Source organism: Anomalospiza imberbis, chromosome 9 (genome assembly GCF_031753505.1).
Source record: "Anomalospiza imberbis isolate Cuckoo-Finch-1a 21T00152 chromosome 9, ASM3175350v1, whole genome shotgun sequence".
In the NCBI taxonomy this organism is placed as follows: domain Eukaryota; kingdom Metazoa; phylum Chordata; class Aves; order Passeriformes; family Viduidae; genus Anomalospiza; species Anomalospiza imberbis.
In genome coordinates this window covers 3,671,696-3,799,783 of record NC_089689.1, presented here as the reverse complement: position 1 = coordinate 3,799,783, position 128,088 = coordinate 3,671,696, and the positions used below count along the sequence as shown (strand labels likewise).

At 48.4% G+C, this 128,088-nt stretch overlaps 5 protein-coding genes and 2 long non-coding RNA genes across 12 annotated transcripts; 4 read left to right on the top strand and 3 right to left on the bottom strand.

Moving 5' to 3' along the window:
* Positions 1 to 466: 466 nt before the first annotated feature.
* LOC137479126 (uncharacterized) lies at positions 467 to 7,959 on the bottom strand. Of its 2 annotated transcripts, none has more exons than XR_011001977.1 (3): positions 7,926 to 7,959; positions 6,894 to 7,038; positions 467 to 3,326 (listed from the first exon to the last, which is right to left on the bottom strand). It is a non-coding gene; the product is annotated as an uncharacterized lncRNA (long non-coding RNA). The 2 variants fall into 2 exon arrangements; XR_011001976.1 differs by lacking the exon at positions 467 to 3,326 and adding an exon at positions 3,338 to 3,589.
* Positions 7,960 to 8,191: 232 nt separating this feature from the next.
* Positions 8,192 to 32,219, top strand: SOAT1 (sterol O-acyltransferase 1). The gene is made up of 16 exons (XM_068199411.1): positions 8,192 to 8,281; positions 10,592 to 10,728; positions 18,070 to 18,128; positions 21,737 to 21,885; positions 21,979 to 22,038; positions 22,352 to 22,459; positions 24,150 to 24,432; positions 25,542 to 25,620; positions 26,252 to 26,333; positions 26,979 to 27,024; positions 28,116 to 28,245; positions 28,669 to 28,766; positions 29,256 to 29,354; positions 29,855 to 29,990; positions 30,889 to 31,034; positions 31,823 to 32,219. The coding sequence occupies exons 2-16, from the start codon at positions 10,602 to 10,604 to the stop codon at positions 31,877 to 31,879; spliced, it is 1,659 nt and encodes a 552-aa protein (XP_068055512.1). The 5' UTR covers positions 8,192 to 8,281; positions 10,592 to 10,601; the 3' UTR covers positions 31,880 to 32,219.
* A 6,720-nt stretch (positions 32,220 to 38,939) lies between these two features.
* On the bottom strand, positions 38,940 to 61,030 carry NPHS2 (NPHS2 stomatin family member, podocin). Of its 3 annotated transcripts, XR_011001975.1 has the most exons (9): positions 60,513 to 61,030; positions 58,873 to 58,976; positions 57,920 to 57,992; positions 57,533 to 57,615; positions 57,062 to 57,265; positions 56,667 to 56,722; positions 55,728 to 55,806; positions 44,618 to 44,738; positions 38,940 to 39,252 (listed from the first exon to the last, which is right to left on the bottom strand). XR_011001975.1 is itself a non-coding variant. In XM_068199408.1 (8 exons), exons 1-8 carry the CDS (start codon positions 60,787 to 60,789, stop codon positions 55,061 to 55,063), a joined length of 1,155 nt encoding a protein of 384 aa, XP_068055509.1. In that variant the 5' UTR covers positions 60,790 to 61,030; the 3' UTR covers positions 54,653 to 55,060. The 3 variants fall into 3 exon arrangements, 2 of the variants coding, with proteins under 2 accessions (XP_068055510.1, XP_068055509.1); XM_068199408.1 differs by lacking the exons at positions 38,940 to 39,252; positions 44,618 to 44,738 and adding an exon at positions 54,653 to 55,339; XM_068199409.1 differs by lacking the exons at positions 38,940 to 39,252; positions 44,618 to 44,738; positions 57,920 to 57,992; positions 58,873 to 58,976 and adding an exon at positions 54,648 to 55,339.
* On the top strand, positions 57,133 to 77,756 carry TDRD5 (tudor domain containing 5). Of its 3 annotated transcripts, none has more exons than XM_068199407.1 (10): positions 57,133 to 57,137; positions 64,493 to 64,726; positions 65,685 to 66,449; positions 67,238 to 67,368; positions 70,270 to 70,475; positions 71,157 to 71,363; positions 72,390 to 72,456; positions 73,417 to 73,617; positions 74,434 to 74,591; positions 77,615 to 77,756. In XM_068199407.1, the coding sequence occupies exons 2-9, from the start codon at positions 64,516 to 64,518 to the stop codon at positions 74,587 to 74,589; spliced, it is 1,944 nt and encodes a 647-aa protein (XP_068055508.1). In that variant the 5' UTR covers positions 57,133 to 57,137; positions 64,493 to 64,515; the 3' UTR covers positions 74,590 to 74,591; positions 77,615 to 77,756. The 3 variants fall into 3 exon arrangements, with proteins under 3 accessions (XP_068055508.1, XP_068055507.1, XP_068055506.1); XM_068199406.1 differs by lacking the exon at positions 57,133 to 57,137 and adding an exon at positions 64,347 to 64,399 and having other exon boundaries at positions 64,488 to 64,726; positions 67,241 to 67,368; XM_068199405.1 differs by lacking the exon at positions 57,133 to 57,137 and adding an exon at positions 64,347 to 64,399 and having other exon boundaries at positions 64,488 to 64,726.
* Positions 77,757 to 98,811: 21,055 nt separating this feature from the next.
* On the top strand, positions 98,812 to 103,759 carry LOC137479122 (protein FAM163A-like). Its single transcript, XM_068199404.1, has 4 exons — positions 98,812 to 100,091; positions 100,450 to 100,472; positions 100,958 to 101,072; positions 101,898 to 103,759. The coding sequence occupies exons 3-4, from the start codon at positions 100,980 to 100,982 to the stop codon at positions 102,303 to 102,305; spliced, it is 501 nt and encodes a 166-aa protein (XP_068055505.1). The 5' UTR covers positions 98,812 to 100,091; positions 100,450 to 100,472; positions 100,958 to 100,979; the 3' UTR covers positions 102,306 to 103,759.
* A 668-nt stretch (positions 103,760 to 104,427) lies between these two features.
* On the top strand, positions 104,428 to 111,070 carry LOC137479121 (uncharacterized). Its single transcript, XR_011001974.1, has 3 exons — positions 104,428 to 104,622; positions 109,653 to 109,849; positions 110,411 to 111,070. It is a non-coding gene; the product is annotated as an uncharacterized lncRNA (long non-coding RNA).
* Positions 105,003 to 125,436, bottom strand: LOC137479120 (ADAMTS-like protein 2). The gene is given in 19 exon segments (XM_068199402.1): positions 105,003 to 105,521; positions 105,638 to 105,782; positions 106,516 to 106,692; positions 108,326 to 108,496; positions 108,877 to 109,032; positions 109,601 to 109,814; positions 110,143 to 110,269; positions 110,455 to 110,561; positions 111,298 to 111,706; positions 112,344 to 112,767; positions 113,030 to 113,205; positions 113,526 to 113,606; positions 114,866 to 114,989; positions 115,216 to 115,361; positions 116,035 to 116,137; positions 116,655 to 116,730; positions 118,819 to 118,956; positions 125,268 to 125,410; positions 125,413 to 125,436. Coding segments are annotated over 19 exon segments (3,060 nt in total). The 3' UTR covers positions 105,003 to 105,402.
* Between the last annotated feature and the right edge of the window lie 2,652 nt (positions 125,437 to 128,088).

Genomic DNA, 128,088 nt, shown 5'->3' with positions numbered 1-128,088 from the left:
CCAGGCATCATCTTTCTGATAGCAGAGATTGCACGGTTGTGCTCACAGGAGTGTGCGTTTCAGTCTGCCTGGGGCCTCGCCCATCTCTGCCAGCAGACACAGGAGTGTTTCTGGTACCCCTCTGTCATCCTCAACTTTCCCATAGCTGAGTGTGACAGAAAGGGGAATTTGACCTCAGTGTGCTAGAGACTGCCTGGCTGTCTGCCTTTCCCTTTTTGTCTGCTCTTTCTGAGGATGCAGTCACACTACCAAATTACCTTGAGTCATCTATCCTGGAAGTTTTTCCCATAGGTTGCTTGTGATGAAGCCTGAATGTGTTGTAAGTACACAGTTTGTGGGGCTGTGGCTGAGCCTCATCCCTAATGGGCTACAGCTGTGCTGGACAGGTGAACAGCATTGAAAGCAATGAGACATGGAGTGCCCAGGTGCACTGACCACTCACCAAAGGGTACAGAGGGCACACAGGTGTAATGAATGTAAGATGAAGAGTATAAAAGGTTGTACTGTAGAACAATAAAGACCTGCAGATGCTTGAAGCTTTCTTTGGTGTTGTTTGTGCCTCCATCATGTCCTGATGTGAATGTACTAGAAGCATTTTAATCTGTGCTGTGAGGGGAGGTGCTGGTGTGGTGTGAATCCACTGTGGATCCTCTGTGCTTCTGAGGTATCCATCTACCTGAGCCAACATTATGTGCCTCCCCAAAATCTTTTCTGCAAGGGACAGGTTCCATAGCTTCAGTCCACACAGCTTGCTCATCAGCCAAGAGCCTCCTTTAGCAGCCACAGAAGCAGATTATTCTGTTTCCTTTTCTCCCACATTGCAGAGAACACACCTAGCTTCCTCTGCTTTTGATGGCTTTGGAAAACGTTACTTCTGTGTTCCTGGGAAAGAGCTTCAGAGCACTTCTATTTTCTGCCTCACAGGGAAGCAGAAACTGTGAAATTATCAGCATCCTCTGGTTGTACATTCCCTGGAGCTGTTATACTGTGCAGTCTGAAATAGACATCCAGCCCCAGGGAATTGCTAATGGTGCATTCAGTCTCAGCATGGCACATGCTCATTCTTGGGGAGTTACTGAGTTAGCATTTATAACTCTAATCTTTTCTTCTGAGTAGATGAAACCCTCTGATTTTCCCTAAGCACTGAGGTCTTGGGTGTTGGATTCTCTTCTCATGACAGCTTACTTGGAATGTCACCAGAAAGCTTTCAGCCTGGATCCTTGCTCTGAAAATCATAGACTACAGTAGCATCATGCCAGAGATTCTTCCATAACTTGGTGTCTGATCAGCAGGCAACAGGAAACTGAGGTCTTGCTAGACACAGTTGCAGAATAATAAACCCAAGATTTCTGTGCTGAAGACGGGTGATTTGTACTGGGGACACTGGAAGCCTTTTGCACCTGGGGGAATAAACTCACAAACAGAAAGAGTCAGCAGCCACTAAGGAAAGCACAAGTGGAAAAACTGTGGGGAGTGAGCACTGCTGGATGTTTTGATGGTGGTCCTTAGTGTGGGTCCCTACTGTAAGAGAAACAGCAGTGGTAAAGGATGAAGTGAATTCACTCAAGGTTTACCTTGTTCTCTGGTTGCTTTGTCAATTTATGTTTCTCCAGCCACTTTTTGCAATGAGGGATTTTTTTGTGTGGGCAAGGGTTGAACTAACAGGAGCACTTTTACTATATTTCACATTAACTTGCTGGTGAAGACAAGACCTCTCTTGCATGACCTACATGCCTGAACTCAGAATCCCTCTCCTGGGCCTGCCATCTTCAGATTTAAATGCTTTAAACAAGCTCAAGTTTTCATCTCCTCACCCATATTTCCAAAGCTTGTAAGCCTCAAGGCACTAGGCCAACAACAGAATAGTGCTGAGCACAAAGATGTTTTTGTAACCACATCAACTCAGCCCAAGGCAGATCAACTGCAGCAAACCCTGCAGATTGCTTCACCTCCTGGTGTAGTTCCATTAGAACCTCCCATTTCTGCCAGTCCTCAGCTGATAGCAAAAATGCCTCTTTCAGCTTTGTAACTCCCATTTTCTCCACTTTCAGCAAAATGCTCTTGAGAGTTGCCAGAGACTCAGCTGTGACACAGATCTATCTGAATTCAGAGGTTTGGAAGTGTTCCTTCACGCTTGTCATCTCCTTCAATAAGCACTGCCTTGTACCAAGTCTGTACATTCTTTACTGTTCTATTTGTTGCTATGGCCTGTGGTGCCAAGTTTCAGTCAGATTCTTTTGGGAGACTATTCTGGATTTTCCTTCCTTCTGCTTTGTTTATGCTCCTGGCCCCTGCAGTGTTCTCCCTTACCATCATCCAAAACGTCTTCCCAAACAGGAAAGCACTGCCCTCTCCAGTCCCTCCACTTGTACACCCAGCAGCAGTCCCTCCTTGGCTTGAATCATTGCAGCAGAGAAGCAATGGATGGATTCCCCCTCTAGCTAGGTGTTTCTAAAACTGGGGAGAAGCAGGAAGAAGCAGATGGGACAGGCCTTGAGCAGAGAAAAGGGAGCTTTTTGGCAGGGGAGCTACAAAGGCACAGTGTTGTCAGTCCGTGTCAAACTTGGGAAAGGCACTCACAGAAGGGAGAGCAGCAGGATGTGCTGCCTCATTGCCATGGAGACAACCAAAGAGCTGGCTGGGCAGATTTAGAAATGTGTCCTGCTTGGGACAACTTTTGGTACATGTCATCTATTTTTGCAGAGATTAAAACAAGGTGGAAAAGAGGAAATGTCTGACACTGAGAGTAAAAACCTCTTTTCTTTCCTAGGTTACAGCAGATAGTCAATCTTTTGTGGCTTAATGGAGATAATTGTTCTCCTCTGAGAAACATATCCTGGTTTTGATGGGGATTATTTATCCCCCTGTCCTTATACTTTTTTCATCAATCACTTTTGGCATTATGATTCTAGCTGCCATTTTAATGCTTTTGGACTTCTCCGTGGTGTTCTCCATGTGACATTTCCTACTTGACATTTCTCTGCAAGGTCTCTCCTTGATGACCCCGAGGATCTCATACCTAAAAAGGCTGATCCAGTCTCACCATAGCACCTCAATGGTTTTTGTCCCACATCTTTCCCACTTGATTACTGCAAACAAAAAGCTATTCATCCCCAGAACCTGCACTTTGCAAAGTACAGAACAGGTAGAACTGCATGATTATTTGCAAACAGCTGTCTTGGGAATCATTCTGGATCTGTCATTCTATAAGCACTGATTCTCTTCCATGTCCATCAGCAGCCAGCACATTTGTACTGTGGCAAATAAATTGGTGACAAGGAATTGATACAAAATACTGGCATACACTGTTTTCTCCACCTCAGCAGCTGTGGGGAGAACAATGGCAAACTGGTTTGTATTTATTTAGGAAAAAGAGAAAGGATGCGCATGCTTATGAAGAACTGAGAGGCAGAGATTACCACAAGAGTAGTAAACGATCATTAAATTAGTTATAAAATGTCTGACCTTCACAGGGTCAGGAAGGAAGGGTCCCAAGTGTGTAACACGGCTGGCAGTCTGTGGAGTCACAGGGAACATGTACAGTTGCAGCTGTAGGAGTGGGAAGAAGATGCTGGCCAAGTTCAGTGCTCTGTTTCCACAAAAATATTTAGAAAGTCATTATATGCAAGAGAGGCAATACTGGTAACTAGATCTGTTTGTTCTGGAATGTATCTCTCTGAAGTTACCCTTCCAGGGTTCACTAGACATTTAATTCCATGTATTCCTGCTGAAACAACTTCAGAGACCCTCTCATTGAGGCAGTTCAATGTTTTCATGCATTTTTAATAAGCAGCAGAGTATGCTGCAGAATAAATCTGAGGTTGGTTTGAGCTGGTGTCACAAGGAGAACAGCGATATTATATAATGTGGTTGGAACCCAGGTGAAGTTGTTTCCGAGCCCAACAGAAAGAGAAAGCTGGCGTGTCAGAGAGGGTAAAGAGCAGCTTCAGAGAACACAGTTCAGCTTAGTGGGGTGAGACAGTACTTATACAGGTTCAATACCTCTCATAGTTTGACATTTAGCCAGACTAGAAGGATCACCTCCTTTTTAAACATACTGAAGAAATAACCTCCTCAACTTAAATAAATATAACCTCAGCTATTACACCATCCCAGCTGGCAAGATTCATTCTATTACCTAAAATGGTAGGGAAAGGCAAAATTAATTACTCCTCAAAAAAAACAATGCTGGTTTCCCTTTCAGCAATGGAATCACAGCAATTAAATTGGCTGTTGCACCTCCTTCTGCTTGGTCATGGCAAGGGAGCTGGGAGAGGAAGACAGGAACTTGCTCATTTGCAGTAGGGCTTCACTTTTTTTTTTTTTTTTTCCTTCCCAAGGATGATTTCAGTTCAGTAGCAAAAAGCAAGGTGATTCTGAGTAAGGTTACCACTGCCCTCTGCCGAGAGGGATGGGAGGATTTCTTTCTAACTCATCTGCCAGCAAAACCAGCGGCTTTGTGGCTTGGAAAGTGAGTGAAACTGCTGCTGCTTCTGCCTTTTCTCCAAAGTTTGCTGATCTGAATCTCTCGCACCAAATATTTTGAAAACTCTATGCCTCACACTGAGTAAAAAGGAGCAAGGGTATTTATGCACAAAATCTTGACATGATGATAGCAGAAACTGTGAAAGCTTGAGCTGGAGTTTTTAAAAAGCAAACTTTATGATTTATAAACACTTCAGGCATCCTCAAAAATGTGATATCTGCTGGAGCTAGTTTTTGGCTTTCCTGCCAAAATTCAGTCATCAATTATCAGATCAGGCTGAAGTCCTCCACAGGTTCTTACATTATTTCCTTTTTAACTGTAGCACTTGCCTGACTGAGTTCTGGCCTCGGTCTTACATGCACACCATTATTTCTGGTTATGTAAAAATGGAAGCTCATTCAATGCTACATTTATAACTAGCTTTGCATTCTAAATCTGACATTGCTGTCCTTCCCTCAAAGTTTTTAAAAGGAAAACATTTAAGTGGAACAGGTAACAATGTTTTCCACCACTTGAGGGAGCTCCTTCATTTATCTATTAGGATGTTCCCATTGCCTCTGCACACTAGGAAATTCTAAACCACACTTTTAAACAGTTAATTGTAGGATCTGCTGAGATATGTGAAAGCCATTGAGGATCTCAAGTGACTGACTTTAAAGATAAGATAGAAGTTTTAAAGGAATTAATCATCCTGGTCAATAAATGTGGGTATCAGAAAGAGCCACAGCTGCTCACTCCCTAGGCAGACTGATACCAAAATTCTTAAAATAGAAAATAAATTAGAGTGGCTCAGAATTAAAAGTAGGCAGTATTAATCACATCTATTTTACAGTAGTGCCAAAAGTGACAGGAGGACCCAACACAGAAAAAAAGAGAAGGACAGAAGGAAAGAGAATGTCCTGAGTTGGAGAGGACCCTCAAACATCATTGAGTCCAACTCCTGGCCCTGCACAGGAGATCCCCAAAAATCACACCTTGTGCCTGACAGCATTGTCCAAAGAAAGAAAGAAAAAGGAGGGAAACAAGCAGTGCTGATAAAGTCAACTTGCTGCCTGGAGCTGGGAAGGTGAAAGCCAGTGGAGCTGAGGCAAGAAATTGGGATATCCGGGCCAAGTTTCCCACGTCAACAGTGGGAACGACCACGCGGTGATTCAGGCAGGAGTGCTCAGGAGCAGCTGTGGTTGGGCAATCATTGAGCAATGCAGCTTGAGGATTAATGTACAACACTCCAGAAATTCAGGATTACAAGCACCATGGTGACAAGCGGGGGTAAATGATGCTGCTGATGAAACAGTGCAGCAATCTAGAGTGGGAAAGACAATGGCAGATGATGGGCGTGAGTGGCAGGAAGCAGAGGAGGCACTGCCTTCTCCCAGTTGCTTGTAAATAGTGAGAAGGAAGGTAACAAGAACAGCCACTTTATTTTTCCATGAGCTGCAGGTAAACAGCCTCTAAAGAGAAGGGAAGGAAGGCTGTGAAAAAGCTCTGCCAGGGAAAAATCCAGACACCAGGGAGAGAGCTCAGTGCTTGTCACACTGTGCTGCTTTGGCTGGGAGATGTGTCAAGAGCTGCCACTAAAATCTGGTGGCACCTCTGTACAACCTCTTTAGGGCAAAGTAAATTTATTCTGAAGGTTAGCTGCACTTTTCTTTCTATTAAAGGAATCTCATTTTTCTACCACCCAGAGTCAGGCTTTTTCTAGTTCACTGAAACAGTTTCAAGATGAAGTTCTTGAACCTTAGGATATTTTTGTATGTTCTGCATTGACTATTTCGTTGTGTTTTGATTTTTATTTTGTTTACACTTGCTTGCCCAGCCAATGCTGCCCCCACAACTTCATTGTAAATAGCTGGCTCACCATTTTTGGCGTGAGGGCAGCACACATCACAATACAGCCTGACCTGAAAATATCTCTAAGCAGCACTGTGTTGAAGTCAACTTCTTAAGAACAGGGACGAGTTTATGTGAAAATTCCTGCTGCTCTCACCCATTGCATTTCAGCAATGATAAGGCTTTTAGGTTTTTTCTTTTCATTTTTTCAAGTTTCTTATTAAGCAGCATGAAAGATGAGTGATGGGATAATAGTGTGAACACAAACTGCAAAATAAATCAGTTTAGGACTTTTTCACTCAGTGGCTCTGCTCAAGATATTTAAAACACAGATATTTAAAACAACTTCTGAAAGTTTCAGCAGCAACAATTTAAATGTGTGTCCGAGGTGTGTGTTAGTCAAAATAAATTTTAGTAGCAGGTCTGACACACCTGTCAAAAGTGACAGAAATGTTTTATTACCCCATTGTAACTTTGTACCTTGTTTTGAGGTGACCTTTCAAGGTGCACCTGGGGGCATATTGTGCATAGCACAGCCCTGATGTCGTGAGGAGGAGGAGGAGAGACTTGTACTTACCAGTAAGAGATGAGTGGATAAGTTCTCCTGGCTTTGGGAAAACTTTCCTATTTGCAGTGTGAAATGCAGCACACAGGAGGTTACTAGAGTTTGTTTGCTGGTGACGTGTTCTGTGACTCACCCTCCATCACGAGCCTGTATCTGTCTGGGGAAAGAGAGAAAGCAAGGTACAAACCCCAGCCTTTGTCCCATTTTCAGCCCTCTGGAGCAGCCTTTGTCCCAGTTTTTGTTCCTGTGGAGCACAGCTGGGACTAAAAGGAGAGGTCTCCACACAAGCCCATTCTCAGCTCCCCCAAACTGGAGAGCTGAGCTCCCACTCCCCAGGGCAACATTTGTGAGGGAGAACACCCCCTTGACACAAAACACCACTTCTTGGGGGATGACTCAAACTGGGGGGCACTCCATTTTTACTTCCCTGTAAAAATACCTACCCTGGCTACCGTTTGGAGAACCCAAGGGGGTAGGACACACATTTGTGCTGAGCCTGAGTGCTGGGGGAAGCACTCGTTGAGCACCCCGTGTGTTCCCACTGAAGGACAAGGGCAGCACAGGGCCCTCCCAGCCCTGACTTCGGCGTCCTGCTTCCTTTAAACAAGTTTTCCTTGTGCCTGGGCTGTGGGCAGTGGAGGGGGGGCCCTCAGGCCGAGGAAAGGCCTTGTCCTTGGGGGTGACTGAGCCCACCTGGACCTTGGACTGGGTGGTCACAGCTGGGATCGACACCCGGGAACCAGGACTGACATTCCCTCAGCTGGATTGAGGCCAGAACCAGAGATCTCTTTTTCTTTCTTTTTTCCTCTATTTCTTTCTGTTTCTCTCTCTCTCTCTTCCTCTTTAATTAATCTCTCTCTCTCTTCTCTTTTCCCCTACCCCTTTATTCAAAACCCACTGCTTTATCCAGAACCCACTGTTCCTATAGTAGGTCAGGTAACAGCATACCAATTTCCATGCCAAGTGTGTAGCTTACTGATAAAACTCTGATTGCTGGCGGCCCCTCTGACTTCCGAGCTTTTACCAGCCTGGGTGTTCCCTCACCCTTAACGCAGGGTCACCACATTTTTGGCGCCTCTCTTCCCTCCCTTGGTTTCCCGGGAGCAGGCGGCGATGCCTGAGGGGAAAGGGGGGGGGGTGGGGGCGCGCCCCACGTGCGCCTCACGTGCCGCCCCCCCAGTCCCCCCCTCGGGCGCGCGCCCCGCCCCGCCCCGCCCCGCGGAGCCGCCTCCTCGGCCAATGGGCGGCGCCGCCGCTGGCCCCGCCCCCTGCGCCGTGACGTGTGCGGGCCCCGGGAAGAGGAGGCGGCGGCGCGCGGCGGGAGGAGCGGGCGGGAGCGGGGAAGAGCGGAGCGGCGGAGCAGCAGCGGCAGCAGCGGCTCCGGCTCGGCCGCCCCTGAGGTGACGCTCCGCGGGCTGGCGGCCGCCCCGGCCGCGGCACCGGCCGCGGGAACGTGTCCGCGCCGTCCCGCCCCGCCCCCGGGGAAAGCGGCTCCCGCTGCCGCTCGGGGCTGCGGCTCGGCGGACGGCGGAGGCGCGGGGGTGTGCGGGGAGGTAGCGGGGCAGGGGCTGGCTCGGAGCCTCGGCAGCGCTTTGGGCAGCTCCCAGCGATGTCCTCAGGCTTCGCATAAAAGCCTTTTGCAGCCGGGTGTTGTGCGCGTTGCGGATGAGCTGTGGAATGACCTTAACTTCGGTTTGTGGAGTGACCTTAACTTTGTTTTGGTCCCTGTCTGGTTCGCTCTGCCGGTACCGAGGCTCCGGGTCTGAGGGTTGGGGCCATGCCCGTGGGCCAGGAGAACTTTAGCGAGCTGAAAGTCTCTGGGATAAGGTTATTTAGTGTGATGAGTATTGGAAGCAGGAATTTGGAGTTAGGTGATCTTTAAGGTCCCTTCCAGCCGAAGCCATTCCGTGATTCTTAGCTGCTCCTCACCGAGCCTTTTGAACTGCAAAGATGGACTTCTGTAAAGTGCTGCTTTTCTTCCGAGCTATCTTCTGACTAATCACCAGTTTGTTGAAAGGGAAGAGGGAGAAGCTCAAGGTCTCTGAGCCCTTTGCGAGTACCATAAATCGGGTACCAGTGAAATCAAGGAGTTTCTGCTAGGAAATCTGTTAGTGGGGTTGTAGCTCTAGAAACTTCAATTGCAGTTGTGGATGTCCTCAGAGTGGGGTGAGAGGAGCGACTGTTTACTAATTGTGAGGAGCGATTTCCTCTTGTGAGGGGGGTGGTGAACATTTTGGAGTTATCCTGGCATGGTGTCATGAATGTTTCGGTTCTAGTAAAGATGGGAGGGAAGGGCTGATGCTCTCTTTAGGCTCTGATGTGCTGATAATTGTTTAGGCACTGTAATGCTGCACTTCTGTTCATATGGGAACTAGACTAGGAAAATGTTTGTTATCGTAGATTTCCCCTAGCAGACTTTGTGTTTCGGTGTGGAAAAAGCTGTGCTGAGATAACTTAGCCTATCTGAGCTATTAACTCTTTAAGTTAATTACGTTAAATTTTATTTCATGCCACACATGACTTTTATCCCCCCACCCCAAGCTTGGTTATTTTTAACTCCTTCTGTTAAGTTTTCACTTAGATACTGTAACTGCTCTGCACCGGTGAGGAAGGAGTGCCTTCCTAACTCTTGAAGAAGGTGAAAAGTATCCCGAGACAAGAATTAAACTTTTGGTCTTATTTGGTCTTAGTTTTATTTCCCTTTTGCAGATGTGCCAGTCTCCTTATTCTGAGGTAATCCATCCTTAATTTGTTTTTTCGCCAGTTCCTGGGCTTTCCTGGCCTGTCTGTAACAGCTCATCTGTGCTAGTGCACGTATGCTGTTCACTAGCAGCTAAACACATCTGCTGCAGAGTTTGTGCCAAGATGAAAGAATATAGCAAGCTTGAAAATGTGGTTACATACACGCCTGTGAGGTTTTCTGGAAAAAATCTGCACATTTTCCCTGGTTGTAGCTACATCGCCAAGAGATTCTTGAGATGAATTTTATGGAGAGTGTTCTGGGATAGCACTTTGTGACCAAATTAGAGTCTCCTTATCCACTTCTCATTAGCTGAGAATTTTGTTTTCATCCTGCATGTGGTGCTTCAGGTGTTCCCTGCTGGCAGCTCTGTCCCCAGCAGTGACCTTTGTCACTGGGACTGGTGTAGCTCAAACCTGATTCTCTTCCTGTTTTTCCTTGGTTTGCAACGCAACCATTGTCTGGCCAAACAGAACGCAAGGATCCATTGAGGAAGCTGCTCCTGCAGCAACAGCTGAGAACTTGACAAGGAAAGGGGCTTGGCTCAGCTCAAATATTGGTGGACATTCCACAAAGTAAGCCTGCCACAGCTCCGGGAAGACAAGTCTTGATGTCCACCTGGCTGTCAGAAAGAATTGCAAGGGCTGTTTGTTATTTGAAAGATTTTGCAAAAGCTTAAGTTATTTTAAGTAATTATAAAGTTCGTAGGGAGAAGAGCAGGTTGTGGGGAGATGGTTGTAGGAACAACTCTGGTAGGGGAACTTACTTGGTTACTTTGTTCCTGTAGTGCTTGTAGTAAGGAAAAGGAAGTGTGATCAACAGTAAATGACTAATTCAAGTGTGTGCTGAATTTCCTCTAGCCTCACTCTGAATTCATAATGAAGGGAAGAAAGTCTAACTTTATGTAAATATATTATTGAACAATAATGAGATTTTTGTTACTAATTATTTCTCTCCTTTTCTTATCTAGCTAAGTAACCATGGCAGGTGATGATTGTGTAAGGAAACGCCAGTCTGGCTGCACTGCAACCTCCAAGACCCCTGAGAATGAAGAAACACAGAGGAGGAGACCTGAGAGCGAGAGGTCATGTCAAAACTCAAGCAATGGTGAGACTCAGTGGCTCAGCACTGGTTGCATCTCTGGCATGTGATTTCCTTTAAGGTGCCCTTTCTACTCATGGCTGTGCCTCTTTGCTCCTTCATTTTTGTTTTTCTGTCTCTGGGAGGGCTGAAGGTGGAGCTCCCTGTGTCCCAGCTGCACCCCTTCAGCAGGTGTGGGTCGTTTGGGGTGCTGTCCTGCAGAGCTTTCCCTCGGGAGCTGTGCGCTGCCATGCTTGCAGGGATCTAAAACAGTGTTTAACTGTCACAGGAGGAAGAGATTCATTAGTGCTGTAAATGGTGCAAATGCCTCCTGGCAACACTTCTGAGTAATCCTGGTAAATGCTTTTTCTGGGACTTCATCGCACTTCCTCTACAACCTTTGAGAATGTGACTTCTCAAGATGGAAGAAAATGGTCTTTTACACAGCAGGCGAAGGTGCTGTGTCCACCTGACAGACAGGTGGAGGTAGCATGCACAGAGAATGATGCTCTGGGATTCTGTTCATGTCAGGACAGCTCCCTTTTATTCAGACTAAATCTTGGCTACCAGAAAACTGGACAGTAAACAGTTGTGTGTGTTCATTTGTTTTGTGGTCACCTTAGAAGTTATGTGGCTTAAAGATGGCTTTGTGGAAGGATCAATGCTGCCATGCCCTGTCCCTTGGGTTGCAGGGACAGCTGTGTGGCACTATGAGTGGTTTTGCTTGTGGACTTTGTGACCCTCTAATTCCTGGCTTATGCTGTACCACATTCAAGCCCGTGATAAGGAGGTTAGAGATGAAACTGCAGCTTCTCTTTGTGAGATAGATTAAGCAAAAAGCTGAAGTAGGTTATCACAATGTGCTGTGTGAGTACAAGATCCAAAATCCTGGTGCCAGTGACTCAAGGAGATAATTCTCACTGATACGTTTCTGGATATCATCACTATTTCAATAGTACTTCTTTCAACTGAAATGGAAGTTGGAGCATGTTTAAGTTTAGGACAAGTCAGATTTCTTATCAAAAATAAAATGCATTGGAGAGTGAGACATTGCACAAACTGCTTGGAGAAATGGGATTTTAAGATTTTGGTGGCACATAATTTTAATTGGATCAAATGGGACTGTATTAGAAAATTGCAGGGAGTTGGTGTCTACTGGAATCCAGTGATGCTGGGCTTGGGAGTAGAGTTCTATCACTTTAACCTTTTCATGTGTGGAAACTCCTTAATTGTAATGAATGAAGGGTAAGTAATAAATAGAGCAGTGATAATTAGGACCTGATGGGTGGGTGTGTCGGTCTTTACAGGCCGTTCATTTTAACACCTCTGAGATGCTGGCAAAACCTCACTGCAGGTGAGATACTGTGTGTAGCAAACAAACATCCTGGGGTGGATGAAAATGTCCATGTGTCTGGTGGGTTGGCTTAGAACAGTGCAGTGTGGTTTAAGTCCTACACAAACTGCAGTGAAGGACAGCAGGGAGGAATCCTGGTTAGTCAAGACTTGAGTGTGTCTTACCTGCCAAGGTTGCTGCCAGTTGAGCAAAAGTGTCACAAAGTGTTTCTGAGCTCAGTGTTGTTGACAACAGGAATAACACAGGGAGGTAGGAGGCTTGAATCTGATGCCTTGAGGCATGGGAGAAAGATGCATCCCTCTGGTCAGGAATTCCTCTGTACAGGGGAGTTAAATCAGCAGCTCTGTTACCCAAATGTTGAAGTTTTATGAAGCTGAAGAGTTCCTGAGTTGCAGGCAGTAGCCTCTTCATGTAGTCCAGGCTGCCTGTGGAACTAGGTAGGACTTTCATGACTGAAGTGGGAGAACTTCTCAGAAGAAGCAGGCATAGATGTTTTTTCTCTTTCTTTGTCCTGGCCATTCTCTCCTGAATAGCTGTTTCTAAGGCATTAGTGCTGATTGCACAAAGGCAAAGTGAGGCTAATGATCTGCTGTCTGGCAACAGCTTTTTTGTATTGTAACAACTTAATGCTGGGTGTTGTGAAGAATTTCAGACAAAATGCATGTTTGTTGCAGTCGCGGGATTCTAGCCAGGCCAAGAATATACTGAAGCAGATATTGTGGCATATTTGTGGCAGTTATTGCCATAGAAAAACTAAACCTTTAATGTGATTACCCACCCTTGATCCTCTCTGATTATAGCAAACAGAATCTGCTTTCTACAGGAAGAGTTGAGGTGTCGAGGGCCAGCTGACTTGTTTCCAGAAGTGTGTGAACTTTCTACAGAAACTTTTGGGCCCTTAATCCTTTCTTTATTAAAACTCAAATCCATTGGCTGATCTGAAATTGCTTAGAGGAATAATTTTAATATATGTACTGGCTTTAGAGCTGCAGTAGGTGTGATTCTTCCTTTTGTACAGCTGAGGTTGTTTTTTTTTTCTGGGTTCTGCAGTGCTTCTGAAGACTGTCTCATTGTTTGGGTTCTAAGATTCAAACAGTTCTTACTCAGGTACACCCAGTTTTACAGAAGCGTGGAAATACTCATAACTTGGAGATTGCCAGAAGATTTCTTCTGTGCCTTGATTTGTTTCTATCTTGTAATTATTCAGCCTGCAATTTCACTTTGACAGAGTAGCTGAACTTCAGTCTTATACATCATTTCTCTTCATTGAATTAGCTCCAAATTTGTAATTAAACAACTAATTTGGTCGTGGCTTAGAGTCAGCAGATGATCTAGGTGGCAATAATTCCCTGTCAAAGCCAGGCTTCCTTAATAAGATTAGTCTTATATGTTTTCAGCAGGAGATACATAGAGAAATAGAAAACTGCTCTGCCTAATGGGATATTGGTGTCAGACTGTACCAGTCACCTGGAATGAGCTTAACAGAAACTGCATGGACAGATGTTAAAAGGCTAAAGAGGATCATAAGTTTGCACATGAGACCTCTAAAATGCTCAGATAGTGTGTTCAGAGCAGTAAAAAGGTGGGTTTGGAGTCTGTTCTTGTTTGCCCAGATATCAGGCTAGGACTGGAAGTGTCTCTGGAGGCTGATCTGCAAACAAGCTATGTGGCATATCTGTTTGGTGTGAGTAAGCCTGACTGGTAATGCTGATCTTAGAAAGGGGCTGTTATCTTCCAGTGAGAGGTTACTATCGATCGCCCCTGGTGCAGAAGTTCATGGTGATGAACAAATTGTGTGCCTACAGGGGGATGGAAGAAGAGAGAACTCTCCAAGTGGGAGCAATTTGGAAAGATTTAGCCTTTGCTGTATGACTCACAGCAATGAGTGTTCAGTGTTTCAACAGGCTTCTTCTTGAGGATTAAGCTGCTTGAATTGAGTATCTGGGATGTGTTTCTGAGAGATAGATCAAAAAGCTGTTTTGTCTAGGTGGATTGTGGTAATTCTAGGGGCTGTCATGTTTTGGAACCTGTGGTTTGGGTGAAGGCTCAGCAGTTTCTTGTGAAGAGCCTGTGGATGTGGTAGCATAATGTAGAGAATGCTGGTGTTCCTTCCTGCTAGTGAAGAGGCTGTTTGGGTTCCATGTCCCTGCAGAACTGACTTTTTAAGCTAACTGCTTGCCCAGCAGTGCAGTGACCTATGGCCTGTGAATTCTTTAAACAGATCATCTGAGTCTAGTCATAACTTGCCTCTAATTGCTGAGTGGCCAAATAAATTACCATAAGTAAGAATAAGGGCTCATTAGCACCAAATTATTGTGTGTTGTACTGTAGCAATATGGAACTCCTCCCCTCTTTACAGTAGCCCTGCGCTAGATTGGCTTTAATATTGCTTTGCTTCTGATAACATCTTCAGTGTTTTTGGAGAGGGAGCCTTTAAATCCAGGTGACTGACAGTAATGAAATCCTTCTGCCTGTGTTGCTTTAACCTCTTGAATGGGAAGTTGTCTTATCAATAAATGACAAAGCTGGTTTTTCTTGGATCCCAAGCTCTAGCTCCAACATCATGTGAGTGGTTCTCTGCTCTACCAATTTCAAATGTCACTTATCTGTAAAATGTACAAGAGTGGGTTGAAAAAGGGACAACAAGATCCTTTAGAAGAGGTACTTTGTCGATCTTGTGAAATTTTAGTTGCTCAACTTCTCAACAATTAAGCTTTCTCAATCTTCAGGTGATTTTTTTTTAATTGGCTTGGTTTTCAAAGAGAAACAAAGCTTACAATTGTTCAATATTTTTTTCTTCTTGGCTTTTGAACGTGCATGGAATTTGGTCTGTACAGAGGAGTCACATTCTAGAAAGATCAAGCTCAAGACCAGTGGGCCTCTAAAGATCTTGTTAATGTCCTTGCTGATGGGAAGGGAACCTAAGGCCATTAAATAAAAAACTTCTCCCTGTGAACAAAGCTCTTCCAAAGCAAGCCATGCTTAAGCCTCCTCTGAAATTTGCCACTATTTCATACTAGTCTTCAAGACAACTTTCTCATGACTTTAAATATATTTTGTCTTCTTAAGGCATGTCTCAACTTCTTTTAAATGCAAAGATGTGCAAGCCTTGTATAGTGCAGCCTTGAGTCCATTTTTCTATAATGCTGCTGCAATCCCAAAGTGCTACAGAGGAATCCAGGTTTCATTTGCAGGGTTGAAGGAAAGTGAAGATTTGGACTTCTCACCAGTGCACATTTCCTTTTAGACCCAAAATCATGTGATGAATCTCTTCTCCAGTGACCTGACAGAACATAAGTGGTGTCTTGTGCAAGGGAAGTTGAGTGATTAAAGATGATGTGCTTTTTCTCTGGTATCTGTCTTGTGACACAGCTGGGTTTATGGGGTGATGCAATACAGCAGAATGGGTTGGTTTGGGTTGAGTTTTCTTCTACAGATTTTGTGTTGAGAAAGACAAGCTCACAGGTGAGTTTACTTTGTCATATGAGTTGCTTAGACTGAAGCCATGGAGATCTTGATTTTAAAACCTATTAAAAGATGCTGTGTTTCTAATCTTTTCTGTGCATGCACCCTAGTATGAAGGCAACTAAAGTGATAGGAGGACACTTTAAATTCCACTTTAGCAATTACAGCATCAGCAGGTCGGAGACTGTCCTCATTTCTTGTACAACCATTAAAGCTGAACATTTGGTATATGTAAAGCTATACACTGTTTTAAGGCCTTGCAGTCTAAAAGGGTGTTTTATTTCCAAAGTGAGCTATGCCTGGGTAGTTTTTAATGTGAGTTTTTAATGACTGAGGCTTTGAAGGCAAGATCTGACAGGAAATATATGGTCAAAGAACTGGCTATTTTATTTTTAGCTTATCTTTAAAAGGACATAATGCAATTCCTTAAGTCCCATGTGTCCTGTTCTCTTTGGCTGTTGTTGGGTGGCTTCAAGCAAATGTGATATCATCTTGAAGATTGGCATCTGGGTAAGGGGCACAAATTCCTAGATTTTTTTAAGGGTAAGGTTAGTTGTTCTTTGAGCTCAGCAGCTCTGTTTTGCTTTCCATCAAGTCAGCTGAAGGTGGTTCTTCCCATAGTAGTAATAGAGGGAGTGAGCCAGGAATACAATTTGGAATGGCACAGTGAGGGAGTAGAGACCCTGAGAACATCTGAAGGGGATGCAGTTCTGCTGCTTGTGAAACAATTTATTTTTTTTAATATGTTGGGGGAGAACCTATTTGAGACCAGCAAAGTACATGAACCGAGTGGGTCAAGGGTATCTTAGATTCTTAAATTGTTTTCCCAACTGGTGTTCTGCAAATTAGAACCGCACAATGAGCTTAAATGCTGAGGTGTTTGGGTTTGTTTTTTTTTTGTCTTGGAGGTGAGATGCTTAGCAACCAGGAGTTCTATTTTTGTAAAAATGGATCTTGGATGCTGGCAAAATCAATGCTGTTAAGCGGTTTCCTTGTTTGTTCTTACATTAGAAGTCTGCTAAGTTATAGGCAGTTGTTGCTGCTCTGTCAAGGACAAATCTATAGCTTGTGTAGCAGATAGGAAAAAACCAAAATTCTTGCACACTGACAAGAATAAAAATTCCTGGTTGGTCAGTGGGAAGGGGAATTAATGCTAACAACTGATCATAGCTGCACTGAAGATAAAGTTTTTTGTTTTATTTGTTCTTGTACTCTTTTCCAGTACTGGAATTGGAGTCACCTCTGAAGCAGGCCTACCTGAAATACTTAAAACCAGTTGTTCAAACAGGCTGAGTGAGGCTCCTGAGCAGCACAGAAGCACTTCCTGCTCTGAAAATGAAACTGCTTTGTGTGTAGAGGCTGTGCTCATACAAGGAGGCCACTTTACGCACCGTGATAATGCTCTCAGTCTGTTTTCTTGTGTCACAGCAGCACAACTTTGGCACCTCTACAGCAAACCTGTTAGCTCATGCTTCTCTGGAATCATATTAGGGAGTCACTTCATTACCTTCTTTTTCTAAACGTGGCAATGTTGTCTTAGAAACCAAACATGTAAGTTGTAATGCTGGCTGTGTGTTGGTGTGTAAGGTGGTGCTGTAGCTATAAATGCCAAAGGATGTGAACAAGGCAAGGTTTGCTGCCATCTTTTTATTCTGACTGGTATTTTAGGGGGATGGATGCTGCTTCAGTCTTGATTTTCCTTCATGTGCAAGACTCTCTGTTTTAAGTAACTTTATCTTCTGTGTTGTTGTTATTGGAGAAGTGAAACACCAGCTGGTGCTTGTCCTAAAACACAACTGTTCTGAAATGTCTGACCTGTGGCTGTTGTTCCTCTTGATGTCACAGGGGCATCTCAGATGTGTAGTTTTTAATGTGGAAGAAAGGTGGCATTTGAGGCTTTATCTATTGGCCAATGGTGTTAGTAATGACAAAAGTCATATCATATTGATGGCATGGTAGACCTGACTCTTTACTTTAAACAGTCAAATATATTAAGGAATACAGTCACATTGATATCTAGCACTTCTCCTGGGGGATAAAAGGAGTGGGAATAGCCAGGTTTGAACACAGGATAACTGTCCAACTTGCCCTTCAGCCTGTCCTAGAGCTGATAGTGATATTTTACTAATAGCTGTGGCTGACTGCCTTGTCTGTTGACAGTGTGGAGGCCTCCAGACAAACTAAGCTTATGTCTGATTAAGATAAAATCCTGATAAAAAATCAGCACGCTTGGAAATGACCTTCTAAGGGTCGTTCTGATTGCTGCTTCAAGGCTGCATATGTTTAGGGACCTTGGATAAATTTGCAGAGTTGCTGATGAAAAATAAAATCCAGCATGTTCTCAGCTCTTGGCTGCCTTACAGTGCTGTGATCCTAAAATATGTGGTCATAGTTTATGAACTTCCTGCAGCTTTGATTTGAGTTTAGTGGGACCCTATTAGAACTCAGAAATGCTATTGAAGAATTGGTGTCTGAACTACGGTATGCTGTGCTTTTTCTGTTTTCAGACATGCAACAAAAAATATTCAATACTTGCTTTCCTTCCTTAGGCTGGGTTGATGTGGACCACGTGATAACGAGGAAAATGCAGCTCATAGCAGAAGCTGAGGTAAGCATAATGCTTGTGGTGGGGAGCAGGACAGTTGACCCTGGAAGTCTTTTGGAGAGTCACTAGCCCTGGAACACAAATAGCCCTATTCAGTCCTAGATTGAGTGCAGTGACTTTTCCACAGCCCTCTTTCTCTCTCCCACTTAGCACAAGAGGGGTAGTCTTATGTAATGAGGTTCTGTCTTACTTGACCCCAATAGCTTGAAGTCCAAAGATAAGAATGAACTTTGAAACCTGTAAATAAAATGCCTTACCACTAACTTTTGGCAGTGTGATGATTAGCCAGCCTGCTCGCATATTGAGCCTTCAAAATGCTCCCTGTCCTGCTATCCATTGAATAAAGGGCAGCATGGAGCTTGCACCCCACAGCTTTTGCTGCCCTGGCTGTGGAGATGACCTTCCTAAGCTTTGGTCTCGTTCTTTTTGTCAGTGAACAATATCCTCATAGAAAATAGCACTGGGTGTTTCTGGCACCATCTGCATCTGTGTGGGCTGCCTTTGTCTTAGATTATATTAAGGTGATTTATGCCCAAATTAAATGAAATTGGCTAATGATGAACTGCACCCTCCTTGTTAACCATTGTTTTGTGGCACCTGTGTTCTTCGGGGCAAATTGCCCTGCACTTTTGCATAATTTTATTGCAGAAAATTCTGTGGAAAATCTGAAGTAATCTAATTGTGCCAGCTTGACATGGATAGTAGGGAGTGGATACGTAGAAGACAGATAAAAATACCTTGCACCTTTGAGATATTTTCCTGTTTCACTCTTTTTTTTTTTTCCTTTTTCTCCCTACCTCTATAGGTGGTGTGTCATTTAAAACAGGTATAACTAAGGTGTATTTAAATAGTCTTTTGCAAAAGGTGTGCTGCTTTTTTTGCTGAAACGCCTTAAATCCAGCCCTTTAGGGGGGTAGTCAGCTCAGATTTTTATTTTGGCTGTTGTCTTATCCTGTTTATCCTTACTGAGAACAGGAGATCAAGCTTGGTAACTTCTCTGCAGACAGAACAGTCGTTGTTAATCACTGTGTTGGCAGTGGGTGTTTGCAGGAGAAGGCTTTCGCTGTAAAGGACGAGTAGCTTTGGAAGTTCCAGGGAGCACTAGCTGGTTGCAAGGGGACAACTTGACCTTGGATTTCTTTCTTCAGGAGTGTCTCTTATTCCTTTTTTTTTTTCTGGTCACCAGCTTTGAGACACAATTAATGGAAAAAGTTTTCTTACCCACAAAGAAAACCGTAGAAAACCAGTGGTGTTTTAATTGCTGAAGGTTCTCCCAAAACACAGGGAGATCAGATTTTAAGCTTTGAGTTATGCAGCTCTCAGATGCCTCAAGGCTGAGGGGGAAAAAAACACCCTACTGCAAAATACCTGAGAATTCCTGGAGTGCTGGGCCCTTTTGTTGAGGGAACCAGTGAACAGAGGCTTGGATTGCAGTTTACCTTTTCTGTGATAGGTATCTAAATTCTAGGCTGATGTTTGACTTGTGAAAAGCCTGGCCAAGGTGTAAATGGGATTGGTAGGAGTTGGGTGTTGCTCATGCATAGGAGGTCTTCAAGCATCTGCAGTCTAAAAGTCCAGGCCTTTATTAATTCTAAAGGGAGGTGTTCTGTCACTAGGTCAGGGCTGGGTTTTGTCAGGTGTCCGTGACAAAAAATACTCAATTTGTTAGAATGAGTAAAGTTCTGGGGAACTGTTGCAATTTTATAAGTAAGGGTTCCTTCCCTAACTTTCTCTGACTTGCCATCAGTTTTTTATTATTGGCCAGTTTTTGCTTTTGATGGCATAGCATTCTTTCAAGGGGTTTTGGTTTGTAATTAGAGTTAGTTACAATTACTGCAGGGTCTGTACTCTGGTTTGTATTTGATTTAATCTATTGAGAACTCATGCCCTGCTCTCCCAATCCAAACATGCACATGTTGGTATCAGCCCTGGAGGGCTGTGTTAGGAGGAGGCAATCTCAGCAGGGTGCCAGCCAAAGGGAAGATATACTTTAAGGAAGTATCATCTGCTAAAGCCGCACTTGAGGAGAGATTAGGCTAAAAATGGGGAGACACTATTAAAAAAAATATATATTTTGATGGGGATTAATAGTAATAATTCCAACAGAAGTAGGAATTTCTATTTGACTTTTTTATAGGGATATGTGTATGTATGCTGTAAAATTAGGCTGTACCAGAGAGCACCAGTGTCTTCTGTTACAGGTTATATTCACAAGTACTCAATATTTGTAGTTTATATTTTTTTCTCCTGTTTTTAAAGGAACAAGTTTGTGTCTCTTGCAGAGACAATTCTCTGCCTCCCAGGGAAGCAATATCTAAAAGTAGCCAGATCCTAAGAATTTTAAGCACTAGGAAAGCTTATTTAGTGTATTCTGGAAGCTGCCAAATAGGAGAAAAATGTTTTTTAAAGTTAAATATTAACCTGCTCCTTCTCCTACTGCAGCTTTTGTTTCAAGAGATCTCTCTAGATCTGACCACTATAAAATAGGAGGAATGTAGAGTTCTGATCCACTGTGACTTCAGGGTCTTCTGCTTCTTTGTGGTCTCACTTCAGACTGTCTTGTATTTTCTGCCAGAGAGTTAAACTTACTTGGCTGTTGTCACATTAAATAGGGGTATTTTGTAAGAATACATAATCTGTTCATGTATTTTATAGGCTCATGGAATAATTTGGGTTGGAAAGGACCTTAAAGGTCATCCTGCTCCACCCCCTGCCATGGGCAGGGACACCTTCCACTATCCCAGGTTGCTCCAAGCCCTGTCCAGCCTGGCCTTGGACACTTCCAGGGATCCAGGGGCAGCCACAGCTGCTCTGGGCATCCTGTGCCAGGGCCTCCCCACCCTCACAGAGAAGAATTTTTTCCTAACATCTGATTTAAACCTGTCCTCTGCCAGTTTGAAGCCATTGCCCCTTGTCCTGTCACTACAGTTCCTCATGAAGAGTCCCTCTCCTACTTCCCTGTAGGTCCCCTTCAGACCTGGCAGGTGCTGTGAGGTCTCCACACAACCCTCTCTTCCCCAGAAACCTCCTTGAAAACAGTTGTTTTTTTGTTTTTCTTTTCAACCTTCAAGATGAGACAGTAGATAGGAGTTGGGAATTCTGATCTGGGAAACATCTGTGCTTCTCGAGCAGCTGATCAGTAGGAAAAGCAGATGAAATTATGATATGTAATTATCATGTAGGAGCACTTGCACCTTGAATCTGGAGGCAAACAGGAAAAATCCCAGGCAAAGGATAGTCAGACAAAGATGGCCAGTAAACACTTCCATTAAGAAAACAAAACATAAGGTGCAATTAGATTTTAAATAATTTTTTGAAACTTGCCTTTTGCCTGTGCTGAAGGTGATGGCTGTCTGGCAGAGAGTGTTCAGGAGCTCAGAGGCTGGCTCTCAGCTGTGCTTCATCACTTGTCACCATCACATTTAGTGTTTGAGGACTAAACCTTGAGGAACTCAATTCTCAGAACTCTGATAAGTCTTCTAAAAGGCCATAGCAATTCTGTGTCGAATCTGATGGAGAAGATAAATGTTATTCAAAGTCCTCTGGCCTGAGGTGAGTGAAAATGTATCCAGCAAGTTAAACAGTTTACTGCTGTGTTTTTACTCTGTCAGCAACTGAAGCCAGCTTTCATGAAGGAGGTGGACAGTCACTTCACAGAGTTTGTGAACAGTTTGGTGGCAAAATCGGCACTCCTGGATTCTTCATCTCCAGCCTCCCTTTTCCCAGCTTCCTGTGCAGAGAAGGAACTGCACAAAGCCAAGTAAGTTCCTTTTAAGCTGTTGCTATAACAAGGTTATGTTTCCTGGAAGCTTTATTTCCTTTTCTGTCTCAAATGTCAAATCTTTGTTTGCAGGAATTCGAGGGCCCCTCCAGAACATGGGAAAATCTTTACTGCTAGGAGATCCCTCTTGGAGTGAGTAACTTAACTTCATCAAAGTAATTTCATCAATTTCACTGAAAATACCCTTGATAGCAAACTAATGAGCCTTTGCTTTGAGGTACTTTCCCTGCCACCATCCACAGTCTTATGTTCAAATCCATGGGGATTAATCTGTTCAAGCTTTTCTCTTTCTAAAATATCTGTACTACATCTTGCAAATATAAACCTTAATTACAGCCCCCTCAGTACCACTGGGATCATGGTTAATTATCCTTTGAGGATAAGCTGAGGAAATGTCTGTTTCTGTGGCACTCCAGTTGTGCCTTAACTCTGGTCTCTCCCTTAGTGAACTGTTTGAAGTGAGTCACATCAGGACAATCTACCACATGTTCATCGCTCTTCTCATCGTCTTCATCCTCAGTACACTTTTAGTAGACTTCATTGATGAAGGAAGGTAAGAATGCCTTGGAAAGACAGGGCTAAGGGCTGGGAATAGCTCTTCCAGAGTGCCAGATGCACAGGAAACTACAGAATGGTGCAGAAAAAAGGGGGAATCCTTCCTGGGGTGGTGTTGGAAGTGTGGATTTCAACTTGGTGTACTTAAAATATCTGCTGGAGTTCCTGTTGAGAGGGTATGACCATTTCAAATTGGAAAGCTGGATATTAGGAAAACACTGCTAGCTGATGCATTTGTTACATGAGAATTGTGGCCACACAGTTCAGCCTAACGTGCTTAGTTCATCATGAGGCTGGCAAAAGGGAACGTGGAATACTTGAGACAGCAACTTTCAGCTGCTTGTGTTGCTTGAAGGAGTCTGCTTAGAAAAACTTTAAGTACTTCAGCAGTCCTTCCTCTGTTTAAAAATGACAGTTATGGAACACTGTACTTGTACTTAGATAAAAATAGAACTTTGTTTTTCCTGGGGAAAAGTCTCAAGGATGCTGGCAGAGCCTCTGCTAAGATAGTGCTTTGCAGGTAGCTAGTTGTAAATAAGATTGTGAAAGACTGCTTTCCTCACTTGTTGCTTAAATAGTATTTTGGCAAGCTCTATCTCATGTACACAAGTAGGATTACATGTTTATCTTGCTGATTATCTGCTCTTCAGTGTACAAAGCCAGAGCTGTATCTTGATTATAACCATTGTCCCTTTAGTCTAAGAACAGGCTTGTGTGCCGTTGAGTGTTGTCTAGCTGATCCTAACTTACTAGTGTATGGACACTGGGGGACAATGGGTATTTATCTTAAAATCAACTAGGGCTGGATACCCTTACTACTTTAAAAATAATATCTGTGATCTTAGCTAGACCTGATAATTTGGATCTAGTTTGCAATTGAGCCTCCATCTCATTCCTTCCTGAGAAGGAATAACTTTTGTTGGTGTATTCTGTACTGTCATCTTCTTTGGTCTTAGTTTAGAAGAGCTGCTTATTATTGTAGGAGTAAGCTCTGATGAGTGTGAGAGGCAGTAAAGTTGATCAGCCTTTTGTTTATGTCCTTATGTTTTAAGCTTGATTAATAGACTAAAGCACCTGGTGCACACTAGTTGGTCTTATTTGGACTGACCTTCTAATGACCCTGAGCCTTTTGGGTAACTTCTAAACTGAATCCATGTGGAATGCCCACAGTAAAGGATTAAACTAGGTTTGAGTGCTGGGTGTTAAAATACCCAATACCTGTAGAGGCAAGGAAGAAGCCTCTTTAGGCTTAAACCCCTGGGAAGACCCGAGTTTCAGTGCAGTAGTGATGATGTCCTGGGAGTGTTCCCCAAAAGCTCTTGTGGACCCTGGTCCAGCAGTGGATTGTTCAGTCACGTGCTTGTTCTTAGGAGGGATGAGCTTCAGCCTCCTCTTAAAGCACATGCTGATCTTAGAGATGTGCTTAAGCCTTGTGGGATTTGAAGGTAAGCTGTGCCTGACAGCACTGATGGCGTGAGTCCTTCTCTCTTCGTTTCTGGGATACTTGAAGGTGGCCTCTTGAAGCTGCCACAGACAGCCCTGAGCTGAAATTGCCACAGTCACTTCTATTCCAGACTGTCGCACAATTATGATCTGGAAGCTTTGTGTTTTGTAGCCACTTAGTGGAGTAGAAGTATTTCTAATCAAAGAGTGGATGCTCAAAAATTCTCTTTCCTTGTTCCTTCTAGGCTGGTCCTTGGATTTGATCTCCTGGTCTTTGTTTTTGGAAAGTTCCCAGTTGTCTTCTGTACTTGGCTGTGCATGTTCAGTGCCACAGTAGTTGTTCCATACAACCTTTTTGTCTGGTGGGCCCAAGCCTATTCCAGTTCCTCCTATCGTGCAATCCACTCTTTCTTCTATGGGATGCTGTTCACACTCTTCCAAATAGCTGGGCTTGGGTTTGGACCAACCTATGTTGCTGTAGCCTATGCCCTGCCTCCAGCTTCCCGCTTCATTGTAATACTGGAACAGGTAAGTCCCTGCCCTGCATCCTCTGTATCCTAGGATACATTGAATTGAATTTTATTTTCCAAGTGGAAAGGGTCCTTTTTCCCTAAAGGAATCAAATGTTGCTTTTATTTATTAAATTAAGCCAAGGCTGTGGATGCTGCATCTGAGACTTGATGACAGTTACATGCAGCAAATCTAATAAGAAGGAGTAGAGAATAAACTTCATTTTGTCCTGCAAAAACCGCTTGTGGGTTTTTACCTAGTATTTAAGATTTTAATGTGGGTTTTACTGAAATTCCATTTGTTTGTGGTTGTCTTGTGGATGCTAAGTGCTTAAAACCAATTTTAAGAACATATTGTGCCATAGTCCACAAGGAAGCTGTAAACTTCCTCTTTTTTAAAAAACAAAACCCAAGAAAAGCAAGTACATGGTCAAGAAGTGGTTCCTGTTGGCATTTCTATTCTCAAGAAGCAAGTGTCTTGGCTCTATAATCGGGACTCGTTTGGAAGTGGAATTTTTTTTGTGGCAGGGAGCAGGAGAAGAGTGCGAGAGTGGAGGTCTGGTCAGCCCATCAGGTTAAAACAAGGATGAGTTTTAAGAATGAACTTTTGACTGGCCCAAATTTTGGTTCTTCAGTATTAAAACAAAATTAAAAGAAAAACTTGCTTGGCAGCTGTGGACTGTTTATGTGGGGCACCGCCTTACACCCAGGTAGTGATAATTGCTGTACAACACATGTAACTTCAAGGAGACACTTACACTTGGAAACATCCTGGCCTGCTGAAATGGAGAGAGCGGTTTCCCTTCAATTTTAAGTTAATGTTAGCTGATTTGTGACTTGCTGGTGTTATTCAGAGTCCTTGTGTATGTAGTGGTCCTGCAAGTGTAGATGAGATGTGTTTTGACTCTCCTGAGCCATAGTTGCTGCTGCATGTTTCCCCTTGCAGAGCTTGGAATTCATGTCAGTTAAACAGGCTTGTGGGCAGAGGAAGCAGCCCTTTCCTTGTAAAAGGGCTAAATGGGAAAGAAACCAAGATGCTGAAGGTGTTGCTGTAAAATGCTTGATCTAATTGTCACTGGAAGGTTGTGAAAATGAGAGCACTAAGCTGCTCTTCTCTTGGCCTTACAGGTTCGTCTGGTTATGAAGGCTCATTCCTTCATCCGGGAGAATGTACCCAGAGTCCTGTCCTCAGTGAAGGACAAGTCTGGTGAGTAACTTGCCCTGCTTCATTTTACATAGCCAGCTCCAGCTTTCCTTCCCTTGCTTTGGGCTACCCTCATGAGCTGGAGAGGTGGGATTTGAATTGGTGACTTTGGATGGGGAGGTCAAAGGTTTTGCATCATAATTTCAGCCTGAACCATTTCATTTGTATTCAGTTGTATTGGACAACAGGCTAGACTATTGTTCAGGTCTAAGTCCTCTCTGGATCTTAAGTCTTTGTTCTCCAGGATTCCCTATTTCTGCTTTTAGGAGTAAAAGGTGTCTAGATGTTCCCTACAGACATTCAGTTCAGTGCTCTAGTTGAAGTGACAGCAATCATAAAACAAAAGGTCTTTTAAGCAAGGCATACTAGAGCTGACTAGCCTGAACCCACATGTTGAGAGGAAAGGAAATGTGATACCAAGGTGTTAGCAGAGAGTAGGTTACCCTCACTTGCTAACTGTCCTTCATGCACATCATCTGAAAGGTCAAGTTTGTTTTATTCTCTGCAAATCCCATACTTTTACCACACTGAGGTTTCTGAGGTGAGAAGGGTTCTGTTTTTTGAAAGGGTACTGGGGGAAACTGAACTGTCACTAAAAAGATTGCTTTTGTTTTGTATTTCCACCTCTTCCCAGGCATAGTACATATTCCCAGAATTTCTCAGTACCTCTACTTCCTCTTTGCTCCCACCCTCATCTACAGAGACAACTATCCCAGGTAATGTGGTCAACAACAAAACACTAAAGCAGGCTGAAAACTGAAGCCAACATTAGGCACCTCTGGGTGTGATCAGTTTATGAGTTTGAGCTTTCATAAAGATGTCGTTAAGCTGGCAAGGGCAGGACTTGCTCATGGAGTTCTGCTTTTATTTCTTTGGGAAACTCACTTGAAGTTAAACTAATTAACAACTTGCTACAGATTATATATCACTGTAGTGATATACAGTTCCTGCAACAGGAACCTGTGTGTTTTACGTGGTGCTAATAAGCAGCCCTGTCACTGAGTTTGAGGCTGAAGCCTTTAAAGTGGGTACTCCCAAATTCTTCTGTACATTGCTGGGTTGCACTTTGGCTGTGTGAAGTCAGCAGTCCTTCACACAGCTGTCTGCAGATCCCCACCTCCTACAGAACTGTACAGTGCTGCCCTCCAGATACCTTCCCATTTATGGAATTGCTGGAGTTCTGCTGTAGTTGAAAGTGAGGAACCAGCAACTTGGGTAGACATCCCTTGGATGTCAGGAGATTAAGAATTCTGTAATTCAGAAGCCTTTTTTTTTCAGAGAATACATCAGTAAAATTGTAAAATCCTTCAAGTAATTGAAGGGAGGGGTTTGCTGCTATGATATTCTGTTCTTTTTCCTAGGAATCCCACGATAAGATGGGGATATGTAGCTACCAAGTTTGCACAGGTGAGTGGTTCAACTTTTTGCAGAATACACTCCCAGAGACCATCTAAGATGTGTTGCTCAACAGCTCTTTGGCATTAAATCACTCTACTTGGCATGGCCTTACCAATAAAGAATACTTTCCAGCAACTAACAGATAAACTGTGATCTTGCTGCCCTAATGGTTGTGCCAAAGAAAGAAAAAAAATTAAATATTTGCTTAAACAAACCTCCAGATTAAAAAAACCTGTTTGTGTGTGTAGAGCAACACCCATGCCCTCTTTCTTCACCCTGATTGTAATGCACAGACATAGCTTCTTCTCTGCAGATATTCAGAGCAATTTTGAAATAGTGAGTCCTGGAGTCCAAATCCTTAGTGCTTATTTGAGTTCAAGGTTGACTGGTTCTTCACATTTGTGGCCATGAGCTTCAGTAGCTTCTTGTGGCTGTGTTTGCAAGTAACGGATTTGTGCGACTGAAACCTTTGCTGTCACACAATGCATTTATGGTTTAAAGAGCAAAACAATTTCAAAAAAGGGCAGCATGAACAGGCCTTTAGCTGTTTGCTGTTAGACAAAGAGGATGACAGAGCACATACCTGCCTTACATCAGAGTATTTTCAGCAGTGACTGGCATTTTGGCCTCAACATCCACAATATCAGTTCGTGAGGCAGAGAAAGCCTGAGGTGCTTTGGCCTATAACTGTCTCCTTTGGATTAAAATAAAAATAAGCTTTAATATTAGATTTAACTACAGTAAGTATTTTTCAATTATTTCTGCCCTTATCTTGGATGTAGATCAAGAGTCTTTTCCCCACTTTAGCAGTGACATGGATTTTTTGTGTCAAAACTTGTGAGTTGACAGGACTGGGAAAAACTGGCAGCTGCTGTAGTAGAAAAAAGAAGTTGATTTTGCTGCTGGCTGTCAGCATGCTCCAGGGATTGCTGTGGCTTTCTTTCTGCCTGGATCCTTGGGGAGGTTTATTGGCAGCAATGTAAAATAAATTATTTTGGCTTGTGTTGGCAGCTGCTGTTCTCTCCTAGAGCTGGCAAGCGGTGATGTGTTAATTGTGCGTTCCTGTTCTGAAGTAAGGTTGTGGGATATTTTTGTTCCAGGTGCTTGGCTCACTTTTCTATGCCTACTACATCTTTGTGAGACTCTGCATTCCTCAATTTCGCAACAGTAGTCAGGAAACCTTCAACCTTCGAGGGCTGGTCCTCTGTATCTTCAACTCCATCCTGCCAGGTAAGGCCCAGATTCATGAGTGACTTTTATCTTTGTGGAAGGGAGAAGTGCTTAATTTGAGATGCATTCAGGACAGGCAGAGATCAGCAAAGGAGGTCTTGTGGGCAGACTGCAGCCTTAAGGGGTAAAACTTCAAAATTAGCAATACAAGTTAAAAGCTGGGTTTGACTTTAGCTGCCTTCAAATCAAGCTGCAGGCTCTGGGGCAGCCTTGCTGTTGCCCTCTGGGGTGAGCAGGGTCTGGTGTGGTGACAAACTGAAATACTGTTGTGCTAACTGTACAAAAGAGTAGAGCCTGTAAGATCAGTTTTTGACTGTTAGGTGCTCTTGCTTGTGGCTGAGAGAAAACACTACAAACGTTACAAACTCTTCTTTGTGTGAGAGAAAACACTACAAAACCGATGTTGCTGTCCCTTGTTTCCAGGTGTACTGATTCTCTTCCTGGTGTTCTTTGCGTTCCTTCACTGTTGGCTCAACGCATTTGCTGAGATGCTGCGCTTTGCAGACAGGATGTTCTACAAGGTGAGAAGCAGGAGCTGTAGTTTATAAAGCTTCTGAAAGTCATTGTCATAAGAAAAAAAAAAAAGAGAAGGAAACTGAAGATTGTTCTACCAAACAAAGCAGTTGTGGGAATTTGCTTGGTTTATGCTGTTAAGGCTTAAATTTGTTGCTCTGCTGTAGAACAGATTTGGTTTCTGCTTGGCAATCTGAGTTGCTTTAAGGTGAAACACCCTGTGCACAAACAGAAGCAGCCACCAGACTTACCCAATAGCTCCATTAGCTGTCTTTTTGTTCTTTTATCACATCAGCCACTGCAGTTTGGGATAAAACCAGACCAGACCTTACCTTTACTCCAAGTAAAATGTTGGAAGTGTGATGGAAAGCTTGGTCAAATTGTTATGCTAGCTTGGTATTATTTTGTTTAATATTTTTCAATTTGATATCCTAGAAAAGCCCTCTAGAATGTTTTTATAGTTAATTAGATTTATAGTCTTTCAATTGTGCTTTCAGGACTGGTGGAATTCCACATCCTATGCAAACTACTACAGAACCTGGAACGTGGTGGTACATGACTGGCTCTATTACTATGCCTACAGGGACTTCCTTTGGGTGAGTAACAAGCAGATGTATTCTTTTGTTAATTAAACAGTCAACTACTGGGCAAAACAGTACATTTGTCAAGATGCAGGATCCCTGTCTGTTTAGAAGCATAAAAATGTTTTATGTCAGCTGTTGTGGGGAGCCACTGTGCTTTTAGAGAGATCCGTTGCAGATTTCCAAGTCCTTAATGTGTGCAAAACGTGGGGCTGGGATGTAGGAATGCAGAGACTGCCTGAGCAGTCAGAACTCATGTTGCACTGTTTCCATGAGCTGTGGTAGGTATTTAATGAGTGGGCTCAGCACAAGTTCTAATGCAGGGAACCTGAAATATACCTGAAGAGAAACACCTAAACCCCAAGGTGTTCTGTAAGGCACTTAGCATTTCACATGTGCCTCTTGGCTGGAGGAGAACCTTCTTAGCTCAGGGAAGAAAATTCACAGTGTTGCAACAACCAAACTAAAACCACAGCAGAATAGCTCCTAATACTTGGCATTCTTCTCTCTCCCAGTTTTTTGGGAAGAAGTTCAGAGCAGCAGCCATGCTGTCTGTCTTCACCGTGTCAGCTGCTGTGCACGAGTATGTCCTCAGCATCTGCTTTGGCTTCTTCTATCCAGTTCTCTTCTGCCTGTTTACATGCTTTGGAGGTAAGCTCCAAGGAAAAGAGTGTGGGAGTGGCTGTGGGGTTTGTGGCTTTTTTAGAGAAGCATGCTTTGTGCTTTTGATAATGATGCCAGGCTGTTCCCTCAGCACTAACACACAGTATTGTTGCCCAAGGGTTGCAATTGTGAGTCCAAGCTTTGTGAATGGATTTTTGCAGCTCAGGAGATACACACCTATATACACACAGAGGATTTGAAAGCTTGGGGCTTCCAAAGGTCTTGGTGGCAAGGAAGAGAAATCTGTGATACACTGCTGTTCCTGTGACACTGCACAGTTTAACAGCACTGCTTCCTCTTTGCCAAGCTGTAGTTGAATTGCTGTGTCAGCAGCTTGTCAGTCTTCCTCTACTCACAGTATAAGGAAACTATTAGTTTGCTACTGCAGTGAGGAAGAATGTGGGATATGGATTTATGATGGCATGAATTGTAACATCTGTATTGTCCCACCCTTCTCATGAGACTGAAAATAGAATGAAAGTTCTTAAAACACCTCTCAGTTACCCCCTCTCTGGGTCAGAAAAGAATATAATCCAACAGAAGAGCCCATTTGGAAGTTAGAGCTCTTGCATTTCTTTTTGTGTTTTGAATTAGAGGGTTCTAATAAACTCTAGGCCACCCCTGCTATGCCTTGGTGACCAGTGTAGCACAAATAATAATGATCCCCAGAGGCACACAGCTTGTTGACAAAGTTAATGGAAGGAAATGTGAGAATCAGCTCAGAGTATTTGCTCTATTGCCAAGCATAATCAGATTTTCATGCAGTAGCCATGTTGCTCCAGAGATGAAGTGAAAGGAGGGGAAGATCCAGAAAAATCAGTTCATCTTTGATTCTTCAATCTTGAGTTTGTTTCTGAATAATTCTTCTCATTCCTCCCTTTTTCAGTGGTCTTCAACTTCACTCTGAATGACCGTCGGAAAGGGCCCTTCTGGAACGTGATCATGTGGACTTCCCTCTTCCTGGGCCAAGGTGTCATCATCTGCCTCTACAGCCAGGAGTGGTACGCCCGCCAGTACTGCCCCACGGAAAATGTGAGTGCCTGCTTATTCCCCTGGGATAACCAGCTGTGGGAGTGCCTGTCCTGCCTTGCTGGGCAGGAAGAGTGGAAGTTAATGGCACAAACCTTTCTGGCAGTGTGCTACATCCATTCCTTAGCAGTTATTTAGCTTAGAGGCTGCCTAACAGAAGTGTGTTCAGTAATGCTCCTTCTGTGCTGGTAGTATTTCACTGCTTGAAACTGAGGGTGGTGTTACCCCATTTCTGAGGATATGCTAGACCTCATTTAGGCTGTGGCAATGGAACTTCAGCACTTGACCAGTGAAGTCAGGAGAAACACTTGGAGAAGGCCCACAAAAACTGTGCCTGTTGTGCCTCTCCCAGGCTAGAGTGGGTGGTGGTGAAAAGTGGTTACCTGTAGATAGTTTGGGGTTTTGGTTGTGTTTTCTCTAACTCATTTTCTTGGTACCAGATTCTGTTATAGATAAAACTTCCTGCTGTCCCAGCTGATTTCAGTTTTAACCAAAGGTATCCTTTGGCAGCCTCTATTTTGAGTTTGATTCTCCACAATTAAGAGTTTGCCATCATAAATTACTTGGCTTATTGATACAGCAGGATACTAGGCCCAGTGTTTACCTGATGTAACAAAACTTGTGGCTGTACTTACACTTCCAGGCACTGCTTAGTGAAGGGGGTGAACAGGGTTGTAGGGTGCAGAAATGTGGTTTGATCTTTCCTGTTAGAGAAGTTTGATTTCAGCAGCTCGTACCACAGCTGGTGCTGTTGGCTTGTGACTAATTTACTGCCTCTCCATGTTTTGCAGCCCACATTCCTGGACTACTTAAAGCCACGCTCATGGTCGTGTCATATGAAGATGTGAAAATGGGGTGCTCTGGCCATGTCATCACAGAAAAACAGAGGTGTCCTCCAAGTATTTGGACCAATGATCTGACTTACTACAGACTTTTTCTAAGGGAAGTTGGGCCTCCTCATTATTGGGGAGAAACTGTAATTTTTTTAAACATTGCTGGAGCAAACCAGTTGACCTGGATTGCAACAGACTTCAAAGGCAGCATCTATAACATGCTGTCCCACTTTGAGCCATTTCCATGCCAGTAAAACATTGAGCTGAAGGTGGAGTCTACTGGAATCGTACTCATCCAGGGGTCCCCCCAAGTTGCTGCTTTTCTGGACAAGAGGCAAACTAGTCAGATTTGCTGGTAGCTCATTGTTGGTATCCGTCCATCTTTCTTAGCCATCATTTGCAATTTTTTTTTCTCCTTTTTGGTAATGGGATGTCTACAAAACTTCTGTTCTTCATGATCCTGCCTGCCACTGTGACACGGACAAGTGGCAGAGCAACAGGGTATTTGCCTCCTTGCTCTGAAGATGGCCAAAGTTTTCTTGGCTGGCTTCAAACTACGTCTATGCCAACAGATATAAAATGGGCAGAGGAAGAGGGATTGTCACCATGCTGAGTCAGGTTCAGAAGCAGGGCATGGTGTGCGCAGTCTTTATATGACTTTTTACACCAAAAATTTGTTTCTCTGTATTCATTTCGTTCCCAACTGCCTTACAGCATTTTTGTTCTCTGAAGGCCCTTGTGACTTGCTGAATACTTTTTCTTCTTGCTCTTCCTTTATCAGTTAACATGATTAACTTGTAAAAGAGCTTTTGCTTTAGAGTTGACAGGTGCTTTAAGGTACACAGGTTCTTAAGGGTTTCTTTATTAAGAAAAACGTAAAATAATATGACCAAACTCTAAGAAAATGGGATCAACTTTACAGGTACAGAGCATGATCTTCTTTGGAATGGCCACGTGCAGTTCAGTGTGCCAGCACACCTTGCCCATGTGTATTGGAGAAGTTTCTAATGCTGCTGGGGAATGAGGATTGGCCCAGAGCTGCTTTGTCACCTGCCTGTGTCTGCCCTGACATCAGAGGGGGCTTCAGGTGGAGCTCAGCCTCCTGGGTACTGCCCTCTTGGTGAAGAGGTAGGATATCCTCCCACACACACCAATATAAAGGCAGGGGCCCTGTGTGAGTTTGGTGTTTCTATAGCAATGAATCAGCCAGAGTTCCTTCAGCTCCCTTGTTCTGTCAGGTGCTAAACAGAACAGGGAACTTGCAGAGTGTCTGGGTACAGATCACTCCAGTTTTACTGGAACTGTAGCTCCCATTATTGGAGACAGGGTGACCTGATGGACATACCTTAACTGTGGTGAAAAGGGCCACCTGATAGAGATGCCAGAACTTTGGTGACAAATATTTTAGAATTACTCAAATGTTATCAGAAACTGCCAATGGGAAACAGCATTTCCTTACTACCTACAGCCCTGGCTATTTCATACCAGCAGTATTGGGACCATTGGTGGACTTGTCTCCCAAGCCACTTCAGACTCTCCTTTGGGCTTTCCACTTTCACTAACCTCAGTCAGAAGTAATTTCATGAAAGCTGGGGAATACTTCAACTTCTCCAAGTCTTCAGTAAGAAGGAATCATGCTCTTGGGAAAGGACATTGTACCAGGTCAGATTTGCCAAATAGTGTTTCTGTGTGAGGTTCTCCTCTGAAAACACCTCCTGCTAAAAACTGTTTGATGAAACCACTGAAGAAATTTCAGAGGAAATATATGCTCATATTTGGCAGTATTTGTATGTAAAATCCTGAGAATTAAATGGATTACTTAATCATAATTCAGATTGAGTAATCTGAAATCTTTTACCATACCTTTTGTGGGAGGAGAGAACAGAAGTTCTGGAACAACTAAGCTTCCTTAGTAAAAAAACAGCCAAAAATACAAAAAAACACCCTTTGGCCAAACAGCTTTGTCACCACCTTAGTATAGGATGAGATTAAGTCCAATTCTTTTTTGTTTGGTGCTCAAAACACTTGGAGAGGTAACTGCACTCAAAAACGGTGGGATGGATTAGGGACTTGGTCTGCTGTCTTGATGCAGTTTCAGTGTTTTCAAAAAGAGACCAAAGGATAGCACTTTGTGCCCTGTCTTGGTGTTTCCCTCACACCTGGCACTGTCACGTGCCCAGAAAGAATATCAGCATTTACTGTGTCAGCATCATCACTGTTTGAAGCCTGAGGGCTTGAGCATCTGGCAAGCAAAACGCAACCAGAAAGGGATGCTCAGCTGTTGGAATTAGTCTTAGTTTTTGACAAGTTGAGGTTTTCAGCCTTGTAGATCAAGGCATGTCGCAACTGTGCTGTCAGGGAATTAACAATTGGGATTACTTTCAATTTTGTGGGTTTTTTAATTGCTTTTGAATGTGGGCTTATTTTCATCTTTCTCAAGAGTGCTGGAGAGGAAATACTAAATCTTTTGCATGTTGCTTATTTAATCAAATTCAGTTATACCATGTTTGAGTTTCTTAGATTGCAAGTGCCAGAGCACTTGACCAGAGCGGTGCAGTGTTCTGGTCAGTGGTGAGGTTGTGAAGGTTCCCAACCTGTCCATTACAAGCTCTTAATATAATGTAATATAACATATACTGTTTTCGTGGTTCTTTCCAACACAAGAACTGTGCAGCTTGCTTCCATGGTAACTCCCTCGGTTGTGAGGTGGGAAGCCTCCAGCTTTGGAATGACAGCCAGTACAGCTACAGCTTCTTGCTCAATAACCTCATGAAAATCTGTGTTACTCCATCAAAATGTGTGTCCTGGGGTTTTCATGCAGAAAACTCTTTGTTCCTGGGAAGACCAAAGCTCTGTGGAGTCCTCATGCCTAGTCTGTCCTTTCTGTTGGGGTGTGTGGCTGCCAGCTGTTGGGGGTGAAGCAGTCCTGGGTCCGAGCTGTACGCTCTGTGCTCTCCTGTGACAGCTGTCCGAGCACAGTGTGTGCTGTGGTGGGAGCTGGGGGAATTCCTGCTGGATTTGTTCTGTATGATATTGCATGGATTGCACCTGGCTTGCCTGCTGAAGGCAGACTGAACTGGTTGAGCTCCTGCTTCCAGAGGGACAGCAGATTCCAGGAATTCATGTGCTCTGCAGCATCGGAACCAGCTCCCCACAGACCCCAGCCAGCTTCGCCTCGTCCCCTCTCCAAGTGTCCCAGCCGCGGTGGCCTGGCCCTGGCGGTGGCAGGGGACACCCCAGCCGCGGTGGCCTGGCCCTGGCACTGGCACCAGCCGTTCCATGATGTAACCTGTGCACGTTCTGTCACGTACAAGAGCTGTTTATAATCTACTGTATTACAGCAGTTAAAAAATATTTTGCTATTAGGGGAGGAAAAGAAATTGGCTTTGGCCTGTTTTTTCTCTGAGGCACCTGTTTTGGGGGCAGTTACAAGAGGCCACAGAGGATGGGACTGGGAGCAGAGTAAGATATGTGGGGTTTCTCTCCTGAGAATGGTGGCTGCTGTGGGGAGATGTTGGGAAGAGCTTCATGAAGGAAGGGTAGCCTGAAGCTGCCTGTGCCCACAGCTGTGTCCTGGGTGGGGCTGTAAGTATCTCTTATTTTCCAAGGAGGAGAGAGGGATGGAGACATTCATGCCATAGCAGAAGCAGGCTTAGAGGCACCAGGCATGATCATGGGATGGTAGAGGAGAGATCTTGGCTGGGTGTATGGGGAGAAACTTACACAAGCCCTCCTTGAGGTCCTGGAAACCAGTATGGAATGTCCAAGGTAAAACACCAGGTGAGAAGGGAAGTTGGGGTTTTCTAAACTTTGTACCATCACTGAGAGGGGAAAGGATATCCTTGAGGTGCAGGACAGTAGCACAGTGGAGGAGTCAATAGGCCCAGGAACAGACCAAGGTTTCTCACCTTTCCTGATTTAACACACATCAGATTGGAGCAGCTGCCAAATGTGTATCATGTTGGTGACTTCTGCTTTTACTTTGGGCCTGAAGAGGGTTTGTGAGCAAAGTCCTGTCTGTGTCCTTAAGCTGTAACAGCTACAGAACAAGGCTATTAATCTTCCCATTCTTTCTGGTGGGAATATCAAGTACTTCCAAAGAGGCACAAGATGGGAAACAAGACTTCTGTCAAGATTTTTTTTGGCAATTTTTTGTATTTTCTTTCCAAGGAACCATTTGCACAGCAAGACAAGAAACTACCTGTCAGGGTTACTCCTAGATTATACCTACACCCACAAACATGTATATGAAAGCAAAGAAATGTAATTAACACAATTAAAACCCACAGTACAGGGATAGAGCTGATAAGGAGAATGCTTCATAGCAGAAGCATTTATAAAAACTTACTTGTTTGGCAAGGTTGGTAGGGTAGAAAGGCTTCAGAAGAGAATTCATGGGGATTATGAGACTAATGGAAATATATTTCTTTTTCATTTGTAAGATACACCTCCAAGAAGAAAAAGTGGTAAGATTAATAATTGGTGACAAATACCATTAAATCTCAGACCCAGTAAGATCTATGAAAGAAGCAGTTGTCCTTTAGGCAGTTTGGCGGGTACAGCAAAGCACTGGGGGCTCCTGAAGAAGCAGAGTGTCAGGGGCAAGGGGGGTTTCCACAATAAATAATAGCCAAAAAATCCCCAACCTTATGAAGCACAAACGTGGGTTTAATTCTGCTACTGGACCATTTATTACTGCAAATTTTCTTGGCTAAGCATTAAAAAAAACCTTATTCACCATTGCCTACAAGTGGAGTGCCTGTTCCTGGACCAAAAGCCAATGGAAGGAAGCTGAGAGGAGCCATATAGTGAGGACTTCTGAGGTAGCTCTGGGCTGGAGGTTGTGGGGTTCTCCATCTGACTCCCCATCCTTCCAGCTTCCCTTTAATAACAGATCTTTACCTGCATTACATTCTGCCTTTATGCAATTGCTGGTGTTTTAGGGCACTCCCAACTCTGCAGGAAGCTGACTGCTAGCAGTCCACCAGAAGGAAAATGGCTTTACAGACACACAGACTAAAGCTGATTTAGAGCATCCCTTGGTGTCCATGCACCTGGAGCTTTATCTCCTACAGGTAGCAGGTAACTTGTCCTAGGCTTCACCAAAGATCTAACAACCACTAAACATGGGATTGGCTGCCTGGTTTAGATCCTGCTTTGGGGTAAGGGACTAGGAATTCTGCCACAGATTTTGTCAGCCCTGAGTTTTGCTTTCTCTTTCACCAGCAGAGTAAATGCTGTTGTTCTGATGTGTTATTCTCCAGAGATGCCCAAGCTGAGGGATACCTCCATCCATGGTGCTTAACCACATCAGGCTTTTTCCTTCTCCCTGGAGAGTAGTTTTGTTCCAGAGGAGGTTTCCAAAGCCTGACCTGTGCCAGTGCTTCTCTCCACAGCCCAGGGTGCTTACAGTCCCCACAAACCACCAGAGCCCCAGGGGGTTTTGGAGTGAATGTTTCCATCTCCTGTCTTTTTTTCTGTATAGAATAATCTTCTCTAGGGCATGCATTTGTTCCCTGGGCAAAAACTTTGCTGACCTCCTAAGACAAATTGATCCTATATTGCATCACTTTGCTGACCACACCATTTAACTCAGATTTGAAGTGCTACCTTCCAGTCCCTGCAAACATGCTCAGAAACACCCTGTGCTGGTGTCAATCCCTTGCTGAGGTTGTGTACATACTGGTTTCCTTAGCCTCAAGAAATAACAACACAGAGCTTGTTTAGATGGTCACCCTGACCTCTCCCACTCCCTGACACATTCCTTGCTCAATAGTGACAGCCACGTGTGCCTGTTCTGCAGAGCTGCCCGCAAATGCGAGATCAGCTTTGGCATTATCCTAATCGCTGGAGCAAATTCAGACACCTGACAGACCACCCTGTCAGTTTGATGGGCACTGGAAGGTAGGCAAAGAAGGGATAAGGAGCCCAGGGCAGTGGAAGGACAGAGCTGGGAACACATAGCAAGGTCTCTCCCTTGGTCTCTTCTGATAGGTGGCCGTGCTGCCTGATGTGACGGATGAACAGACCAGCTGTCCTGTCAGAGTGCTGGCCAAGAGATCTGAGGGAAAGATGTCTTGGGATTAATAAACAAAAGAGTTGCTAAATGAGAACTTCTTAGAACCATTCTTCCAAAGGATGCCAGGCTGGTAGGGGTGCTCTGTGATCCATGATTAAGAAAAGAAGCTCTCCTGGCTTTAATTGACTTAGCAGAGACTAGCTTTACACTTCTTTGTACATAAGCAATGCTTAACAGTGCTAGGAAGGGAGGAATGTTTTCGTTTGTAGGCAATAGGGCACTGGGAGCAGACTGAAAAATCATCTTTGGCCAATCACAGGCAGTGCTAGCTTAATCTGCCTAAAAACATGATCTCATCCATCTTTCTTGACCCAAGGGAGGGAGCCTTGGCTGCAAGGCCCAGGCTGAGTGCAGACTGTGCGTGGTCTAGGTTGCAGTAAGGGCGTGCTGGGCTGCTGCAGTCACACTTACTCCCATTCAGCTCATTCAGCTGTTTCTCTGGGGTCTATCACTAGATGGGAGAAGGAACAGCCTCGTACATGTGTCCTGGCGTTACCCTGAGCCTAAAATGCATCAGCTTCCCTGGCACAGTTCAGAGCTGGCTGTTTCCATCTGCTTTCAGATGTAGATTGTTTCTGTCAGGTTCTGAATCATATAGTGGGAAAGGTAAAAGCAGAGTGAAAAAAACACTATATGAGCTTTCCTCTCCCAGCTGCCAAACCTGTGTCCTCTTTGGAGGGAACCAGGAGTGTGTGCACATCTTTCATGTTTTTCCAAGGGTATGAAGTGACAGGACAAGGGGGAATGGCTTCAAACTGAAAGACAGCAGGTTCAGGTTAGATATTAGAAAGTTCTTCCCTGTGAGGGTGGTGAGGCACTGGCACAGGCTGCCCAGAGAAGCTGTGGCAGCCCCATTCTTGGAAGAGTCCTTGACTACTAACAGTTTTTTCTCACCTCTCATCCCTTCTTTTCCTCTCCTTTAGCTACTCTCTGATGATGAAAAGGCAAGCTCAAGAGTCTCCACATGAGAAGTTATGACTGAATAATGCAATAGTTCAGGCAGTGCATTAAGCTCATTCCTATTCAAGCACTATCTGATCAAAAACTCTGGTGACTGATAAATTATATTAATCTGTAGAAATGCTCAGAACTGTCACCAGCAGATTTTCAATTTATTGTGCTACCTTCTCACTGTGGCATCTTTATGCTCATGGATTCCTCATACTTCTCTTACCTGATTTCCATCACCTTTCTGTCACAGCCAAAGGCTTGTCCAGCTTTTGGGGGCATAGCAGGCTTGTGCTCTTCCTTCAGATGCTAAAAGCAGACCTAGAGCAGTAGGGAGGCATTGTCTCCATGGCAGCCTGCCCTAGAAGAAACAAACCAAAGGGAATGTAAACTACTGGGATTCCAGTAGAAGGAAAAGTGGAGGGAATGGTAAGGCATAACCAATTTTGCAGCTCAGTCTTTACTTGAGGATGTCAGCAAAGTGGCAGGTAATAAGGGACCACTTGACATAATGTGTACTGGCCTTTTCCAAAGCTAAAGTATGACCCCCATATATGTGCTGAGAATCAAGAGCATTCCAGGGATAAACTCCAAGAAACTTGATTTGCAGTCACTGGTAAAAAGAGTTCCTGTAATTTTAAATATGATACACTGCAAAGAACATGCAGTGCAGATATGACACAGGAAAATCATATATTCAGTGGGAGAGCGGGTGGTTTGTGATTATGTGGATGATTTATGGAAAAGAAAATAAAAGGAAAAGATGGATATTTAAAACAGAGTAAACAATCACTTTGAAGATCATTAACCAGATAGCACTCTCTGAGGGTAATACTGTTTTTAACTTATCAGTAATGCAAAGTTATCTTCATTTAGATACTGAATTATCCTGATAATAAAGTATGTAAGTAAATGGGTTTTTTTGTTGATATACATTTATCATCTATTGTGTAAGATAACAAACAATTGTTGAGTAATTTGCACCTAACCTTCTCAACCTTTGCCTCTGCAAGACCTTGACTCGTTCCTGATTTCCAAAGTGTTTCATCTCTGCTGGTTTTTTAATCATCTTATTTCCTTTATTCAGGCTAAAACTAAACTGCATGTGTGTTACTCAGGTTTGTCGAGCTGCTTTTCATATTGTCATCTTATTCCTTCACTCAGGGTTATCCTGTCCTTTCCCTGCATTACCTTATTTATTATGCATTAGCTTGTTATTACATGCCATATCTCAGCCTACAAAAGGAGATGAGATAGCTAAAGGAAAGAAATAAGTTGCTGTCCTAAGAAAGGGAGAGCAAGATGAAGGAATGGGGCCAGAATTGGCCAAACACCAGCATGGCAAAAGGTTAACAGCAGATTGTCATAGTTAACCATAGTCTGAGCACAGGCCCAGCGTGGATATCTGATCCAAAATTGCTTCAGCCAGTAGAGCCCAGAAAAAGAATTCTTAGCTCATTTTCACAGACTTTGGGGACTGGGCCACAGGCAAGGTATTTTCTTGATCCATACAAGGCAACGAGATTTTAATGGCCTGGGTTCATTTTTGTATTGTAATGTAATGAATAACCTTTCAATAGAAAACACAAGGTATCCTTTCTCTTTACAATGGCTCTTTGGTAAGGAACAGTGAAAATGAGAGAGATTATAAAGACTAGTTAAGAGACAATACTGAGAACATGGTAGTTTTGTCCTGCAAGGCAAGGGCCCTCAGTTAACTGAAGTATTGATTATCTTCTATGATCCAACTACCTGATCTCAAGCAGCATGTGACAGAAATACAAATGTTTTGATGACAAGGATGATAGAGGAAGAGAGAACAATGACAGATGAGATTGTTTTAGAAAGGACATGTAAGAAAGTACTTACAGGGAATTTATAAGGTTTGGCTTGAGGTCTGAGCTTTTATTCAGTCTTCCTTGATCACTTCTTAAAGTCTTCACAGATTACCTTCATTGTGAGAACAAAGTGTGGTTTTACTCTGGAAATTGCACGTGGGACTAGAGTGACCTCTCCAGTAAGCTTAATTTAGGTTTCTCTTTTGTTGGGCTTTAATTAAGTGCTAAGATCAATGCAATGACACAGACAGCCTTCCCAAAGCTAGCTGCTATTTAGTAAGGATAACAAAATACTTAATAAGGGCTAATATGGCCAAATCCCATGGAAGTGGTCCCAAGTGACTGTTCTCCCTCATCCCGTGGCCTCATGGGACCTACCTTATCTTTCCCCTTAAGCTGATGCTGCACAGCATGAAAACTTAAACAATAATCATTCCTACTGCTTCTCTTTGACCTCCTGATAATTCAAAACTTAAGGTCTGGTTGTGGAGCTCCCATTGTGCATTCTAAAAACCTCCATCCTACAGAGGGTAAATGACTCCATTTGTTACCAGTCTGGACATCCCAGACTGTAACTCTGCTTCACTGCCCTTTTCCCAAACCAGAGAAGTTAACCAGCCCTACTCCACAGCTGTGCAGGGGGGAGACCAAGCCATGCATCAAAATCATGCATGGTTCATCAAAATCACTGAAATATAAAAGAATTGTCCTTCCCACCGTGTCCTTTATGTGCCAACTTTGCTACAAGATGTCATAGAGACCAAGACCTCACCAGGATTTTAACTGAGGTTAAACACTGGCTATCAAGAGCAGGCATTGTTACATCTCCAGCATATTCTCCAAGAAACAGGGAATATCCATCAGCATGGCTAGGTAAGTGAATGCACAAGTAATTTACTGCCTTATCTAGGCATTTTGCACATCTGCATCACCTGCATCTTTGAAGAATGTGATTGTAACTGTAAGGCTCTTTTAAAAATAATTTTATTAAGCCTTTGTGGAACGAGGGAGCCAAATCTGCCAAGACAAGAAATCAAGGCTTTGCATCAAACCTATTTTCTTTCTTGCAGCTTGCTTTGTGTCCAGTGTTTATTAAACAGCTCATTCTTAATCCTGAGTGTAGCCATTTCCCACACAGGCTGTTCATCCCTCTTGGCATCCCTCACAGAATCCAGTTTTGTTTTTGTTGGCTGAAGTAATTATAATTAAAGTTTATATTTTCTTCCCCTGCAGGCACAGCTAGATTTTTGACAGCACTGGGTAGAAGTATTGAAGGTGTGAAAGTTGAAGTGAGGTCCTAGCATGCACGAAGCCAAGCTCCCAGCATTTTATCACAAGATTCCTGCCTGACTGGCCCAGGTGGGTGCAGTGAGGAGCTGTACAGACTCCAGCCCATTGCAGGAAGCTGAGAGTGATGATAAACCACACTTCCTGTAAGACAGAGGTGTTAATTGGATCTGAGGCTGGCCTCGTGCAGAAAATTACTCTTGAAAAATGTCCTTTTGTGGGACCCCTGGTGGAGCGGGATAAATGTGATCAGCTGAAGTGTTAAAGTGATTGGTGGCTGCCTTTCATTTGCTTTGGTTTGGCAACACCTATGGAAACAGTTGGAGATTTCAATATCCTTCCTGCAACACCCCCATCTTCCTCAGAACTGCCACCTGCTTTGGAAATCTTGACATTTGAAAAAAAAACCCACCAAAATGAGTGATTCATATACAGTCAGATATGTGGGGGCATATTCTTCTCCACGGTGCTCCATTGTCTTTAGTAAATATCATCAAGAAATAAATAATTTGCAGAACACATTCATAATGTGTTTGTGCAAGATTTCTTGTGAATGCCAGGTTTGCCCACAACTAGAGAATTAACAAAAAAGCCTGTGTCAGGTTTCCAGTACATAGTGTGCTTAAATATACTGGGGGGTTTTGAGCTGGGAAGCAAGAGATATCTTTGAGACGGGAGATCCATCAGGTCTGGAAATCACTTTGCTTCTGGATTTGGGGTTTTCTTTGGTGGTACCTAGGGATTTTTTGTCAGATGATTCAGCAGTGGGTTCCATTCTTGAATTAATGATCTTCCTGAAAAAGGAAGTGTAATGAACAAAGTTTCCAGGCCTTCCTAGTTCCCATGGCAACACTGGATGACTGCTGGCTACCGATATTGAAATGTTAATTAGTTAATTGCTCTGTTTGTTTTCTCTAAACTACCCAAAGGTAACCTGCCTTCCCCCTCCCACCCCCCCGACATTCTGGGACTAACATGCAAATAAGAAAACCCCCATGGATCATGGGAGTATTTTTGGGGGATAAAGACACCCCTAAATAAAAAACTAAACACAGTAGGGGGGATAGATAAATGTCCTAGCTGAGGAAGAGGGAAATAAATCCCCTGATGTACTTTTGTCTGTCACCATAACCTCAAAGTGACTAGTCTAGGGTGCGCTGGGGCAAGTGGAAGCAGAAGCTGCACAGCTCACTGGGGCTGCCACCGGGGCAGGAGGGGGAACAGCTGGCGTTCTGGATTTCAGCAACACACTCTGCACACCATGCCTTTTCATCAATCGGCCACAGGTTTTGCCGCAGGGAAGAGAAAGGGATGGCTGCTGCGGTGGAAGAGTTTTCTATCTACTATCCAGTCTTTCCTTTCATCTCCCTCTGGCCAGAGCACAGTTGTGAAGAACACTTGTTTTTCTTTTGACACTTTCTTTCCTATTTGAGTTGGTCTTTGTCTGCCAGCCAAAGGAGCAGAGGAGAGCTCCTCTAAAAATAGCTGCAAGGTCTCCTGCACAGTGCACAAGCACAAATTTATTGTTTCACCCTTAGTAAGCATTTCCTCTGGAATAACACTGATGTTTCCCGTTCAGAGAGCAGCAGGGCCTGCTGGCTCTCTGTGGTTTTACTTCCTTCTCCTAAGGCTGTAGATTCCTAGGACATGTTTCTCCTAGAGTTGCAGTGTTGTATGTGATTTTTGGTTTGCTGGTGAATTCTGGACATGAGAACCCACCACATGGCTAATAAGCGGCATATGATCCTAAACAAGAACTGGGAGAAGGGTAGACCCATAGTAGGAAAAGATGTCTTTGTAATGAATATGGAAGAAAAAAAATGGTAAAAATAAATGTTTCTGTCATTGGATCAGTTTGCAAATTGAATGAAGTAAGACACTGACTTATGTAAAATACAGCAACTCCAGATGCCTTGGCAAGACCAGTCGTTCATAAGTGGTTTTAGGTTTTCTCTGAGGCTTTGTGCAGGTGACTGAACTGCACAGAAAACTGGTCCCGTGGCTGGTGGATTTGCTGTGATGTGACAGCAGACTGCTTGTCCTGTGAGTGTCTCAGTTTTATCGCCCTGGTATATCAGGGCCCCCATGGTGCACGATGGCTTTTGCTTCATCCGTCAAGGTGAACTTTTGCTGCAATCCTTGTGCTTGCCTTGCCCAGGAGATCAGGTTGAGCTTCTGATTTCATTCCTTATGTGGAAGGAAGTTTGAGACTGCCTGTGACAACACGCTGCATTGTATACACGGCTGACCTGGCATTAGTCTGCTTTCATGAAAAAGCAGGTTACATTCAGATGACAAGGAAATGGACTTAGATTTATTGTCTTGGGCAATTTGTTCCCACTGGTTCTGAACTCAATCCCAAGGCAAAGTGATGTTCATGACTCCAGCGTACAGCCAGTGCTGAAGCTCTCATGCTACCTCTCTTTTTCTGGCTGCTGATGTAATGTTAAGTAATTAGCATATTAATTTGTGTTTAGCAATATCTATATCTAGGACTCTCTAGGTGGCAGCAGTTTAAGTCTAGATAGGTGCAAGAGAAAGTCATAGACCAGCTGGCTTTGCCTAGGTTATTTGGATGGACAAATGGAGCACATTACTAACCTGATCCTGACGATGCCTTACAGGAATTGCAACTAAAGCTGAAGTTTAGGGACTTTAAGGACTATAATTTCTTCAACTCAAAAAGAGTTTGAAGGTGAAGATGCCAACACCAAGAGGAAATCTGTAACAGAATGTCGTGCCGCGACAACAGAGAGAGAAAGATTAGAAGTAAAAGAGGAAGCAGCTATTATGCAGGTGACTAGTAGTTGCAATGTGCTACTTTCCAGCAGGACATTTTTATTTATTACTCACAGTGTGTGATGTGACATGGGGCCCTACATTGAGGGCCCTACTGCCCTCAATGCCACTAGGGCAGTGGTATCTCCTACTTGTTTTCTTTTTTCCTTCTCTCTTATTTCCTTTCTCTCTCAGCAGCAGCCAGGTGCTGGTATGAATTATCTGACTGAGGGCAGCAGTTCTGCATGCCAGTGGAAGATGCAGGAGCATTTCTTTATGGAACTTTGATTTGTTTTACAGAAATAAATTCCTGGAAATCACCATTATCTTCCAAGGCTTAGAGCAGGAGCCTCCCAACAGTTATTTTTATTGAAAAAACATAGTTGAAAGCTGACTTATGCCTGTTGGACCCTGTAAGGAGCTGCTACTTTCTCTTCTCCAAACATTTTGCTGTGTGTTTTGGGGTTTCTTTTGCTCCTGGTCGAGCTACAGGCATCTTCAACCTCTGTAACCAGTGATTGCACCAGCAATCCAAGGCTATGAGCCAGTGAGAGTTTCATATCTGCATCAGAAAAGGATCTTTGTCTGTTTTTAATGCCAAGATACATTCAGGGCCTGACCTGGCCTCTGGTCTCCCATGTTTTGCTGACACAGAGCTCTTGCCTGGGTTGGGACTGTGAACTGAGACACCAGCATCAAACCAGGCACACTCTGGTTTGATTAAATGTGATTAAATGTGGCATTGTTGGTTTCACATTCACTAATAAAAAGGTTATTTCCTTTCCAGCCAGAGGGAGGTGACTGCCAACAAGTCCTCCACTTCCTTTTCTCAGGAAGACTTTGAAGTCCTGGCAGCACTGGAATGTCTGCAAGTGCAGCTGTTCTGAGTACTGGTCCTGTGCTGGAGGCCTGAGCAGGGCAGGGTTTCATTTCAGGCAGCTGATTGTTTTGTTTGAGAGCTTGCATTAACCAGGGAAAACCCACCTCATTAGCCCTGCTAATAGAACTGACTCTGCTCTTTTTTTATCCTCTCACAGCATCTCACCCTCTGCTAGCAAACACTGAATTTTATAATTAATTAAATTTGCCAGGTTTACATAGATGTGCCATGAAATCCTTTGTAGATCTTTTAACAGCGCCCTTCTCTGAAACCATAAAGCATGTTTTACAGAGTCAGCCAATCCCACTGGACTCTTCAGCTCTCCAGATCTTTCTCTTGGGTCTCCTGACAGCAGCTCCTTAGATTTCAGTTTTTTGCAATGACTTTGCCTCTGTGTTTCAAAGAAACAGAGATCAGTGCTCAGAATGTAGAGGAAAGATTTGAAGATCTTGAAGAGAAGCAGGAAGAAGCTCTGCAGGGAATCAAGAGCTAGAGTGAGAACTGGAGAAAGACGAGGAAGTAATCCAAGGAGCAACAAACAAGGAAAGGCAAAGTCAGGACAATCAATATTATGAACCTCTTTCCAGATTTGGAGACTGAAGCAATCTTTGAAGACACCTCACTCATCTAACCCTTATGCAGAACCCTCCCCTGCTGGACACATCCTGGGGTTTTGTCTCACCTCTGTCAGTGGTCAAGCAAAGTGGCTGTTAACGTGATTCTAGGTCAGGCCAGAAAAAACTGCTCATCATGCTCTGGTTTTGAGAGAAACTAATTTTGATTTTGATATGTAACATAGGGGCTCTATCTAGGAGATCAATGTAATTGGCATCGTGTTCCTTGTGAGCGAGTACTCCCTGTGACAGTCAAGAAGATCTGTTTAGGATCACTGATTCTGGATTAGAAAGAAATTGTGTTCCAGAGGCCACAGATCTTTTGTGCTTATAGCATGCGACACTCTTGCTTTCTCTAGGAGGTATTTGAACAATGCTTACCTACTGTTCTTGCCCACATGGTGTGGCAGTTCCTTAGGTCACAAGCTTATTAGGCATGAAAGCATTTCCTTGTGTTTTTTCTCAACTAGATCCACAAGATTTAAATGTGGAGAAGGAGAAAGAATGGTAATTAAAATTTCTTCCCTTAGTCCTTCAGTGTATCTTGTCCCTTTGACTTCAAAATGGGAGGAGGGGCTAACTTGTTTGTTAAGGATATGACACCTTGGGCATATTTTAACTCTGTGGTGTTTTTAATGGCTTTGGCTTGCCATTTTTTCTTTCTGAAAAATTTCCAGGAAAATATCTCAGAAGTCATGGCCTGCTCAGGTCCCAAAACTTCTACCTCTGGCCAGCCCAAGAGATCCAGAAAAAGCAAACAGAAGAAGAACAGAAGAACAGAAATGGCTGAGTAGTGTCTTAGTGCTGATTCCCAGTAGCATTTCACCCTGATCCACTGCTTTTACTCCTTACCTACTATCCTGACATGTCTCTGCCATTTCAGCATTTACACTGTTTTTTTCCTGCCTCTGCCACTTCCAAAAGTGTCTTGATTGACCTCTGCCTCCTCCCACAGTTCTAGCATCTGTACAGTTTGTCATCCTTATAAGACATTTGCTACTTCAACTATCTATGCAACACATCCTCTTGCCTGTGCCCTTCCTGTTTGCACACAATCAAACAATCTCTTCTTGCTGCCTATTTCCTTCTGTCTCATCCCTGTTGGATCATGGAAGCAAGTTGTTTGCACCTCTTTCTTCTCATAACAAGAAGTTTTTCGACTCAGTGCCAGCATTGCCTAGTAATGTATCTGATAGTGGGTACCCTCTTTGTCCTCTGAGCTTCAGATAATTCAGCTACCAGCTGTCTCACTGATTAGGAGAAAAATGTACAAGAATCAGGATTACTCTGCAATTTGAACCATTTTGGCATCCATGTTCAGGGGCCAGTGGTCCTGAGTGGGCAGCCACCACCTGAAATTCTGAATGGCACAGGATGTAACCCAGCCCCAACCTGCACCACATGGAACTTGGGTTGCCTTGACACTCCCAAGTGCATTCGGCAAACAGTCATCAGGAACCTGGGCTGGTGACTTCTGTTTCACAGGGAACAGGGACAGAGTCGGTGTTCAGGGACCTGTGGCCCTGACTGGGAGGATGCCTGCTGAAATTCTGAAAGGTGCAGGATGTAACCCAGACCCTACATGCCACCACCTGCCTTAATAGTCCCACGCACATCCTGCAAATTGACATCAGGAACCTGGGTTGGTGACTTATCTTTCACAGGGATCAGGGCCAGCATTGATGTTCAGGGGCCTGTGGCCCTGATAAGTAGCCGACTCCTGAAATTCCAATGACGAAGGCTGTAACCCAGACCCAACCTGCCACTATCTGGTACTTGGGCTGCCTTGACACTGCTAAGTGCATCCTGCAAACTGACATCAAGTACCTGGGCTGGCAACTTTTGTTTCACAAGCAAAAAGCCCAGAGATGCTGTTCAGGGGCTTGTGGCCCTGAGTGGGTGGCCACCTGCTGAAATTAGGAACGGTGCAAGATGTAACCTAGACCCTACCTGCCACCCTCTGGAACTTGTGCTGCCTTGACACTCCCAAGCACATCCTGCAAACAGTCACAAAGAATCGGGCTGGTGACTTGTATTTCACAAGGAAAAGGCCAGGAGATTCCATTCAGGGGCCTGTGTCCCTGAGTGGGTGGCCACCACCTGAAATTCCGAACAGCGAAGGATGTAATCCAGACCCAACCTGCCACCACCTGGAGCTTGTGCTGCCTTGACACTTCCTAGCGCATCCTGAAAACTGGTATCAGGAACCTGGGCTGGCCACTTTTCTTTCCCAGGGAAAAGGGCCGGTCTTTGTCTCCAGGGGCCTGTGGCCCTGAGTGGGTGGCCGCCTCCAAAAAATCCGAACGATCAAGGATGTGTCCCAGACCCAACCTGCCCCCACCTCAAACCTGTGCTGCCCTGACAGTCCCAAGGGAATGCTACAAACTGATATCAGGAACCCGGGCTGCTGAGTTTGGTTTCACAAGGTAGGTATCTCTCATTTGTTAGCTAGGCCTGGCACTCCCCCTGGGGCATCAGGCCCTGAGTGTCCTTTTGCCTCCTCAATTTCCAAACGGCGCAGAATTTCTCTGAGACCAAATCTTCCACCCCCAAGAACTCAGGGGTCTTTTTTGTTGCCGAATGCCTCTTACAAACTGACAGTACGAAGCTTGGGGCTTGATTTTTTTCTGTTCCAGATTTCTCCTGGAGAAAGCTGCCAGCATGTAACCCTTACCACAGCCACTTCGCTGGGCCCAGAAATCACAGCCTTCAGACCAGCAGTGTGGGACCCTGCCCACTGCCCCTCCACTGGCACCTTTCCAAAGCCTTCCACTACATTCCAGTAATACTCCGCATTTCCAGCGGGCAGCCTGTCTGACCCTCATCCTGACCCTAAAAGTGTGCTAAGGAACTCTAAAATAGCCCTTAGGAAGGTGTAACAATACCCTAAAAGACACCAGAAAAGTCCTAAAAAGCCTTCAAAAATCCCCTAAATATTCCTAATAGTCCTGCAAAAAAACTCAAGGAAACCTGCTCAGCCTCCAAACCCTGCCTGTTGCTCTCTAGCCCACAGATGTCATCCCTACCTTTTTGCAGTGGGTCCTGTTGTGCTCTGAGGGTTCTGTCGTTGTCCTGGTGTGAGGGTCGCTGCCTTGTCCCAGCGGGAGGGTTCCGGCGTGGTCTCGCTGTTTGGGTTGCTGTGTGGTGCTGCTGCTGTCAGGGGTGAAAAGGGAAAAGGCTGTTGTTAGGGGGGCTGCTTAGGCTGAGGTTAGGGCTGGGCTCAGGGGTGGTGCACCTGTACCCTAACTTGCCTCCTAAGCTGTACCCTGTAGCCCTCATCTCCACTGCCCTGCCCAGCCCCCCAGCCCTCGCCCTTTACCCCTCAAGCCCTCCCTCTGCCCCCCAGCCCTCAGGCTCTGTGTGTCACCCTCCAGCCCCCCCTTTGCCCCTCAGCTCCTGTGGGTCACCCTTAATCCCTCTCCTTTGTCCCTCAGCCTCCAGCTGCCCCTGCCCCCCATCAGCATCTCACTGTCCCCTCTCCCTGTTCCTCCCTCAGCTCCCAGCCTGTCACCCTCAAGCCCCCACAGTGCCCCTCAAGCTGCCCCTCAGCCTCTGTGTCATACCCTGAACAGACCCTAAAAAACCATAAAATTCCCTAAAAAACCCTCATCTTCAAAATGTCCTAAAAACCCCACAAAAAAAACATTAAAATAGCCTCAGAATACCCTTAAAGTACAATAAAAATGCCCTACTTTTAAAAAAAACCCTAAAACACCCCTAAAAATCCCTAAAGAACCTTTAAAAAATCCCTAAATATTCCTAAAAAAATCTCTAAAAAATACCCCAAAAATCCTTAAAATGCCTAAAAGTTCCCTCAAAAAAACCTAAAAATACCCTAGTCCTAAGAGTCCTTCACATACCCCCGGAAATCCTAAAAAAACCCTAAATATTTTTAAGTAGTCCTAAAAAAGCCCCAAGAACACCCAAATAAAAAAACCCTAAAATTATATTTAGCACTAAGAAAGCCCTTAAGGTACCCTAAAAAAAAAAAAATCTTTTAAAAGCCCTGAAAAAGCCCTAAAGTATCCTAAATATTCCCAGAAAATTCCTTAAAAACTCCTGAAAAAAAAAAAAAAACTTTAAAAGCCCTAAAAAAAAAAAAACCTAGAAAAGTGCTCAGTCCCCAACCTCTACCAGTCACTCTCTAACCCACAAACATCATCCCCGCCTTTTAATTAGGGTCACTGCCTGCAGCTGCTGGCAGGGTTCTGGGGCTGTCCCGGCATTAGGCTCACTGCCGGCAGCTGCTGTTGGGGATGTTATAAACGCCAATCACTTGGTTTTTAAAATTTTAATAATAATAAAATGGTTATAAAAATAGTAATACAATTAGAGTAATGGAAATTTAGAGTTAGGACAATTACAAGACAATAAAAAGCAAAGAATTACGGACGTCCGGATGCTCTCGGGCACTCAAGCCCAATAAGCATGCCTTGTGAACAAAGGAATAACCTTTAAAAGCAATAGCCTGTTGCATATTCATACATCTCACACATGATGCATAAATTCCTTGCAAATTAAGAACTTTTCTGGTTTTTGTCAACTTCTTTCCCTTAATCCTGGTGGTTCCATAAAGACAGAGAGAAGGTGGAAGAATGTTTGTCTTTTCCGATAAGGAGGCAGTAATTCTTTATGGGCCCCCTTCATTGTCATCACTGTGTGAAGAGTTTCTTCATTATCTCATCTCTTGCTTGAGTTAGTAAAAAAAACCCCACATACATAGGCTCTATTTTAACTACAAAACTACATTTACCATACTATTAAAATGTTAATACAGCACTTCTAATCAATATAACATAATACATATAGTATTCAACTTAATATTTGCGAAAAGCCAATCATAAAACATGCATTTTTCACAGGGACAACTGGTGTTCTAGGGGAGCTGTTTAGGGTGAGCTTAGGGTTGGGCTGAGGGCTGCTGCTGTACCCTAACCCTTCCTGGCACCCTGTGTCCTGTCCTTCCTACCCCTAACCCTCAGTGTCAGCTCTCCACCTGTCAAGTCCCCCCCTCTTTGCCCCTCAGCCCACAATGTCTGTGTGTCACCCCAAGCCCCCGACACTGTCCCATGGCCCCCTAACCTCCACCGTGCACTCTCCACCTGGGTAGGGGTGATTTTAAAAGTGAGGTTAAGGGTGGTGTGAGGGCTGATAAACCTGTCACCCTCAGACACCCCCCACTTTGTCCCTCAAGGCAGCCCCTGCCACTCAGCCTCCTTGTGTCACCCTCAAGTTCCCACCGCAGCCTCTCAGCGTCTCTGTGCCACCCTGGAGCCCCCCTTTTTACTCCTACAGACCCCTTCTGCCTCTCAGCTGCCCCCACGTTCTGTGTCACCTCCAGCCCCCTCCCCTCAGCCCCAGGTGCCTTTGTGACACAGCACAGCACACAGATGTGGTCCCTGCCTGTTTTATTTGGGTGTTGTCCTGCTGGGAGGGCCGCACCATCCCCACGAGTCCGGGCTCCCATGTGCTGCTGCAGGGAGTCACAGGCGGGGGAGAGAGGGATGGGGCAGGATGGGGACGGGTGAAGGGTGGAAAGAGGGTGGGATGGAAGTACAAGAAAGGGTGAGGGGTGGAGACAGGGAAAAAGCAGAAAAGGGCTGAGGTGAGGAGATGAGGGCAGGAGGGGGCACCCCCTATCTCCCAGACAAAACCTGAAGTGCAATACAGTTTGTGCTGCAGGGAAATGCAATAAACCCACTGAAAACTGACATCAGGAACCTGGGCTGGCCACTTTTCTTTCACACTAAAAAAGGGCCGGAATTTGTCTTCAGGGGCCTGTGGCCCTGAGTGAGCTGCCGCCTCCTGAAATTTGAGACAGCGCAGGATGTGTCCCAGACCCAACCTGCCACCCCTCAAACCTGTGCTGCCCTGACAGTCCCAAGGGAACCCTACAAACTGACATCAGGAACCTGGGCTGGCCACTTTTCTTTCCCAGGGAAAAGGGCCGGTCTTTGTCTTCAGGGGCCCGTGGCCCTGAGTGGGCAGCCGCCTCCGGAGATTCCGAACAGTGCAGGATGTAACCCGGACCCAACCTGCCACCACCCACAACTTGTGCTGCCTTGGCATTCCCAAGTGCGTCCTGCAGAGGACATGAGGAACCTGGGCTGGTGACTTTTGTTTCACAGAGAAAAGCAACAGCATTGGTGTTCAGGCACCTGTGGCTCTGAATGGATGGCCGCCTCCTGAAATTCCAAATGGTGCAAGATGTAATCCAGACCCAACCTGCCACCGCCTGCAACTTGGGCTGCCCTGACAGTCCCAAGCGCACCCTGCAAACTGACATCAGGAATGTCCGCTGGTGACTTTTGTTTCCCAGGGAACAGGTCCAGCATTAATGTTCAGGGGCCTGTGGCCCTGAGTGGGCGGCTGCCTCCTGAAATTCCAAACGGTGCAGGATGTAACCCAGACCCAACCTGCCACCACCTGGAACTTGGGCTGCCTTGATACTCCCAAGCGCATCCTGCAAAGCGACGTCTTGAACCTGGGCAGGTGACTTTTGTTTAACAGGGAAAAGGGCCGGAAGAGCAGGCAGTGAAACTGTCAGGAATCACAGCTGCTCAGACAACACCTTCCCACTCCCTCAGAGTAAATTCTCTCTTAGAATCTTCTTGTATCACTACTCCTTATGTAAATTTTTAAACTAGGTTTTCCTTCTGCAAGGCTTTTGAGCATACTATCTGCTGGTGGTAAACTGACAAGTTTCTGCTGACTCTATATGTAAAAGAGAGAAGATGCTGCTTGAACAAGGCATGCTTTTTCAAACTGAGGATGATCTTAGCTATAATTTGCCTTTCTGTAAGAAAGTTGCATGTTTGAAAAACCCATGCCTGGCTTCTGCAAATACAAGTGCAAACAGGGTAATGGGTGTGCTCTGACATAGTGTTGCCTGTCTCCTGTCAGTCAGTTCTTGGGCTAAGTGTTGTTCCTTTGAGACTTTATCTGTAAAGCTGTTGGTCCTTCCTGTGTCAATAATCTTGGTGGGGATGGATCGTTTTACACAGAGTTAGAAATGCAGCCAAAGAAGTGTTCAGAGAAAGGATCAGCTGCAGCTCACTCTATCACTTTTGCCCTTGTGCCCTCGAGGTTGGGAAAGAAGGGCCTATTCCAGCAGCATGAGAAATTACTAGAACCAGCTTTAGAGAAGTAACTGCACAGCTCATGTTCCCCAGTGTAAGATGACAGAGCTGTTCAACTTCCCAGTGCTTATTTTCCATGAGCAGATTACTCCTGAGATGTATCACAGACACACCAGCAGGAGAGGCAGTGATCCTCCTGCCCCCTCCCCTGGGAGGGTTACAGTGGCAAATGATATAAGTGGGAGGTTACACCTGGAGGTCAGGTGCTTATGTGGTCACTGCCAAGTTCAGAGGTGGATTTTTCCCACTTCCCAGCCACTTGTAAGAGGGCTGGTTGGCCAGGTGTCCTTGCTGTAAAAATGCTGGCAAATATTTGTAGGCTGTGGGGCAGTCATGGGAGCAGTTAGAGTTACCAGCAGGCAAAGAGCTGTGAATATATGAAAATTCAAGAGAGAGCGACTGGCTGAGTATCCCATGCTAGGCATGGGTATCATGACCAACAATGTGGGGGCAAGTAAGAGAAAGTCAACAAAGTGCCCTCTATCTTGACCTGTATAGGACACCAACAGCAGAACAGTGGTGCTGGGAATGGCTATGCAGGGAGATCTGCTTTGAAGCAAGGGGAGATGCTGTAGGTCACGTAGGGCAGGAACAGAGCTGATGTCCACATAAAGGGCACCAGGACCAGAAAATCTGAGTGCAGGAATATTTCCTTTGACAGTGCTCCAGATTTTTGCCAAGGGAAGAACTGCAATACCTGTAGGTTCCTGACCATTTCAAACAGCTGTAGGCAGGAAAGATACATAGGAGCTTTGCGGCTTCTTGGATCTTTGAGAACTCTCTCTGTTCTCAGTGTGTGAAAATTACCAAGGCAGCTGCAGGTGGGCAAAGGTGTTAGCATTCCCGAGGCTCTCAGCCAGTGGTACCAGATTCCCCTTGTCAGCCCAGTGGGCATTGGTTAAACAGGTCACCCTAACGTCTTTAAGTGCCCACGAGCTCAGACGTGGTCCTGCCTCACCACCCTCTGGAAGTTAGCAGCAGCACAGCCTTTCCTCTGCACAGCAGATGTGCCCAGCAGGGGAGCTCCGAGCTTTAAAGGCTGCCCTCTCCCCTTCTTCCTTTTCCTCCTACTTCAGAACAAGGGCTAAATGCCTTGGTTATAGGGATGTATGTGGGTGGTTACTGAAATCCCATATCCGGGACACCACAAGGACCCAGCTCTTTCCCTCCTTGCAGGACCACCAGGATGCAAGGTGGGAAACCCTTGCATCCTGCCTGCGTGCTGTTCCCCCATGGATTGTTATGCTCCCACTCCCACCTGCCTGGCTGTTTGGTTTCTGGATGGGAGGCAAGTAAGGACATAGGGAAGGGTCTGTCCTTCCTTCCAAGGTGATGGGGCAAGATGGATCAGACCCTGGGAGCCAGGCTGTAACGTGTCAAGGTGCATCTGGCTCTGTGGAGGAGAAGGGATGACACCCCACTTCCCTCAACCCTTTGCTCACACACTTGCCAGGCCTGCTCCTTGCACTCCACATATTTTTCCTTGCCAAAACAAGTAGAGGCTTTTCCCGTGTACAATCTACTTTATTTTGCAGGCCTGGGCTGCTTTCCCTCCTGCCTCCAGGTCAGAACCTGGTGGTGGGCCAGTCTTCTTGCTCCTTTCTGAGCAAGAGCAATGTGGGAACCATTTCTCTCAGAGCATAGGTGAGTCCTTCTTGTCTTTTGGATTTTCTGGGAGCTTTGTGGTGCCTGTAAGGAGGCTGCTCACAGCTGGAGGGCTGTGGGTGGCTGGAGAGACCAGGTTCATGGCATCCAGAGGCAAGGGCAAGATGAAAGCAGCAGGTTTCTCTGTGGTAAGGGAGTGCAGTGCATGGAGATAACGGAGCTGAGCAGCAGCTGGAGCACTGGACAGGATCTCAGCTGCCATCCGCAGGGACTCGGAAGCAGCCTTTTCCCCCTCTGCAGCGATCACCTACCAAGCAGGGGAAGAAGGGGGGTTCTGTGAGGCTGGGAGTGAGGGGGCACAGACTGTTTGTTCAGAGGAAGGTTGCCATGATGAAATGTTCATGGTCAGTGTGATTATAACATTCCTGCCACTTGAAGATCACAGCATGTACTAACCTCTTGGCATTGCCAAAAGTCTGGAAGCTCATGTCTGTCATGTTTTTACCAGGCCCATCGAAGCTCACAAATTTTTGTGAGCTCCCCTTTTTAGCTCAGCTCTTATTCAGGAATTAAAGGAAACATATCAACCCAAAGCTGTGTGACTGTGTGGCACACACAGGGACCTCAAACCAGAGGTGGGAAAGGGAGGAGGAATGCTTTGCAAGGAGATGAGAAGTGTTCACATGCTGACATACCCGCACTTTGGCCTGTCTCTGGGCCTCTGCTTCCACAGCCAGGGACTGACGGAGTTCAGCAGGCAGCTGCACGTTGTTGCTGTGGCAGTAAAGACAGGCATTAGCTGAGCTCTTGGCTCTCCTGGCAACACTGGATGGCTGTGCAGGAAGTTCTGCTTTTCTGATCTGCTGCTCAGATGCTCAGTCTGAGGCTTGGGATGGGCTCAGTTGGTCTCTGCAGAGCAGCTCATTCATATTCTTTGCCCCTGAGTGTCCATCTTTGCATGTCTGACTTTAGCTTTCTACCTCCATTCCTAACCTTCTCTTTCAGCCTGGTTTTCTAGTGACCAGGCATGATCACCAGCCAGCAGGGAGACCTCTTTTTGTACTTTGAGGCTCATAGTTTAAGCTCACTCTTTGTGAGGCAGCAGAGACTCCACTAGGGGACAGCTCTCAAGACAGGAATGTTCCGTTCACAGATTTATTCATTCACTGCTTGGCTCTCTCTTCCATGTCCCTCTGTGTGATCAGTGAGTCCCACCTTTCTGCACAGACTTGAGTGATGAGCCCATCCCTGCCAGTGCTGAGACCCCAGGGCCTTTGATCTACAGTGGGACATGGAGAGTTCAGTGCCTTGCTGTGCCTTTTGAGATATGAGAATTGGGTGCAAACTCTGCCTGCAGCAGCAGCAAAAAGGTGATGAGATCCCAGCTAAGGATCCTGCTCTGGCTCTCAGGGCAGGAGAAAGAACAGTCTTACATGTGGAAATTTTACATGAGACAGAGGCTGAAAAGGGCAGGGAAAATAGGAAGGTGAGAGGTGAGGTTCTACCTTGTGCAGAACACCTGCAAGGAGAGAGCCAGAGGCAAAGCAAGAAGAGAAGCAGGCAACAACAAGCAGCACGGGACGAGTACTTGCAAAGGGAGAGAGAATTCTCTTCTACCAGCATTTCCTACCTACATTTCTATTCTCTCCACTTTGATCCCCCAGCAGCCTGTGACCGCATCCAAAGCCATCTATGAAGAAAAATATTTTTAGAGCATGGGGAGAACAGCAGCCCTGGCCTAGGCCCTTACAGGGAGCAAGACAGGGCAGGGATTTTAATTGCAGAAACTGTAAGGCAGATTTATCAGGTTCAGTGCTACTGGGCAAGGCGTCTCAGAAATAAAATAACTGCCCTCACTTCCCATTTGTTAACCTCAGGGGTTTAGGGTGATTTAACTAGAGTCCACACTGATTCCAAGTATGGAAGCCTTCTTCAAACCAGTGTCTGACTCTGAGGGACTGTCCAATTGAGCTTCTTTTGGAACCTCAATTCACCCCTTGCTTTGCCATCTCCCTCCCCACAGAAGCACCTTTATCTCCTGGCTGATGTTCTTCCTCTCCAGCAGAAGCTCAGAGAAGGCTTGGTGTGCCAGGAGGCGCTTTGTGGTGGTCTGTACCAGCAGCTGGATGGCACTGGAGATGCTGGTCAGGGTGGTGAGGAGAAGAGAGGCGTTTTCCAACCGGTAGTAGCAGACAGCATCTATCTCCAAAGTAACCATGTCTTTGGTCACCACCTAAATAGAAGACATTAGGGGAGATGGAGCTGGTTCTGGCAACTCTAAGGTAGCACAGAAAAGCACAAAACTGAGAGAATGATGAAGACTGGCTGAATGGTTAAGTCTTTGTAGCTTCCATCTCTGCTACTGACTGATCTTGGGCAAACTAGAGGTTACTCTGAGATCTTTTTTCAAACGTTTCTTTGCAAGGATGAAGGTTGGAAGCATAAGATTTAACATTAAAAAGATCCCAAAATTAATATAGAGGGGGAGTGTCAGCCATACCTGATGGAAGGGGATCTCTAGGGTTTTGAGGCGGAGGTCTATCTTGTGATAGGTGTCCAAACAGGGAAGGAAAAAGAAAAGGCCTGTGGGAGGAAGAGAAAGCAGGTTCATCATCAGAACTACAAAAATTACCTCTTCTGTTTTGGAGAACAGGAGAGGGCTCAGCACGCAGAACTACAAAAGAACAGCAATACATAGGCTCAAACTCTCAGGCTGCTTCTGTGATGGAAAAGCCATCAGAAACTACTGGCCCTTAAAAGGAAGGGATCAAAAACCATCAAATCTTCTGTCTGGCCATATCTGCTTGGAGGGCACCAGCATGTGAGCTTTGGTAAGGAATGCAGAAAAGGAGCAGTGTGTCTGGGGGAAGCTCAGTAAACACCTTACCAGGTCCTTTGGCTCTGCCAGGAAGGAGATGCCCGAGTCGGAAAACAATGGCTCTCTCATACTCCCGCACTACCTGCAGAGGGAAACAAATCTAGGCTGGAGAGGAAGAAGTAGGACTGGGAAAAGCAGCCTCACGAGCAGGGGAGGAAGTTTATTCTGGAAAAGCCGTGCAAAGGGAGGATTTCAGCAGCTGTGGCATCACCTGTCACTGAGTCATTTTACCCTTTGCCCAGAATTGCTGGCCAGCCTTGAATATGAGCAGCCCTGTGACAGACAGAGATTTGGTGAGAGCAGCCCATGTTAGACCCACCCAGGGTTTCCCAAGATGATCCAACATTTTGCTTCCTTATAGCCTGGCCAAACTTAAAAAACCCAAGTTAAAATGTTCCATGTTGCTTGTTTCCCTCTAAGACAAACGTGCTCATCCAAAGAGCTGAGCTATAATACTGATATTCTTGTTGATAGCAAGACAATGTGAAATTTCCTGAGAAGTGGTAATCAAAATGCCTACAAGTGCCTACTTGTAGCCATGCTATAAATCTGAATAAAAATGAGAGGAAGAGGGAAAATCTGCTATTAACTGAGATATCAATATCTCTTAAAATTTTGTATTTAAAGCCATTTACCCTGCTGCTGTAATGCAGCCATGTCTGGGCTAGGTTGGCTGAAGGATGTGTCTGAAAGTGAACAGACTTGCAATTTGTTTTAAAAAAGAGAAACCTTAGTTCCTTCCTGCTGATATCTCAGCAGGAGTATTTCATGGGCAATGGCTGGTCCCCTGCTCTGTAGCAACATGCGATAAAGGACAAATCAAAATTAATGATGAGTTGAAGAGGTATAAATAGGGGCCTTATACCAAAAAACCCTTTATGCTCATGTCCAACACATGCTGAATCAGTGTGTGACATCCAGATCAGACACCAAATCCTGAGAGGCCCCATGGCTATTCTCACCTTCATGCAGAACCAGACAGAAATGGGGAAGGTCATTATGATGAACAGGAAAGACAAAATGGTCAAAAGCCACTCACAGACACCCAGACCAGGAGACTTTACACCTAGGGAGAAATCACACAGGCCTGTGTTAGAAGAGGACTGCTCCCAAAATAGTGATAGTCTGACAAGTGCCTGCACACATCAGATTCACTGTTATCCTTTGCCTGGACTCATTGTAAATGAACCACTTGGCTCTCTCTGGAGGTGAGTTAAGGAACACTCTCTGCTTCAGATTGACAGGAGTAGCAAGGATGGATGGATAGATTTTGTCTCTGCCTTACTGACAAAAACTGAGCCATGCTTCTCCACGGTTGCTTGACTGGAGAGCAGACTTTATCTTGAAGAATTGGGGCTACAAAGCAGGGTTGAAAGGCTTGGAATGGGCAGCTTTGCTGAACTGGCATCCCTGAAGTTTATCTGGAAAGATGAGCTAAAGACAAAGATTGTAAATAAGAGAGAGCTTTAAACATGCACAACCTGAAGTGCCCTTCTCTATCATAGTATTTCAGGTTGTTTTGGAATAGGATTTTAGTTGCATCCCAAATCCCTAATGCAGTGGGATGAAGCCTCTGGTGCCAGTAAAATCTTCCTGTGTTCTAAGAAGTCACCCCAAGGTGCTGAAGGCTTACTGGTGTCGTCAGCCCAGATTATTATTACTGTCTACATCTCCCCAAAGGGAGTGTGGGTCATCTTGCTCTGGCTGCTTTTTGTTGAGCTTCTGTCTGAGGGAAATATCAGCAGGTATGGCATGAAAACAGACAGAGCCAGAGAGTGGGTGAGGATTTCCAACTGTGAAGTTAGCATCCCTCCCATTTTTAATCCCTTCCAACCCTTCCATCCCTGCTCCTCTGCCTTTGAAATATTTTGCAGAACTGCCAAGTCCTGAGGGAGCTTCAGATCCCAAGAACCTGTGTAGTCACTAGAGCTTCTAAGCACTGCCCAATAGGTGTAATTCTTGTAAAGGAGGCAGAAAGATGAAAGAAAACCTTGTGCCCAGGGAGTTAGGAGCAAGTCTGAACCTTTGTGTCACTCTGGGGCAGCAGAGGTGCTAGCATGGAAGGGCACAAGTGGTGCTGGCTGTGGTGATGCTGGGTCCAAACAGGCCCAGTTGTACTGCCAAAAGGATCACAATGCTCCCTTCTATTGTAGCAGGCTGGGAATGTGCCTAACAAACACATGGAGAGGAGCTGCTCTTAAAGGTTATCCAGCAGGTGAGTGGCAAGCGTGGAGCTCAAGGGCAGTTCTTCCCTGCTGCAAGGTCCTTTAGGCTATGAACTGGCAGAAAGGCCAATGCCATCCACCCAAAGGAGGCCAAGCAAGAAAAGGAAGAGACAAGAGCATGAACAGAACTGGAGAGTAGCAAGCTGAAGCATGAAGGATGCTGGGAATGTAACTCCTTGTATCCAGGTTCACTGCTTTGCTGGATGGTGCTAATAAGCCTGCAGAAGCTGGCTGGAGTTTCCCATATCCTATCCTGAGAATAACCACGCCTGTGCAAGTTGGGAGTGATGACACCATGCAGAGAGCAGAGTCACACTGTGACCCACGCAGCACCAAAAAGCCCAGTTTTCCCATCCCTTCCCTTCTTTAAGCCATACCTTCCTCTTGCTGCTCACTATCCAGCAATGCCATTGCCTCCATTTCTTCATCAGACACCACATCATCCACGTCCACCACTGTGGAGGTGTGCACCCTACCGTCACTCCCCACAGTGCTCCTGGTCTCCTTGGCTTTCTCCTGCTTTACATCCCCCTTCCCTTTGCCAGCTTCTCTGCTGCTCTCTCTCTTCTCTCGTTTGCTCTGTGCAGCCGGGGACTCTCTGCGTCTTCTATGGGACTCCCTGGAAGAGCTCCGAGACCTCTTCTCCATCCTCATCTGTGCCGAGGAGCATGCAGCTGCCTGGGGACTAGAATGAGTACGTGCTCAAATTTATTGCTGCAGGCAGGAAAAGCGGGCAGGGGAGGAGAGAAAGGGAGGTGTCATATCAGGGAGGCTCGTTTCAAGTTCTTTACAGGCTTGTCAGGCATAATTGACAGTGAAGTGAGCAAGCTGTTTCCAGCTGCTCTGCTCTCATCATGCACTACTGTGGAGATGGGAAGGAAAGTTAGACCTGGACAGGGTGGATCCCAGGAGGATAGTATATTTGCATCTTCCTGCTTTTGGAAATAAAATACAATCAGAAGCACTCTGGTGATTTTTAGTAGATAGTTTCTGCAAAGCTGTTGAAAAGCAACCTAAAAGTAACTGTCAGGCATGTGGCCCCAAAGATATCTAAAGGTGAGAGTGGCCCAGAATAAGACACCAGGGTGAAAAACCTTTGCTGGCGAGGCCAGTGGCTTACTCGGGAGTGGTTGGAGGGGGTGTTGTGGTGAACGTCTGGGTAAGTACCATCTCACACTGCCCTGTTCTCCAGAAGCCCTTTGGCTGGCACTGGGAAGGGACATTGGCAGCAACCCCCCTCTCTCAAGGCTCACATTTTAGCAAGGAGGGGAAATAACTGGTCCCAGCTTTCCTGAATGTTAATATGAGAGCCATCACAGAGTTACATCTGTTGAATCTAAATTGCCAAAAGAGTTTGTGTCCAAATGCCTCCCTAGTTTTTCACAGCAGGAGCAAGGCAGAGCAAATACAGGAGCTTTCTCTTTTCATGCTGCTCAGCCTGTGTTGACATCTGCAGAAACCTGTGGAAGAAACACTTTTAAAGTCAGCAACTGTATTAAAGAAATCAGCACCTGGCTAGAAAGACTACAGAAAGACACACCTGGGACATAAAGCAGGGCAGGGCTGAGCTCAGGGATTCCAGTCTCTGGTGTGGAAGAGTGGCTGGAAGGAGCTGGGAAGACAGCGGGGGAGGCGCTGATCTTGTTTTTCCACAGATTCCTGTTTTATTGGAGACTTGTGCTCTATCTGGAGCCAGGATATTGTAGGCAGGGAGGGCAAGAGCAACAGCTGCCTGCTTACTCTGCTATGCTGGGTGCCGCGTCAGCAGGGAAGTGATGGATGGAAAGGGCTAAAGGCAGAGAAAAGTTGGGTGTAAATGGGGTGCAATTAAACATTTATACAGTGTATATTCTTTGGAAGTGCTCTAGAAACCTTTTCCACTTTGTGTTTATCACTTGGCCAACATGGGACTGGCGGAGATGGTCTCCAGCTGCTGAAAAGGCAGGTGGTGTTCTAAGCAGCAACTGCAAAAGGCAGCTCAGGTCCGGTTTTGGATTCCAGTTGGTGTCTTGTCAAAAGCACCCTGGCATGTTTAACACCTCCAAACCTGCAACATGCTGTTTTTGTCTGATGTTTTATTCAACCAGTGGGTCCTGACTCCACCATGCCAGGGAGATGTGTTTCGTTGCTAACTTTTGAAATTAGATTTTTTTGAGAGCACATGCTGATGGGTGTCCCAAAATTCAAAGGTTCAGCTCCTTTTTTAGTCTGAAAAGTACTCCTGTGTGGAAATCAGTTGTGCAGTTGAGGGGGTTTCTCAGATATCTGTGAGCCCTTAGGAAACAGCCATTGCACCCCTCTTTAATTTCAGTCTGTGACCTCTGGAAAGTCAATGTCTCCTCTGTGGATTTTCCTCTCAGATGGGACTGAAAACAATACAAGACACCTCTTAATAACCACATCTGGTTTTAAATATTGTTACATTGAAGGAACTGGTCCTGTTCTGTGTGTGGTTCTTTCCTAATGTGCTTTTTGTGTCTCCACTGTGGATTTTCTTCTTAGATGGGACAAAAAAAAAAAAAAAAAAAAATAAAGGCTCCTAACAATACAAGAGCCCTCTTACAAAATACAAGACTCTTCTTAATAACATTAGGACATGGAGGTTCTGGACCAAGTCCAGAGAAGGGCAGTGGAGGTGGGGAAGGGTCTGGAACACAAGTCTGATGAGGAGTAGCTGAGAGAGCTGTGGGGAGCTCAGTCGAGAAAAGGAGGCGCAGGGGAGACCTTACAACCCTCTACAGCCACAACCCCGGCATGTGTACCCAGGTGGGGGTCAGGCTTTTCTCCCAGGCAACCAGAGATGGGGCAAGAGGACACGGACTCCAGCTGCACCAGGAGAGCTTTGAGTTGGACTAGGGAGAAATGTCTTCACGGTAAGGAGTGCTTAGGCTTTGGAACAGGCTGCCCAGGGAGGTGGGGACATCTCCTGAAAGTGTTTAAGGAAAGCCTGGACACAGCACTCGATGCTCGTCTGGCTGCCGTCGTGGTGTTGGGTCTTGGGTTTGTTATAAATGCCAATCACTTGGTTTTTAAAATTTTAAAAGTTTAATAATAATAAAATGGTTATAAAAATAGTAATACAATTAGAGTAATGAAAATTTAGAGTTAGGACAATTACAAGACAATAAAAAGCAAAGAATTACGGACGTCCGGATGCTCTCGGGCACTTAAGCCCGATAAGCATGCCTTGTGAACAAAGGAATAATCTTTAAAAGCAGTAGCCTGTTGCATATTCATACATCGCATACATGATGCATAAATTCCTTGCAAATTAAGAACTTTTCTGGTTTTTGTCAACTTCTTCCCCTTAATCCTGGTGGTTCCATAAAGACAGAGAGAAGGTGGAAGAATGTTTGTCTTTTCCGATAAGGAGGCAGTAATTCTTTATGGGCCCCCATCATTGTCATCTCTGTGTGAAGAGTTTCTTCATTATCTCATCTCTTGCTTGAGCTAATAAAAAAACCCCCACATACACAGGCTCTATTTTAACTACAAAACTACATTTACCATACTATTAAAATGTTAATACAGCACTCCTAATCAATATAACATAATACATATAGTATTCAATTTAATATTTGCGAAAAGCCAATCATAAAACATGCATTTTTCACAGGTTGGACTCGCTCATCTCAGAGATCCTCTCCAATCGTTTTTGGTTTGGGTTTTGTTTTTGTTGTTGTTGTTGGTTTTTTTGGTTTTTTGTGGGGTGTTTTTTTGGTTTTGTTTTGTTTTCGGGTTTTTTTTTGGTTTTTTGTTTCTTTTTTTGAAGAAGGCAGGGGCAGCACGTCCCGGCCGCTCCTGCCCGGCCCCGAGGCAGCGGACAGCCCGTCCCCCCTGAGCGCTGAGGGCGGTGCCGACCGCTCCCCTCAGAGGCGCAGCAATGGCGGCCCTGGCCGGGGCGAAGCGGGGGAAGAGCGGCCCCGCCCCGCCCTCGCGCCCCGCAAAGGCGGGAAAGGCGCCGCGCAGGCGCGCGGGGAGGCCGCGGCGATGGCGCTGTGCGTGTGGCGGCGGGGCGCGTCCCGGCGCGGGGCTGAGGGAACGGGGATGTCAGTGCGGGACAGGCACCCTGCGAGGCTGAGGGGCTGGGGGCCGCAGGGGTTTCTGCGAGGAGCACTGACGCCGGCCGTGGGTTGGGTGTCCTCGGGCAGCAGTATGGACGCGCAGGGTGCCTGCACTGGCAGAGGTTTAAGGGTGCATTAAACTCCAGGGGTGCTGGCAGGTGAATGCAGGGGTTGTTCTTCAGCCTGCTGCCAGCTTTCAGGTGCTGAGTGGGGAGAAAGCTAAAGTTGTGCACGATTATGAGCAGCTGTGGTACAAATGGTCATCTGCTTGCTTGTGTTCCCCTTCAGTACAGAGGCGTCGAAGCAGGCGCAGCTTATGGAGGTGCTGAAGAAGGAGGTGAGGGCCATGCTGATGGCTGCCAAAGCGGGCTTGACGCCAGAGCAGCTGGAGGAGCAGTACATGGCCATGGTCTGCAGACCTCTCCCTCTGCGTGACCTGGGCTTCCAGTCCACCTTGGAGCTGGTGACGCAAATGCCTGAAGTCGTCCAAATCTGTTCTTTTAAGAATGGTGCTTTAATACTCAAAGGTGAGGTTTTGTTTCCAGATGGGTGTGGAGTTGTTTGGAACCTCATAGTGGAGTGAAGCGATGTTGGCGTGTGCAGAACTGTATGTCACATATCTGTTAATCTATTTCTCATGCAACTCTGGTTAATATTTTGTCTTTGATATTTCTTCTTGTATTTTGATCTGTCTTTTAACACTTTTGTGCTCTTCCCTCCTAAAAAAGTCACCCATGTTTCTAGTTATTTTTGTACATTTTTTCACTCTGCACTTGGTTTACAAACTGACATAGCATTTCCTTATGTGTATGCTAGAACTGGTAAGTATCAGTTTTCCTGTAAATGCAGACTACAGCAGGAGCCAAAACCAGGGATGGGGCCTCTTGAGAGAAGCAGTGAAGGTTTCTGTACCTGACCCCATAGGAAGCTTAGCCTGTATCAAAGAACCTTTTTTATTTTCTTTTTCTTTGGGGGAGAGTTGTGACAACAAATGGCAGTTGCAAAGAGTTGATTGGGAAGGGTGAAATGGCTGGGGGCTTTTTGAGTGCTACAATAACACAAGAAAAAGTTGTTTAGAAGTTTGGAAAAGACCTGGGCTGTTCTCCAAGGGAGACCTTTGCTGGGCAGGGGATGCTCTGTAGTGACACTTTACTGTGATTCTGCTTTCCCAGCAAAACTCTCAGCAGCTTGGTTTTTGTTTGTGATCCTGCATCCAAGAATCTGACCTGCCTTCCTGCCTGGTCTCAGTTTCTAGGGATGAGGGTGCAAACTGGTTGCTGGCTTTCAAAAATAGTTCAGTCCAGTTTGCAAAGGGCAAAGTTGCTGGAAATCAGCCATGGTTTAGTGTGATTGCTTTTGAAGGAGACAAGTGCTTCTGGAAGGGATGTGGAGAAGAGGAAAGAAAGGAATGAAGAGGAGCTTTGCCAGTGTACAGCTTTTAGTGGTTCATTGTTCTGGTTGTCTGTTTATTTTTTTCCATTGCAGCCATTGCAGATGACTCCACCAAAGGGATTGCCAAGCTGGTTGCCAACCAGAAAGTAAAAGCACGTAAGACATCAAAGAAAACTGCTACAAAGGCAAATGCTACTTTTCCCACTAAGAACTCTAGGAATCCACAGAGTTCTGGGACTCCTGTCCTGCCAGCAATGGTGAAGGCTGAGCTGCAGGACCTGCTGAGCTCCTCACCGCTTCTGCTGGCAGACTTGGACAAGGCCTTCCTCAGACGCTTTGGCCGGGCGTTCCAGTACAGGCAGTACGGATTTTTGTCCATGTTTGAAGTCCTCAGGAGCATGTCTGATTCCATTGTCGTTGAGCAAACAAAGGCAGGTTCCTTGCTGGTCCTGAGGAAGCACTTGGCAAGCAAGATAGAACAGCAAGAGGCGTCTCAAGGTGAGGCTGAGGAAGAAGAGATGCCTCAAGGTGAAGCTGAGGAGGAAGAGGAGCCTCAAGGTGAGGCTCAGGAAGAAAAGGTGCCTCAAGGTGAGGCTCAGGAAGAAAAGGTGCCTCAAGGTGAGGCTCAGGAAGAAAAGGTGCCTCAAGGTGAGGCTCAGGAAGAAAAGGTGCCTCAAGGTGAGGCTCAGGAGGAAAAGGTGCCTCAAGGTGAGGCTCAGGAGGAAAAGGTGCCTCAAGGTGAGGCTCAGGAAGAAAAGGTGCCTCAAGGTGAGGCTCAGGAGGAAAAGGTGCCCCAAGGTGAGGCTCAGGAGGAAAAGGTGCCCCAAGGTGAGGCTCAGGAAGAAGAGATGCTGCAAGGTGAGGTGGTGTGTTTAACTGAGAACACATAGCTCTTACAAGCTCTGTGGCCAAGCAGCTGCCTTTCAAGTTTCTGTTGCTGCATTTCCAGTTGCTGTAGAAGTCCTGATTCCCCTGGGGTTTGGCACAGAAGGGTTGTTAAGTGCTGCAGAAGCAGCTGTCACGAGACAGTTGTCTTGTAGCAGAGAATTTAATGGGAAGGGTTTTGTCACTGTTTTGTGGTGTGAGGTGAAAGAAGGGCTGATTAGCCCATTCAGAGAATGGGCTTGCTGAATGTGCGTGCAGGACTAGAATTTCTAGTCATTTCTGGTAATAGGTGAAAAAACTGATTGATCTTCTCAATGTCTACTCTGCAGGCTGGTAAAGCTTTTGCCATACACTTTTCGAGACTGAAGATTTAACACTGGCCTGAAAGGCATGGCTAGAGTGTTCTACAAAACACAGGACTGCAGATGCCCTCATCATTCCCATAAAACCTATGGGATAGGGTGGATAATCACATATAGTTCCTGCCAAATTCACAGCTTTTCCAGAGAAAATACATTTTAACATTATTCTAGCAATTGATTTTACCCTTCAGCTTGCTTGCAAGAGCAAGTGATTCTTGTTTTGTTTTAACTTACTGACACAGTAAATATTCATTAATGTGGTGGCTGTGAATGCTACAAGTATTGAGGAAAACAGCACCAATGCTTTCAGACTTCCATATTTTTGTTTTCCCTTTCTGCTTAATATGCAACACTCTATCAGTCCAACAAAGAATAACAGCCAAATTATGGTCTTTGCAGCAGCATCTGCAGCTGAGCTGTCTCCTTTGGAACCCACCTGTGAGACAAAGAGCTGCTACCGGGCAGCAGTTCTGATGGATTCGGAGCCAGTGCAAACACAAGCAGTAGATTTGGGGGATCACCTCAAACAGGTAAGTGGCTGGACAAATGATCTGTAGATTTTTTGTGTTGATTTCAAGGGGTGATACTCTTTTTACTGTTGTTTCTGTTGAGATTGCATTGTTGAGGCACTTCTGCTTCGTAACACTTTTGTACCTGTTTTAGATGTCTCTGGAGGCAAGCAGACTCATAGTGACCTGGATAGATTTATGTGCCATGCAAAGTCAGTCTTTTTCTGGTCTCCTTCTGGTCTTCAGGTCTTCAGGCCAGTTAAGTGTCATCTTGCTCACTTTTAAGAGTGGTGATACCTTTTGGTAGAGTTACTTGTAACTGGACTTTGATAACTTTGTTGTGAGACCAGTTGTGTGAAATTTCCCCTGCTGCTGTTGACAGGGCTTCATTGTCAACCAGTTGGACAGAGCTGGGGAATGTTCCTCAGTGACCTTGATTCCAGCAGTCTCAAGTCTGCTATTTGGTAGGAAATTTTCATTATTTTGTTTTGTTTAGCAGTGTGGTTTTAGAAGGGGCTGGAGAATAGCACTGCAGAGACTTTGAACTGCCAAATCTTTTTGGCAGAATTTGTTTGTCCCTCCTTTATTTTTTTTTTCTTTTGAGCATCTTTAGGCCTTCTTTTTCTCAGGAAAATCCTCCTGCTTAGAGTTGTTTCCTCTGCCAAACTTGTCTTGTGGCTATACTCAGCTGTACAATTGGAGCTTAGAAGTAGGGAAAGAATCCCAAGGGTTCTCCCTGACTTTGGTGTTTTGTGTACTAATGAGCTTGGAAGCCTGGAACTATGAGTTGAACTTTGTGTAACACTTGATAAGATTGTAGCACTTGAGAGATTTTGGCAGCCTGTTCTGATCCTTTAAATAAATTTTCGTTTGGTGTGATAAGGTCCACAGGGAATTTCCCTGGGTAGAACCACAAGTCTGATTGTGTGAAGGCAATTAAAGAGGGGATATGGGTCTAGGTAGCCCCAGATTTTTGTTCCTAGGTATTGCAGAAGGAACCCATTTAAAGATCCTGGCAAGACAAGACTTGGAAGATGTTTGTACAACTCCTGTTTGGCATGAAACACGAAGTTTGCTGTTTTGTTTTAAAAAAGCTCTAAAGAGGAGGGAAGCAGTTTAGAATGTGTTTGTTTGGGTGTGCAATGGACATTCGTTCATCAGGATGCTGCAAGGTTGAGGGGAAAGATGCAACCTGATCCCTGCCCTGCTGCCAGGTATCCTGGAAGTGTTTTCTGGGTCAGTTGGGGCACAAGGGCTGAGTCCATCTGCTCACCTTCAAGAAGGATAAAGAAGACAGAGCTGCTTCTCTCAGGAGCTTTTTCTTGCTGCCATGACAGAAGGAGAAGTGTCACCCACACCACTCTTGGCAGCTGCCAGTCCAGCTTGGGGAAAGGAGTCAACCTCTCCTGCAAGTCATACCTCTTATAAAGCCTGATTTTACACTGTGTACTCTTGCTTTATCTTTTTATAGCTTTGTTGCATTTTGTGAGCTTCTTTTCAAGTGCACATCCCCTACGTCTTTCAAAGAAATGTCTCTTGTCACTAACAATATGTGAGCTAGCATATAAAGCTCATGTGTGCCCTTAACAGTCTGATCTGAAGAGCTTTATCAGAGCAAAATTGTCCCTTAGAAATGCCACCATTCACAGGGACTACTCTGAAGAAATTTGTGAAATGGTAAGGAGTTTTTAGAGATGATGCTGCTGCTCTGGCCAGAATTCCCTCAGTTGCTCCTAGACTCAAAAATGTTAACTCACTGTATAATTCACATGTTTTAGTCAAAATTTCTAACTCCAAAAAATTGAAGGGCATTAGGCTTTACTCCATCTGTAGGAGAGACCAGGGATGTGGTCACAGCACCAAGCCTGCCAGAATTCAAGAAATATTTGGGCAATCCCCTCAGGCACATGGTGGGATTCTTGGAGTGGTCCCTTGCAGCTCTAGGAGCTGGACTTTGATGATTCTTCTGGGTGCTTTCTAACTCAGAATATTCTATGGTCTGCACCTTTACAAAGTGATTAAGAGAGCCACTATTGCAAAACCCCACTGTTGGTAGTTGAATTTAGAAATAAGCAACAGGGAGTGTGCTGGAATATGAATTGCCCACACCTTGCCTGATGTATGATGCAGTGATAATTTGTATTGTGTTCACAATGAATAAAATTAAAGTGTTTTTGACTTTAATCATTGGAAGAAGTGCTGTCTGCTGGCACAAAAGAAAGCTCTTGAGGCAGTGAAAGTAGCTGATGTTGGATGAAGGCTCCCATCCATACTACTTCAAGTGAAATAATGTTTTCAGCAGTTAGAATAATGAAAAATAGAAAGCTGTGTGAACAGCTCACTTGTACAAATTTGTCTGAAGTGAGAGAAGAATAGAAATTGTAGATTTTGACTGGTTTTGTCTTTGGTAAGTAGCTCTAGTGTGAAAGTGGGATGCATTCATGTCTTCTGTCACTTCAGAATCATTTTCAGATAGTTTTGCTGGTTCAATCATGGTCTTTTTCATGGTCATGGAATATAGAAATAATACCTTTTCAGAAAAATCCAGCAAAGAGGTGGGTTGCATTTGGGACTTGATTTTGTTTTGCTTTTTAGGCAGTAGTCATTCACTATTTTCATCTAAATATGTGACCTGACTTCAATTCCTTTCCTTTATTCCTTGCAGGAATATGAGCAAGGTATTTTTGTTGCACCCCTCTTAACACTGGAGGGAAGAAGGAAAGAGAGTGTGAAAATGATTTTTTCTATCACAGGGAAAGTTTTCATCCAAGTTTACCCAATCTGTTGGGATTCTCTGATACTCAGTAATTCACAAGTCCCCAGGAAAGCAGAACTAGTATTTAAATTAATGCAAAGGCCAATTATGTGTGTTCAGTGCATGATGAGACATCTGAGTTCCACCTCCCACTTATCCCCTTATAGCATCAAGGCTTTGAGCAGTTTCCAGCGACTCCAGAAATCCCTCCAGATGCTGTTCAGGACAGAAGCCTTTGCAGTTTGCCACCTCTGAAGAGAAGGTGCTTGGTGGGAGTGATAGTGGAATTCGTCGTCTCTCCTAGCCAGTTCTACATCCACATCTGCAGCACGGAAGCATCCTATAAACTGCAGGATCTGATGTTTGAGATGAGGTGGGAGCATGCTGTGGCAGCGCAGTGGGTGTTTGTGCTGAGGGAACAGGGCACCCAGCTCTTGCTGATGGTCACTGCTGGCTTCATGACTTGGTACAGAGATGCTGGTGCTGTCCTGCAACACTACTCAAAGTGTCCATTCCTTTTAACTAACAAGCAGAAAGTGTGGTCACCAGCAGTTCCTGTGGTTTGTCTGTGTCCTAGCAGTCTGAACTTTGTAAGCCTGGAAGGGTTATGGAAAGGTGCTTGGAGGGTTCCTGTGTCTTGTCTGTGCAGCTGTTGCTAATGTGCTCAGTTAAGGCTTTTACACCCACCTCCAACACTGCACCTGGGCCAGTACTGCAAAACCTGGTTCATGAGAAATGCTGATATGTCAAGGTAATGGTAAAAAAGTAATTATTAGGATGACTGTGTTTAGACTCTGATTAATCCCTATTAATTAACTTTTTGTTGGACCCCAAGAGTATCGTTCAAATGTTGAAAGTTTGGGGTTGCAATTTGATTCCCATTTCAGTTTTAAGTGTGGCAGAACAGAGATATAAAGGGTCTATTAAAACAACTCCTGAAAATTCATGTCATGGGGACTTTAAAAAGTCAGGATTCTTTTGATGCCCCATATATTTCTCCTTGTTCATCTCCTGCATCCTCCTAAGGCTGGTTTCTCACTGTGATCTTTTACAGACACGTTTACTCACATAAAGTTGCTTCTGATAAATACATCATGCCTGAGTCTGCAGTGCGGCCTGGGCAGCTCTGCTGTGTCATGGTCTCCAAGTGGTGGTACCGTGTCATCATCCACCGTGTGATCAATGACCAGGAGGTAGAGGTGTTCTATGCAGACTATGGACACCTCCAAATTGTCCAGAAGTCTTGGCTGAGATTCCTCAAGTAAGTGAATTACACATGGGCAGCAGAACCACAGAACAGCTGAGGCTGGATTAGGCTACTGGAGGTCATCCTGTCCAAGCTCCCTGCTGAAGTGGGGCTGTCTAGAACAGGCTGCCTAGTACCCTGCTGAGATGGTTTTTTAATGTTTCCAAGCATGAAGATTCAATGACTTCTCTGGGCAACCCATTCCAGTGCTTGGTCACTCTCCTAGTAAAAATTACGTTTTCCAGTTGGTCCACACTGTGCTGATGCATGGTGTTGTTCTTCCCCAAGTGCAGGACTTTAGTGAACTTTGTGAGGTTCCTGTCTGTACATTTCTCTATCCTGTCAAGATCCATCTAAATGGCAACCTGACCCTCTAGGGCATCAGCCTCTCCTGCCAGTTTTGTGTCATCAGCAGACTGAGGGTAGACTCTCCCCCATCCCCCAGATTGATAATGAAGACATTGAGCAATACTGGACCCAGCACTGGCCCCTGGGGTACACTGCTAAATCCTGTGTCTGCCTTCACTCGTCAGTCTGTCCTCTTGCTGCTGTCTGTCACCTTGGGGCAAGCTCCCTAATGCTCCTTCCTGGGTTGCATGAATGGATATACACATTCTCCTGAAGGCACATTCCCCAAGCAGCACTTGTTTGCAATGTCAGAGGTACTTTTTTCTGCAGTTCAGCACATTTTCCATATTTATGTCTTCCCACTCGTTTGCCTCTCCTCTTGCCTGGCTATTGGCATTCTTTGGTTCAAAAGTCATGGCTCTCTGTAACTTTGTCTCCCCAAGGGGTTTTGATGGGAAGATGCTTGGGCCAGGGAATGCATAAGAGACCAGTTGTTACTGCTGGCTTTGCTGTGGCTATTCTCTGGATATGGAGTATTTTCTGAAGTTGCTGCTGGGTTTTAGTCATGAGTACACAATCCAGTGTATGCTTCTGCATTCCTAAACTGGCAGTAAAACCCAGAAGAGGAGGATGTTCTGCTCTTCTCCTGATTTATCCGTGCTTCTGCTGTAATGGTTTTGCTTTGTATTTTAGGTGGCACTACTTGAAGCTCCCTGCTCAGGCCATCCCCTGTTCCTTGGCATGGGTAAAACCTGTGGAAGTAGGTGTCTACATGCAGTTTTGTTTATTGACATATGTGGAGGAGTTATCAAGTAGAGGCTGTCTATTTCTCCTGCCAAGGGCAAACATTTGGATGAAGTCAGGTCCTGTTGATATTTACAGCAGAATTAATGCTGTTACATTCAGCAGAGTGTGCTGGGTGAGTGTCTGCTCTACAAGCAATCACCCTTTCAGTGCTTTCCTTGCCATCAGAGCATTCTTGCTTATATTCTTGCAGAAATAGATGGCTCTTGTTAAGCAGCTCAGCAGACTTGTTCCTTTCCCTGCCAGTAGGTCCCCCAAGGTGCTTTTGAAGCCTTGGTAGCTCCAACCCTCTGTTTTAAAAACTTAACTCTGTAACAGAGTTTTAAGTGAGTTGGCTTGATGCAGTTAGCACAGCAGAGTTGTAGAGGTCATAAGAAGGTTTCTCTGTGGTGGGAAACTTCTTGGTCAAGAAGCCTGAGAAGTACAATCTCTGAAGGAAAGCAGGTGAGCAGAGTTGTTGCCTGTGAGTCTTTAAAGATGTTGCTTTTAAAAAGGTATTTCCCCTGGGTTTTGAGGGTTAATCACACTTTTCCTTGTGGTAAGGCTTTAGCAGCATCTTAATAACTTTTGATACTTTTCATGTTTGTGAAGTCTTGTGACTCCAGGAATTAAAAAAGAAACCCCAACAAACAGCTGTATTTTAGGCAGTTGGGATAAAATCACTGGTGAATGCCATAGAACTATGTTTGGAAGTGGGTATTTATGGTGAAAGGGCATTCCCAGTGTAATGAGAATTACAGGCTTTGGGGTAGTTCGGTTTAGTTTCATGCTGGGAAGCTTGTCTGCCTGACTTTCCTGTATTTGTCACTAGCCTGGCCTAGCTCAGTTGGCTTTTGACAAGTGCCCACCACAAGGAAAAGTCTCAGGTGGTGGATATTGGTCTGTTTATGGTAACTTTACATTGTTTCCTCTTCAGGGTACGTGGTCCAGTGCAGCAGTTCTCCTGTTCAAGCATCTCTGTCGCTTCAAGGAACTTGTGGGCGTCGTGGATGAATACGTGGATGGTGTTCTGTACCTCTTCCTGTGTGACACATCCACCAAGGAGGATGTCTACTTCCACTCTGTCTTGAGGGATATGGGATATGCTGATATCTGTGGAGAGAACATCCCTTCCCAGGTCAGGAGGGAGGAAGGGGAAGGGAAGGATCCCTGCTTGGGTGCCTGTAAATGGAAGGATTCTTACCTTGAAGCAAGTGGTTTTGTGAAGAGCAAAACTGGTATTCCCTGCTTTCCTGTAGCTTTTCATTTTGTGACTGCATCCCAGAATGTCTAACTCTATGTAGAGAGCTTGCATTTTGGTTAAGGTGGAATCTGATGGTACAGCAGAGATGTTCTGTTTAGTAGAACAAACTGTTTTCAGCCTGTCTTTTAGCAATGGATTAAAAGTGGCTATGCAAATGGTTTTGGTTTACCAACTTTCATATTTTGCCAGTGCTGGATGGCATAACCATGGTAATTGCCTATTGTCACACTAATTGTAAGCCAGATCATTTGTGCTCTAGGCTTACCTGTGGCATTGTTTGCATGTCTCAGTTCAGTCCAGTGTGGGTTATGCAAACCCTTGGAAAGGTACTGCCATGATTTTATATTTCAGCAGAAAGCTGAGTTTTACAGCCTGAAGTTCTTCTATTTGTTTAATTCAGCAGATGCAGAATGCATGTTCTGGCAGGATTAGATCCTGTGATGGTATTTTTGTATGTGTAGGCCCAATTCTGGGGGAGAGGGGCACTGCTGAGAAATTTTGCTGCTGGCAGAAGAGGAGTTGATTTTCTTAATACGGCCACTTGTGCAAGAATTTGGAGCTAACTCTTGGGTGATGTGCACCTTCATCCATTTGCTGACCTGTTAGACATTTGCTGCATCCTTTTATTCTCTGGGGTAGTTACAATGTAGAGGTTTTTTACTGTTCTGGCATGGTTTTTATTTGTTCTAGGAATTTGAGGAACTGAATCCTTCAGCCTTGTATGTTCAGCCCAGTGGAAAGCAGGGGAATGCTGAAGTGGTGGAACCAGACCTTCGCTTGCAGCAGGAATCTCGAGGTGCAGACAGTGGAACAGCAACCTTGAAGCTGAATGGGGCTGAGCTGTGACCGGTGAGTTTGGCACAGCTGTCATTCCATGAAGTCAGCTCCAGGGCTCAGCAGATGTGTCTTGTTTTAGTCCAGTGGAAGTTTTCTGTGAGTTTGTTTTCTGCTTTTATAAAAAGCAAGCAGAAATATAATATGAAAACTATTATTTATATAGACCATAAATACCTTTCTAGCTGCCTGTTCTGTGATCCCTTTGCAGACTTCAGAGTCTGTGCTCTCTGTAACCTCCCATGTGTGCACCATAATTTTTCAGTTTGAGAATGGACTCTGAGAACTCAGAGCAGTGCCAGATTTTTGTGATCAGTTTGACCTGGCACTTCCATGGTTTTGCACCCCTGGGAGCCAGGAAGTGTGTGTTTTCCTCTTAGATCTCTGGGGTCTGGCAAAGGATGTGTAATAATTCAGGGTACTAGTCTGTAAATGCAGGGAAGGACCACAAGTGCTAGTGGTGAATATTTGCAGTTAAAGGGTCTTGCTCATCATAAGCTGACCTGAAAGGAAATGATTTGCAGTCCTGGTTGTTTTTGGGGATAAGGTTCTGTACAACCACAGGTTTGTTAACAAAATAACTAAGGGTGAATGTAAAGATTTACACCCAGGGTTTCAGAGCATGTGCAAAGAGAAGCCCTTGGCTCTTTAACAGTTTGATCAACTGCTGAACAGGAGCTTAGGGAGGAAACCCCAGGTCTTGAGTGCAGTCTAGGGTACTACCATTAGAAACACCAGGAGCACTTGTCTACAGGTGATTCTCTTCCCTTTTCCGCGTTATTTAAATAGTGGGATTTTTCATGAGACATTTTACTACAGGGAGCAAAGCACCTTTCAAGCCAATGTCAGCTGCTGGAGTGGGCCTGCTCCCGGGGCTGTTTCTGACACTGCTCTGAAAGAAGAGTAAAAGCAAGTCTAATGCTAGTAACTGTAAAGTAGTAATTTTCTCTAGTTTTTTTTCTAGCCAACTTAGGTTTCTGTTCTAGAGAAACTCTGTGTAAGCTGTGTGTCTTGGATATTAATGTCCTTGCTCTGTCAATTTATCAAATGAACTGAAAGACACAAACCATCATCTTATTGTATGTGTTTGGAAGAAGGTAATGTGGGGAAGACTGGAAATCTTGCATTTGTGTTTCAAATGCAGGAATCTGGAGAGTTCCTTACCTAGTTGACTAAAGCAAGATTCATAAATGTCAGATATTGGTGAAGGCTAGAGGAATGTAAATGCATCCTGTCCCTCAGTGAGAATGGTGTGGGTGGCAAGAAGAGATAAAAATCATCTTTTAGCCTTGTCCTAACACTCAATTTTTTTCCTGCATGTTAAGCAGAGGTGTTCAGTGGGCTGCTGGTATCCAGCTGAGTAGTTGGCTAATTAGGCTCTAGTGATGCCTGTCTTGGCATCCTGTCAGCACTGAATTCCTGCTGCCCAGCCATCCTTGCTGCTGCAGGAGTGCCTCACAGTCCCCTAGTGCCCTGACAGCTGAAGCAGCCTAGAGAGCAAGTACCCAGTTTTTGAGCAGCTGTGGTTGAATTGCTGCTTGTCTGTCATTTCACTAGTTTTCTCCTCCATACTGAGTTAAAAAATACAAACATCAGCTCTCGTCTCTGGCTGAGACATGAGTGAACATCCCTGAAATGGAAATTTAATTTGAATTCTTAAGCAAAAATGCAGAGAGGCTTCCTCTGACTCAGCTCCTGCCTCCTTGCAGAAACTCCCTCTGTCATTGCCATCACTGATTCTGCGTGGGGCTGCTGAGAGATGAGACAGCTGTTAATTCTTTGCTCAGATAGGGTGCCTCGTGTCTTGTAATAATCCATGGCTCCTTCCAGCTTGCTGTGGAGGAAAAGCTGCCCTTTGGCTAGAGGGACTGGGGGATTATTGTTCTGTAGTCTTGTTCTGTTTTTTTAATTATCCATTTGCTGACTTTCCACTTCTTTGTAAATTTTGAGAGATAATTAAGATCAGGGCAGCTAATGAGCTGAATGTGCACTAATTGCACCCTCTCCATTTTTTTTTTAACATACATTTGCAGGCATCTCATTCTCTTGGAGAGTCCTCAGTGCCTGCTGTCTTAGTCAAGTCAGTGGAAGACCTTTATACTTCCTTTATTTACTCCAGGCAACCAGCAGAAATGAGACAAGATGACCCAGATCAGATAAAAAGTTTTTCCAGCAGGGCCCAACTTTATGAAGCTGTACATCCCACTGCTGGACTCACGGCAGCGTCATTCATGCTCTGCCCCCTTGACAGTATGAACAGATTCATCAGTCAAACTTGGCTGGCAGAAAGTTGAGCAGTCTGTTACTGTGCTGTGAGCTTTTTTAGGATACCCTCTTGGGTATCCTAAGGCTGGTGCTGCTGGAACAGATGGAAATGTTGGTGTTTCTGTGGACTGGAGATGCCACAATAATAAATAGCTGGATGCAATGTATTGGGTTGACCTTTGTGCAGCAAAATGGATTTCTAGTTGTTTAACGGGAACAAAATGAATTGAGGATTAGTTCTCTCATTGTTGGGTTTTGTTCTCTTTTCTAGACTTTCTGCTGCTTGCAGGCAGAAGTATTTTTTCTCCACTCCAGTGACCATTTCATACTGAGATTCCCAGTCTCTCAACCGTAGGGACTAAAGCATTTTGTAAACCCTATGAGTTCCCTGTGTGGGTGCTTGTCTTCCATCTTCCAAATGATGGAAGAATTTACAACACCCATACAAGAGCTGCTCGATTTACAAGGTAGATTAAGTGACTTTGCCAAAGGCAGTAGCTGTTTATGCCTTGGAACTTTCTTTCTAGAGTTCCCTAGACAAAACCTACTGAATTCACATCTGATTTCCCACCTCTGGGAAAGTGGAGGTGGAGCAGCAGGAGGAGAGGGACGGGGTCCTTGCATTATACCATGTCAGACTCATCAAACAGGTGTGCAGTAGCAAGTCTTTCTGTGACCTGGTCAGGTCCAGGCAAAAGGGATTTCAGTCTAAACTGGAGCTCTTGGATTTGCTTGTGTAGATTTGATCTTTCTTTTCTGTGTTCCTTTATGCAGATGAAGAAAACATGAAGACCAACACCTTCCCAGGAGTCTCATGGTTGGCCTCTGCCGTGCTCTGGGCTCTGTGACCAAGGGTCACCTCAGGAACTGTGTCCCTCCTGCCCTGCTCTCTGCAGTGTTGGCAGCTGCATGATTGGCCATTTCTCATGCCTACTTCCAGTGGCTGCCCAGCCTGAGAAGAGAAGGAAGGTGTGATAGGAGGGGAGAAGCTGGAGCTGCTGCCAAGGAAGGCTGCTGGGAGCAGCACAGGCTCTCTGTATGACACTGCTGTCGGGGTATTTTTGTTCAGAAATGTTTAATCCCTTGAAAAAGCCTGGAGTGTGATATCTCAGGTGTGCCCAGCATGTGTGATAAACGTTAGTTTTACTTTCAGGAGAGTAGTTTGGTTTTGTTGTACCAGTGGCGTACTGAGTTACTGCTCTTTAATATAATGGTTCAGGAGAACATCCAAGTGTCACATTGTGTTAGGTATCCTTTAAGTTTAAGAGAGGGAAATTGGCTGCCCATCCCTCCTTCCTTCAGTGCATGAGCTGTTTTGACATTGTGTGGGGATGTGATTTTGGTTTTTAATACAGTGGCTGCTCTCCACACTCCTTGCTGTGAGGAGAGCCAAAGAAACCTCCTTCCCCAAGAAGAGGAGGCTGTGATTTGTTGGATATCGTGTGTTCAAAGTGTCAGGAACCTCATCTTAAAGATATGGAATAAAATCTGTAAGGAATCCAGTGAGAAAGAGCCTGAAGCTTGACCATGTTTGTGTAGCTCCTTGCCTGTGGCAAGTGATCCTAATGGGTGTTAATGCAGAGAAAAGTTGTGAAAATAAAAGTGCCCTGGTAAGGAATGCTGGCATCCAGCTGTTTTTCTGGTACCTGGAGTGTTCCTCACATCTTCAGGGGCTTCAAAGGCCATTCTGTGCCCACCTGCAACCATTCCAGAGGTATCTTCCTCTGCAAACCACCAAGAAAAGCTGAATTATACTAGCAGTAATACTGGAACGGGTAAAAGCCCAGCACAAGACATTTGTGGATTGCACTAGTTGATCTTTAAAGCTCTCTTCCAACCCAAACCATTGTATTATTCTTTCACTTTTTTCTTTTTTTTTTTTTTTTTAATTTCAGTATTTAAGTGTGGTTTGGGATGTGAAACAGCTAAAAACCAAAAATCTGGGGCTGGTTATAAAGCAGCTGCTGGGAAAGCTAATGAAAGAGATGGAAGGATAAAGCTGAGGAGCGGGGCCTGGCCAACCTTGTGGGGAGCTTCAGAGGTTTCCTGACTTCTCTGGTGCCACATTTGGGTTGGGGCACTCACTGCACATTTTTGTCATTGATCACTGAGCTTGCTCAGAGCTCACCCTCTGCTGCAGAACCCCCTTTTGGTTTCAGGGAGGTGACAGCTGGGGCCACGTTGGGGTGTCCTGAGAAGATCCCCAGATCCTCTTTTTACTCGGGCTGTCCTGGCAGTGCCAAGTGCCTCCTGCAAACTGACATCAGCAAACTGGGATGGTGAGTTTTGTTTCACAGGGAGATGGCTGGTGTTGGTGATCAGGGGCCTGTGGCCCTGAGTGGGCTGATGCCCCCTAAATGCAGTGGCCAAATGGTGCAGGATGTCTCCTAAGCCAACCTGCCACCTCCCTGTTACGCGTTGTGAAGGCTGACCTAGAACAGAGACTAGACAGAGCTAAAGAATAAGGTAGGGATTTATTAAGAGACCTCAATGGCTCCACCTTGGGCAGCACAACCCAAGTGGCCACAAAAAATGCACGACCGGTCACGGGGTCTCTCAATTTTATAAGTTCTGCTCCATTTGCATATTGGAGTTCATTGTCCCATTCCAGCTTTAGCCCATGCAGTCCCATCCTGCTTGTTTTTCTCTCTTCAGCCCATGTTGTTTGTGTTCTTGGGCCTGAGATCTGGATCACTTGTCCTTGGTCCCCAGCTGGAGAAGGAATTGTTTTGTCTCCCTGCTCTGTGCAGAGAGCTCACCATCCCCTCATACGAAGCCCAGAGCCACACACTAAAGCAGCACAGAATGTGAAAAATAGAAAAGCTAAACCCTGAGGCATCACCTGGGCTGCAGCAGGGGCCTGAACTTGGAAGAGCTGTCAGTGTGTCCCTGCTGCTCTTGGGTCACTGCTAGGTGGCAGCCGAGGCCAGTGCTCAGCAGCTCAGCTCCCTGCAGCCTCAAACTCCTCCGGGGGCCTGGGAGGGCGAGGGCGGTGAGCAGCTGAAGAACATCCCGCTCAGTGGGCAGGTCCCCGTGCCCAGCAGGAGCTGCCTCTGTCCCGCTCCCTGCCTGGGGTGCAGCAGGCACCCAGACTGCCTGGGCATGCAACTGGGAGCTTTGGGGATGGTCCCACTGCTGTCTCAGGAAATTGAGACTGGGGAGATGCTATAGGGTCTGGAAGGTGCTGTGTGGATACTGGGAGCTTACATGGGTGCAGAAAGGTAGCAGCAAATTTGTGGGAGAGAGCCAGCAAGTGTTAAAGAGTATCCCTGTGATTTGGGAACTCCCAAACCTGCCAGTTTGAGTATGGAGGGAGCATATTCTGGGCACATCACTCTTTTTGCACCCTGGCTACCTGTTGAAGGTGGGCTACAGGGCCTTGCTGATATTCCATTTACCTTTCCTCATGCTGATCAGGATTTCTTTTTTCTTTGAGGTTTTGCCATTCACATGTGTCTGCTAGTGCTTGGTTAGTTTTCCGTGCACTTTCAATCAAGATAAAAGGTGAAGAACTGAACCTTACCCCTAAGCCTGGACCCCCCCCCCCCCCCCCACCTCAGCACCTGAGGGACAGAAAACCCACCTGGAGCTGCTGCCTGCTCCGGGTGATGTGAGCTGCTCTTCCCAGCTCTGTGATGGCATCTCCCTTCCCAGAGCAGTTCAGCTCACATTCCTCATGCCCTGCAGGTCCCTGTTTGTACATTTGTTGCCTAAGGCAGTGGAAAAAAGACAAAGATGCCTCAGGGACTGGAAATTGATGCTGTATTCATATCCTTGCTCTTGGGCACTGCTGTGTGCCAGTGCCAGGTGGTGGGGAAGGAGGGGTGGCTGTGTCAGGCACTGGGATCAGCTTTGTCAATTTTTGGGGAACCCAGGCCCACAGAGGTGTCTGATGAAAGAACGAGGGTGCTCTGCTCTGCAACAGCCCTGTCTCTGTAGGTGTCATGTCCCTCCTGGAGGGATCTGGAGTCATCCCCCTTCTTCCTCCTTGTGGAGCATCTCCATGGGGCACTGGGGAGCCTGGTGTGGATGTCCCTCATCCCAGGGTGTGCATGTAAATGGGTCTTGCTCCTCCAAAGGAGCTTGGGATGGGCCTGCTTTCCCCTCCTTTGCCCCTTGTTTCCCCCTTCCCTGTAGCTGTGCTGTCAGCAGAGGTGATGGACTCACAGTCCCTGGGGAGAGGACCAAAATGTTTAGAGAAAATTAAAAATTAAAAGGCAACATATTTCTGCAGCTCTCCCTAAAAGCTGGGGTTAAGCCAAATACCAGCAAGATGTGTGCTCCAGGGATTTGCTAATGGACTCGGGGACGGGAGGGTCTGGGGTCAGCCCTGGCAGGTGGATAGAGCCATGGGCCAGGTGGTTCCTTCCCCTGCTGGGCAGGTGGGAAGCAGGAACTGGAAACATGGTGTTCCTGTGGCTGGGGCCATGCACGTGAGAGCAGAGCCACACCTGGACCACCTCAAGAAGGACCCAGGTACCCCTAGCACATGGGTGGGTCTGGGAAGGGTGAGGAGCGGTACTCCAGGCAGGGATTTTGTTTTGGGGGTGTGTTTATGGAAGAGTGCCTCCCGGCTGCCTGGCCGCAGTGGTAATTGGGTACTTTGAGTTTTAAACGGGCTGTCAGGAAGGATTTGCCTGGTGAGGAGGATGGGAAGTGACAGCTCGCTTTGGATGAGCAAAGTGCAGCAGAGGTGGCCAAACACCTCTGTCCCTCCTTCCCAGCACTGCAGCCAGGCAGGAGCGGAGCTCGGGGCTCCCAGGCTGCCCTCTGGGGACACGCGTGGTCCTGGGCTGGCCCTGCAGTAGTCGCTGTGCCTGTGCCACTTCAGTGAGGGTGACGTTTTCCAAATCGATGCCTCAGCACATCCCTCCCCACCCCTCTGCACTTTTGAGTCAAGCCATGCTTTGCAACGTGGGGTTCAGTTGAGAAAATCATTTGGGCTTGAAAACCAAAACTGAGTGCTTCTGATCCTAAAAATGTTTGTGTCTTTATTTTTAGATGGGGTTTTTGAGATGGAAATTGAATCTTTTCCTTGTTTGGGGAGGATAAAAGTGCATTCAACCCTGCATCAGATTGTTTCACTTGACCCACGAGTAAATGCTTTTCTTTCCTCTGACCTGGAAGGCTTTCTTTTTCTTTCCATTTGGCAAGAAAAAGGGAAAAGCCAATTTTTGGTACAGGTCACTGCAAAATAAGGTCTGGAGCTGGAGCTTTTCAGCCTAAGCGCTGTGCCAAGACCCATCAGCTCTTCCTGCCAGTCCCTGGAGTAACTCTCTTTTTCTTGCAGCAAAAGGCCCTGGTTTTGCCTTGCGTTTTGACAAAATGACTGCCAGGCAGGAGAGCAGCCTCTGGCTGCTGGGTTTCGGATGAGCAGAGATGGGGATGGTGCTTGTGCCTTGCTGGCCTTTTGGAGGACATCCCTGGGATGGCTCATGCAAGCTGGCCACCAGTGCATCTCTGCGAAGGCCCCTTTGGGTGGCTTCAGGGGAAATGCCAAGAGATTCCTGCTGGTGGGAAGGAATGTGAAGGAAACATAGGAAAGCAATTCTGCTGGAGCATCCCTTGGCGGGACATGGGTCAGTGCTGCCTTTTGGTTGGACCAGGGCTGTGCTCTGGGGCTTGGTGCTGGCTGCAAGGATGGGTGCACATCCTGTCCCACAGAAACAGGGCTGGAGGTGTCCTCCTGAGCACCCCTTGCATCCAGGTGAGGTCTCCTTTTTTCTCTCCATCTTGGACCTAGCTGCTCAGGTGTTGTTTCCAGTGTCAGTGGTACCACTCCAAGCACAGCATTCAAAGCAGAGGGAGAAAGGAGGGAGCTCCTTGTGGAATGCTTTGACCTCGCAGGCAGCAAGAAGAAGGGGGGCAGATGGTGTGGCCTGTTCTGCATCCAAAGTTTAGGACCACTTTGAATTGGACTGCTGCTGGTGAAACCCCTTCCTGGTGCTGCTGCAGGAGGGAAGATTGGCTCCTTCCTACTGACAGTGAGTTGGCAGGGCAAGTGAAGAGGGCTTGGGATGGACGAGGTTCCCCCTGGCCCCTGCTGCCCTCACCCAGTGTGAGCGGGCTCCTCATCCCCTCCCTGCTGCCAGGAGGCTTCTTTTCTGATTCAGCTCTTCCAGGGCAGAAGCTGATTGCAGAGGGGTTGCGATCTCACTTGTGCTTTTAATCCCACTGCTGTCAAGCTCCATTAGGAGGTTCGGCATCATCTCGCTACCTCTGGGGCTGGGCCGCCGTTTGCCCAGCCTGAAATGAGGACAAGTCTGGGCTACGCTGGAGCGAGCAGGGGCCGGGGAGGCAGGGATGCTTTAGGGGCCGAGGCTGCCCCCACTGCTCTCCCCTGCGCTTCCAGACATAGGAAGGGGCTGCAAGAAGTGTGAGACCAGCTCGTTTTGGTGGCCTGGCCACTTTGGGAGCAGGATGGAGAGGAGCTGGGATGGCGGCGAGAGCCACTCCCCAGGCACTGCGGGTGCTCGGAACCCCTCCGGCGCTGCAGCCTCAGCCCCCGCGCTGCTCCGGCTGCATTTGGGTGACCCGGGGCCGACCTCCCCCCGCTGCCGCCGCCGCACACGTGTGGCCGTGGCCGGGCTGCGTGCGGAGCCGGGCATCCCTCCCCTGCTGCCGCATGCGGTGGAGCAGGGGCTGCGGGAGGGGAAGCTGATGGGCCAGGAGCTGGGGCTGAGCGTCCTTCCCGGCATCACAAATCGGGCTGAACGGCTCGGCAGTGCCAGGGGAAGGTGCTGTCGCTCATCTCTGTCCTAGCCACCGATGCCCCATGAGTAGCTCCCTGGATTTCCATATGCTGCAGGAGGCTGTCCTAGGACCAGGCTGGCTCATCATTGCTCTCCTGGGCTTGTTCTCAGCCGTTTTGAAGCTCTGTCTGCCCATGTGCTTGCAGTTACCCGGAAAGGAGCTGACATATGACCAGAACATGAGGAAGGGCAGGGAAGGTGGGAATGCAGAGAGCCAGAGCCATACAGGCTTCTGGGGGCTGTCTGGGTGGTCGCTGGGGTAATGGCTCAGTCTTCCCTGATCTCCCTCTCACCCATGCTGAAGAAGAGTAGAGCCAGGCTTGTCAGCCCATGGCCAGGAGCAGCCAGTGCCAGGGTTTGGGCAGGCACTGCTGTCTTGATTATAGCCAGAGTGTGACTTTGAAAGGCTCCCGTGCAGCCAGGAAAGTTGGAGAGGGCTCTGCTCCTTAAAGAAAGAGGGGAGAAAACCTTCCAGTGGAGGTCTTAGCCCTACCCTGTGCTGGGGCTTAGGGGTGCTGGTTGGGGTTGGGGTAACACCACTGCACCCCTTGCTCCTCACTGATGGCTCCTGAAGCTTGCCAGTACATGAGCCTGACTTCTTCCCTGTGGCTTTGCCCCGTGCTGCCCTGTCACGTGGATGGCCAGTGGGTGATCCCTGGGAGGATGTTCCAGCCAAACCATGGAGCTTGTGCTTCCATGAGCCTGGTGTATGTGTGGTAAGGTCACACTTGGCTGCAAGGAGTTAATTTTCTGCTCTGTCTCTGTTTCCTACTCCGCTAAGCATCACCCAAACTCCCCCTTTGGGGCTGGGATGGGCTTTTCCCTGTGCCTGCTGCTGGCCCTGCTTGGAGCCACGTGAACCACAAATCCCGCTGGGCATGTTTTCCCTACCAACCCAGTGCTCTGGCTGTGCCCACAGTGATTGATGGGCCTCTGCCAAGACAAGCAGGGCTGTGGCTTGGCAGGCTCAGAGACCCTTCAGCAATCGATGCACCAAGGAAATCCCTGGCTCTCATGAGAGTATCACCTCCCTGCAGCCCATCTCCCCTACCCATGGGATCACTGGAGCAGGGTAAAACCTCCTTGCTGGAGAGCCCTAGGTTGCTCACAAGGTGGGGCATTTCCTTCCTGGAGCCAGGAAAAGCGGTTCAGATCCATCAAATATTTAGGCTTCATGTTTGTGGGTGAGCAAAAGGAAAGCTGTGTCTCATGCCAGAGCTGTATCCACTAATGATGGAAAGGGCGTCAGCACTTTCCCCATGCATGGGATCCCCGTGTTGGCTGGGAAAAATCCTACCTCCTCACACGTGCTGGGCAAGGAGGGTGAAAATCAACAGGTTTTTTAATTTATCCAAGTTTTCTATGGGCACCATCATTCTTGTAGCTGTCCCAGTGGATACAGCTGGTGGTGCTGTCCCTCCTTTTTCAGCCCAAACTTGCCCAGACTCCATGTGAGGGAACCTGTTCCCTTTGTGTGGCTCACTCTGTGTCTCCTGGGGAGGATGAACCTGGAGGGATGTGTTTACTCAGCTCAGGGCAAGCATCCTAGTTTTAGACTTAACAGTCCGAAATGTAATATGGGATATTTTCCCCACATCTGAACCATCTCAAGGTAAGGTAACGTGCACCCTGGCAGGGTCTAGGAGCACACAGATAAAGTACCCCATGGACTACCCAGATTTACCCTCCACAGCTTTAAATCCTGTCCCTTGATCCCCCTGGACTTTCGAGCTTCTTCCCATACCCCTGGGAGGGGAAGACTGAGCCAGCTCAAGAAGGGAAGCAGCTCTTGCTCCCAGGCTGATGCTCTGGGAGTGCGAGGGGTTAATACTACCCTGCTGCCTAATCACAGCCCAAAGCTGTAAACCCCACCCCGAGGGAACATCATTGCAGCTCTGGATGTAAAATACTCAAGCCTGAGCTTTCATGATATTTATCTTTGGGAAGGAGAAAGCATAACACTTGGCTAATGATATTAGGCAAGGCTCGTTCTGTCTCTCCTCCAGCACAGATGGATGGGCAGCCCTGTGTGCCCTGTGCAGTGTGGACAGCCCTGGTCCTTGACACCCGGGCTGGAGTTCCTAGATAGCTGTAGTGATGGAGAAAGATTCTCTTTTGGGCAATGCCCTCCCTTCACCAGCTCCTGGGGGAAAACAACCGGCTACCCATTCAGTGGGTGTACAGGTGCCGCGGCACACCTCTCCTCCACCACTGGCATAGGGGGTCTCTGCAGTCCCCCAGACACATCAGACTGGGGGTGGTGCAGCCACCCAGAGACCTTCCTGTGACACTGGTGCCTGGCTATGTGTGATCCCTGGGTTGCAGGATGGGGACATCCCTCAGACAAGGGAGGTGTTGGGGCTGCTGGGCAGCTCCTGCTGAATGTTCCTTGTGCGGCTGAGCTCATTTTTCAGTGCTTGTGCAGGCCAAAGCGAACCCACCGAGGTGTACGATGGCTAATTAATGCACATCTGGCATGGGAAATGTGCTGTGCAGGGGGAAGCTGTGCATTAGCTCCCCTGAGCTCTCCCCAGAGAGCAGGCAGGCTGGGGAGGCTGTGGCCGTATGCTCCTGTGTGGGGATGAGGGGGATGGAGGTCCAGTGAGGGGTGAGGGTCACAGGATCGTGCTGAGACACTGTAACCTATTGCATACACTCACCCCCCATCCAGAGATGCAGAAACACGCTCTGGCTGACTCCTGAGGACCTTTCCATGTGTTAATCCCCCATTTTCAGCCCAGAAACCCTGATGTTGAGTGCACAAGGCAACTAGAGAGCTTGAAACCCATGAGGAGCAGGCAAGATGCAGGTGAGGACAGAATTTGGCACTGTCAGACTTTTTCTGATTGATACAGCAGCCTTGGGCTCTGCTAAAATGAGAATAAAAGCAAGATGTAGCACAGAATGAAATAAATTCTCCTGCCAGCAGCTGCGGGTTCAGCTCCTGAGCATCCTCCAGCATCAGCGTTTTGGGCTGGTGGAAATGCTGGCCTGAACAGGAAGGAAATGATTGATGTGCTGGAGTGCAGGGGGGGTGAGGTGTACCAAGGCAAGGGCACCCAGGAGCAGGGCTCTGCAGCAGGGCTGGGGCTCTGTGCGCACACCTGGGCATCTTGTGGGGTTTGCCTGTGCAGATATTGTGGAAGAAGCACCTAAATTAAGGATTCACTGAGTTATTTACCTGAATGTTCATCCTCGTGAGTAAGGGTGTGGAACAAGAAGTCTGGCAGATTAGATTTTTTTTTACAACAGAGAAAAACCCAGAAGGAACCAAAAGTATTTTATGGATTTGTTTTAAAACTAGTCAGTGAAATCCTTTCCAGCACAGGAAAGATGGAATTTTATAAAATCCATAAGAACTTCCTGTGCTGATACAGTATTAGCTGCAATACTTACAAGGTTTAAAGACAATTGTACGTGTGGGCACTGCAATATCTGAGGGTAGCAGAGGGTGAGAGTCTGGCAGGCTCATGATCCCTCTATTGCCAGGGTACCTGGGGCCTGGCATGCTGAGCTGTTTGTGGTGCCCTGGCAGAGCTGATCCCAAGATGCCAACAAGGCAGGATGCTTTGCAGGTGCTTTGTGTTGCTCTTGCCCCAAAACAAACTGAAATAAGAACTTGACAAGTATTTTGTATCAAACTGCTGCTTGATTTGCCAGTAGTGCTAACCTCAAACACTCTGAACACGCCAGCTGAGCCTCCCAAACCATGTGTTTTATTTAAAACCACATCGACTGAAAACAAAAACTTTGGCTTCAATTTTCTTCCTTGTTGCAGAGCATCTGGCGCTCCTGTTTCTGAGCTTTTCCCAGCCACCACAAAATGGGAATCCCACCTTCTCTGTTCTGTTTGGTCACCCATGCATAGCTTTAAAAAATAATGTAACAACAATAGGAAAGACAGCTTGAGGGGGAAAAAAATGAGACCAGCATAGGAATCAGGCGAGCTGATAACCTGCTCACTGGAGCGATGCTGCTTCACATTGGCTTTGTTGTGATCTCCTGCAGTGCCCGCCTGCTTTGGGCCAGAGCCACGGGGGTGGTGGAGAAGCATCATCTGGATCTGGGCAATCTCAGCACCGTGTAAGCCAAGTGACTCCTTAAGCCCAAAGAAACTCTATTCCATGTCCAGCCATGGAAACGGCAAAATGTCAGTTCCTGAATTAGCTGTAATAATACCTCCCATGGCCCCGGCAGCGCTTGCTGAGGGGAGAAGTGGCTCTCCTGCATCCTGGGCTGTCATCACCTCCTTGCATCCTGCCCAGAGCAGCCCAGGAAATGACTTTGTCACTTTTCCTGGCCTCCTCCTCCTCCTCCGTGCTCGCCTGGATGTCTCTAATTCCGATCCCTCCAGCCACTCTGAAGCCCAGCTAACGGGAAAACACATCTCTCCTACCCTGTGCAGAAATACTCAGCGTGCTCGCTTTTCTCACTCAGCGCTCCTCTGTATTTGCCAGCCCTCTGATGTGCTGGAGTGGATGATGTGGATTCCTCTCTCGGCAGGGGAGTAGGGAGGCTGTCCCTGGCCGGGCTGAGCGCAGGTGTTTGCGTGTGCCACGCAGCCCTGCATCCCACAGCAGCCCTGCATCCCACAGCCAGCAGGCGCTTGGGTCCTGCAGCGCAGAGGGTAAGCGCTGTGGCAGGATCCACTTATCTGGCCTTTGCATTTCATAATTCATCCTGCCCTTTTGCTCAAGGCACAGAGCCCTTCGCATCCAAACGAGCATTCATTTCCTCCCAGCTCAGCTCTGCTGCTGGATCCCAGGGAGGAATCAGCGGGCTGGGCTCCTGGCACCACAAAGAGCAGCTGCAAGGGCTGGGCTGGAAGAACAGGGAGAGCAATCCGTGCCCAGCAGGATGCCCTGACGGACAGCAAGGTGACGGAGGAGAAGGTGAGTGGTGTTTTCTGCCCAGCTTTATAGCTTGCTCTGCAGGGAGGAAAAGTAACAGTGGTGTCTTGTCCTTAGAAACTGAAGCACAGGAGAGTTTGACTGCCTCGCTGTAGCAGAGGCCAGGACCTCACCAAGCTGCACTGCCTTGCCATGGCTTTTGTGCCCTGTTGAGACCAAAATCAGAGAGAAACAGACAAACACATGTTCTCCTAGCATGGTAATCCTCAGACTTGCAGCGGTCAGCTTGTGGTGCAAGGCATGAGATTCAATTATCTTTATCGTAGCTCGCAGCAGTGAGCAGCTCTCTGCTTCCATAGGCAATGCCAACTGCAAGCTGTACCTTCTCCAGCTTAAACTCTTGCTTTGAAACTTCAAATCTTCCCAGCAGCTGGACACCCTTACTGGGGACAATAGCGTTTATGTGTGTGTGGCTTCCCAGTGTCAGCTTGGGCTTGGGGCACACAGCAATGGGCTGAGCTTGCAGCAAAGCCAGCAGTGCCTCTGGCCTCACACTGGGGAGCCAGTGTCTGCTAAGAGAGATGTGTTTTACAGGGAATCGTGGGGAGGGGAGCTCGTTCTGTCTGAGAAATGGGGGACTTGGCTTGGCATCCCCACCCCTGGGCCTGGCTCATGCCTGTGGTGTGTGATGGATTTTTCTCCTGGCTGTTTGCAGAGGCAGAGTACAAGTAGCTGGGACATGGTGAATGGATCAAGCCAGAGCCTCTGGACACGCAGCCTGGGGCCGAGGCAGTGGTGACATCAGGAGACAGTGTTAGGGATGGGGGTGCTCAGGGGACTGCAAGAGTGGCTTTGGGGTGCCCGAGGTGCTGCAGGACCTGGGCACGGGGATGTTGCAGGTTTGTCAGTGACTGGGGTGCTGCAGGGCTTGGCTTTGGGGGTAGCCTGAAGGTACCCAAGAGTTCGAAGGTGCTGTCAGTGTGTGCTCCCCCGGGAGAGGATTAGGCTTTGTGTGTGTTGAGTGGGTGTCCCCCCTCTTTCCCCTACCGTGGGGCCGGGGGCGGTGCTGGGGGCGGCAGCTCCGGCCCCGACAAACTCCTCCCCCGCGGCCGGACCCGCCTGGGCGCTCCCGCTCCACCGCTCCGGTGATTATTCTTCCTATTATTTATTATTCCCGCTGTTATTGCTCTTGCCCTCCTCCTCTTCCTCCGGCCCTCCCCCGCCGTCCTGACCCGTCCCCGCCCCAGCCGCCGCCGCCGCGCTCCGGACCCGCCGCCGCCCGCTCCTGCCCGGCCCGGGCGCACAGGTACGGCTCGGGCACCCCGCCGCCCGCCTCCCCCGCTCCGCGGCTCTCCAGGGGCGTCGGGGCCAGGGAAAGGCTCTACCAGGGATTGGGGCTGCGGTGGGAAGGGGGGAGCCCGAATGGTGGGGGGCGCCGAGCACAACGGGCTGGGATGCTCGGGTGGGATGCTCCCAGCATCATCCTGCTCCCTGCATCCCGGGGCTGCTCCGGGTCCCCGCGCCACAGCTTCGTCTGGGCAAAGCTCCGGGGTTGTGGTGCCCTACAAGATCCCGACTCGTTTTCTCAGGGTTGTGTGGTCCAGCTTAGCGCTGTGCTGGGTTTGTTCAGTCCCCGTGAACTCTGATGGCAGCTCAGGTGGGTAGGACAGAGTTTTCCCGTCTCTAAACCTATTTCTTTGAGGCCACTTGAAGTTTTGGAAGTCCCAAGCCAGGGGCTTAGCCTCCTGCTCCTTCTTCTGGGGCCCAAAGCTTTGCCATTCATCAAGGACATGTCAGCCCATCAAATCCCCAAGCTCACCACCAAACCTCCCCAGAGAAATGGTGGCTGCCTTTGCTGAAGTGGAGGAAATCAAATCCTTTTGTTTATTCCGAAGGATCTCTGTTTTATCTCTCATTGGGCTGCGGTAATTAAAGGAGACCTGTGCTTGAGCTATTTGCCTGGCTTTTGTTTTCTCTTAAGGTTATCCTGGAGGATTTTATTCCCTCCAAAAGGGCATGTGGAAACATTTAGTGTTTTCAGCTGTATTTCATTTGTGTACTATTGATTGTCTCTCCAGCAGAGAGATTTTCTAAGGGGTGGTGGAATATTCCACCCCGACAGAGGTTTGTGTTTCTGAGGCTGTTTTTTTTTCCCTTCCCCAGCTTTGCCCCTTGCTTCTCTAAGCCTCAGAATTCCCTGTGATGCTGTTTGAGGGATACTGTGTGTACTGGGGCTGCTGGTTGGCATTCAGCTTTCTTCCTGCAGGATCCAAAGGGTTCTAACCTGGGCTTTGCCAGGGACTGGGAGAAAAGGCTTTTCCTGGGAAGGACTTTTTCACCTGTTGAAAATCCAAGAGGGGAGAGCATCAGTAGGTTGAACATCAGATCAGTGAGTCCGATCCTATTCCAGCACCATCTCTGCTGGGATGTGAAATCCTCGTCCATCTTTTTCCAAAGTGATGGATTTCAGCCTGGCCACAGGCCTGAGGGCATCCAGCTCCAGAGACCTGCTTAGGAGACCCAGCCCAGCCCTGCACTATTCCAGCCCAAAACACCCTTTGCAGGGTGCAAATCAGGTGTGAAGGATTTTCCACTTGGCAAACCCTCCTCTGTGGAGAAATGCAGAGCATCCTCCAGCCATTTTGCATGGGCATTTTGGGTGCATGGACTGACAGGAGAGCTGGGCAGCTGTGTGTGTCTGCTGGGAAGAGTCAGGATGGAGCGTTGAGCTGCTCCCAGCTGGTTCAGGATCACCCAACTTAGCCACGGGCACAAACAGGAACACAAGATATGTTCCTATTTCTGGGAGCTGCTTTGTGGTCATGCCTCAAATCCAATAGCCCCCAGGGCAAGTGGCGAACAGAAATAAGGTCAGGCTGTGGTGTTCCCTTTGTTCCCTGCCCTGGCTGCCTCCAACTTCTCCCCCTTCATCCTCCATCCCTGCTGCCCCCTAGCCCTCCTGGCATCTCTGCCCTCCTAACCTTCCCTGTTGCTGCTTTCCCACCAAGATGAAATATTTATCGTGGCTCTGTTACCCTTGTTTTATTGAAAACGAGTTTCACACTTCATTTGCAGGAGACATTTAGAGACTTCATGTTGGGTTTTCCTCCTCACTGGGTGAGTGTGGCAGTGTGTGCGTGACCACTCTGGCTGGCCCCGCTCCTGCCTGATGGGGCTGCTGAGGTGGAGCATCCTGAGTGATGGATGAGTCTGTAGCCCTGCTGTGTGATAAATCAACAAGAAAAAAAAAAAAAAAAAGGTCTGAAATCCAGCAAAGAGTTTAGCTCTGCAGGGCTGGCCTGCCTGTGCCCAGTTGCACTGTGCCTCCTTGTTCTGCCTGGGATGCAGTGGGTGAAAGGAGCGTGAGTAGCAACTGCAAATGAGCTTTTCCTGTAACTTTATGGAAAAGTCAGTCCTGGACCTGATCCTGGAATGACTCCACTTGAATTTACCACAAACAGCGGGGTTTGGTTCAGGTGCTGTGCCCTGTGTTTGACCCCAGAGCCATGTGTGGCCCCAGCTTTTCCTGGTGTGTGCAGCCATGGGGCTGTGGTCCAGGATCCCGATGGATGGGCCGTCTCTGAGAGATGGATTCCTGGTGGCTTGGAAAGCAGAGCTGTGGCTGGGTGACCCTGTCCATCCCACGGGGTGTCTGTTTCCAGATGGGCTGTCCTCCCACAGCACACCATCAGCATCATCGTGGGTACTGTGGTGTCTGAAGTGTAGAGCAGGAAAGGGAACCCGTGGCTTTCCCATCCCTGCATGGGGCAACTTTCCAGGAGGAGAGAACCTCAGGTCCATGTCAGTGGATTCACTCTGGTGAGAAGGGCAGGAGGGGCTTCCCAGTACGTGTCCTGAGGATGGGGATCTCTGGAGGTCAGAGCGGCTGTAAGCTCCTGTTCCCATGGGTGGCATGGCTGTCACTGGGTCTGCATCCCATTGGGAAAGATGAGGTACACGGGCTTCTCGTGGCTGGTGTCAGATTCCCTGGATTGCCAGTGGTGGGGTTTGGGCTGGCTCCCCTCCAGGCTGGCTGGTTTTTAGCATGGCCACTTTGTGGTGCCCTCCGGATGGGAGGAGCAGCTCATCCCTGTGTCATGTCCAGCTCTCTGCCAGGGTGACCTGCAGTGGCTCCCGTGCAAATCCCACCCTGCTCCTGCTATGGGGTCCTTGAAGCCCACCGGGAAGTTACAAACAGTTGTGTTCCCAAGGCTAGGAAATGGTCACCCAGAGGCCCTGGAGATGGGCATCCAATCTCTGGGCAAGTCACGTCTCCTCCCCGGAGCTCAGGGATGAGCAGCTGGTGGCAGCTGCCACATTGGGCAGACAGAGGCAAATGAAGAGAAGATCAGAGAGTTTTCTGGGTTATTTTTTGGATCCTGATCATAAAGCCACACTTCCAGAGCCAGCAGCTGGCCCTGATGTCTGGCCCCAAAAAGAGACAGTCTGTCTGCCTTGCGCTTTCGGGGAGGCTCCGAGAGCCCTCCCGACTGTAGTACTGGTGCACGTGGGAGGCTCCTCTCTCTGTATTGCTGCCTGAATGCAATTAGGCTTTAATGAGTCATTAAAATAAATCTCTGTTTCTACTCCAAGCGAACATGCCGGGGGGATGCTGACAGTCGGAGCAGCAGGTCTTGCATCATGCGGAGGAAGAGGCTGCCCTTCCCTGTGCCTTCCTTCCCAGGGCTGGCACCCTCCATCTCCCTTTCCCTTGGAAAAAAGACATTTCCCAAGCACCATGCAGATTAGCAGCTACTGTGAGAGTGGGATTAAACTATAACCAGCCCTAGGGTTGGGTTTTTTGTTGGAGGAGCTGTAATCTGGGGGGTTATCTGTTCCCTGGTGCCAAAGGGCATCTGGCCAGCTGGAAGTGGGCAGAGATGTACTTGGTTTGTTAGAGATGCTGATGGCCATGTCCTGTTTAACCCTTACCTGGATCTGGTAGGCAGCTGGGAGAGATCTTAGCTGGCCCCATGGCTGGATGGAGATGATTGTGAGGCAAGCAGCAAAATGTGAAATGGAAAGTGCAGTGATTCACCGATAGGCATCCATACAGTTTTCCTAATTGTAATGTAAGTGGGATTTAAAGACCTCCTGAGCCAAGAGGGGTGGTGGTGGCCCCTCACCTTATGGGCAAACACAAGGCTCATCTCCTGTCATTTCTCTTAACTGGTAAACAGTGCAATTAACCCCTAATGATGTCTATGCTAGTTGAATCCCTCCACAGTGGCAGTCTAGCTGGCACACTTGCAGGCAGGAGGGCAGATGCTGGCAGGACACAGAGGGACATCCCCTGCATGTCCCTGAGGAGCAGCACCCTTCAAACACCTGTCACTCTTTCAGCCACCAGTCCCCAGGCTGCAGGAGGGCACAGGTTAAACCCAGGGGGTGAGACAGAGAATTTATGTTGTGTTTTATTTTAGCAAAACACGTAAATTGGGTGACGCCGCGGCACAATGGATCCGACCCGGTGTGCTGTGCCAGGGGACTGCAGCTGATGGGATTACAGAGGCTCCAGCCTCATCCAGAGCTTTTCCCCTGGGCTTTGCTTTCGGGAGAAGAGCTTGCTGCTTCATGGAAAGGTTTTGCACAAGTTGTATTTCATGTGTCAGGCTGGGAGGAACTGGAATAGGGCAGCAAGGACAGATCCATGTGGGAGCTTGGAAACTGGGGAAAGAGTTTTCATGGGAATGGTGGAAATGAGGTGGGAAGGGTAAGAGGGCATCGATGTCCAGGCAAGAAGAGTGACAATGAAGTGGTGCCTTGGAGGAGAAGTTGTCCTAGGGGTTGTTTCACAGAAAGCTGCTGAGAAACTGGCTTAATGAAAAAAAAATCTTTGGAGGGAAACTCACTGCTCTGCTTGGCTGGATCTTGTTGGGGATGCTCTGTGGGGTTTCTCTGAACAATGCTTCTGGGATTGATCCTCTTCTTCCACTCTGTGCCTGGGATGAAAAAGCGTTTGGTGTCCCTGAGTCCTGGTGGAATTAGTCCCCGTGGAGAGCAGAGCATGTACCTTCCTGTGGGGGAGGAGCAAGACAATCAAACGGGGAGAAGATCGTATATCCACAGAGTGTGTTTGCAGCCCCAGGGAACGTATATCCACAGAGTGTGTTTGCAGCCCCAGGGAACGGAGAGATTTGGCTGAGGTCTTCATGTCCTTGCCCTGATGGGAAGAGCCCGCTGGTGTGAGAAGTTAAAGGTTTCATCTTGAAGCAATTAGAGTGCTGGAGAGACCTGCCCAGGGCTGGGAATGAACAGTGGAGCATCCTTGGCAGGAGGCTGGCAGATCACACTGCTGGGGAGAGTGCTGGGAATGCTGGCTGATGCTGGGGAATACCTGTGCTGCGTTGGTGCCTTGCCACGGGGTTAAATCAGTCATGGGATACCCACAGCAGTGCAAGCTGCAAACACCAAGGGTGGAATCAGGGTGGAAGCAAATAACCTTTCCTGCTCCCTTCCAGTATCACAAGGATCCACATCTTTTGCTGGATGTTGTAAGCACCCATTGTGACAGGGGCAACATGGGGGTGCAAGTAAGATCCAAGTCCTTGCTCTCCAGGTCTGTGTCCTCCAGGGATCCACAGTACAGCAGGATCCAGCCTGGGCTCTGGCTCTCCTCAGGTTGTGGCCATAGGCAAGGTCCCAAGCCATTAGCACACATGTGTGGGGAAATTCTCCAGCTTTTTGGAAGGGTCAGTCTCACCTGGGACACACCCAGCACCCTGGCTCGCTGCACTCCCGGCTGCTGCAGCTGCTCCTCACGGGGGTGTGTGGGTGCTGGGAGGGACGGTGCCTGCAGCAGGGATGCTGGCCAGGTGCTGGCTGGCTCCGGAGCGCCCGTGGGGATCTGACGTGCAGGATAATCTCAAAAGCCTTTCTCTGTGCGGCTTGGCTTCGTGCCACCGGTTTTGTCCCCGGTTATTTTGGGAGCACGGCGGAGCGGCTCCCCGGCACACACTCCTGGCCTTGGCCACGCGGGGCTTTTGCCAGGACCTGGCCCGGGAGGAGCCCCGGGCACAGCGGCGGGAGATGAGCCGTGTGGATATTCCCATCCTGCATCCCGCTGTGGGCTGCCCACGACTGGCGCCTTCCCCGTGTCCGGGGCTGCTCCCCACCCTTCCCGGGGCTGCATCCACCCGCCCTGGCTCCTGAGCTGGGCTGACTGGGAGCCGGCTGGGCAAACACAGCGGGCAGGAGACGTGGTGGGGGATGAGGAGGGAGCTGCCGTTCTCCAGCCCTGCGTTTTAAGCCGCCCTGCAATGAGGAGGAGCTGCAAATGGGGTTGTAATTATACAGAGACTTGCCTTGATCCAGGTGTAGCCCTGGCTGAGCCCACGGGGTTGATGTCTGTGTGTGTTTTTGGGGACAGGGCGGGATGACAGTCCCTTCTGTGTCCCTCCATCTTATCCACGGCTGCAGTTAATCCACGCAGGCAGGCGAGACGGGATCTGAATAGTCGCTTAAGGAGATAAAGGGCAGATGAGATGCTCAAGTAACGATATACCAGGATAATCCGAGCCTGAGACGTCCCAGCCTGCAAAGCTGCCCTTCCTCTAGAAGTCTGAGAAGTGCTGGGAGGTGTCCCAGGGAGAGGAATGCAGATGTGGCAGCTGGTCCCAGGATGTGCCAGGGCTTCACACACCTGGACAGAGATCGGAGGGGGATGCTTGGTCCTTTGTGGCTGTAAAGACAAATTCCTCTTGGCAGGGAAGTTTTCCTGGGTCCCCACAGGGCAGGATGAGGTGTGGTGTGGGAGGCAGTGAACCTGGGTGGGCAAGAAGGTGGTTTCTGGTGGAGTTTGATGGCCAGGAGAAGGGATCCCCCGGGCTCAGTGGGTCAGGAGCACAGTGTTACAGCAGGAGTGCAGCCCTTCTGCCCACCTGGGAGCTGGGGTCTGCCTGGCACCTTCCACCATTGAGGGTGTTTGATTTTTTTTTTAAATTGAGATTAATATCTTGCCTTTTCCACAAAGCTTTTGCAAGAAAAGAGCTGGTTTCACATCCTTGTTGGCATTTTGTCTTTCCCATCCCTGAGCTGGGAAGAGGCAGTGGGGAGCCTTAGGGAGCTGGTCCAAGTGGTGGAGGGAAAGCAAGGGCAGACTTGCAGCAGGGCACAGAATTTTTGGTTTTGATGACTGCCTGTGACTCACTGGAGCCTCAGCGGGGGGACAGTGTCACCTCTGCAACCTGGCTGCCCTTGTGGTAGCCGGGAGTAGGGTGTTGGCTGCAGCAAAACTGCTGGGAAAAACCCACGTGGCTCAAGGCACCAAAAGCATCACAGCAGGAAAAAGCCTTGGGGAGGAAATGGGTCCCACGAAACACCCTTTCTGCTGGGAAAAACCTTATTGGGAGTCCTCTGCAGCAGGCAGAAATAAAAGTTTTCCCAACTGCTGCTGTGATTTCTGTCTGCAGACTGGTCCAGACTCCAGTATAACTCCAGCAGAACCAGCAGCAGGTTCTGCAGATTTGGCTTCACAGTGTCCCAGGGGTTTGCCACCTGGACAGGAAGCCTGGGGGCGAGCCCTGGGACCGGAGGGAGGCTCCTGGGGGACTGCCAGCTGCATCCCACCATATTGCCATTGCTCTGGGTAAAATTTCACTTGGCTCAGCTCGCTTGTGTGGTGAGGTCTCCTTGGCTCTGCCCCCCCCGTGGCTTGGTTTGTCCCCTCATGCTTTGCAGTACAGAGCACCTGACATACAGGGAAATTGGGGGACCCCAACCTTGCCTGAGCACTCCTCTTGCCCCATGGCAGTGGGTTTGCAGCAGAGGGTTGATCCCCCTGAATCTCACTGGGCTGAGTCCATGTGGTTGCAGCTGCCTGGGAGCTGCCCTGTTGCTGCTGCCGTAATCTGTTTTGAAAAGGCAGCCCCTGATGCTGGTTTTTTCCAATTAGGCCCTGGGAGATGACTCTGGTGAGGCAGCGGCTGGTCTAATTTACCAGGCAGACATTTCATTGAATTATCCCGTGAGCTGCAGAGCAAAACCAGGAGAGCAGAGCTTGGGCTGGGGCAGGACTTGTGGCAAGGTTTGGCATGATGCTCTTGGTGTATAACCGTGCCCTGCCCCAGCCTAAACCTGCTCCCGAGCTCTGGTGGGAATGTTTGACCCCTGTCGGGTGGCAGGGATGAGCTCGAGGCTGCGGAGACGCCCAGGGTCAGAAAGAACGGCAGCATCTCAGCTGGGATGGGAGTGCTGGTGGCTGGCAAAAACCTCGCCATCGACTTGCAAACCGTACAAATCTGCTATGGATGTCATTAAGGGAGAATACATACAGAAGCCTGAGATGCCACTCGTTCACAGAGTCACTTTTCAGGCCCTAACTTTGAGCCGTGAGGCAACATCAATTAAAGAAAATGTATCTCTGCAGCAAGCGGCTCTGCCCGCCTGCCCGGAGGAGTTCGACAGAGCCACGGACCCGCCCGCCCCCGACCCGCCGGGGACAGAGTGACACCGCTCTGATCACTCCCCGAAAGGCAGGGAGGACGGTAACGCAGCCCTGCTCATAGAAATCCTGGTTTTATTCAGATGATTTGTGTGCCACAGGGTCCCCGCGGGTTGTTGCCTCTCCCGAGGAGCCCAGGAGCGGGTGAGCAGCGAGTGCCAAGGCATCTGCTCCACCTGGGATATTTAAACAACTCTCGACTCCCTTTTTAAGCCAGAAGGAGAAATGGGACTAAGCCTCGGGGAATTGGATTTGTGCATCCCCCTCTGTGTCCTACACTGCTCCTCTGTGTCGTATCCTGCTCAGCTCACAGTGCAGCCTAGGCTTTTACAGGATCCATAAAGATGTATGGCCTTTTGCTGGGATGGAGTGGTGGGGCTGTGTGGAGCTGAGCCACTGGAGCCCAAAATGCTCCTTTCCCAGCAGGTGGGGATGTGTTTGGGAAGGGTGAATGGAAAAGGGGTATGGGCTGGTTCCTGGTGGCAGAGGTGTGAAAAGGCTGCTGTAGCTGTCCTGCCCCTTTCTGGACATACTTAATTTGTAATTCCCAAAACCCCAGTTACTCCTGAGACTGGCTCTTTCTCCTTCCCTGGGAGGTGTTACATTCCCTTCTTCATCCGTGCAGAAGAGAGCTGTGGGCTAGAGAAAGCTATTTTATAGTCACAAATGTGGTAGGAAATGAATTTCTGGGCTGCTGGTGGGCTGGGTTTGGGGAAGGGGCGAAGGGTAGGAACTTCCTCCTCTTGAAAAACACCTCTTCCAAAGAGAAAAGGAAAGGCAGCACTTCTCTTGTGCTTCATTTTCATTTTTGGCTTTGTTTAACATTCACTATTTAAATAAGGAAGAGCTCAGTTCCTGAGCAGGGCTAGTGAAATGCTGACCCCAGCATTCCCAGAAATGGGAACACCAGAGATGGAGCATGTGGAAGCTCAGCCATCCTCTGAGACACTCAGGTCTCAGAGGTGACCAAAGGATCCCCAAGGCTAGTCCCTCCTTGCCTGGGGTCATTCTCCAGGGCTGCCTGCTCACTCCAATCCTCAGGCTAATTGGATGCTGCTCTCTGAGCTCTAAATCAAATCACAGCACCCATGAAATGAAGTTTTCTGGATGTGAACAGCTGCCTGCATCATCCATCACCGCCCAGCTTGCGGCGTGTCCGTCTTAGGGTCATCAAAGGTCAGCATTTGCCATTTTCAGCCACCCACTGTCACCTTTTCCCTGTTAAGGAAGGCACCTGGGGAGGTGACAACTGCACCAAAGGCTCCCTGCGTGTCCCCTCACACTCCTGGCAGTGGTTCAGGGTACAGTTTGGTAACAGGGAGCAGGAGCTGAGTGTGTTGGTCTCTATTATTAGCTCTGTGCCGGGTCTCCTGATGGATGGCGATATTAGCTGGGTTATGGACATATTGATTTCTTTGGGGTTTTTTTTCTCCTTTGTTTTGTGTGTAAGAGCGGCTCAAGGAGGAAATCCAATGCGTGCTCGCCTTTTGGCTTCCTACAGGAACTTCCCATTGAGCTGAAAATCAATTTGTAGCAGGCAGGATGTGCAAACCACCACAGCAGAGTGAGGAGGGTGGGTGATATTTGGGGAGGAGGGTTCCACACTGTGCCTGCTGGGACGTGCAGGGGCCAGGACAGAGTTGGGAAGGTCTCGCCTGGAAGCTGCCACCTCTCTCCGTCAATTAGGGCCGTGTGGTGAGTGGGTAATTAGATCTCCTCAGCTGCAACGGGCTGGCACTTGGGCCCTATCAATTATCCCTGCTCTGGATGAGGCACAGAGGGACGTGGGGGCCAGAAATGAAATGCGGCTGTGCTGCTGTCGCCAGGGGGCTGGGGGTGATGGGGCCATAGCTGCATCCACTTCTTGCTACAAGTCCTCAGTTTTGGTGAAATGGCAGATTTGGGGCATGGCATCATCCTTTCCTGGCAGTTTGTTTTACCCACCTTTGCAGCACCCACTTTTCCTGACAGTCTTCCTAGAAAAACCCAATTAATTTAGCCCCACTGCAGTGACAGAGGTGGCATTGGTAGGGATGGGGACACTGGGCAACCCCTTTGGGATGGGGGATGAGATGACAGTGGAGTTTTTCTCCTTGTTCTCCCTCCCAGGGCCGCTGAGTCCTCCCGTGGCCATGTGGTGCTGCCTGACCCCACCGTCCGGCCCAGGGCCAGTGTGACTGCAACATCCTGCCTGTCCTTTTCTGGGTAAGTGTCCGTGGGGTGGAGGAGGATGCTGGGGCTTGCCTGTCCTGGAGACGATGGAGGAGAGATTTCGTTTCCCAGCGGCACCTAAAACAGCAGCGCGATGATGCATCCGCCTTCCTTGTAATAAATTTTAAAGTGGAAAAGGCCAAGTGCTGACTAAGCCAGGCCTGTGCCCTGTTCCTGTAGAGCTTGGAAAATGCTTCCTTTCCTTGCTTCACATTAAAGATAATGACACGGGGGTGAAGCAGGGCTTCCCGCAGGTCCCAAATCAAGGCAAATTCTTGAGAAAGGGGGAAAGGCAGGCAGGTGCAAGGGGTGCTGTCAGGCCATGTCTAACCTCTCCCTCCACTTCTTCCAGGTCCAACGCCTCCGTCACTGAACGTGAGTATCCCCTGAGTGCCATGGCATGGGGATGGGGCTGGGGGCTGCTTAGCCTTTTATTTAAGTGCCTGACAGGCAGCTGGGGTGCAATTTTTGGGCTCAGGCTGTTGTGGAGTTCAGAGGCTCCCCTTTGGTTTTGCCTGGTGAAAAGTCCAGGTTTGTTTCTGCATTTTGAAACAGAATTTGGATTTTCTGCCAGGAGGGTGGAAAACATCCCTTTTGGCTCAGTAAGGGTGAGGTTTTGCCAGTGGGCTGTGGGGTGTTTGACAAAGACCCCAAGCCAGAGCAAAAGTAACAGTGAAGGGATGTGATTGCTGCATCTCAGATGTCTTCTCACTAAGAGGAGGAGGATAATACTGGATGATACTTTTCCAGTTGGGGAGAGGGGAATGAGGAAGCAATTATTTTGGGATGGTTTGTGAGGATCACATCCATGATGTGATGACAGAACCAGGGAAGGTGAGTTTTGTGTCCCTGCCTTCCAGAGTTTGATGGAGAATCGGTCGGATGACAGCGGGAACTGTTGTTATCACCGGGGGAATCCTAGCGACGGTGATCCTACTGTGCATCATTGCTGTGCTCTGCTACTGTAGGCTACAGGTGAGTGTCCTCTGCCTTGCCTTGCACTGGAATGGGCTCCCCAGGGCAGTGGTCACAGCCCCAAGCCTCCCAGAGCTTAAGAAGTGCTTGGACAATGCTCTGAGGCACATGGTGATTTTTGGGCTGTCCTGTGCAGGGCCAGGAGTTGGACTCTCTCCTTCCAGCTTGGGATATTTTAGGATTCTGTGCTCCCCGGGCCAAGGTGTTGCTGCAGGAAGGGTCTGGATGGAGTTTTTTTGCCTGTGATGGCAAGGAGTTGAAACCTCCTATCCCGCCAGGTGCTGCAGTTTTGTCCTTCCCTCCCCTAGGTGTGGGGAGTACTGCCCTGAGGCTTTTGAGGCTCTACAGCACTTGCTAATTGAGGTGCAGGCTTGGCTGGGTTTGCAATACCAGATGGAGATTTTTATATATATATAATTTTTTTTCCCCCTTGTAAATGAACCGAGGAGGCTTTCAAGAGCGGCTAGCTACAACCTCTTGCTCTTTAAAAGTTAATGCGAAGTCTGTGCCATGCAGCAATGCCCGTGTGATGAAAAGCACAGCGCTTACTTGGAGCAGTCTTCAGCTGGCAGGATGAAATAGTTTCCCCTTGCAAACCTCACAGGGGGATGAGGGTGATTTCCCCAGCAGGTGCCTCCTGCAGCACACTCAGGTCCAGGTTTTGTCTGGCTTCTGCCACTTCCCAGGACGCAGGAATGATGGAGCAGATCAGCGAGCGGCCCCAGAGGGTTTCTCTGGCAGGGGGATGAGGGGACTGGGGATGTGGCAGGGCTGCCCCACCAGCTGCTCCGCTTCCCCTCACACAACCCCTTCCCTTTCCCGCAGTACTACTGCTGCAAGAAAAATGACTCCGATGAGGAAGAGGAGGAGGAAGAGGAGGAGGAGGAGGAGGAAGAGCCCGACCTGCCCACGCACTCGCACCTCATCATGTGCAACGCCTGCAGCTCCCGCATGGTGGACGGGCAGGGCAGCCCCGCGCCGCCGCCCAGCGAGCTCAACCAGCACGGGGCTCACACCTTCTGCCCGACCTGCTCCCCCTACGGCTCCCCCTTTTACATCCGGACTGCCGACATGGTGCGCAACGGGGGCGAGAGGGTCACCTACACCCCCGCATGCTACAAGGAGATGGGGCCGCCCCTCAACATGGCCTCCCTGCAAAGCTACACGGTGAGCCGCCACGGCCTCCTCCGCGACAGCTTCCCGAACCCGCGGGCCATCAGCACGGAGGTGTAGTCACCATTGCCACTAGCACAGGGTGTCCCCGGCTGGCGCCTGCTCCAGGGAAGGGGCTTTTCACTTGTCTTTGAGGAGAGGAGCCCGTAGGCTGCCCGAGGCCAGCGCCGTCCTGCTGAGGCGCCCAGCACGGCCAAGCCTCGCGGGCCAGAAGGCGAGTGAGACCTCAAAGGGCAACGTTGAACCGGCCACCTCCAAACCCATCATAAGTGTCATTATTATCTACTCTCTCTCCCAAAGGGACTTGTCTAACGAGGGCTATGTACAGTACAACCTAATTTAATTACCCCCGGCTCCCTGAGCCCAGTGAGGCCTTCGGTGTCCCCACACAGCCAGCCGAGGTGATGCCCGCTGCCTCCGGCACACGGAGCAATGGGATGATCATCCAGGGCCAGCTGCCATCCCCGGTGAATCCCAGTGCCCAGCAGGGCATGGCAGCGCTCCTCAGCCATGGGGACGTGAAGAAGGGAAGATCCAGGTCATCCTGCTCCCCTCGTACTGCGTCAGTTGCCGCTAGCAGTTAGCTTTTCTGTTCAAGTGTAAGGTAGGGCACCGTCTCCCACCTGCTTCGGTCTTTGCACGTGCTGAAGAAGTTCAGGACATGAATTTAGGTCACTGCCAGGGGAGGCAAAGTTCCTTGCAAAAATGCTCACCCATGCCAACAGGCACAGGCCAGTCCCTCTGCGGCCAAAGCCCCCACCTCTTCTACTCTTCACAAGCTTTCTTAGGAACAGTTTTAACTTGGACCCTTGAATATGGCAAGATTTTACTTTGGGGAAGAATTGAATTCCTAAATAAGCAGTTTTGGTCACCTTCAGCTTTCAAAGCCCCACACTGACAGCTCCGACAGCCAGAGGAAGGTTGGCTTTAGGATGGATTTTGCTTTCGACAGCAACAGCAGAGCCCACTGGCTCATGTCTCCTTTGCAGGGCCCTCCCACTGGAGAGTGATGTTCAAGTGGTTGGGGTCCCCCTGCTTTTGCTTCTGGAAGAAGAGGGTGCAAGACCCAAATGTGTCTTGAGCACATTTAGGTTCCCAGGCACTGCAGCCGGCAATGACAGCCAGTGACTCTGCCTTTCTGCAAAAATGAATGTGGGAAAGTTTCTTCTTCCTCCATAAATCAAATTATGTGAAAAATTACTAAAGGGACATCTCCATCATTCCCAGGCACTTCCATAGCAACCAGTGCAGGACTGCTCTGCTGAGCACTTCCCATTCATGGCAGGGAGGAGGGACAGGGACAGCAGTGATCCCTGCAGATGCTGTTGGAGGCAATGGCAGGAAACCCTTGCCATGCCTTTGCAATATAGGGTGGGACTGCTCAGAAATATGAGTGGTGGGATTTTATTTTCACCACTGCAATTTAGAAATCATCCCACTGCTCACAGAAGGATTTGGACTTCACCTCCCCACTCACACACGGAAAAAGTAGGTCTCAGCACACAGACACATGTTACCAGGCAATAGGCTGATGTACACATTGGACCTGCCCATGCCTTGGCACTTCTGATCTGAGGAAAGGAGCCAAAACATCACAAAACATGGTGATGGTCCTTGTAACCAAACACCTTGCCCCGCCTGCGTTTTACACACACTTCTGAGCAAATGTTATGCACCATCTCCCCCACCTCCAGCCCAAAAAGACATTGCATTTCCATTATCTGGAGACTCAGTCTGGCTGCATTGCTTTTAGAGTCTCTTTCCATTCTCCAAATAGTGACAGCAGGTTTTAATGTCCTCTCACATTAAGGGCAGGCAGGAGGGAAGCTCTCTGGATCCCACTGGTCAACAGTCTGTGGCTCCTACTGCTTCCCATCTAGCCAGTGCTCCTCCCTGAAAACATGGTCTGTAACTGGAAGAAAATCTTGGCTAACTTGATAAATCTCGTTCCTTCCCACCAGAGCATCTTTCCGCTAGGTGTCATCGTGCTGGGAGCCAGGAGAAGTTAATGTGTCCCAGCATGGTCTCTGCCAATCGGCCCCGTGATGCCGTCCCCTTGGCGGGCGCAGAGCCAGCACACGGACACGGCAGCTCCTGGCATCCAACTCTACCTCTTGGCACACAAAAAGGCTTTCCACCGCCATGGCAGCGCCGTGACCTCCAGAGGGTGGGAGTAACACTTCTGTGGGTCACCTTTGTGGTTGCAGGAAGGCCACTCCATTGTCATCTTCATCACAAGCAAATTAAGTGTGACCTGTCGTGGGCTAACAAGGCACCAAGGCTGGGGAGGCAGCTCCAGAGCAGCCAGATGGCCAAGATGAGGGTTGGCCTTGCAGCCAACACATGCCCTGGGTCTGGCACAGCTACAGGGAAATGGGTGAGTCTGGAAGGGCTGAAAAGACAGGGGATGCAGCTGAGAATTAGAGGGTTTGGGAGCTGGTGGAAGAACAGGATGGGGTAGGGGCAGGGATCCCAGGTTTTTTTCCACTTCAGATTCCTCCTGTTATTATTCTCTGTCTTTGTTGCTCAGCTATGGGTCCAAATTCAATGTCAGAAATAAATGAGGACTTTGAAATACAAACCAGGAGTGGTTTCTGTTATTTTGGCAGGCAACACCAGAAGGGCTTATTCCAGTGCTGCCTGGAAGCTCTGCTGGTGCAAGGATTTTTCCTCCCCACCCTTCCTGCTCCTGCTTTTGCTCCTCTTGTGTGCCCTGCTCCTCCCTTGGCTCTGGCCTAGGCACATGCATCCCAAATCCACAGTTTCATAGTTTATCTCTTTATTGTGACACAATTTTTCAGTGTGTTTTGGCAGTTGCCCTTGTAGTAGGAAGCCTGCAGGGCAGAGCAAAGGGATGCTGCTGTCCCTGCCCTGCCACAGGCTGGCCTCGGCGCCCTCGGGGACGGTGACAGCAGGGACAGGCTCTCCCAACTCACTCCTCAGTAGCTTTCTAGGCACTGATGGTTTGTCTTGTGTAAAACCCTCTTGGTGGAGAGGGAACAGTGATGACTAAGTCATAAAAATCCTTCCTCATTGAGCAGGCTGCTCTACAGAGACTGGTTCCACAGCCAGGCCGAGTGGGGTGGCTTCAAGTGGAAAGTCTGGGTTGAGGGGGCTGCTGCCCCAAACTTGGAAGGAAAGTAGGGCCTGGCAGCACTCAGGATGACTTGAGGCGACAGGACCAGCAGCAGGCCTTCCTGTAGTACCAGTGCGAGCACAGCTTCACCTTCAGCACCAGCACGCAGTTGGCCGTCGCTTTGTCTTCACAGGCATCTTCTGGGGATGAAGCAGAAGCACACACAGAAGGGGTTACAAAGAAGATGTGCTTCCCCAGCACGGACATCACGGACAAAGCCAAGGGCTCCTCCACCTCCCTGCCCTCCCAGACATACCTGGTGCCTCTGTGGGGCATGGCTGGAGTTGACAGGTCTGCCTGGCCTCTGGTTTGGCAGAGGGGTCACAGCCCTGAGCCAGCGCTTCCCCCTGGTAGCACTTCACCTCCCGCAGTCGCACACCAGCACCACACGTCTTGCTGCACTGTCGGGGTCAAGAAACAGCAGAGAGAGCATGAGAGGCATTTTCTGTTTTTCTATAGCTCCCAAGTTCCTTGCTCTACTGAGGTCTCCCAGTCCCTGCTTTGGATCCCTGTTCTTGAGGAGGTTTGGGTCAAGTGCCACACTGATCTCAAACTTACTCTTCTTTTTTTTTTTTTTTTTTTTTTCTTGCTGGAGGAAAGCATCCCTGATTGGGGTTGGGGCAGAACAAGGGAGAGTCTGCTTTTCATCTCTTTGCGGCAGCTCAGAACTATTTTTGTATGGAGCGTTGATGCTGTGACAGAAAATGGAGAAAATGGCTGCTATAAGCCAGACACAGCTCCCCAGTCTTCCCATACCCTAAATGTTCACCGGTTACTATTAAGGGAAAGAGAGAAAGACAAAACATAGACTTCTGGCAGTGGAGCAGACACAGCTGTATCCTGCATGCTTGGAGTGTGGTGCATGCTCTTCTTGAGGCAATAACCCCCATGCTTCAAGATTTTCTCCAGCCAGCGTGTGCCAGTTTCTCATCCTGCTGCCTGTTCTGCAGAAGAGCAGAACTTGGGATCTCATCGAGACTTGACAGATCCTTGGCAGAGCAGAACTTGGGGTCCCATCCAGACTTGGCAAATCCTTGGCAGAGCAGGCTGCCAGAGAGCCTCGGCACAGGTCCTGCTCCACCAACCAGGGCTACCAGGCCTCCCCTGCCCCTTCCCCAGCACCCCCAGCCCTACCTGGGACCAGGAGGTGGTGAACCACGTTGAGCACGGCCTCCTGAAGCAGACAGCTTGTTCCTCAGGTTTCGGAGAGGTCTCACAGCGTTTCTCAGGGTACTCCCTGTACAGCCCGTTCTCCAGGCCCACGCACAGCACCAGCCGGGTCTTCGTCCCTCGCCCACAGCTGGCGTCACACTGCGAGGGAACAGAGCAGCGTGGTAACAAATGATGCTCCAGCTTCAGGCAAGAGGGCATTCTGCTCAGAAGGAAGGCTTAGTGCCTGTGCCAACACCAGTGTAACAGAGGGAAGTGTTGCCCAGGCCACAGGAGCAGATTTCCCAGGGAGCAGGGACAGATGCTGGTAATTAGTGTTCAGCTGAGTTCACCTTGGCTGGCCTCAAGAGCAGCTACCACAGGGCGCCTGGAGCAGCCAAGCTAAGACTGCAAGAGGCTGTTTCTGTCCTATTTTATGTATATCTCTGCTCTGAAAATCCACATAGCATGCGCGTGTAGCAACCTACATCTTGGAGTACTGCCAAGCTTTGTGTGGGCCCAAGGGGACCCAAGTGGTGCAGTGCAGGTGATGTGCACAGACAAGCACTGCTGAACCCAGAGCTATGCAGGCTGAGCTGGGAGGGCTCTTTCCCTCAGGACACCACCAGGAAAAGCAGCAGGAGGCAGGATCTGCTCCCTGATGCCCATGCAGGCAGTTGCCAGTTTGAGATTTCACTGCTTTGAGTCCTTTTTCACCACAGCAGGGCCAGCACAACTGGCTTGCATCCACCCTTAGTCATCCTGAAAACTCAGTGCTCATCAGTGGAGAGAGCACAGCGAAGAAGCTGGCACGGACAAAGGTGGGGAGCTCAGCTGGTTTTTCAGAGCTCTGATGAGTTTCACAGCAGAAAATGGCACTTCAGGACTGTGTGTGACCCACATAGAGGGTCAGAGCAGGGGAGGGCTACAGAACTGCCAGGTTTAACCAGCCTGTGCTTGTTACTGGTGCTGGAGGAAGCTCAGCTGAACACAGTCAGCAGCTATAAAGGGAGCAAAGTGAGAAGAGAGCCTTAGCCATGATTTGAGGGAAGAGGGCTTGGTTGCTTCCCTTATTTCCTAGAAACCTTCTTCTAGGAACCTTAGTGCTATATGGATCCCTGTTTTGCTCAAGACTTCAGAGAAAAAGCCCAAGCCTCACAACTGACTCAGTGTGTTTCTTTGGATACTCTGGGATATGGATCCGCATGTATGGGGAAGCATGAAGTCTTTTGGCCTTGAGCAACAGAAAGAGAGTAAAAAGATGTGCAGAGACTGAGTGTTGGGTGGAACAGAGCACCTGGACCACATTCACTGGACTGTAATCCCTGAAGTAAGTACAGTATTATGGTCTGGATGTGACTTCAGCACAAGGATCTGGGCTGTGGTTCAGGTTTACCTCCAGCTGTTACTTATCAGAGACTAAGCCGGTTTTGCTCAGACTTTCTCTTTACTGGTGGGAAACTCATGTCCTCTGTGGGAGTGACTGAACAAGGCTCTGCTGAGGAGCCAGGTGGGAGAGCAGTTTCCTCAAGGTATTGCTGCCCTCCCGTGGAGCTCCTTGAGAAGGCAGCAAATGCCACAAACTTTGGTGTTTTTATGGGGTACGGCAGGGACAAGCTGGGATAGTCACTACTCCTTCCCTCTTCCTCAAAGGAGCTGGAACAAGGATACAGATCCATGTCTGGAGGTCACGCTGTACAACTGTGCTCTGCCAAGGGAACCAAGCTCCCACCACATCCTGTGGGCTATGGGGTGGAAAGGAGGTCTGAGGACACAGGGCTGGGTTTGGATTTACCTGCTCCCACTCCTGCTCCACCCAGTGTGCGGGGCAGTTCTTGTCTCCACACGGGTGGACAGCCAGGGGCTTGGTGGCCGGGTCACACTGCGAGCTGGAGATCACCTTGCCCTCCAGGTTGCGACACGCAACGAAGCGGCTCATGCGCCCCTCACCACACGGACCTGAGCACTTGGAGAGCAAAAGGCATTTAGACACATCAGAAAGCAGGGAACTGGAGAGGTCAAAGTTGGTGGTGCCAGCAGAGTTGAGCCCAGAGTCCAGCCCTGACACTGGGACTGTTGCACTGGATCCCAAGGGGCTTTAGAGGTTCATTTATTCAGGGGCTTCCATTCTCCAGGTGCCGTGAGCTTCCCAGATTATTGACTACAGCTCAGCTCACAGTTAACCAAAATATACAGCAAGGAGAGGCAAAAGCAGAGGTTTTTTTAGTTTCTGTAGGTTGGCCTCTGTCAGAAGAGAGCCGACAGAGATCTGCAGCGTATCTGCCCAGCTGCTCCCACCCTCCAGCCCAGCGCTGGGTGCAAGGGGCGCAGCAGACCCGGACTCACGGGGCCCCAGTCGGAGGTGGTCCAGCGGCGGTCACAGGGCGGGCCCGTGCACTCCTTCTCGCTGCTGGGCTTGCGGGACTCGTCGCACAGGGCAGCTTCCACGGAGCAGCGCACCTCGCGCTTCATCGTCCCCAACGTGCCACACCGTGCCGAGCACTGCAAGGGCCACACCGAGTCAGCCCCGGAGCACAGAACAAGGGTGGGGAAGCGCCTGTGCCGCCTCCGGTTTGCCTCCTGCTGCTCTAGGACAGAAGGGCCCCAGCAGGGACAGAAAAAGGTGTGTCTGCCCCTCTTTGCTGCTCATTTGGGACCTAGAGCTCCAACACATCAATGGGCTGATGCCTAAACTGCTGTTCCAAGTCACTGGGCCACAACCAGAGCAGTCAGTCAAAGGGACTGCAATGGGCTTTCAGGTTTTTTTTGTATCTCCATGGTACTGTTTCCCAGTTGCCCCTCAGTTTGGATCGTCCAGAAAAGGAAGCTTCTTGCTGGCAAGGCTTTCACTTGGTCACTGTCCTGCTTTAGAAGTGACCTTAGAAAAAATGTTTTGCATTGGGCTTTGTCTGCTGAGCAGTGACAGAACAGGGCAGGTGCAGATAAAGGCACTCCTTGTTTCCCCAGGGTGCAGTCGGCCAGGGGCTTCCTCAGCACCCAACACCTGCCAGCCACCTTCCTCCAGGCCCCACCCCAGCCCTGGCTGCTCAGCTCTGGGAGCAAAGCCTACCTCGGACCACTCGGAGAGCTCCCACTGGGGCCCACAGGCCTTGTTCTTGCAGGCTTTCCTCTCCATGGGCCTGGCCAGCCCTGCTGCCTCACAGAGGTCATCGTAGACGGAGCTGTCAAAGCCCGGCGCCAGCATCTTCCAGCAGCGCACGGTGCGGTACTGGAAGCCCTCGCCGCAGGTCCGGGAGCACTCGCTCCACCGGCTGGTCTCCCACCTCCACGAGCAGAGAAAGCACAAAGGAACACCCAGGTAAGGGGGACCAGGGGCATGGGGTGGCAGGGCTGTACCTGCACACCCTCACCCAGCAGCTGCTGCTGTGGTTCTGCTCATCACATCTGAGTAAATGTGGTGCTGGCCTTTGAACCAGCTTTGCCCTTAGCAGGCAATTCAGGTCCCAAAATCTTCCCCTCTTTTTGCTTGCAAGGGGACATGAGGTCTTCTTAGTTTAAGCATACCTTTCAGCCCCAAAACAGCTGTATGCCTTGAGCAGAAAATGATCCTTAGATATCTCCCCGTGGACAGCTGATATCACTTCCACTCACCTAGGCTGGCAGTCTCTCCCTGTGCAAAATTCGTGAGTAGGTTCTGGTCGGGTCAGGGCATCACAGTAGGATTCATCCACCTCTACTCCATCGTAGCGCACACACATGGCATAGGAGGTGCTGATACCTGCTGGGCCAGCAACACCCTCAGCCGTGCTCCATCAGAGCCAAGAGCCTCCTCCCACCAGCATTAAATAGCTGGAGTGCTCACTGCATCTGAAACTCTCCCTGTCATATAAAGAAATACCAGGATTCTCTCCCTCAACAGCCCAAAAGGACCTCACATGATCAGTCACCTTAAGCCAAACCTACCTGAAGTGCAGGTGGAGCTGCAGGGGGCATAAGCTGAGACTTTCCACCGATACATGTCAGCCAAGCTGATGTCGTCATGGCCCACGGGGCTCACATCAAACTCATTGCTGTGGAAAAAGGAGGTGGTGTGAGCTAAAAATGAAAAAAATTGCTGCAAACGTGAAATGTAGGGAAATTCCTCCTTGCTGTCTTTGAAGATGGAAAGAAAGCCAGTGTTTCTGCTTTCCATTTTCCCCCACCTTGGACAAGTCAGACCACTGATGAACAGAGAATGCAAAGCCTTGATCCACCTCCCGAATTCAACTAGCAAGGAAGAAGCATCGTTCATAGTGAGTCTTGTGTATATATCATGGTTTGCCAGCCACGGGGGTGCCCTCAGCCTCAGCTTGTACCTCGCCTCGAGGCATGGTTTGAGTTGGAAAGGGATGCTCAATTAAGGTTTCCTCATTTCGTATAATGTGGTGGGGAGAGTTCATATGTGGCTTGCCAGAAATATTTAAAAGTTGGTCTTCAGTCTCCTGCCAGATGTTTACAGAAGCTTCAGAAGCTTACGTGCCCAGAGGAATGGGACAGGAGGGGTGTGACATGATGGTATATGTGTATATGTGACATGCTATGGATTTGCATGGATAAGGTCCTTCAGCACCCATTTAAATGGACCCAGACATATGTTCCAGGAGCTCCGTGTCAGGCCAGTTGTAACAACCAGTCCTTGGAGGAAGCACCTACAGCAGCTTCCATGGATAGACATTGGTGAATGGGGACATCAAGGACAGAAGGGGACTGGCTTGGCCCTCCCTCCCCAGCCAACCATGCTGTTTTGCCCAGGAAATCAGGGGCCACCTTTCAGTGCCAGGGGCTCGCAGAGGCTCTGCCCGGCTGATGTCGGCGGTCGGGCTGGCCCCGAGCAGAGGGCTCTCCACAGATGCCATCATGCTGTTGTTGGCTGCTTCCCCCTGAGTCCCAGCAAACACCTCCACCTTCAAGTCCTCCAGCGAGTTCTTGCGAGCCAGGGCTCTGTGGAGGCCCTGTGGCCAGCGGGGCCAGAGCCTGGCCGTGGAGTTCCTGGGGGCCAGCCTGGCTGCCAGGGGCTGCAGCTCCCTGCAAAAGGCAGCGTTGTGAGGGCCTCGGTGACAGAGGCGCCTGAAGAGACGGAGCCTGGAGGATGTCACACGGCTGTTCTCCGACAGCTCGGGTCTCCTCATGCTGTAGGGCACAGCTGTGCTGATGGAGATTTGGTTGAACCTGAGAGCTGGAATTAAAATACATGCTTTAACTATATGGGATGGCTTGTACTTCAGCATGTGGCATTTAACAAGGCAAAAAAACATTGTGTTCAGCCTAAAAATCAAAAGTTTTTACCAGAGAGCATCAGCAGGTTTTAATTACCCTGGCCAACCCCTCACTCTGTCTGCCCACTGCTCTGGAGCCTCATTTAAGCTCCAGTCTGGGCCTTCAAACCTGGGCTGCACAATGTTGCACGTGTTCTTTGTTCCTGAACAGTTGTATGGCTCTCCCAGATCGATCTCGGATTTGACTTGTCCCCTGATGATCACGGGACCGTTGCTAGGACCTGTTGCTGTCACTGCCCTGCCTAACCCATGTTACAGGATCACAGAACTACAGAATGAACCAGGTTGGGGAAGACCTTTGAGATCATCAAGTCCAACCTATGACCTAACACCTCCTCACTGTGGCCTCCCTCTCGCAGCCTCCCCTCCCCTCACAGAGCTACTGGCCCTTGCTGCTCCCTGACAGTCTCCATCCTACTATTTACCATCCTTCCCTCCTGCTCACCCTGATGTTAAAGCCACCTCAGATTTCAAGACCACTGCAGAATGCCTGCTTCCAGTCAATAAAACAGGGGAAGGAAGAACAAAGCAACCAACCCAACTCTGTTTCTCCACCAACTGCTTCCTCCTCCTCTTCCTCTCCTGCTGTGTTTGCATGGTAGACCTGTCTGATCTGAAAGTCGTACTTCTCCTTCTCTTCACTTTGTTCCCAGCCCCAGTGCTGGGTCTGACTGGTAGAGTTGGTCTGGAAGAAGTGCGGGGGACCAAAGTCTAAATCTTCATGCCCTTCCCTTAGAGGAAGCTGTTCACTGGTGTCATCTGGTGACAGGGAGAGCCACGTGGCGTTGAAGTCTGTCTGAGCAGCTCTGGAGTTGGCTGGAATGGGATGGCTCTGGCTGGTCACTGGTAGGTGGTGATAGAGAGGCCTGGCAAGAGCAGGGGCTGCAGTTCGGAGAGGCGGTGTCCGTGGGACAGTGTAGTCATAAGTTATGTGAGGCATTTTCCCATTAAAGTTATAGTACTGGAGGAAACGGGGAAAGAAAACAAAAGTGCTTTTATTTTAAGGGTATGAATTTTCCAAAAGCCTTTTCTAGCCACATCTGTTTGGTGATGGGTGTTAAGAGAAGACAGCATCCTCATAAATCCAAAAGGAAAGCCCCCACCCACCTGTCTGGCTTCCTCAACCCACCTACACTCGGGTTTGGCTTGGGAACCAGGTTATATTCCGGTTATCTGAGGGAGGCAGGCAAGACAGGGAAGCCTAAAGCTGGTTCCTCACATACCATGGCATTCAGAGACTGGTTAGTGGGCCCAGGAGCTATGATATACTCCAGCCCATCCGAGTTCAGGCTCGAGGGCCGCCGGTACTTGAAGACGGTGCCAGCCACCCTGAAGTTCTGAGGGTTGTCAATGGCAGAGTTGCCGTTGAAGAAGAAATGCCCGGATTCATCTGCAAGTGCTTCAAAGAGAGAGAAAACAGACAAATGGGACATTCTGCAGAACTCTGGCACTGAGAAGAGCAAAGAGCCCACAAATGAGGAAAGCCCAGCAGAAATAGAACCCCAGGCCCTGCCCATAGCAAACGGGTTCCAAATGTCTCTCCTGGCACTGGAGATGCGGTAGCCTTGGTTTTTGGAGAGATGAAGCACCCACGTAGCTACCCTGGAGGAAATGCTCTCAGTAGCTCTCTCACAGCGTAGGTGGAAGTGCACAGAGCCTCCTCCCACCTCCCAGGCAGCTGAACTGGGGTCTCCACAGCCATCCAGCTCCTCTGCTCACCCAGGATGTTTTCTGTTTTCCTGCGCTCAATGATGAGGATGTCTGTGGCACCAGCAGGGATGTTGGTGATGAACACATAACCTGAGGAACAGAACAGAGCGTGAGGAGACCCTGAGGGCAGAATAAAAATGTCTCAGTGGGAAAAGCAGCTCATGGGACAAGTGTGTTTGCAGGGAGACAGCACTGCCCTTCAGGAGCAGGGTGCCAAAGGACCTAAATGCACGTTGCACCAGTCGGTAAGCTCTTATCCCAGATCTCCTCTGAAATCCCATTAACAGATCACCGTTACGGATGTCAGTCTGAGCACTGCTGGGTTTGGAGTCGGGAAGGAACTGCACAATGAAACAGTCTGGCTTTGAGGGTGTGGATGAATGTGCTTTCACACTCTTTCTGGCAAGAACACAGAAAAAAAGCTTGGTAGTGATCAGGGCTGATGCTGAACAGAGGGTGGAAAAAGACCATAGGTCCCCTCAGCTCCTGACTCCGTGGAATTTGTCTCAGGAGTAACATAAAAATTGACCTTTAAAGGGAGAGGAAATAAGAGGCTTTAAAAGTTGCATGGTTTGGCAGTTTTGTCTTTCCCACTGGAAATGGAGATCCTGTCTGTTCTGTAAGATATTATGAGGGCTGGAATGGGAGGCCAAAACTGTACCCATACTGCTACAGGGGGTAAGACCATTACGCCTGCCCTGGAAAGGGGCCTGAGTGCTTTTCTAGGCTGCTGTTTGTAGGGAGTGAGGCAAACTAGTGAAACGACAACAGTGTGAAATGTTGTTCCGAAACATCCTCAAACCACAGTTCGTTAATTACTAATGAGCATACCACAGTCCATTCCTCCTGTGGCTGGAGGACAGGGCCACCAGGCTGCAGGGAACCTCATCCCAATTTCAGAGGGGACTGTCCCTCAGCTGTGCCAGCCACAGGACTGGGGAAAGCAGGAGATTAAATGCAGGTTGAAAAAATGCCGTGACCCTCATCATAGCTTAAGTTTCAAATGAACACGTAGCACAAATGAAAGAAGATTTATTGATCTCTTCACATTATCTGAGGTGGGCGAGATGCCAAAATCAATAGGAACAAATAGATCCCCAGCTGCTTCCTATTCTAAACAGGTGAAGGGAAACCTTACCAGCCTAATATAGAGCACATCAAACCAATCTCCTCTGATGATTAAGTGAGAAGGACAAAACACAGGCGTTTAAGCAGGGGTGGTGGCACTCCTCAACTCTTTCCACCAAGCAGCTGGGAAAGCTCCTACCCACGTTCAAGCCAGTCCCCCTCCGTGCCAGCTGGTGGTAAGAAGCAGCAGGTGAAGTCTCCAGACTGGTAGCAGGGAGTACCTATCTGTGAGATTGCCTTTCGGAAGGTGCCCGAGACACGGTGGCAAGTGCTGCCGTCCCCTCCACACACCCTGCATCTGTCCATGGTCCGGGGCGAGTACAGGCTCCCATCGCACCCAACTGGCTGCAAAGCACAAAACAAGACAGGGTTTCCTGGGGCTAGCTTATCTCCACAGGGTCTTTCCCTGTGTGCTCTTTTGGGGAGGTTCTGGGGGGGTAGTAGTGAATTAATCCAATGCAAGGCCTCTGTTTCAGTTCCCTGCTGGGACCCCTTGGCTTTGCGATGACCAGGAGGTCCAGCCATGCAATTAAAATCCCAGTTTCTCTACTGCTTCCTCCCAGGGCCTCACCTCACACTTCCCAGCGATGCAGACCCCTTGATAGGTCCTGTCCTTGCAGGAGGTGCCATCCTGTGCTCGGGCCATCAGCTGCCTCTCTCCACTCCGGGTCGTGCACTGGAGGTCACACGGCTTGTTGGAGATACTGGTGTAGTCATCTGCAGGGACAGAGCACAGGGTCACCAGGCAGCTCAAGGTGCCCAGAGGTGGGCATTGAGGAAGAGGACCTTCCCCTTGTCCCTGCTGATGGTTTGATGTCACCTTGGATGTTCCTGATACTCACGACGACACCCCAAGGCCACGGACTTTACAGCAGCAAAGGGGTCACGGTGTGAGGCTGCACTGGGGACCATGCCCAGCAGAAATACTTCCTGCTGGCAAACCCTCTTCATTGCCATGCCCTTGTAGTGCCGTCACTGTGCCCAATGTGGGAATGTGCATCAGCAGATGCCAGGCCACGCATAAACGCACAAGAGCAAAAAAAGGGCTGTAAGAGGGGCACGGACTGTGTGGGCTGGTGGCCAGTTCTGCCCTGTTCACCGGAGCAGCTGCAGGTGCAGGTGTTCCATGTCCCCTCGGCAGCTAATGGAAAAACAGGTGAGTCCAGAAACAGGGGAATATCTTAGGTGAACTCAGTCTGGGCCTCAAGGGACAGCTGGACACCCATGTGAAGTCGCTGTGTAGGAAATGGATCAGCATCCTGTTCAGAGCAACACAGAGCAGCCAGGAGCATCCATCCCTTGTCCCCTAGGATTTTACTTTTCTGTGCCCAAGAAGATCCTGTGGGTGTTTTCTGACCTTCACCCCTTGTGTGAAGTTTTGAAAACCTACCTGGATAGAGGGGCATCCAGTGGTAATAGCGCTTCCCAAAGGCTTTGGCATTGAAACTGGAGCACTGCTGCTGTTTGAAGCTTGCTGTGTTGGCTGGGCAGGGCTGTGGAGGGAATAAATGCAATCAAAAAGCTCCTTATCTCACAGCCATTCTTGTGACTGCTGCTTGTCCCTGCTCCATCCTTGCAGGATGAAAATGCCCTGTCCAGCCTGGAAGGAATTGGTGATGGACTTGGAGGTCCCCTAAGAGAGGCGGAAAGGCCAGGCCTTCATTGCCCAGGGCCTCTCAAACAGCTGCGTTTAACAGCCCTGCAAAAATTCCTTCCAGCAATGGGAAAAGCAGCAACAGGAAAAGCTGGAAAAACTTCATCCCACCCCTCACCCCACAACAAATATGCTTTTACATTCTTTTGTCCCATCTCCCAGTCCCAAAGAATAGAGCCCATCTCCCACATCCTCAAAGGCACACCATCCACCCCAGGAGAGGATCATATCCCTTGTCTCCATCCTCTGAGGGAGCAGTCCCAGCCCCAGTGCTGGTGATTTTGCAGCTCCAAGTAGGACCCACTGAGTCCCACACCCCCCAGTAAGGACCAGGCAGAATTGGAAGTGGCTCTCACCTGCTGCTGGCACAGCTGGTAGTGCTTGGCTTGACCAACACACATGGTGCTATTTGTTCCCTGAGGCATCTGGAGCCTGAAAAGCAGAAGTTTCCAGACATGAGCTGGAGGTCTGTGAAGTACCCAGGTACTGAGGATGACACAGGAGTCAGGCCTAACTTAAGTGGGAGAAACAAGGCAGGTGTTTCATCAGAGCAGAGCTTTCTGGGTCTAGACTGGACAACATCTCCTCTGAAACACATCTTCAGTGCTTTTAGGTGGGCTGTGATTTTAGGCTGTTCTTGTTTTGGGGTAGCTTGAGCAGACAGGGAGCAATTGCAGTATTGGCACCCCTGTGTCCCTTCACCTCTGAGCTCCAAAAGGGCTGATGTGACCAAAAGGCAATAGAACCTGATGGTCCATCGTTCCTGTGGATGTGCCCAGGATTTGCAGTGACTGGGGGAGGTGATTTCAGAATCCACTGTGCAACAGGCAGAGAGATGGTGCCTGTCAGGGGGACTGGCCACCCCAACAGATTATCAGAGAAGGCTTGGTACAGGTGATGAACTAAAACCACAGGAATTTCTCAACACTTGAACCTTTCACTCTGGGCAACATGAGCTATTCGGGAGATCCTGGGCTGATGCAAAGACAGAAAAAATTCTTGAAAGTGATGAAGATATATGGAGAGTGGCTGAGACCACAGGTAAGGGCAACACAGTGATGATCTGCAAAATAATTTAGGCAATGTGTCAGTAGCACTGGGAACTGAGGATAAAAAGAACAGCATAAGCATATTCAGGCTGGCCTGGCTGGAGGTACTGCAGCTGTGTCTCCAGAGCAATGCTTTACATGACACAGGCAGAGCCTAAATTTGCAGTAAGACTTCAAAAGTACCATGCCTTTCAGAAGCAGAGGCTTCCTGCACACTCAGGCAAAAATTGCTTTGTGGTCATACCTGGCTCTCACTTAAGCCATTCACCTTAAAGCTGCAGAAACTTTTGGGTTGGGATTTCTCTTTTTGTAATTCAGATTTGATCCCTGGACTAAAACACCACAGCAAACCCTTCCCTCCCCAGCTGTGGAGTCAAGGACAGAGCTGGCATCAAATGGAGAGAAAAATCTCTCTTCTGGAAGCAGGCAAAGGGCAGAAGGGCTGCTCTGGCTGTAGGGGTGCAGGACAGCCCCAGGCTCCATCCCCGTGCTGTTCCCCACTGCTTTCCCAGGGTGCTGGAGCAGAGGAGCAGCAGAGACATCCAAGGAGGGCACAGCCAGAGGGAAGGTCCTACAGCACATCTGGACCATCACCATGCTGTCAACCAGCTCAGCAAAAAGAAGTTTTCTGCTGCAGGAAGGAGGGCAGGTCGGGGGCCCTGGTCTGACCTTGCTCTGCTCAGGAGTGCATTCACGCAGAAGGGAAAGCTGTGCTGCAGGATGCCTGCTCTCATTAACATCCCACCAGCCTGGAGCAGCAGGTTACAGAGCTGCTGGAGGAGGAGGAGGAAGAGGAGGAGGGGGAATTGGCATCAAGGTAGCCCAGAGAGGACAGCAGAAGTTCAGGCAGCTGCAGTTCTCCTGCTCTCCCCACTCCCACAAACCCAATCCGACTGATCCCAGGACTGTGACAGCTGTAGAGGACAAATGCAGGTGCTGTCAGGTGACAGCCAGATAAATGACAGAGGGAAAAAAACTTGCCAGCTCTGCAGGGAATAAAGAGGGGAAATTGCTGAGATGTGGCTGAGCTGGCTGCTGCCAGGAGTAAATCAAGTCCCCATAAGGTGCCTGGCCGTATGTGCCCACATCCTGAGCACAGGAACTGGCCACAAGTCAGGACTGGGCTGGTCAGAGCAGCCATGGCAATGAAAGTTTGTGAGGGAAAGGAGAAGAGGAACAGAGCCAGCTCATAACCCTGTCATCTTCAGGACTCCAAGAGAGGACCAACCCGTTGCTCCCCATCAGATAAGTCAAGCTGAGTGGGTGACAAATTCAGGGAATGTGTCACCTGCCCACTGCATCATGCTTCTCCTGTCACCCTTCCCCACCACTGCCCACAGCTGCCTTCCTTGCCCGGAGGCCACAGATGAGGGAACGGCTGACCCTGCAAACCCAGGAGGTTCAGCCCCAAAACACAGGTCTGGGGCACGCCATTGCCCTGGCCACGGGCTCAGGCTGCGCCACAGCTCACCTCTGTCTCAAGCAGTGCCTCTCTCGGGACATGACACCCCCTCCGCAGGACCGGGAGCAGGTGGACCAGGAGCTCCACTCTCCCCACCACTTGGTGACTTCTTCATCCCAGGTGCCAGCTCCATCTGCTGCCTCACTACTGTCCTGACAGAAACAGAGCATTGTTAGCTGCAGAACCTGGCTCCTCACCACCAAAGGCAGCTGTCCTGTCACCTGGATGCCTCCTAAAGACCCAGCAGTGGGAAAAACGTGCCAGGGTCTGAGTCCTGTAGGGCCACGCCAGGATCTCAAAATTAAAACTTCCCTCCAAGACTGAGTCCTGCATGGAAGCAGGATGTCTTGGGATCTCAAGGGATAGAGAAGGGCTGTAGGGCTGGACATGTGTGGCAGTAACAGCAGCTGCAGCCTGGCCCCACAGCATCGCTCCCAGCCTGGCTCAGGAGAGAAGAGGAAGAGCTGCAGTTCTTGGCCTTGCAGGGAAGCTGGGAGTACACAGGTGTCAATCCTCAGAGCTGCATTTCCATGAATAACCTTCCCTTTGTGACTAAAGCAGCTCAGATCCAGGCTCCTCATCCCCCAATAATTTTCAAGAGCGCTTCAGAACCAGAGCCTCTCCCCACAAACCCATGTTCAGAGGAGGAATGCTCCCTCTCCCAGCACACCTTGCTGGGTGTCAGCCTTTAAATTTGGCAAACCTGAGCTCTTCTGGCCCCAGCAGGGTCCTTGCAGTAGGCTGTTGTTGGCTGTGCCTCTACAATTCCCAGCAGGTAAGCAATTCCATGGTTTAGTTGGGTTTTTTTTTCCTGGCAGTATTTTCCTGTTTAGTGTCTGATGGTCTAAAAGCTCCCAGGGACTTTTGCAAACTTGCCTGTGCAAGAATTAATCTGCAGTTTAGTGAAACACAGCTGTGAGTAGTGTTGAATGCAGCCCTGAGTTTAACACAGGACAGTGACTGGAAGGGATTTATCCAGCTAAAATGCCAAGTGTTTAAATATTAATGGACAAAAAGGAATACTCTGTGCGTGTCTGTGAAGTGTGCTTTCTTACAGCAAGGGCTCAGGGAAGTTGTGTCAGTGCTACTGTTAGCAAAACATGCTGGTTTTAGTTGGTCTTACTGTAAACAACCCTCTGCAAAGCAGAACTGATGGATGGGAGAGAAAACTCTGCAGGATTTGCTCATCACTAAATGTGCTCTGCTCACTACTTGGGCTGTCTCTTGGCTTGGTGCTCTTTCACGGTGTAATAAAGCCAAAGTGCTCTTCATTTTGTCGTGTGATTCCTGCCTGAGAACTTGTGCTCCCTCAGTGCCTGCCAACAGAACAGCCTCTGGGCAGAGGGGATACAGCTGGTTTATGCAAATGGTTTTAAGTTGTACCTTAAATGGTTGAAATGTGCATAGTGCCTCTTTCTGATGGTCAACTCTGCTGCAAAAAAAAGCACCGTGTTACCTGATGCTTTGCTCCCCAGTGATTGAAATAGTTCATTTCAAAAACAAGACAACAAAACTCTTTGTTGTACTTCAGTGTTCTGGCTGGAGCTGACAGGGACCAAATGCTGTGGCCAGCAGCTGAGCTGCTCATTAGGAAAACGAAATTAAAATAGACATGTTTTCAAAAATATCTTTTTCTGTTCTTCCAAACTATCATCTTAAGCAATTTCCTATGAGAATTTTTGTCTCACTGTGTACTATCAGACTGCAAATGGAAATTCTGACTATGCAGCTTCCACATTTACAAAGGAAATAAACCAAAAGTCTCTCATTGTAAGGGATTTTCAGCTAAAATCTTTCCCTGACCACTCCTATGCTTCTTTGTGACACATATTTCAAGGCTGGGGTGGGAGAGCTCTTCACAGCTGTAGGGAAGGAGAATTCCAGTGATTTATCTGGTGTCTGAGTGGAGAGCTCAGCACAAAATTGATTCTCCCATAGCTGGAGGAAAAACCAAAGCTGGTGTCTTACCCCTTCCATGAGGCACATGGACCAAAGACTGCAATATTTGCACAGCTTCTCCCCAGATGGCAACAAAAACGTGTAGCTGTAACCTACACGGTAGTCCTGCCCTGAGGATCTTGTGATCCCAACAGTTTAGAAGGGGCAGAAGAACAGGTGAAGTGAAATAGTCTGCTCTGTTTATCTACCCGAGATACAAAGCAGGGTTTGTGTATTTGGGATGGTGAGAAGCTGCAGGCTCCTTTTCAGGGTTCCTGCTCTTGGGGTGTTTTGCCTGGGTGCAGGGAGAACAGGGATGTGGGGGCACAGCTGAGGTTTGGGGGAGATCAGCATCCCTGCCTTTGTGAGCTTCTTTCTGTGAGAAATAGGATAGGACACATCTCTGCACAGTACCTCACTGACAGGATGAAGAGTTATTGAAAGATGCTAGTCAGGGAGATTTGTTCTTTTATCAGAATGTGTTCCCCCGTATCCATAGTCCCTGCTCCTGCCTCCTCTCCGTGCTGGAGGAATCAATCACTTTTTAAGCAGATTGATTTGGCTCTCAGGTTTTCCATGACCAAGCTCCCTTGCCAGACCTTCCCTAGGAGCATTATTTTCTTGTGTAAGCAAGGACAATGCTGAGCTGTCCCCTTGGCCATGTCCCTTATGGCATGACTGCATCCGAGTCCTAGGCCTGGACTAGGATGGGAATTTCAGGTACTTAGAGCCGGGGCAGCTGGTTCCAATGTCTGAATTTATTTGCTGAATTTATTGTATTGTCATAAATAAGTCTGCATTGACCACGACACACAAATGGTTCTTGTTTTTAATTGAAGATATATGCATTTTCCAAAAGTCTAGATAATAAATTAAGGACTGTGGGACAGACTCCAGATTAGATTAACTCCCAGCTTCAGTTTCCCAAGCCTCTCAACAAATCCCAAGAGTGAATTCTGGACAAATGAATCCCCCTACCCACCTACTCCTCACAGAGGGAGAAATAAAAGGGGCTGAATTTTGAACTCTTTTGCACTGTCCTGGTTATGGGAGATGCTGGAGCTGCTCTAATGTACACTCTGCTGCAGAATCATGGTAAAGGAGCAGGCTAGAAACACCAGAGCACAGGAGAGGCACATGGCTCCAGCCTTTATAAGGCTGGCTCTGCTTGTTTGGCCAAGAGCTCTGCCTAAAGGAGATATGATTCCTTAGGTGGTGAGAATTTCCACCCCTAGAAAAGACAGACCATATTCCAGCTCAGCCAGGTGCTCCCCACAAGAATTTCCCCCGAGGTGCTTGTGGTTTGGCACCTGGTGGTTAGAGAGCTGCAGCTTTTCCTCTCTGCACTAACCAAGGAATTCCTGTGCCTCCACACCTGTGCTGGAGCCCGTGGGAGGGCTGCCCTCCCGTCCCCTCACTGGGGGAGCAGAGCAGTGAACCCCAACCTGCAGGGAACTTTTCCAGGATAAAATGCCTGTCTCCAGACGTGCCAGTATCAAAGGAGCATCACTCTCCAAGCCGGTGCTACTGAAAGCTCTTTCTGCCCAAGCCAAAGCCCAGCAGCTGCTTCCCCTCTCCCCCCTGCCAAACAAAGGCTGCCACAAGCAAAAAATGCTTCAGCCCTGCACAGAAGGGTGGGCCTGGCCTGACATCCTATCGGATTTCCAGGCGGCCTTTCTGAAGTTTAAAGGGATAAAATAAATTCTCCACTGCCTCTCTGTCATGCCTTGGATCAGCTCAGAGCTGCACTGGGTTTCCCAGAGACCTGGGAATAACTGCAATTACCGTGTCGGTGGCCCAGTCCCCTGTGTTGCTTATTGTTGTGCCTAATCTTGAGATTCATTAGAGCCTGGCTCCTGGAAAAAAAAAAAAAAAAAAAAAAAAAAAAAAGCTGTCTGGGAAGAGAAACCACAAACATGCCTCCTTAATAGAGGAGCTGGGGGAAAGGCTCTCTCTGCAGCCTTGAGGGCTGGCCCACCACTGAAGGGCACAGTAGCTGTCGTAACCCTGTCTGAGCGCGTAGGACAACTCGAAACAGCAGCAGAAAATGAAATAAATTCTTCCCAGACCTTTTCTGAGGCCGTTAACTGTATGTCCTCTACCAAAAAATTTCCACGATCCCTTTACTGAAGGGCTTCTCTCTACAGCAAACCACACCACTTACTGAAATACTAAGTAGCTTCAGATGTCTGAATGCCTGGAATGAATGGCAGATTATTATCTGGGAATGAATGACCCTGTTCAACGCCCCTGGTTTGGGTTCCCCATCTCATTCTCTGACTAAAGCTGTGGTGATGCACTCCACCAGAGCCCTGAGAAAAAACAATAGCAGTTGCAATTATGCCCCGATGTTTTACAAAAGAAGTGGGGTTTGTATAAAGCTATTTCTCATTTGTCATTGTTTTACACTATTTATGTAGACTAAATAGTCTCTGTGAGAGATTCAATACTTGAGGCAGACACAAACCCAAATTTTCCCTAGAAAAGCTGAAACAAGGTATCTGAGGAGTTTTTCATAGGGGCAGGTATCCTGAGGTAAAACAAGCAATGCAGAATAATTTTTAAGGGATCAGGAAGAGCAGTAATCTGTGGGAAAAGGGAAGGGGATCCTTGTTAAGGATGTGGAATTGCAGCAGATAAGTAACAAAAATCTGGACATATAATGAAGTACAGATGAAAAGCAAATTAGAAAACCAATGAACAGAAGTCAGTGGAGACACTACCAAGTTCTGTTCATAATCCTGCCATGACAGAAAGTTCTCAGGCAAGTGCTGCACGTCATTACAAAACACTTGGTCCAAGTCAGGTCATTCCCTGCAAGCAGGATAACGCTCTTATCCTGGGGCAAGCTGCTAGAAAGGATGGAAAGCTGTGACGGAGGAGAAGGGAGTGAACGTGAGACATGTCTATCACCAGGTTTTGCAGAGGCATTGAATGCAGTTAGGAAGGAAGTTAGTTCGGAAGATGCTTGCCCAAACTATGCATTGAGGTTTTCTGATGCCCTTTATAAAATGTTTTATATGGATAACGGGAGGGCAGGAGGAACTCCCCAATGAGCATTTTGTGTGCTGCTTTGCACCAGAGATCGACAACGATCAGTACCAGCAATCGGGGCAATTCACACCGCATCATCTGTGATCAGATTGCTCCGTGGGGAGCAAGGGAATCTCAGGGCAGAGCTGGACACAGAGCTGGTGTGTGTTTATCCTGGGGAGCCCTCCTCCCACCTGGGGATGCCTTTGTCTGAGGTGTTGTGCTAACACAGCTGCTGGGGGCAGGGAGAATGGAGCAGCCAAGGCTTGCGTACACGTGTTGATGGAGGAGTCCATCCTGGTCGGTCCCGAATGAAGGACTTCACATCTGTTTAGCTTGACCTGGCTTGCTCTGCCTGAAGCTTCTGACTTAGCCCTGCAGCTCAGGGTAAACAGAACAGGCAGCAGATGTGCAGGGAGGTAAAAACAAAGTGGGAATGAGACACTTGAGCTTCAAAATTAAGACAAAGCCCAGAACGGGAGACACTGCTGCTCCTCAAACCTGAGTTATCCCCAGTAAATCTGCAGTGTTTGGTCTTCTCTGTGTCTAAAATGGCTCATGTGGGATTACTTTATCCCAGCCATGAGTCTGGGGGTGGGAAACACAGCCCAAAACCCTCTTCCTTTAGCAGAGCAGAATTCCTTAGGCAGCAAAGAAATCCGGCCGGGTTCCCCTCGAGGAAACGGGAGCGCCGAGGCACAATGCAGGCAGTGACCCGTGGAGGCAGGGGCACTGCCGGCGCCCCGCGAAGTTGGGATTTCTGCCGGCCCTGCCACGGGAACGGGGGCGATTCACCCCGGCTGGGCCTCGGGAAGGAGACGGGACAGGCACAGGGGTCTCGGCGCTGCGGTGAAACAAGTGCCACGGGAGGAGGGCCAGGTTGAGGGGTCCTTTGTGGAGGAGAGAAGAGATGAGGGGAGCGCGGGGCTCTGATGCCTGGACAGGCACCCCATGGTTAGTGGGGAAAGCAGCTGCTCAAAGTCATGCTCGGGGTGGCACCTGGGGGGGGACAGGGAAGGGGGAAATCTGTTTGTTTCCAGTCCTAAACTTGAGTCAACCTTCTGCTAGGGACGACCGTGGAGGGATGAAGGTGGTGGGCAGCTTCGGGCGAACCCCCAGCCAGGGAACGGCGCCGCGCCCCCGTGGTCCCTCTGGTGATGCTGGGACCCTCTCGGTGCATCCTCACACCCCCATCAGCCTTTTGTTAGTGCCAGGCACGGCAAGCGGGCAAAGCCTGGTCCTCGGGGTCAGCCGGGGGGACAGGCGACGAAACCCCCTTGCCAAGCAGCGCGTGAGTGCGGGAGGGAAGCGCGGGGATCCCGGAGCACGGGAACCCGAAACCTGCGGGGAAGGGCGAGGGGCCGCGGGTCGGACCCCTGTCCGTCCCTGCCCCGCCGCGGCTCCCCGAGGGGAGGGAGGACGGGAAGGAAGGCAGGAGGGAGGGAGGGACGGAGGGTGCGGGGGGAGGCTCGGCGGCCGCCGCTTACCTTATCGCCGAGGGGGGCGGCGGCGCGGAGGAGGAGGAGGAGGAGGAGGCGGCGGGGAGCGGCGGCCATGCCGCGCTGCTGCTGCCGCTGCCGCGGAGGAGGAGGCGGCTCGGCGGCCCACCAGCGGCGGCTGCGGGCGCGGCGGGGCCCGCGGAGCGCGGCCCGGCATGGCTGGGGGAGTTAATGACTTTACAACCTGCCGGGTGGCGGGCGGCGACCCGCGGCGCGGCGCTCGGCGGGGGAGGGATGGGGATGGGGATGGGGATGGGGATAGGGATGGGGATGGGGATGGGGATGGGGATGGGATGGGATGGGATGGGATGGGATGGGATGGGATGGGATGGGGGCCGGGCGCTCCTCGGGCCCCGCCGCGCCCCGCCTGCCCCTCGCACCGCCCTGCTGCCGCCGCGCCCGGGGCTCGGAGCTCTCTCGGCGCTCCGTGCGATTCTTTCCGAGCCCCCGCGGCGGCCCCGGCACCGAGAGGTCCCTGAGGAGCCACCCGCGCTGCCCCTCGCTCTCAAGCGGAGCGCTCCGTTCGTTTCCTCCCGCACAAAAGTGTTTTGCTGCCCGATTCCTCCTTCCTGCCCTCTGTAGGCAAGCTCTGCTTGCCAGGGCATCCCTGTGCTCCGTGCTGGGACCGAGCACAGCATCCCCCAGGACACGGGGAGCTGCTCTTGCTGGGATAGTGGTTGAATCACAGAATCCAAGAATGGTTTGGGTTGGAAGGGACCTTAGAGACCATCTTGTTCCAGCCCCTGCCATGAGCAGGGACAGTTTCCATTAGACCATCTTTCTCCAAGCCCTGTCCAACCTGGCCTTGGCACTTCCAGGGATGGGGCAGCCACAGCTTCTCTGGTCCACCTGTGCCAGGGCCTCCTCACCCTCACAGGGAAGAATTTCTTCCCAATATCCCATCTAACCCTGCCCTCTGACAGTTTCACGCCATTCTCCCTTGTCCTGTCACTCCAGGCCCTTAACAAAACATCCCTCTCCAGCTCTTTTGGAGCCCCTTTAGGCACTGGAAGAGGCGCTCAGATCTCTTGCCCTCTCCTTTCTGGGTTGCTGTGCTGATGGTCCGAAAGCAGCTTTTGGCAAGATGCTGCCAGTAGCCGTGCTGGCACACCTCGGCCCTCCCGGGAGCTGCCTGCTGTGATCCGTGGCCACGGGCTGTGCACAAATGGCATCAGGTGTCCCCGGCCGGGGCGGGCAGCAGCGGCTCCTGCCTGCCAGATGTGCTGTAATTAGTGCGGGGAGGCGATCCGAGTCCTCAGCGCTCCCTCCCCGAGGGTTTCGGCCCCAAGGTGGAGGGAGGGAGGGAGGGGAGAGGAAAGACAGGGATGTCAGCAGGGGGACTCCTGATCAAAGCTGTCTGCCGGCAGGGAGGGGCAAGGGGAGGAGGGGCCGATCTGCTCCTGAACCAGCCGGGGAAAATGAGGGTGAGCAGCCCTGACAAAGAACACGGTTGTGCCTACAAAAGCTGGGAGGGGAGAAAAGCTTCGGTCAGCTCCTGGCCGTCCTGCCCTGCTCAGCCTGGTGTAATGTTCCTCCGGAGCCAGCTCCTGCCCCGCAGATAAGAACAGTTGTGGAGGGGCACGGAGGTGGGGGACAGGCTGTGCCGAAGAAGAAAAGGGGGCTGGCTGGCTCCAGCTGAGCGAGTTTCAGTGCGTCTGATCCTCTTCAGCCCCTCTCCAAAGCAGTGTCGAGAGGAGCCCTGGCAGGCAGGAGGAGGCTGTGCAGGAGGAGGCTGTGCAGCAGGATGATTTGGAGAGGGGGATCTGCCTGTGAGGCTCTGCAGGAGCGTGACGGGGCAAATCCAGGTGGCCTGCGATGCTCTCCCCTCCAGGGCCCCTCCGTGCCCCTCTCTCCTGACCCTTCTTGCTAGTCCTGCTTTCATCCCCTTTCATCACTCCTGAGCCTCCTGTGCTCACAGGGGTGATACAAGTGCAGTGTGGCAGGCAGAAGGACGGTGTTTAAAATGCTGCTCTTGTCATTTCACATCCCGAGTTCAGGCAGTGGGGTTGCTTCCTCGAGGTGCAGAGGAGGTTTTGAATACTCTCAGTCAATGTGGGAACAAGGATATGGGAGAGAAATGTTCCCTTGTAGTCTTGAGACACCCTCCACCTTAACCAGTGTCTGGGAGGGTTTGGTAACTCAACTGATTAAACACATCTTAAATCTAGTTAACAAAGCCACCACAACTTACTCCCAGCCTCTTAATAATTTCTAATCCAGTACTCTCAATTAATTTTTTTTCCCTACTGTCTTTATTCAGACCATAAAGTAAAGCTGCCACTTTCCAGCTGGGCCAGCGGGTTCTGCTGTGGGATAGGTTATGTGTGAGCAGCAGCCCTTTGCAGCCTTGCATTCAGCTCTGCCCTCACAAGGGGCTTTCCCCCTGTTGCTTTCCAGTTTCATGTGTCCCGTTATCAGAGAGCAGGTCTGTACTGCCACCAGGCAGTGTTTAAAGGATTCACGAGTTTGAGGATCTCCCCTGTGGTAGCACCCATGGTTTCATCCCAGCTGTCTCTCCATAGCCAGTGTTTTCCATTATAGGATGCCAATCCTGCTTGGGACTGATTCACACTCATCCCCTGCCCTCTGGAAGTTGCCTGGGATTATTTCAGCTTCTTGTTTCATTGAATTTGGTTCCATCAGCCAACAGTTCCCCAAAAAATCTTCCAAACACAATCGGGGGGGAACCACAGGCCTCTGGAACTGAGAAGCTGTGCTTGTGGCTGCTGTTGCATCAGGTCCTGATGCATTCTGCTCCCAACTCACCTGTCACAGGTAGCAGCTGCCTTATCATGGGGAAAGTCTTGGG

What these genes read in the sequence shown, in the direction of transcription:
- SOAT1 (XM_068199411.1), top strand. Translation starts at nt 10,602, where the DNA reads ATGGCAGGTGATGATTGTGTAAGGAAACGCCAGTCTGGCTGCACTGCA. An exon ending in TAGCTACCAAGTTTGCACAG is followed by an intron (nt 27,025 to 28,115) that starts GTGAGTGGTTCA and finishes TTTTTGTTCCAG; the next exon opens with GTGCTTGGCTCACTTTTCTA. An exon ending in CAGACAGGATGTTCTACAAG is followed by an intron (nt 28,767 to 29,255) that starts GTGAGAAGCAGG and finishes TTGTGCTTTCAG; the next exon opens with GACTGGTGGAATTCCACATC.
- LOC137479122 (XM_068199404.1), top strand. Translation starts at nt 100,980, where the DNA reads ATGACAGCGGGAACTGTTGTTATCACCGGGGGAATCCTAGCGACGGTG. An exon ending in TCTGCTACTGTAGGCTACAG is followed by an intron (nt 101,073 to 101,897) that starts GTGAGTGTCCTC and finishes CCTTTCCCGCAG; the next exon opens with TACTACTGCTGCAAGAAAAA.
- NPHS2 (XM_068199408.1), bottom strand. Translation starts at nt 60,789, where the DNA reads ATGAGGATGGAGAAGAGGTCTCGGAGCTCTTCCAGGGAGTCCCATAGA. An exon ending in ACATCAGCCAGGAGATAAAG is followed by an intron (nt 56,723 to 57,061) that starts GTGCTTCTGTGG and finishes TTTTCTTCATAG; the next exon opens with ATGGCTTTGGATGCGGTCAC. An exon ending in AGAGACAGGCCAAAGTGCGG is followed by an intron (nt 55,340 to 55,727) that starts GTATGTCAGCAT and finishes CCTGCTTGGTAG; the next exon opens with GTGATCGCTGCAGAGGGGGA.
- TDRD5 (XM_068199405.1), top strand. Translation starts at nt 64,362, where the DNA reads ATGCAGGGGTTGTTCTTCAGCCTGCTGCCAGCTTTCAG. An exon ending in TGGTGCTTTAATACTCAAAG is followed by an intron (nt 64,727 to 65,684) that starts GTGAGGTTTTGT and finishes TTTCCATTGCAG; the next exon opens with CCATTGCAGATGACTCCACC. An exon ending in GGAAGAAGAGATGCTGCAAG is followed by an intron (nt 66,450 to 67,237) that starts GTGAGGTGGTGT and finishes TGGTCTTTGCAG; the next exon opens with CAGCATCTGCAGCTGAGCTG.